Consider the following 113,627-nt stretch of genomic DNA (forward strand, 5'->3'; position numbering starts at 1 on the left):
CCCAGGAAACATGTTTGTGTGCCTGTGTTTTGGTACCTAACTTGATCAGTTTTTGTCAGCTAAATTCAACTTAACAGCCTCTGAAACAACGGCCACCTCACAGTGCTCTGCGCCAGCCTTAGTAACCTTTTGTCGGCTAAGTTTAACTGTAAAGGCCTCTAAACTTAACTGTCATGTGATCGGTCATTACATGACCCTTCATTTTCATTTCATTTTTTTATGAAAAACAAATAAAAATGATAAAATTAAATGTTTCCAGCTTCTTACATGTGAATGTTTTCTAGTTTCTTCTCTCCTCTGTGACAGTAAACTGAATATCTTTGAGTTGTGGACAAAACAAGACATTTGAGGACGTCATCTTGGACTTTGGGAAACACTAATCGACAAGTTTCACCATTTTCGGACATTTTATAAGCCAAACAACTAATCGACAATGAAAATAATCGTTAGTTGCAGGCCTTTTCCAGTATCTACATGAGGTTTTTATATTCTTAAGATATTTTTTGAGAGGCATTAAGAGCATTACAAGGGTTTCTAATAAAGCTACACAATGGAGTGTAAGCATATTATCTCGGTTTCTCTGTATGAGAAAAGTGTCAGACAGGTGCAGAGAAAAAAATCATTCTAGGGACTTTGTTATGTATAATAATCTGCGGATGATAGGAGAGTATTACAGGAGAAGAAAGTGCCTTTCGGCTGCAGGACTGTGTTGAAACATCCTTTTTTAGTCTTGTTTCCTTTTTCACAGGTAAAGGTATTAAACTGATAAAGAAGGTGCCAGGAAGCACTTTCTCTCGCTGAATTATTTTGAATGAGCTTCAGCATTAATGTGTTTGTCAGGAGGAACGTGTGGGAATAGAGTTGCCAGTTTTGGGGCTGATAGTGAATGGGTCAGTGAGGTGTACTGGCGTGTGTATGTGTGTGATAGAGACTGACAGAGAGTGTGAATATTTCCCCTCTCAAAGTTTAACAGATAAAAACTCGAGCTCATCTCCTTGTTTCTCCCTTCCCTCTAATGCATTTCTAATGAGACAACACATTTCCTCCTCTCTCCAACTGAGGGCAATACTGCAACAGTCCAAGCTTGCTTTTGAGAACTTATTTCAAAGTTATCCTTCCCTTTATAGGCATTTTATGACCAAGCCAAATAAAAATGGATATCTTCAATCAGAGTAGTTGGCAGTGATGCATTTGAGCTGCTCTCCAATGCATGAAGTTGCTTTCTATTTTGTACCAGATGGATTCCTCTCAGGCTGGCGGTGGCATCACTGTAGGGAATGAACCTTCATATTCTCTAACTGTGATTACTGTCAATAAAACCGGCCTGACTGCTTTTGCAAAAGATTTCCAAAACATCATGAGGAAATTTTTTCCCGCAGAAGTCAGGTGACACATCCAGTTTAAGATTTCAATTAGAGCAAAAGTGAGGAATGTGACGGCTATTAGATGACTGGGAGGAGTCTGCATGTGTGTGTGTGTGTGTCTGTGTGTGTTTGTGTGTGTGATCGAGAGAGAAAACAGTGTGAGCAATGTATTGCAACACAGGGCTGTTTTGCATATACTCATATTGATTTCAAACAATCAGTGATGCATGTAACAAGAAAACACGCTATGTTTCAGCTGGTGATAACACTGGCGCTAAGCAATATTATGCAAAGAGGATAAGGCCCAATCACACAACACAGCATTCGTAAAACAACGTGTCAGCAAGCCAGTTGACTTTTCTGAAGCTTGAGTGTTTTCATAAGGCCACAGTTATTGCACAGATAACAGTCTGTTGTGTAATGGCTCTGTGGCTGTAGCAGGAACTGGTTACGTGTTTGGTTGATACTTGTATCATGCAACAGCAAAATACTTGTGCTTGTGCTTGTGAATGGTGCCATTGACCGACATAAAGGCTTTTTGTGCAAACAACCTAATTTAAATGCATGCAAATATGCACCAAAGTGTGTGTGTGTTCCTTGCTCTTGCAGGACGTGTCATGTCTGATGAGTGATGTGTGTCTTTGTGAGATTCTTGCAAATGTGAGAGACTAAACAAGATAATAAAAAAAAGAGAGCAAAGATGCAAATATGCACCAAAGACTGCGTGCTACATGAGCAACCAAGTGGGCTCTGCATGCAGATATACAACCACATTCTGTGGACTTGTGCATACAATGACCACATGGAAAACTGGCTTGTGCATAATGCATCACCTTACAGTGGACTCTCAGAATGAGTGACCTCCATCTCATGTGACTGAACAGCCTCCCTTCCTCCCTGAGAACACAAGCTCCATGGCCAACAACTTCACTATGATGCACGTGTAGAGCTGACACTAATGATAACATAATTGAGCATAGCCAAATGGTTGTTGATTTATATCAGACATTTAGTCACTGGTCGTCCTTCAAGGCTAGTGATCTGTTACTTCATGGACATTTTACAAAATTGTTATGAGCTTTATTGCAAACAATTTTGAAACACACTAAACGACTTTTAAATTGTCTTAATAACAAAGACAATTGTTAAAAATGTGACGTCTGTCTATAATAGAAAACATGAAATAACGTACATTTCCAAACAAATATCTTGCAAAATACTTTTGACTTTAGATAAGGTGAGGACAACTCCCAACATGCAATCTGTTTATATTTCAACACGTTGCTTGCTGTTTGTACTTGCAGCATCACTTCAAGCACATAAACATTTCACACAGCAGCCTACCTGTAGTCCTCCCCTGTGTGTCCGCCGTCCACGCGTTTGTAGGCTACTTTAAGTGTCCTCTCCTCTGCGCTTCAAAATGAACACCGATCTTGAGCAAATTGTTTGTGAGGCGGGAAACTGTTGCTTTGAAGTAAGTAGGTCACCAGAATCTGCCCGACCGATTGGCAATGTGGCTTGGCAGTGCGCGCGCGCGACTGTGTGCAGTCAACACCGGACTGTTTATGAAGTTAAGCTGGAGGAGTCCCGGCCGGTTCCCTGCGACTGCTGACAGGCGCGGGGCGACAGAGCGGAGATGCTGCTGACAGTGTGGCAGCTCGTCATCACCCTCCTCCCTCCCTCCCTCCCCCCCCCCTCTCTCTCCCTAGCTCTCCCTCCCCTCTCTCTCTCTCTCTCTCTCTCTCTCTGAGTCCATCTATAGTTACAACTGAGCTATTTATACAAAGACGCTCTTGGAACATCCCATCAAGGGCTTTTCCTGTGACACCTCTGTGAAGATCCCACTGTCAACACTGTTGTAGCCTTTGCAAAAGTCCGTTGCAACAAACAAAGAAGGAAGAAAGAAAGAAAAGAAAAAGAGAGACGCACAGACGCTTACAATGATCTGGTTCTTTCTTTGATCCTTGTAGATATATATGGCGAATTGTGAAATTATTGTGCAGAAAACCATCCATTTCAAAACTACACAGCATCATGGGTATTTTGGCCTGAACACAAGTGGAGTTGCCATGAATTGCAAACACATTCTTCTTCCCAACAAGTTGCATGAAGCTGAATAGCAGCTGCACAAATTTAAAACTCGTTGCCTCCTCTTTCCCTCATTGCTATTCAGCACGACATTCTCTCTGTCTCCCTCTCTTTGTTGTGTGTGTGTGTGTGTGTGTGTGTGTGTGTGTGTGTGTGTGTGTGTCGAAGTGGAGCACCCTGACCCACAAAGTTCAGGCAGAGACAAAGCATTCTTTTGAGGCCTCATTTTCCTCATTTTCATCCTCACCACTGGCTTCAGAAAAAACCGTTTTGCAGGGAAAAACAGATCCAGAGACCAGCAGTTTAGTCAAAGTGCTGTACTGGTGCACATATTAGCAACATTTCGAGAAGTACAGATATCATGTCAAATATGAATGTGACTGACAATGTAATAACTGCCAGATGATGCAGTAGTGTGATAAAAGTTATTAAATGCAGCTCTAAATGAGCCAAAAACTTAATTAATCCCGAAATACTGGATCACAACAGATTGCCTGTCTGTGAAATCTTTATTAATACTAGTGATTATAGTGTAATAACTTCAGTTATTGCATTCATTTTAGTTATTACATTATCAGTCAGTATGATAATTTCAGCCCCAGGGTGCCATGACTTGGTCAAGTACAATACAAGTTTTAATTACATTTTTAACTTATTTCATGAAATTTCGAAGAACACTAAGCGCACGCAGAATTGAATCCCTTTATACTGATGCAGGGTTACATCATTGGTACTGTGCACTGTAACACAACAAAGTGCTTGGCTTCTTTTTATGGCTGCACTTCAAATGTAGACAGGCAATATCTGTGGCTACCTCCATTTGTTCATTCAAATCAGACTGAATTATCCAGGGAGTGGCATTCATAGCCTTTATGAGAGCTCAGATGGGATAGTTATCACTGATCACAGGCTGCTACTCCGGAGAAAGCTGCTTCAGAAGCGAGATTCATCATATCAGAGAAATGCACTCAAATATAGCTGGAGGGAATCACAGACACACAGCAACACTTCCTGTGTCTCCCTCTGTCTGCTCTTAGTAATACACACACACACACACACACACACACACACACACACACACACACACACACACACACACACACACACACACACACACACACAGGTTTGTTTCACTATCTTCGGGGACCCGTCATTGACATAATGCATTCCCTAGCCCCTTACCCTAACCTTAACCATCACAACTAAATGCCTAACCTTAACCCTTACCCTCACCCTAACCATAACCTAATTCTAACCCTAATCCTAAAACCAAGTCTTAACCCTCAAACAGTCCTTTAACCTTGTGGGGTCCAGCATTTTGGGCCTACAAAGCTGTCGGGACCCCACAAGTATACTGGACTCCCGGTTTTTTGGACCCCACAAATATAGTTAAACAAGCCCACACCCACACACACACACACACACACACACACACACACACACACACACACACACACACACACACATTACTTGCTCTTCCAGGACGTGTCATGTCTGATCACTGCCTCTCATGTCAATGAAGACCCTCACACAGCTCCATTACTCTGTCAAAATCTATCAGGGTGTGTTTGGCGTTGTGAGAATCTTGCAAATGTGACAGAGAAAAGAGTGTAAGATAAAAAAAAAAAAGGCAATTTCTTTTCTTTCTAAATTCCCCCCACCCCCTTCTCTCTCATACTCATCTCAAAAAAATGACAGAAGTGTTAATCTCAATTTTGCCATTCTAAGCCTTCTTCATTTTCAGAGCGTTATTATCATGAGGAAAGATACTCCCTGCTATTATGGTTTTCATAAAGCCCTCCTGTTGAGAGGGCACGGGGACAAATCAGGTCACTTTCAAGCCGGGATATTAAATTCATAGTTCATATAAAGGGTCTATTTCGTAACAGTGCACACCGTTCACTCTAATCATCCAATATGCAACTTGGTGCTATTTGACATGTTGTAGATGGACTATTTTGTCTGAATCCCCTGCTTTATGTTTTATGTGAGCTATTTGCAGTGTATCACGTCTGTTTGTTGGTGCTGTTTTTGCAGGTAGAAACATTAGTCATTCTGCACAGTATCTGTATTCAGAAAAGCTGTCACAACCAATTTCCTATCGTGAGTGTATGATGACACCTGCTGGACACTTGTTGACATTGTTTCCATTTTGAGCCGGAATCATGGGAAGGCACAGAGTCAGTGAATGTGGCTTAATAAAGTGTAGGATTCGTTCACTAGTCATCTGAATGTGAGTTTATCAGATGTGAGAGTCTGCTAAATCTGGTGGGTATCCAAATGCACACACACACACACACACACATACACACACACACACAAGACAAATGCAGCTTGTCTTTTTATTGACAATTTGTCTTCTTTAGTTGCTCATCATAACCTGAAAACACAAAGAATCAGTCATTGGCTAAATGAAATGGAAACAAGGAAACAGCATTTACTGCAACTGGAGGTGCTTCTGCGCAACAGAGTTCAAATGTGTTTGTGTTTCTCCTCACCTCGTCGATCCAGTCGTTGAAAGCGGAGACTCTGGTGAAGACAGTGGGTTTCTTCTCATAGTTGCAGCCAAGGCCAGAGACGAAGCTGGCAATGCCATGGACCTCCCAGGTACCCTCTGTGTTCTTACAGTTTAGAGGGCCACCAGAGTCGCCCTGGACACAGAGAGAGAGAGAGAGAGAGAGAGAGAGAGAAAGGAGGGGAGGGGATGTTTTATTAATTTGGTGGAGCCACTGGGAAACTGGCAAGGCACAACTGTGAGAACACACACACACACACACACACACACACACACACACACACACACACACACATACACACACACACACACACACACACACACACACACACACATTGTTTCACCAAGTATAACTGGGACTGAAGGAACATTTGTCATGTTCCTTGGCAGCTCGACAACACAGGAGTGTAATGTAATGCTGTAAGACTTTTGAACTCTATTTTTGAAAGATTAATTTGTTGGCACAGGAGAGAGAGGGGGAATCACATGCAGCAAAGGGCAGCAGGTCGGGACTGAACCCGCGGCCGCTACATCGACAACATGTATATGGGCGCTCGTTCTACCAGGTGAGCTAGCCAGGCGCACGACTTTTGAACTCTTGAGCTCTGAGCTCATCACTTGTCACTTTACCTCATGTTACTATACCTCTAAACCATCACTTTATCTTTATACACTTTACTTTATTATGCATAAAGTCGTTACAACTTTTCTTGTTACATCCAGTCTTATTCATTGCAATACTGTCTACACGTTTATTTATTATATATTTTATTGTATCCCTATATCTTAACTTTAACTATTTCATTTATTATTTTGTCTTAGATTCAGATTTAGCTTTTACTTTTTTTGTGTTTTGTGTTTTTTTTAAGTTATATAATGTGCATTGTTGGCGTGACTGAGGCCGAAGATTTTCACTGCCAACGACTTCTTCTGTTATTGTCAAATAAAGAACCTTGAACCTTAATGACATAAAAAGAAGACACTTTGAACACACTCAAGGCATTCAAATTCAAATTTTCTTCACACTGTCATAATTAAGTACGGTACTACCAAAGCAGGATCAACAAGCTTTACAATGCTTTTCTTTTCTAGAACAAAATAGAAATAAGTGAAAACACACAAGTGAAAACTATTTTCTCTCTTCTCTCCTCATGCACACACAAACACACACAGAGTTCAAACTTACGTTGCATCCAGCCACGATTCCATCCCCACCGGCGCACACCATGGTGGTCCTGACAGCAACACCCCACCAGTCAGACTGGGAGCAGGTGGCGTGGTCGGCCACAGGCATCAAGGCCTGCTGCAGCTTATCAGCTATGGGACCTCCGGCTAAAACACACAAGCAGACTCTATTAATATCATCCCCATACACTAAGTCTCTGTCAAATCTGCCTTACAGCATTTCCCCAAGTGCCAAAATGCACAGTTCAATCCAAATTTTCAATATAGGACTTATCCTCCCGCAGAAAAAGATTCAGCTAAAATCTCATGCTTATGATTTTCTTTCCAACTTTGGAGGTTTCCCTAGTTAAAATCATGCGCACTCTCACAGCTGATTATAAATCTAAACATAGTCTTTACCGACCACGATTCATTTAGGGGATTGCTCCGGTGCCGCCGGAAGATCTGCTGGTTGTCCCTCAGTTTTGGACGGATGTCCCTCAACTTCCTCTTTCTTTGTGTTGGCATTCTAAACTCCGACTAAAACAACTTTTGAGCGAGCACGTTCCACCAAAACAAGTCCCTTCCTGCGGCTATTTTGCGGAGGCACCATTATTGCTTTCGGCGCACAGCGCCGCCCAAGACGGTTGTGATTGGTTTAAAGAAATGCCAATAAACCAGAGCACGTTACTTTCAAATCTAGCTTTTCGACATTACCAACCCTGCTTTTAAGACATTTAAGAGATGCTAAACTGAAAAAAAACCCCAATGTCAAACACAACCCAGCCTTCCACCCACAGTGACTTACTGGACAGCCTGCCCCAGCCGGTGATGTAGCAGGGGTAGAGGTTGGACAGCACAGTGCCAGCAGCAGGGATACATGCCAGCTGCACATGGTCGCTCAAAGTCACAGACTCTGACAGCTTGATCAGGGCGATATCATTTCTGCAAGAAAGACAGAAAATGACTGAGGGAGGTAGTCTACTGACAGGCAATTTACAATCTTCGTCCTGAGCCAAAAAGGGTTATCATGTATATATGTATATAAACAAATGAATCCACTCAATGGCTTATCTTCCTTTTCTATAATTTCCCACTGTGGAAAAAGTCCAGCTGCATACTTGAGTACACTAATATGGTCAAAGTGGTCCACTCTTATTCATGTTGTTTTTATACTTTTTTTTAATTGAAATATGAGATGCATGAAAAATGAACTGCATGAACGTCTTGTTAAAACTATGTGCTGGACTGAGGTGAATAGATGGAATTTTGAGCCTCAGCCCACTTTTTCCACCTCGACACAGAACAGATGAGATTATGATGTGGTGCATAGTCTACTGTTATCACAGCAGACTGCTCTCTGCTTGTCTTACCCAAAGGCCACAAAGATCGGGTTCCATCTCTCATGGACAATAATCTTCTCAGGCAGGATGGCCTTGGAGCCAGCCTCTTCCTCCACCAGGTTGTATTTTCCCACAAACACCCTGTAGGAGAACTTGGAGCTGGGGGGTAGAGGGTGGGTGGGGGGGAGAACAGACTGTTAAAGTCCATGCTAACCCTGACAGAAGATTTAGTGCACAGTTGAAGGATGTGATGAGCTCAAATTGAGGATTAGTTGATGTGGCGAGAGGATTTACACCGGGCTGGGGTCCAGATGAGTGAACTTTTTTTAGAATGTCATTTGAGTTTGAAACCTTTGGAGTTCATGACTTGCCTGATCCTAATTTCTATTAGGGTCTGTAAAGTTTGGCGTCTTTGTCGAAGATAAGAAGGTAGATTTTGTTCCCTACAATTTGGTGCTTTGGTGGCCGGTTAGCTTGGTTGGTGGAGCGGGCGCACATGTGCAGGGGTTTATTCCTCGACGCAGAAGGTCCAGGGTTCGAATCCGACCTGTGATGGTTTTCCTGCGTGTCTTCCCCTCTCTCTCTCCCCTTTCATATCTCAGCTTTCCTATCCAATAAAGGCAAAAAAAGCCCTCCAATTGATTTCTTTACTTGAGACAGTTAATTTGACACAGCCCTTTTTATTTTATTTTTGATTACTTTTGAATTGTTATGTACATGCTCCTATGTTATGTTCCTATGCTCGACCTGAGGCAAAAGCTCTTTTTATGAAGTGAATTTGTTAATGTGCCTTCAGTGTATCCCCCAGTAAAGATGTTTAGCAAAGTGTCTTACTTCGACGAGGGCCCGGCTGGGTCCGGTTACAGACTGATGGCAGCCTTTTAATGTAATGTAGAGCCCAATAGTTTCTGTAATAACAGAATCATGGACGGAATTGTGAAATTGAGAATTTCAAAAAAAGTTATAAGAAAGATTCCACGGGGCTCTACATTAAGTCAGTGCTAAAAGCTAACTGGAGATATGAAAATATGACTTTCTCTACGTTTTTAACCGAGCCGTCTTACTGTAACTGTAGTTTATAAAAACATCTTAAAAATACATTAATAAAATAATTCCCAGTAGCTTAGGCCTGGTGGCGGGCAACTTAGACCAGTGGGTCACCAGGCTTGCAATACGCTGGGGGGAAACCCTGGCCTGTTTGTGTGTATGTCTGTATTCTTAATAAAGAAATGGGGAAAAAATGTTCTATTAGGGTTAAGGGTGCATAATTAGGAATGTAGTATGTTGCAGAATAAGTACAGTTCTTGTAGTGGTGGGCATCGGTTGTTGTATTTTAGTGTTTGTGTGTTCCTCGGCTCGTACTTGATGCAGTGAGCAGCAGTCATGACCCAGTTGGCAGCAATCAGAGATCCCCCACAAGTGTGTCTCCACTCACCGTTCTTCTCATACTGTAGAGAGATCTGGAGACGAAAAAGGATAACATAAAAGATACAGTATAGAGGCAGGTTGCGGATGTTATAAATGGGTGGCATAGTTTGCAGGGTTGTAACGATACATTGGTCTGGATCGATATATCGATTCAGTGATCCACGATCCAATGTTATCGATGCAAAGTGAAAGTACCGATACATATCGTCTGTAAAATGCCCCTTTATTTTAGATTCCTTCATATTTATTCTTTTTCATGAAAAGAATAGTTTGTTTTTAAATATAAATGCCTGGCAAAAAATATTTTAGTTGCTTTTTTTGAGTTGCTATAAATGTAACTGATTGTGTTAAATAGGCATATGATATCTTCTCATATCGAATGCAGGCACCTGAAATAAATCAAATCGAAATCGCATCGTGACAGACTTTAAACTATCAGCGAATATCACATTGTTATCCAAAGAATCAATGTAAAATGTAATCGTGATACAACTTGTGATTTACACCCCTACTAGTTTGACTTAATTCAAAAGCAGCCATTTAATTGCAGAAATAATAACCGCTGGGTCTGGGATCTTATAAGCAAATGTCGGACCCGTTGAGTTTGCCGGTAAAGATAAAAACATTGACAGATGTGAGAGTATTAGCATACCTGCCAGGGCCAGCTGTGGGGCTTGGCATCTACTCCGTTGACCACGCGGGCAGTCAGGGGCTCGATGGGTGGGGTGCCGCACCCAAGGGCTGGACCAGGACGACAAAGACATGAGTGTGATGGACATGAGATAGAGTGTGTCCATGAGTAGGAGAACAATGACATTTGATTCTTCCATCCGGCAAATAAACTGCATCAACGCTCTGAAAAAAGCTTTGTGCCAAAACGCGTCAGCGTTGATTTATTGTGACGTGAGCCTAATTAAACAAGTGAAATAACAGTATTTTAATTTTTATTATAATTTAATAATTTAATAATTGTATTGTTTTAGTGTTGATACGTGTTTTAACGTCTTGTAATTTCTAAGACGAATGTTGAAACACATAAACACTTAAACAATAAAATGATTAAATTATAATAACATTTAAAATACTGTCATTTCACTTGTATATTATGACAATTATTGTTTTACCTGTTTTTATAAAGATAATAAATATTTTATATATATATAATATTATATATTTAATATATTATATTATATTTATATTATATTATTCCTTTTTTAATGTGTCTTGGTGAGCATTTGTCTTGGTCTTGGCATTAGTGTCTAAATCCATTTTTTTTATTCTATTATTCCTTTTTCTCGTTTGATGTTTTCCGAGCACTTTGAATTGGATTCTTGTTATGTTTGAAAGGTGCTGTATGAATAAAGCTTGATTGATTGATTGATTTTGTCCTCCTTTACTTGGGAAATTGAGATGTGCTATACTTTCTTCACTTTTTCAGCATGCCTATTGGATTTTGGGTTTAGCACTCAGAGAATCTCCATTGTTGAAGCGCAACCTCCTTTTTCAACTCAAACTGCATCATTTTTCTTTTCAGTAAAGAGTTACACAGGGCTAGCTTCCTGTGTGGTAATATGCAGGCATGCACACCCACTCACATCAACTCACATAAACAGTTACACACAGAATTAAAGAATTCCAGATGTTCTTACCGCTAGCAATGAGCACTGAGGCCAGCACAATGGGGATCATGTTGATTGATTCTTCTGCTGAGGGCACAACAGGGCACACACTCTCTTTTAAACTTTCCACCACAGGCAACGCCCGCTCTGAATGTGACAACACACACTCCTATTGGTTTGTCATGGCCTTCAGGGATGCAGATGGACCAATGGTAATGAGGGTCAGTGCGTCTGGGTGGCTGACGAGACACACAGGTGTGTTTTCTGGAACATTTCCCATGACCTTCATGTGGAGTTACAGCGTGTGCATCATTAATATGTAAGGGATATGTGTATTCCTGAGGGCTCACATTAGGGCTGCTCGATTATTGGAAAAAAATCACACTCACGATTCTTGTAGACCAATATTGAAATTAACACGATTATTACAGTAATAATAGATTATTAATTGTATTTCTATAAAACCTGTTTGTTCTATTCAAAAAGGTTTTAGATTGTGGGTTATTTATAATTATAATGTATATTCTTTATTGATCCCCTATGGGGAAATTACAATTTACACTCTGTTGTTATTACACACTACACACTGGCCTGAAATACACACACACATGCTCAGGTCCTATACATGCACTAATGGAGAGATGTCAGAGTGAGTGGGCTGCGACTGCTGAACAGGCGCCCTGAGAGGTTAGCAGTGCCCAGGAGTTGACCTGGTATTTCTCCAGCAACCAGTCCACACTCTTTACTTCGGTCCGCACCATCTGGGGTCCAACCCAACTCCCTACGGACTGAGCTACTGCCACCCCCCAAAAAAGATGTTTATGATGTAATAGTTCCTGAGTGAGACTGTGGGTGCATGTCTGCGGGTGTACACCTGCATGTGCATGTATATGGGCATAATAAGTGTATCGACATTGATGTGATTTTACATATATTCTTGTAACGGGTTGTCTGTGAAGTAATGTGTACATATTGTGTGTTAGTGTGGACCCCAGTAGCTGACTGCTATACGGCATCAGCTGGGGATGCTTTTAATAAACAAAATAGACAGATTACTCATTGACTTTTGGAAAGATGTTCCAATTACTGAATAAAAAAAAAATCTGTGAAACAAATTATCAGTAAAAACAACTTGAACTGTGAAATTTCCCGTAATACTTTTCCCGTTTGAAATTTTTTCCCCATTCTGAACACAAGACAAAATAAGAGTTTACTTGTAAAAACGTAATGTGCAAAATAATCCCTTTTCTCGATTACTCCATTCTTGTGACCGCTAGGAGCCAAAATCGTAATCGCAATTGAAATTTGATTAATTGTACAGCCCAAGCTCACACGTGCATGGTATGTGTACTGTAAGTCTGTAAATGCTGGAGACACATACCAGACAACATGCACATCATGGTCTGTTTTTGAACTCACCTTTGCTCCTGTCCACGACAAAGTCTCTTCCCTGAAACCTGGAATTAAAACGCTTGCATAACAGCATGAGAAGCCAACATCTGGATTACTGGTACTGGCCTATTTTCTCCGAAATGTCAAACAAAAACTCAAACTAAGAGGCATTACTATGATAAATAACCAGGGCAATGAGAAACAGATGGCGTCACTGGTGCAGAAAATATCGATATCTACACCGCAATCTTTTGACATCTTACAACGTACACAGTTCTGCAGTGAATTGTGCAGTGCCAGGAGTGTTAGACATATTGCATGGCCATAGGTATGACCAATCACATCACTCAACATATTCAAACACTCTTGGCATTATTTCATACAGTAAATCTGCTGTTGTAAAGTAAAATGTGCCGTTTAAAACACCCAGTGTGTCATGAGGTTGTTATAATGACTTGAGTAAGTTATGAGACTTGGAGGACGCAGACACAATTCCTGAGGTATGAAAGTGTCAGAGTGTGCAGGCCTGAAGTGACTCAGCATGCAGACATTGTAAATCTTTCAAAGGCTGCTTGGGTGATATGATATGGCACAATAAAGGTTAGGTGTTACGGTGCAGTAAACGGGTGGCGTCAGTAGAAAATGTGGCGAAGAATAGTTAATGTTTGAAGAGGAAATGCTTGTCTGTAATACTCTTCAAGGTGTTTCTGATGAGAGATGTTGACATCAGCTTAGGAGTGGCTTAATGTCTGGTCTGTGACCTATTTACAGTTTTTTTCACCTGCTTACACACAAAATCTTTTCATGTCACACAATTTTTGAAATCTCTCACTCAAAGTGCAAAATTAAAAAGCAAATCTCCAAAACCATGAGCTATTTCTCAGCCTTTCACTCAGTTTTCAATTGCATAAAACACTTTTTTCAAAACATTACACACAATTCTCTACCTAAGACACGAAAATCTAACAGGAAGTGACTTGCTTTCCTTTGCTAAACACAACCAATCAAAATGCTACACTTATTTACCAGGGCACACACACACTCCTCACATTTGCAAACACATTATGTCATAACTGAACACTAACCAATCACTGATTTACAGTTTTTTTCAATTGCTTACACACTCAAATTAAAACTTTCCCACAATTAGCAAAACCTTACACTCATGGAGCTAAACACTGGCCCAGATGTGCACCACTATAAGCACACTGACAGCTTCACACTTTTTGCAAAACATTACACACAGTGATTTGCAAAACACTAAACACACTTGTATGCATTTGGCACAGAAATTCATCATGATGTCATTTCCTTGCAATTTCAAAGCAAAGGCTTGTGGACCATGTTGTGAACCACGGATTGATGCTGAGGGAGGCTGGACTAAGAGTTCAGCCAAATCTTAGACATACAGTGGCATCTGTCATAAGGATATTTCGACAAGGAAATAGGTAAAAGAAAATCTGTCTACAGTTACAGCAATCAGCTGCTCATTGTATGCACCATATCAGCACTTTTGATACCCCTCCCTGTGACATTTGAGGATTGAGGGTCGAGAACGACAAGGAGGAAGGAGGCCCATATTCACGCGAGGGTTTTCGATCTCCGGCCCCAGGCTCTGGTACCCCTCATTCAGGCCATGGAGGACGCCTGTGACCAAGTTGACGGCCCAGCTGTGCAAGGATGGATTCGACATTCAAGACGGTTGTCTTGCCAATGAGGATAACGCCTGTGATGTTGATGAAATTCTCTGGCCAGATCCAGCTAGGCGAAGAGATAATGTCTAGTATTTTCTGTACTTTTGCAGATCATTTTTTTGTTTGTTGTTGTTTTTTCTGTGATTGTAACCTGTACTTGATATTTTATGTTTGTTAGTTGTTTGCTGAGCTAACAGTGTTATGCAGACTACTGTAGTAGCTGTATGAAAACTGGGACATGTTTTGTTGTGATTCTCCATGTTGACATGTTGACTGATTTGAGTATATGGAGTGAAATAAATTATATTTTCCTCAGTCTGCAGCATTGGTCTTGTGCAGTGTTTGATGAACTTATTGTATATTTGTACTTTCTCTGTGTACTTCATTTACAGTACTCTAATCACTGAGATGTAGAATTGCTACAAGTGTTTGAGGTTAGCAACAGCAGTGTGTATCTGGTTCAAACAGAATTAAGTCAAATGAAACGTGTGTGTTTCATATGGTAACAAAATATGTTTTTTATGAATTAGTGTATATTTTTTTTTGCAAAGGGTCTGAGGTGTTCTGCTAATTGGGTGTGTGGTTGTGCTAATTGTGTGTAGTGTTTTAAAAGAGTCCCTGTTTTCAAAATTGTGCTTAAGCAATTGAAAAAATGGATGCCAACAATAGACAGAGAGCAAGGAGAGGAGGAGGGAGAGACGGGACAACAACGAGGAGGAGGAGGAGGAGGAGGAGGAAGAAGGAGAGCCATCTCTGATGAGATCAGGGCCACACTTATTCATCATGTGATCAAACACGGATTGACCATTAGAGAAGCCCATCTTGAGTAGCTTTACAATGGCGTCCATACTGCATGCAACTATCTAATGACTATTTCAGCATTACAAATCAATCAGACTTTGTTTGTGCATACAATTCCCCCCCCCCACGACACACACACACACACACACACACACACACACACACACACACACACACACATATTCTTTATTCTAAAAATGATACCTTTGGTTTACATTTGTTTGTACTTTTGTTTTCTTGTTTCATGCTACTGTATACAACGCTGTGCTACTCTTACAGACGTGATGTTTTGTCCAATAAATATTTTCTGTTTTACTGTAACTTTTCAACCCCTCTCAGCAGATTACTTTCTCTCTAGAACATTGTAAATGTAGATATAGGCCTATGAAAGACAAAAGAGCTTCAGATTTAGAACAACAGTGTGTACATGGTATATCCAAAAATGTACTATTATGAAAAAAGTGTTTGCCATTTGATGCAAATGCTTCATTTTGAGATGTGTTTATGGTATTTTGAATGCAGTGTTTCATTTCGAAAGAGATGTGAGGCATTTTGCATTTTGTGTGTGCAGTGTTGGGAATTGTGTGTAGAGTTTTGAAAAAAGGAGACATAGTTTTGAAAACGTGTGTAAGCAGTTGGAAAAAACTGTAAACAAACATTGGCGTGCTGTAATAGAAAAATTTCAGAAATGAAAAAAACGTTTTCATTCGACTTCTTCAGACGGTAGACTAGGAAGGTTTTGTTCATGAATAATTTAGTTTCCCAGTTCACCACTAGATGGGACAATTTATCTGTTTAGACACCAACCTAAGTTTGGTACAAGAAACTGCATCCAAGCTTTGTAAAGTGAGTCATTTAGAAAATCAATCCTCAATCTTGCTGGGCTTTAGCATCTGTCGAGGAGGTCAGACAAAACTTGTTTGGCAGACAAAACATGTTGAAAATGATATTGGTAAGAGACTCTCAGGGAGAATACAACTTAATGACAGCGGCATCTTCAGTGCAACAGTGTTGTTTTTAAAGTTGTGCTTCAAATGTAGGTTACAGCTGCCCAACTATAGTTTACAGACTGGAGAAAATACTTGATAGGTTGTAAAAAAAACACTTGAAAGGCAACTACAGCAACAAAACAAGCTTAGACATACTCGGCTTGTGTGTGTGTGTGTGTGTGTGTGTGTGTGTGTGTGTGTGTGCACCTGCGTGCCTGCGTGTGTACGCTTCACTACAGCAACGATTTGCAATTAATTGAAAGCTAATTAAAATGACTCTTCAAATCTGTAAAACATAGTTAAAGGTATTACAGGCCAGCGTCCAGAAACAGATGCCTCCCTCTCCCACTTTCTGATTAAACGTCATGTTTTCATTAATTTAATAGTGGCCAGATGACACAAGATAATGAACTGAGGTGCGTGCTGTGTTGCTATAACAAAACAAAACAAAACAAAAGAATAGGTAAATGATTTCAGTTATTGCTGTTTTTTTCTTTTTTCTTTACAGCAAAACATATCAACCTGCCCTGAAATATTCCCTGAGTTCAAAACCTCTGATCTCAAAGTCGGCTCTTTACCACTGAAACAGGTTTGCAGTCAGATGCACCCTGTCATGTTCTGAGATGAGACATACTAGTTTCATGGCTGAGCAAAGCAGAACACCTCCTCAACTGAAAGCCCCCCCACCAGGGGTTTGTAACAGGCACACTTCAGCCTGTTTTCCCTATCAGAACAACAGCTGAACTCTGAATGACACCTGTAAGCTTTATGGTTGCTTTTTTATCACTTTAAGGCAGTAAACATTGTACTTGACCATTGCCATTCCCCACTTGGAGCAAAGGAGAAAGATTTTGCAATATAATGTATAAATAATATTGTGGCAGACTGCTGCTATATTGGCTTTTTGTGGTGTGTGTGTGTGGTTTTTAACTAATTTCCCTGCATACTGTAGTGTGCAGTTGCACAGTGTGCAAGATCTTTTGATTTGTGGAAATAATCTAACAGTTACACTCATTCTGAGAACTACGAGAAGCCGCCTAGGCCAGAATTGAATAATTTACTTGCACATACATATATACTGGTACTAAACACTTGCACATACATACTTCACTTGCACATACATATATACTGGTACTAAACACTTGCACATACATATTTACTTCACGTTCGCATACGTACTGTATATACTTAATTTACACATACATTTATACTTCACTTGTGCATATATGGATACTTCCCTTGCTCATACATGCATACTTCACTTGCGCATACATGGATAATTCACTTGTGCATATATATATATATATATATATATATATATACTTCACTTGCACACGAATGCATAACGTGTGATTATATATGTGTGTGTGCTTAAGTATGTACTGTATGTAGATGCTCATTGGTTGCTGGTTGGGGAGGATGGTGGCGTGTATCGTCCACATTGTTAAGCTTTTGTCTTTAAAATACATAAGGCTGTATTTTCCGGTGGCTGCCTTATTTGCCATCGAGCCGCTCGGCTGAAGTAAATCCAAGCATCTGCTGTCTGCTGCTGATTTGCTTTTATCATTATCCTTTCTGCTGATGTTAACATGCAGCCTTCCCTGCCTTTGCTTTTCCGATTGATGGCGCATATGTTTATTTCATTTTGATGTCTTTGTTTACTGTGGTTTAATTCTGTGCTTCCCAACATTCTTTTGGCTCATCATCCCGTAGAAACACCCATGGTGGGAACTACTGATTTAATTAAATCCATGAGCGCATCATGACCCGACTGGTTTTCCCACAAGTCTTGTACGTACTCGCCAGGTTTCCATTTCTTTCATGTTGAGTGGGAGAGAGTAGCAGGGGAGTAGTGGGAGGTGCAGCCTGTCTCAACGTATACACTGCTATAGGCGAGTGTGTTCAGAACTGCTTACTGCATCAATTATTATTTATTTGATTCAGCGGTGGAATGTGTCCAAGTTCATTTACTCGAGTACTGTACTTAAGTACAAATTTGAGGTACATGTACTTTACTTGAGTCTTTTCTTTTCGTGCCACTTTCTACTTCTACTCCGCTACATTTCAGAGAGAAATATTCTACTTTTTACTCCACTACATTCATCTGTCAGCTTTAGTTACTAGTTACTTTACAAATTAAGATTTTTACACACAAAACACAGTTTTTTAAAACATGATGTTTTATTATAAATTAAACTACCCAAAAATATATAGACCTACAAGTCCAGCTGAAATGATTAGACCATTAAACACACAACTGTTTGGATCGTTTCCAGTTTCTAAAATGTGAGGATTTTTCTGCATTGGGTACTTTTACTTTTAATACTTTAAGTACATTTTCCTAATGATACTTACATACTTTTACTTAAGTAACATTTTCAATGCAGGACTTTTACCTGTAACAGAGTATTTCTTACAGTGTGGTATTAGTACTTTTACTTAAAGTGCTCATATCATGCTTTTTGGCTTTTCCCCTTTCCTTTATTGTGTTATTTATCTTTTTTGTGCATTTTATAGGTTTACAAAGTGAAAAAGCCCAAAGTCCAGCCCAAAGGGACTTACCAACAGAAAACACTGTTCACAAACTGCTCCAAACAGCTCTATTGTAGTCCAGCCTTTACTTCAGAGACAAACGTGGTCACTTTGTAACACACGTTATAATGCTCGCCTAGCTGCTAGCGTAGCACTCCCTCATACTCTGCAACTGACTAGCTAACAGTATTTACTGCGCATGTGCGACTCCCAACAAACATGGAACAGAAGTGAGATGTCTCACTCTGTAGCTAAAACGGAGAGCTCAACACACAGGGTGAAAAGAGGAGCTGCAGCAATGTGCAGTACAACAAAAATATGGTGTTTTTTGAAAATTAAACTATGTAAACCTATTCTGATATAACCTCTAAATACAATTATGAACCTGAAAATGAGCATAACTTGAGCATTTAAGTAAAGTATGGTCTGAATACTTCCTCCACCACTGATTTGACTTGACGCACATGTGCAAGTTGTTCACTTTATGTTTCTATTTTCACTCTCCTGTTTTTACCCTTAACTCTATGTATTGTTGCAGACTTCTTGAATGCTAAGCCCTCTACTAAACTTATGATTTATGAAACACTTCATAAATATCAGAGACATACATTTTATTTAGTCTACTTCTTGTCCACTGTTCTTAATTCTATGTTTTGTATATATGTTGTTTGTGACTTTAGTTTTCCTTATTCTTAAGCTTTTTCTACATTTGAGTGTTCTCTCTTTAAGTATATTTCTTCTTCTTTAACACAATACACAAATACATGAAGAGTTATTCATAATAAGTTGGTTTTGGAACAACCAGATCTATTTCAGATCTGAGCAGCCTACCTGCAGGGTTGTTTGGGATTTTTGAAAGCATACAGTGTAATGGAAGTGGAAAAACAGTGCTTATCACTGACAGAATACTGCATGGCCAATTAACACTGAGTGGTCTTTGAAAAATATCCTCATTACCGTTGTTTATGTGCCCATGGCGGAAGATATTGTTGTTTTTGGCTCAAAGACATTGCAACAGTATGGGCATAGGGATTTTGCTGCTAAATGTTGTAATATTTAAAATAATAACGGACATCTCACATAATTGCATTCAGCAGCAATGTGTAGGAACCCTGCTTACAGTGTGACACACACAAGCCTAACCCTAACGAAGCTAGACAATGTATAGAGAGATTAGATAAAAGCAGCAATAATGCACAGACTACGTGGAATAAGCGCTGTATATAATCTAAAGCAGGGGTTCTCAAACTTTTTTCAATAATGTACCCCCTTTGAATTGTGTTTTTAAGCCAAGTACCCCCTGACCAGCGCAAAAAAATGTTGACATCTCTATAAAGAGGAACAATACAGTGTCGGCAGTGAGATCTACTAAACAACAACCTCGGAACTGAAAAACATTTAAATGCTACATTTCAAATGTTCAAAATCCATCACTTACAGTAATTCATTCATTATTCTAGTATAATTATTTTAGGAATTATGCATGACATATTTTTAAGCATTTTTCAAAAAGTTCATGTACCCCCTGCAGTACTCCAAAGTACCCACAGGAGTACGCGTACCCCCATTTGAGAAACACTGATCTAAAGGTTAACTGGTCCTCCAAAGAGGAGTACCTTCTCCGAACGCTTAGACTGAGAAAGTGGATCACATCACATCCAGTTCTAAGCTCTTTACACTGACTTCCTGTCTTTCAAAGACTTGATTTCAAAATACTGTTGGTTTTTAAAGGACCTAATAGTTTAGGGCCTAAACATAGAGAAGCAGCATTTGGTGAAAGATTTTCTTTTTTTTTTTATTTGAATGTGAAGCCAAAGTAAAGATGTCTGCTTTGTTGTATTTGGGATAAATACAATGTAAAATGTAAAAAAAGACAACAAAGATTGGCACTGCCAATCATCATATGACTTTGACCAGTGCCACACTGGTCATAGTTCTTCAAAGAAGAGTACCTTTTGCTAACGCTGCTCGAGTCCTCACTAAGACCAAGAACGTGGATCACATCACTCCAGTTCGAGCTTGTCCATTATATTATTATAGTCCAGTATTAAGCAAGATGTCAGGCACTTAGAATATTAATCTGAGCCTGTCAGTGGCAAAACGAGCCCTTTTGTGAAGGTAAATACAAGCTGGACAATTGCCCTACCTGCCTTAACTTACATTGTACCTTGTTTCGCCGCTGCCGACTGCAGCGATCTTGCTTAATAGTGGAATAATTTTAAAGATTTGTTCCCATCGGTCACTTAGACACATAAACATAGGAAGAAAGGGTCCAGGTTGAAAAAAATTTATTATTATACAACGCAAATGTATTATGTCACACTATGCACACAGTGACCTGCATCATGCAGCAAAGGACACCGCCTTTCATGTCACTTTTATTACTGGTTTAACGATATCAGTCAACACTGTACCGTACTGCTGTTTCGTGCCTGAAATCACTCCCTTCACTTAGCAAAGGTCCCAAAGGTTCACATGTTTTTATCAGGGCTTGTTTAAGTCCTCTGTGTTTGTCTGAGCCAATCCACAGAACGACCGGCCATGTCCAAGACCGCCGAGCCCCAGACACACAGCGGTGAGTAGACAGCCCCATGTGTGTGGCCAGATTCTAGCAGGTTGATTTTTATTCATCATTTATTGAAACATGAACATGAAGCAAAGGTAAAGATGTTTGCTTTGTTGTATTTGGGATAAACACAATGTAAAATGCTGTCATAGTTTTTCAAAGAGGAGCACCTTTTGCTTGTCATAGCAGATTCCTTTCATTCATAATCTATTTTATTATGAATATGGCACAGGTCTTAGTTCTTCAAATACCTTTTGTCATGCGATTTTAAATTATGACACGATAACAAAAACGCATTATTCTTTTGAGTTACGTATTTAGGTATCTGGTTGAATTTGTACGGAAGATGATTAGGGCCACATGTGAAAAGAATGTATTGAGTTCTGAGTTTAAAGTCAGAATTCTGAAAATAAAGTCAGAATTCGGAGAAAAAAGTAAGAATTCTGACTTAAAAAAAATAAAAAAACGTAAAGGGGAGGTGTTCCAGGCACGTCCAGCTGGGAGGACACCTCGGGGACGACCCAGGACTAGGTGGAGGGATTATATCTCCAACCTGGCCTGGGAACGCCTCGGGATCCCCCACTCGGAGCTGGTTAATGTGGCTCGGGAAAGGGAAGTTTGGGGTCCCATGCTGGAGCTGCTGCCCCCCGCGACCCGACCCCGGATAAGCGGATGAAGATGGATGGATGGAACTTAAAAACAAAACATTTCACTTATAACAAAAAAAAATCAAAATGTAGACATTCATAGCATTCCTGTATTTTGGTGTATCCATTTTTAAAGCAGAGACAACAACAACAACAGCATCTCATGTTAAGTCCCTTGTATAGAATTCCACACAGAAACACACACATGCACACAAAGGCCTGCATAATGTGGTTTTTTTCATAATGGTATTTTCTTGCATTTCAAAATCAGCGCTGCATTTACAATAGGACATGTTGGCATTTTCTATTGTTCCTGCTCCAAGGTCTCCTGTTGAATCAGAGCTGAAGAAAAGAATACGCACAATGTCTAATTAACAGCTTTTAGTCATTCTCAACTGGTAACTAACAGAATAAAACTGGCTGACAGGTCCCTGCACAGTAAAAATAAAAAGAAAAGAAATGGAAAAAGAGTTGTATATGACAGCTTAAATCCAACAAGGTTATTTACTTGTACACCGGCTTACTGTCGGTGCTGTGAGGAAAACAATTCATTAAAGTAATAGCTGTTACAAATAAACTACTTTTGCAGTCATGATTATCCACAAAATGAGAGATATAAAAAACAATATGTGAATCTATTATCCAAAACAGTTCTGGGCTCATCAGTGTCGCTGTTTTGGATTTTCATGAAACTCAATTTTGAATGCAGCAGTAGGAAAGTACATGAAATACCCGGCTTAAAAAAAAATGACAGCACATATTCGGGCGTCATTTGCAATTCTGCAGTAATCACAATCTAAACTCACAAAGTCTACATCGTGAGAGATTGTAAAAGTCCTCAGCAGTTATCGCTCTATTGCACATTCTGCTTTTTATTGTCTGTTGTAGTAGTGTCATGGGAATGAAGGAAATTCTGGTTCTGCTGATTGGTGCAATAACAATTCACAGCGTCAAAAAACCTCTGATACTGTAACCTGGGCTCAGTATGGGGCTCCACATTGAACCGCATTGATTTGCTTTTGTTAATCACATAACCCTCGTATATATTTTCCCACCTCCATTATGTGCTGAGATATGAGGTAATAAACAGGAATTGGTTATTGGATAAACGATAGGACAGGTGTCATTCACAGTGCATGACCCCAGAGAGCCATGAGTACATTCACGCAGGAGCCCCTTACAGGACATAATGTCTCCTACCACGGAAGATGTTTTTTCTCACTAAAGCACTCGTTTGGTTATCCCATTTGAGTGTTGATAGCTTAAAACACAGCCGCAGAGGTGTGAAAGAAGGCGTGAAAGTGTGGCATACTGTTTCTTTATAACACAACACATTTGTCTTAAAATTAGATTATGTTCAACTGAATTGCAAAGATAAAGCTGCTAAAGGCCTTCCTTATTAACGATGAGTTTGTATTGCAGGATACATAAATACTTACCTCACTTCCTCGTTCGCACTTGTTCAAAGTCTTAAACTATAAATGGTTCACAGCACCACACCTATAGTGTGTAACGTTATGCATGTAAGTGGTGACGTGTGTGTGTGTGTGTGTGTGTGTGTGTATGTGTGAGAGAGAGAGAGAGAGAGAGAGCGAGAGAGAGAGAGAGAGAGAGAGGTTTAGTTTTTTTTACAAAACAATACACACAGTGATTTGAACACACTAAACACACATTAGACACAGAAGTATATCATGATGTCACTTCCTTGCAATTCCAAAGCACTGACTGTCAAATGACCACACCTGTGAGCCAATCTGTGAAATACAGCCATCAGGTGCGTTAACACATCATTGCTTACTTGTAGACACACCAATCAGGTTTAAACACTATAAAAATGCAGCAGGTATGTGTAGTATTTTCTGTACTGTATTTTCAGTTTTTTTCAGATCTTTTATTTTGTTTTTTTGTTTTTTTACTGTAATTATAACCTGTACTGGATACAGTATTTTATGTTTGTTAGTTGTTTGCTGAGCTAACAGTGTTATGCAGACTACTGTAGTAGCTGTATGAAAACTGGGACATGTTTTGTTGTGATTCTCCATGTTGACATGTTGACTGATTTGAGTATATGGAGTGAAATAAATTATATTTTCCTCAGTCTGCAGCATTGGTCTTGTGTGGTGTTTGGTGAACTTATTGTATATTTGTACTTTCTCTGTGTATTTCATTTACAGTACTCTAATCACTGAGATGTAGAATTGCTACAAGTGTTTGAGGTTAGCAACAGCAGTGTGTATCTGGTTCAAACAGAATTAAGTCATTGTTTTTGCCTCTCCTCTCCTCTCCTCTTCTCCTCTCCTCTCCTCTCCTCCTCTCCTCTCCTCTCCTCTCCTCCTCTCCTCTCCTCTCCTCTCCTCCTCTCTTCTCCTCTCCTCTCCTCTCCTCCTCTCCTCTCCTCTCCTCTCCTCCTGTCCTCCTCTCCTCTCCTCTCTTTTCCTCCTCTCCTCTCTTCTCCTCTCCTCTCCTCTCCTCCTCTCCTCTTCTCTCCTTTCCTCTCCTCTCCTCCTCTCCTCTCCTCTCCTCTCCTCTCCTCAGTACCTAGCAGGCAGCGATGTCCGCAGGCCAAAGGGCTGGAGAGCATCGAGCCTCTGGTGCGTTCTGTGGAGGAAACCCCTGATCCCATCCCCACCACCATCACAGGAACTATTCCATCCTGGATCAATGGGAGCTTCCTGAGGAATGGTCCTGGAAAGTTTGAATTTGGGAAAGACAGGTATTTGAAAAATACTATGGAAAACAAACAATTTACAGTTTTTCTCGATTGCTAAGACACATTTCTTGAAACTTTGTGCTCTGGCCCTAATAATAATAATAATCTCTACAAAAACAATAGGTTCCTCGCACTTTCGTGCTTGGACCCTAATAAAAATAGTACATTTTTAGACATTTTAATGCAGAGATGTGAAACGTAATATCTTTAAACACAACAGGAACAGCAGAGCAACAGAGGAAACAATACGAGTCAGCAGACTCAACTTCAACACTATACAGTATAGTTTTGAGACGGCCTGTATCTGCTCATCTTTGAATACAAAGGGATTGTTGAGAATACACAGTTTGGAGATATTCAGGCAACAGATATTGAAGATATAGTGCGTAGTTTCTGTCTCCTCCATGAGGCATTCTAAGTGATGACAACAACGCTGTCGGGAGCATCCACGTGACGCAAGCCTTCTGTGATCTCGCACCACCTCCACCCCTCCTCCACACAGTTGCTAACACGGAGGATAAAAAAACACGATGGAGATCTTCGCTGCTGTTGTCCTTTTATCAGCGTAGATGTAAAACGCATCACATTTCATACACCATACACTACACCATTATGTAAACATAGCCATACTGAGAAATATAGAGAGAGTTTTGTGGAGCTGATAGGCTTAAGTAGCTTCGTATCAACAGCTTTCTGCCCAATTTATTTATTTATTTTATAGTGCAGCACGTACAATACTCTACTATATCATGGCCTGTGCAGTATCCTCTCAACTAGTGGATGAGCTCCATTCATTTTTCTTGTCCTAAAGTACATTGTTGTCTTGTTATATATTGTCATGTACTGTACTGTCTGTGTATGATTGATAACTAATGCATGTGTTTGTATGCAGCTGTTGTCAGCGCTTCTTGCCCAAGACAAACCATTAGTCCATTAATATAAAATAGTTGCACACTATAGCTTTAAAACCATGTAGTTTAAGCTGTCACACACTGAGCCAAGCGAGTGGTTAATTCAGCCTTCACCCATGACAAATCCTAAAAAAAAAAGAAATTCAGGTTCTCTCTTTGTTCTTTAATCATTTTACACAACTACCCTGGTGACAAATTACTTGTTTTTATTTTTTTCTCTCAGATACACCCACTGGTTTGACGGCATGGCCATGATGCACCGGTTCCACATCTGTGAGGGCAACGTCACCTACAGCAGCCGATTCCTGCGAAGTGACTCATACATCAGCAACTCAGAGAAGAACCGCATCGTGGTGTCAGAGTTCGGGACATTAGCCATGCCTGATCCCTGCAAGAACATCTTTGCGCGCTTCTTTTCACGCTTTCAGGTTCCGAGTATGTGTGTCTTGCTTACATGTAGCATATTACCATGTGTAATCCACCTCAGTGCAAAGTAGCACCTGCACTGCCAAATGCATTATTTAAAAACATATTCAGTTCATTTGTGGCATGAAGGTAACAAGGTGGCTGTGCCAGATTACTACAGGCAGAGTAGAAGTCAAACAAATCATCAGAAAAAAATATATTTTCTTTTTTTTTTCTTCTTCAATGCTCGTACTGCAGCCTTGACTGTATGTGCTGTATTGTGTATTGCTTTTGCAGCCCAATGACAGCCGGTGTTGCATCATAATGTGTTTTTTTTTTAGGTAAAGGGAACACAAGTCAATATTTGTATGTGAACAAGTGTGTGTGTGTAGTAGTCTGTGAGGGAAAGATCAATCTAAAGCATGGCATAAAGCTTCTAAAAAACTAATTAGGAAGAAATTGATGGAAAAAGTAGTTTTCAGCTTTATATGTCAGAACGATAAGTGTTATAATGAATATGCTCCTGACATCTGTATGTGTGAACAGAGGCCACAGATAACGCCAGTGTGAACTTTGTCAAGTACAAGGGGGACTATTATGTCAGCACCGAGACCAACTACATGAGACGAGTGGATCCACAGAGCCTGGAGACGAAGGAGAAGGTAAGTCAGTGTAACGGATAGAAAAGTCTCTTTTGAATGCTGATTCTGATGAACAGTCAGAGGGTAAGGACGAGCGAGACGGGAGACTGTTGATAATGAGCAATGAGGACAACAAAGATGATGATGCTGTCCATTTAAGGTGGACTGGAGTCAATACATTGCTGTCAACTCGGCTACGGCTCACCCACACTATGACCGGGAGGGAGCCACATACAACATGGGCAACTCCTACGGAAAAAGCGGTAACCTTCCTTCCCAACTGCCTTCCTACATAACCAAATATGTCTGTATTTATGTAAATATCCTTATGCGCTCCATCCAAATATGTCTGTATTTATGTTAATATCGTTGATCCATCCAGGTGCAGGGCTAGAATGGGGGCACGTGGTGGCACCGCCCAACCCTGAAATATGATCGCCCCCCCTCCTGATTAGATCAGGAGTACTGTCACTTGGCTGCCTGTTCTGCCAATCTTCCCAGCCCTTGTCACATGACCAATTCATGTTTCCATGGTGACTATCATAAATTCTGCTACCATGGAACCAGCACTAGAATTGTTAAAAAAAAGTAGTATTGTACAAAGTATTGTAGTCAGATAAACAATTTGTTTAAAATGAAAACAAGTGAAACTAATAATGAAGGTGACCTTTTATTTAGCAGAATTACATTGTGTTGTTCTATCCTATCCAATATTTTCTATAGTTCTAAGCAGATTTTTCTTTCGTGACTGATTATTAGTCCACCCTGTGCCACCCCACTTAAAAAATCCTGGAATCGCCATTGGATCCATCCTAACAAATACTGTACAACACCAGTTGTTTTTGGGCCTCCTCAGGTTTCTTCTACAACATCATTCGTGTGCCTGCTCCTGGGGAGAAAGCAACGGAGGACTCCGCAGACCTGGATGGAGCCAAAGTGATCTGCTCCATCCGTGCAGCTGAACCCAGGAAACCTTCCTATTTTCACAGCTTTGGTGAGACAAACACTACAGTATAACAAACACCTTCTTTACAGTAAGTAGTCTTGCATGCTGGATGTATACTGAAGTGGAATTACAGTAATGAGTTCTATGAGAGATATAGTTTTTCCGCCTGCACTGACAGGGTGAGTCTATACTTCACTAAAAGACAGCGTCTCAGTTTTTCCTCTGCTCTTATTAATTACTAATTTGAATTCTAGTCTCTCCCTGCTTCTTTTAGGACAATCACAGCTCCTTTTGTCTTTCTGCTCAGCTTTCACTATCTCTTTCTTTCCATAACTCTGCCATTGACTCACACACAAAAGTACACACTTTCCCTTACACTCTGTGTCTGTTAAATCTGATAAAAAGACACATAATCAACTTTTGACTGTAGTTTCTGTCTTATTAATTTCTTTAGACAGACCAGCGCATTGCAATAGTTGAGCCTGCTAGACATGGAAGCATGTACAAGTTTTGACAACAAGTCCCTGATCCTTATGATATTGGTAGTAGTAGTGTTATTGATTTAATATGACTACTGGAACTTAGGTCAGAATCCAGGATCATGCCGATATTTCCAACTGGATTTGTACTCTTCTTTAACAGCCTTGAAGTCTTTCTTCATTTTTATTGAAGAATTAGGGCGAATAAAAGAAAAGTAATACTAGTTACACTGGCCACATAGCACACCTGTATGAACATGATTGGATGTTACTAGTCAGCTGATTTTCAAGCAGTTGATGACGAAACCGCTGATAGTGAAGCATTAAACTGATGCAAATCAGCTAATGCAAGCACGAGTCCGTTGCTCTGCCCGGTCTTACACAGCGTTGCTCCGTGTGGTTGTTGCACTACGCCAGTTCCCTGATAATATCTCAGTCTATATTTCCTGCAGACCACCCTTGCTCTGCCAGACTGTCTGGCACCAAGAAATCTCACAAGCGATGGAACATACGGTTATACAAGGCAACACATAATTACTTCTGGCAGTAGAGCTACAGTAGATGGGGGGGTTATGTTTAGCCCCCATGTCATGTGTTTATCTGCTAGCACAATAATTTTGGTGGGCTGGGGCAAGAAAGATTTAGGTTGCAAAGTGATGGGGCAAAAGTGGAGTAGCAGTGTGATTCTGCAAAAAGGATTCATTCGTTTTTTGCAAACCCTCCATTACTTGTCCAATTAAACAACATGGGGCCACTTGGAAACTCTTTTTCAGCTTGCATACAGACATAATGCCCTGCCATTTATTTTCCAAATTTGGTTCACACCTGAAATCATGTTGGCAGGTCACATAGCTTTGCAATAATTGACCCATGAATGACCCATTTCATGTGTTTATGAAAATATTCATGAGGCATATCAGTGGGGCGACAAAAAACTATGAACTGTGACATGAAACTAGTCTGCAGAATCAGCATTTTCACTGATGAGTTACACTGTAAAAAGTGAGATTTCCGTCTGTCTTTTTACTATAAAGCAGGGCGAGGTGCTATATAAATACTGTTAACGTTTCAAAATGCTCAATCCACTTGGAAATGCACACAGCTTTTATTCAGAATCTGAGCCTTTAAACGAGCTGTCAGGACTTGTACTGTTGTAATGTCACCACTATAGTACAGTATATATAGGTAGAAAGTGCCGCTACTTAAAGTCATTCCCCGGCTGCAATGATGGTGCAGAGACTCCGAGAGTGCAGATGTGGAAGACCCAAATACGCTGACCAATCGTAGCAGACTGGGCTTTTTCAGGAGGGGGTCTTAAAGAGACAGGTGCTAAAAGACAGAGGGTGAATACAGGTATATTCAGACAGACAGTATGAGAAAAATAATGTGTTTTTTTGAACATTAAAGCATATAATCATGTTCTAGTAGAAACCCAAAACACAAGTATGCACCTGAAAATGAGCATTATATGGAACCTTTAAATGTGTCATCCCACCATGACACAGCATTACAATTATTTATGAAAATGATGAAAACATGATGAAGACGATCTGTCAATCGTGTGTTTTTTGAATGCATACATTTCGCCCTGTGTGTGCCCTCGCTCTCCAGTCATGTCGGAGAACTACATTGTGTTCATCGAGCAGCCGATCAAGCTGGACCTGCTCAAGTTCATTCTGTACAGAATCCAGGGAAAGAGCTTTCATAAAGTCATGACCTGGGAGCCTCAGTATGAAACCATCTTCCACTTGGTCGACCGCCACACTGGCAAGGTGGGTTAGTTTACTGCACAGCAGCAGACACACAGAAAGTGTGAGGTAGGAAACGCACACACCCGTTTGCTGAATAGTCACATCAGAAAAGGAAAGCTGCGAGCTAATCTGTTCACGCATGGCGGAGCTTTTTCCTTATTTATTTTGATGAAGTCACACTCTGATGGTGTAGCCTTTTCTTATACATTGTTACTCTCAATTTTCACATCTCATTACATAGCATACCCATTAAGCATACAATAGCAAACCTTTGTAATGTGAAGGTACAACACAGTAACAGCAGTGCCAGGGAATGCGCTTGTTCTCAAATGTTAAAAGCAACACAGAAACTCCTTCTTGTTTGTACAAAAGCCTTAATAAATCTGTGTTATTTTATGAATAAGTTCCTGATTGCTTGCTCTGACTGGTTCAACAGCAGAGTGAGGTGAAGTACCGTGCAGCACCCATGTTCACACTGCATCAGATCAATGCTTTTGAAGAGGACGGGTTCTTGGTCATGGACATGTGCTGTGGGGACGATGGTGAGGTCATTGGAGACTTCACATTGGAGAATCTCCGCAGAGGCCCGGGAGAGGAAATGGACAAGGTTAATGCATCCAGCTTGACTCTGAATCATAATGAAAAAGCACACATAATCAAAGAGTGCCTGGCATACTAATGTTTTATTAGTTTTTTGTCAGTGAGCAGCTCAGATTGAAGGTCTGGCTTTTACTCAACTGAAGAAATATTGAACTACCAAAAAATAGACGCGTGCGTGCATCTGTGAGTGTGCAATAAGCTTTTGAAATCTCTGCAATTTCAAATGTGGTGAAGTCTATGACTTCAATCAAAACATAACTAAAAAATAACATCAGAATTCCTCCAAAAATATAACTGCCATATACATGTTTTTATTTTGTGTCAGCGTTTTGTTTCTGTTTTAGGGTCTGATTGTCCCTGAGGTTGAGTTGCACCTTTCAGTCAAAGGAGCGACGCTCACAGTTTTTCACGTCTGTCTGATTTTGTTTGGCAGTTTTACAACTCGTTGTGCAGAAACCTCCCAAGGAGATATGTCTTGCCCCTGACTGTGGACGAACAAACTCCTTTGGACCAAAACCTTGTCACTCTGCATAAATATACAGCCACAGCAAAGAAGACCAAACCGAGAGAGGTAGGATTAAACGGTCATTGTGTATACTAAGTAATATGCTTAACTTAACATTACACTCAATCTGGTTTTCCTGGAATCAAGTAAAAAATGGGCCCTATGATCATGATAAATGCAGCCAATTCATTCCCACATGCAATTATCCAGCATTATGAGACACTAAAGGTACTTCAAGATAGTGCTTTCATGACTTACAGCAGATAAAAATTATGTTGAAATGTGAGTCCACCATGCAGCTGAATAATTGTCATTTAACAGCTCACACACACACACACACACACACACACACACACATACACGCGTAGTGCATTTCACTATCTTTGTGGGGACCCGTCATTGACATAATGCATTCCCTAGCCCCTTACTCTAACCTTAACCATCACAACTAAATGCCTAACCTTAACCCTTACCCTCACCCTAACCATAACCTAATTCTAACCCTAATCCTATAACCAAGTCTTAACCCTCAAACAGCCCTTTAACCTTATGGGGTCCAGCATTTTGGCCACACAAAGCTGTCGGGACCCCACAAGTATACTGTATTCCCAGTTTTTGGACCCCACGAATATAGTTAAACAAGAACACACACACACACACACACACACACACACACACACACACACACACACACACACACACACACACACACACACACACACACACACACACACACACTTATGGCAGAATAAAGCTGAAATGTTGAAAGAAAATGTGATGTTTTAGTTGTCATGACTACCTGAGTGACACTGTCCTCAGAGTGACACTGTCCTCAGTTCTTAGTGAGAGTGGTGTTATGTACATGTAACAGTTAAAAGTAAAAGTGCTGCTGGCTACCACAATTACTACTACACTTAGAGATGAATGCCTGGGATCTTGTGCAGGTGTCCATTTACTGTATGTATTTTAGAGAATAATGCAGTATTGATTCCAGCCTTCAAATGTGTACAGTAAATCAGGTCTGTTGGTGTGCATTAACTGGGTACATTTTGGGCTAAAATGTAAAAGTTGCACTGAAAGTAAAATCCTCACTTCCTCCTGTGACCCGTGCAGGTTTACATGACCCACGAGGAACTTCACGATGACGAGCTGCTGCAATACGGCGGCCTTGAGTTCCCTCAGATCAACTATAACCAGTACAATGGCAGACCGTACCGCTACTTCTACTCCTGTGGCTTTGGACACGTCTTCGCTGACTCCCTGCTCAAAATGGATGTCCACACCAAGGAGCTTAAGGTTTCTATCAATCAAAGACTTCTTAGGGAGGAAGTCATTCTTAACTGTTCACATCAAAGTTATTTCTACTGCTGCTTCTCTATCACTGAGGGCAAGGAGGCTGGGAGTTGGTTTTATAAACATGAAACAGCTCCGAGTGAAGCAGATGCTTATGTAATCTTCCCTGCCTAGGTGTGGCGTTATCCCGGCTTGTACCCGTCTGAGCCTGTCTTTGTTGCGTCGCCCAAAGCTACCGAGGAAGATGATGGAGTGGTCTTGTCAGTCATCGTCACACCCAGAGAAGTGAGTTAACAAGTACTACAAAAACAACACAAAAACAATCAGAAGAGCAGCAGCAGACGTCGGTAACAATATTCATTTGACTGGATTGTAACAGTGCACTTTGACACAATGCTTTGAGAGATATGAAGTTTTCAAAGCAGACTTTGCATATGAGTTTGTGCAGCACATTCTCGTGAACGGGTTCGTATGATATGCTACGGAATCACTTACACACATTAACAGTTGTATGACTATCTTTACATTGCCATAATCGTAGATTATTAACCAGATAAGCGAGAGTCAAAAGCGCCCCCAAAAAAAGTGTTCAAAGCTTAAAAAATAGCGTCAAAAGACGCTTTAAATGAATGAATGAACGAACAGATTATATTTCAGAAGTTTACTAACTGAGCAACGTTGTCTGAGAAAAAACAAAGTGTCAGAGTCCGTTGCAGTTGATTTTAGCCGACAAAGGGTGACTGTGAGCCGGGTACAAGCACCGCGAGGGGACCGTCCTTTCAGCGGTCGTTGCAGTTGAGTTTAGCCGACAAAAGGTGACAGTCATGCGGCAACGACAGTGAAAGAAAGTTTAGGCACCAAAACGACTAGGATTAGAAAAAAGATTGTGGTTTGGGTTAAAACACCGGTCACACCCTTAAGTAGTCCTCCCGGGACACGAAGACACGTTCCTGGGTAAACGTGTTGTATTTTCCCTGGGATAGGAACTCCGCTCCCCCACTTGAAAGTCCTGTGTTTTAGGAATTATAGTGCATTACTTTTCACAGTTATATAAATAGGCGGACTGGCAATCTGGAAGATCTGCGAATGCCAGAGGGGCCGACGCACTCTTGGGCCGATTTGGGCCGCTGGAAAAATTAAAAAAAATGCGGCAACACTGGCATATCACACTAGTTTGACAAAAATATGCAAGACCGTACGGCTGCAGCCTGGAGCCTCCTGTCTGGTGCCGTCGGGCTTCTACTTTTAACAAAAAGAAAATAAAAGCTTGCGTCTGGTCCGCTATATGTCTTCGCACTTTGTTGTATGTATATATTATGCAATATTACGTTTTAAATATGCAAGCATTTCCATTCTATTCTAAGATGGTGCCATGGTAGTTTATTTGAAGATTTTATGAATTGTGTGTATTATTTAATTAAGAGCCTGTAAGTGCGCCGCATGCTACTGGTGCCATAATCTCACGTGAGCCTGGTTTTTGCAAATATAAAGCAAATAACGTCCCCGTCTGAAATTGGGTCGTTAAGGGACGGAATTGGCTGAATTTTTGTCCCAGTCTGCCCCTGGCTGGCTATATACAGTATATGTTCGAATGGTTCACGATAACAGCCTGTTTTGTGTGACCTGGTCATACATATAAATCTCATAGTCTGGTACTTTCACTACCATTCTAGGGAGGAGGGTGTCCTGTGACCTTGTTCTTTAAATAAAATATTTCACCCCTCTTGTTTCCAGGAGAAAAGTACCTTCCTACTCGTTCTGGATGCCAAGACCTTCAGTGAGCTGGGAAGAGCAGAGGTCCCTGTCACTATCCCGTTCGGGACCCACGGGGTGTTTAACGAGATGGGCTAGCTGCGCCACGGTTTGCAGCTCTGCAGATAATTGATGAAATTGAACCAGCAACCAGCCACTTTATCCACAGTATGGAACATCTCTGTTGATGCCATTGCCTGTAAAATTCCTTTAACTGTGAAAGAAATAAGAGCTGGGGAAAAACTGCAGACTCATGCTTTTTGTTTGTGCCTCCTTGATAGGAATAGGTGCATGTCCCCACTGTGTGCTGCCATTACAGTCAGAAAGATGGCAATCTTTTGGAGACTAACAAGACAGAAAGCCCAGCATGGCATCAGCGCACTGATAATGTTTATCCTCTAAGTGTTCTTATATGCTCTTGTAAGATTTTGAAACAGCCTCTAGACAATGCACAAGTCCCATATGGATGGTGCTTACCTGGAAGGACTAATACTTTACGTTGAAAACGTCGAAACAAAGCATGAAAGTCAATACACACACTGAAATAAAACCCATTTCCCCCCCTTTTTTTCTGTTTAAACCCAAAGTGTTTATGCATCATCACGCCACTGGAAACGCTATACTCCCAGTGAGAACAGAACAGCACTTAGGATACATAAAAATGCATCAGAGTAAATTCAATTTCTGTCAAAGTAATGTGATAGAAATGGACAACGTCTGAAATGCCAGGGAAACAAATGGATCTAACTGGTCGAACGTCTCCAGAGAGTCTAGCAGAGGTCACATCAAAAATCTGCTGCCTTTTGTATTTGCTCAAAACAACCCAAAACAAAGTTGACGTACTGTACACAAAAAACGGACATGTTTTCATTGTTTCGTTTTCGTGAGCCAAACAGAACAGTGTGGAGTAAAACACACAGACCCTACACAGCATTTAAAGAAGCTTACAACTGCACTTGTCACTCCACCGTCTCCACAATTGAGTTTACTGATGCTTATTCCATCGGCTATTTTCCCTCTCACATTGATCAGAACAGATTGATTTGAACTGACTCTGGGATCTGCACCTGATACACACGCTAACGGCTGTGTGAAAGCTCAGAGGTTTCAAATATATTATGCCCCATGTATTTTTTTTGTGCCTTTTTTAATATTTCAAAAGAGACTTTCAGTCAAGAGTTACAGTGGAGAAGTTTTAAAGATATTTTGCAGCAAGTTCCAACCGTCAATAATTCATGACCGTACAGTACACACAGGCAGAGGTTTCATCTTTAGCTTCTCTTATTACACTGAATACTGAATAAAACAGGATGGAATAGAGCTACAGTACACTGTTCATAATTTCATTTAATGTAATTGATTTAATACTGGGAATTAACAACACGTGTTCCTTGCTTAAACTGGGGCTGTGTCTCCTAATAAGCATGCCGTAAAGGTCTCCCAAGATACACATTCATTAGCCCATAATTAATAATCGGAAAAGGCATGCTCAACCTGTGTGTGTGTGTGTGTGTGTGTCTGTGTGTGTGTGTGTGTGTGTGTGCGCGCACATACTGTATGCTCAGGTTCATTAGTAATCTCTCCAACGAGCATGACCAGTAGAGAGAGATACAGCGGCCTTTGCCCTCACATGAATCTTAAACTGAATTCAGTTTTTCACAAATCTGTGTGGCGAGGCAAAGCCTTATCAATTGAATATTATTGTGTGAGACATTAAGCATGAGGATCAATGGTTCAATCAATGTGTTTTTCCAGATAGTTTGAACACTGAATGCGTTGGATTCACCTGGGAATGATTGCCAAGCACACAGTCAGCATTGCCAGACCTATCTCCACAGCGTTGTGGACTAAGATCTGGCTACACCACAGATACATTCCAGGTTAGGAGAAAGCATTTTTTATTATTTTTTTTTTTAAACCAATCACAATTGTCTTGGGCGGCGCTAAGTTCAGGACTCAGAGACGGTGGCTCTGCAAAATAGTCGAACCTAGGAACTTGTTTTAGTGTCACATTTGCACCGCGCAAAAGAAAACATACAATATTAAATGAAGTTAACTGTTCACACAATAGATTAACGTGAGCTATTTAAACTAGCTGGATACATGGTTAAACCTCATTTGGTCTTACCAGTGTATCACCATGTGTATTTAGTCCACAACAATCCCCACCAATAAGTCCCAAAATGTCCCAGTTAGAGAGTAAATGACGTAAACATATTCTTCGTAAATCTTTACTATCATTCCCCGAAAGAACCAAGCAGGCCTGCCATGTGGCACGATCCAAGTTTTCTCCAAAACTTGCCATTTTCAGCGTGTAACGTTTGCTTGGTAGCTCGGAGGTTCCGGTTGCTGTTCCTCGAAATGGACTGGAGTTTAGAATGTAAACACAAAGAAAGCGGAAGGTGAGGGACATCCGGCGGAACATCCGGTAAATAAACCGTGGTCGATCCAGACTACAGTAATCCCACCAATCTGTCCCAAAAACGTCCCAGTTAGAGAGTAAATGACGTAAACATATTCTTCGTAAATCTTTACTATCATTCCCCGAAAGAACCAAGCAGGCCTGCCATGTGGCACGATCCAAATTGTCTTGAAAACGTGCCTTTTTCAGCGTGTAGCTTGTGAGCTCGGAGGTTGTTGTTTTATCCCGTAGCAAAGGGATTTTGAGAATAGCAACACGCAGAGAGTGGAAGGTGAGGGACAAAGCTGTCAGGCAATTATCCTGGAAATGTACTTCTGTTTATCCAGACTACCAAGCACACTATCTATGTACAGTCATTCTGGAAGCACTTGTGCAGGTATCTATACATACACTGTAGCACAAATAAACTCGTATACACAACATTTGTATGCAAGTTGGTTTGTCCTGCTTTCAAGGTGACAGTTTCAGACTGGCTATTATTTGACCCATGAGAGTAAGTATGAGCTCACTCTCAACCTCCCCTGCTGTCTCACTAAGCACAAGTTAATGCACAGAGTCTTAACTTTGGCTGCCATCTGTATCATTATTTCATATCCCATGAATTCATAATGGTATCATCTATAGTCACCATATTAGACACACTTCTCAGAGGCAGGCACTGATTTCTGTCAATAGTGATAACAATGTCTTCTATATCCACATATGTCATTCCCCATCTTCCTGGTCTTGAGCCGCCATGTGGGAGCACAGTTATCTGACATACAGATTATCTGTCAGCGTGTGTGCGTGTCTGCAAGTGTACGTTAAGCATATGCTTAATTATGAAAAAGCGTAGCAGTAGGAGATATGTATGTGTGTGTGTTTCTCTGTGGGCCCTCTCTAATTGTACACAGGGAGAAAAAAAAAAAACTGCAGATGCTTTATGAAGTCAGAATGGAGCAATTAAATTCCCACGAAGGGGGTGAATCGTGCAATGTCAACACGAATAATGTCCCACCACGGACCTGACAGCCTGGCTCAGGAAAAAGAAAATGTGAGGAGAGGATTTATCCATATTACACAATGATGGATGGAAATAATGTGATGCTGGAATAAGAATCCACAATGCAAATGTAGCTGTTTTTTCCCCCACAATGTTTCTCTCTTGATTTCATGCCTTTTTTGTGTTATTAGAAATGTCTTCCTCCTCCTGAGCCTACTGCTCAAGCAACTGTAAACTTAATACAGTTTATGCAACTGCTGCTCAGTGAGAAAAATACTTCAATAACTGGCTTCTTTGTTATCTGCTAAAATGAAAGAATAAAATTGTCTGGCTTGGAAATAGTTGCTCGAAATGCACAAGGCTGCCATTCTGTGTTTAAAAAAATGTCTGCTTAAAATCAAATGAAGAATAGGCTTCTTCGGCCACTGTAGCACTAACGCAGGACAGATGCAGGATACATTCATGCCGGAGATGATGCTTTTCAGTGTCCCCATAATGACAGAGCCTTCAAACTCTTGGGGGGGCGTGGAGATGAGAATAAGCCCGGGCCAATATAGGCAGAATGAGGCTGATTTTGCCATTATAGCGGCGAGCGCTTTTCCCTCTTGGATGGAATCCTGGGCTGACAGTCAAACATCATTATGAGCCAGTGGCCTTGCAGTTTGTCACTGTCAGTGCCTCTAAATAGAGACTTTGTTTTCAAGATTTGTAAAGATTTATGACATTCCGGGCACTATTTAAGCAGTGATGCACAGCAAAGTCATTTTGTTTAATGTGAAGCCACTCTGAAAAATGGCAGATTCTTCTGTGCGTGGTGGCCTTATTTCCTCCGAGCTCAAATATAATACGAGGCATTGTGTTAATTTTTTTATTTTTTTGTATCTTTCTTTCAATCAGAGGAAACCCAGATGTGTCTGGGTATTGCTTAAAATGAACGATGACATTTTCATCGTCATTGTTGAGTCCACCCTTAAAACCCTGCAAAACATTTGTGAATTGCTAAGACTTGTGGGTATGAAGCTCTTATAATGTCAGCCAAAAAAAAAAGGAATTGGCCTATTGGCCTTGATAAATACTCGAATAAAAGAGTCCCTATGTGCTAGAAGACCGGATATTCTTGCTAGGAGTGCAAGTAGCCAACACACTTATTATTGCTTCCTAATTCCGTCCTTGATGTGTTGCAGTTGTGGCCTCATTTCTCTTTACAAAGCTGTAAATATATCCCTTATGAAAGAGATAGTCATCGTGTAAGGAGGATATTATACATGAATCACAGGAATTGTTTCACAAAATGTATAGGCTTTCACAGTATCCTGCAGCAATAATACCCCAGGAGATTGAGAAAACAGGCCAAGTGAGGTCACTATAATTTCACTGCTGAGTACCACAGGTGCATCTCACCCCCCCCACCCCTCCCTTGGCCCTGCAGGAAGATTACAGGAACATCTTGGCAATCTTTCTATAGAGTAGCATTTATTATTGGGCCTCGATGTGACCGAGTACCACGTTTTCCAATGAGAGCACCCTTCCGGCAGCGCCCTCTGCTGGCGCACACAAACTCCTCTTTATAAAGTGCCGTGATGCCTCGACACCGACACACATGCAGTCAGTGCAAAAGAAGCGTTCACTTCCTCACACAGGAGCGCACAGCATTTTGGAGAGAGTCAGTGGTGGTGTTGGGGGGGGGAAAGAAAATTACAATCCAGTCAGCGTTTTGGAGCACTTTTCAAATGACTTCTTCTATCTCGTTAGAGATATTGGCACAGCTGACAGACCGTTTCGCGCCAGTTTAAGGAATGTTTTAAGGACAAATTGTCTCCAAGGGGCAATCGGAGCTGGCAGTCTGAGCCCTTATAATGCGGAGAGATCAAGTCTCAGTAGTTGGTCGGTATGAGCGCAGCGCAGACGGACCCTGAGAAACTGCTTTCATGGATTGACTGATTGATTGGCATTTGATTTTTTATTTTTTTTCCCAATACCAGAGGATTTGTCTGTGTCGTGGTTAGTCCATTATTCAAAAAAACAAACAAAAAAATCGTGGATTATTGTTGGGAGTCGAGGGGTTTTGTCGGAGGTGTGTGGGTAACGAGGATATTGATTTTTTTTTTTATTATTATTATTATTTATTTTTTTAACAGTTAGCCTACACCTGGGTCAAGGATCCGAAGAGGGGAATTAACCTTTCATAAGGTGGAAATATCAGTCGTGTTGGACCCTAACTCATCTCTCCAACAATATGAAGTCTGTCACTGTGTGGATGTGCGTTTACAGCTTTCTCCTGCTCTTAGGTGAGAAGTGAAATATTGAAATAACATGTCCAATTGTGTGCAAATTGTTATTCTTTTGTTCTGGGTCATATAGAGATACATTCTGACATCAGTAGCCTAATTATTGCCAAGGAGCACCTTTTCTTTTCTTCTCATGCAGGAGTTGTTTGAGGGCACAAGGTTTATTCTGTTTGTTTTTTTTCTTTTCTTTTATTTTCTAAATGTGAAGCCAGATACTGATAGATAGGGCGTTCATTTTAAAAATGAGATTAGTTTAGATTATGTGTAATTGCCATAGCTACAAACCCAAGTTGTTCTATGCAAGTGAAACACTTAATACTGGATCCATTAAAGAACCACAGCATCCATAGTTGGAATGCAAATCTCACGACTGGAACAGCTTTTAGGCTGCAAAAAGAAAGATCTCTGAGTAGTTTGTGTTTGGTTTAATATGAGAAAATCAATCACCATCATCATCATCATCATCATCATCATCATCATAAGCATCATCATAAGCATCATCAGTATCATCATCAGCATCATGTCGCCCACAAAGGCCAGTGCTTGAGTTAAAATCCTCTGACTGATGAAATATTTTCACAGTTAACTTCACGTTTCTCCTCTCTTAGCCGTTGCTCTCTGATTCTGATGCAGTATCCTCTCCTCTCTGAGCCCAATGCTCAATATCGCCACACGGGGTCTCTCTTGTCATTTCACCAGAAGTGGCTCTACTGGTGTGTGTGTGTGTGTGTGTGTGTGTGTGTGTGTGTGTGTGTGTGTGTGTGTGTGTGTGTGTGTGTGTGTGTGTGTGTGTGTGTGTGAAGGCACGTTTGAATCTTCACTCCTGTCAAACGGTCGCACCTGAGTCCCTTCTCCGAGGATCCCTGTTTACTCATTGTCAGCTGTAATTTTTCTCATAACGTAGATATGAGTGAAGTGTAGTTCACTTTTTTTTATTTTTTTTTAGGCGAGATAATTAGATAGCCTCCACTGCAGTGATCAAGAATTCATTTGATTCGAATAGGAAACTGAAAACTGCAGTCTGACTCGTTTTAAAGGCTTTTATATGCACTAAAGAGAGTGCAGATAAGCACAGGTAAAGCGCTGAATATTAATTAAATAAGAACTTAACAAGACCCCGTGTAGAGATGTATAAGACTCAGGTGAACTATGAAGAATGTAACTGTCTTGGTAAAAGATGCCTTGGCATGTATGTGCATGTCAGAGGCCATCAAACTTGTTTATAGGTCCCACATCAACGAAACAAAATGAAAGCAGGTTTATGATGTGTGCTTGCACTTGCACACACATTAGAGCTGCACCGATTATTCGATTGATCGATTAGTTGCCAACTATTCAATTAATCGCCAACTGCTTTGATAATCGATTAATCGGTTTGAGTCATTTTGTAAAAAAGTAAACATTTTCTGATTCTGCCTTTCTTAAATGTGTTAGTTTCTTCTCTCCTCTGGGACAGTAAACTGAATATCTTTGAGTTGTGGACAAAAACAAGACATTTAAGGACGTCATTTTGGGCTTTGGGAAACACTGATCGACATGTTTCACCATTTTTCTGACATAGTATTGACCAAACAACTAATCGATTCATCAAGAAAATAATCGACAATGAAAATAATTGTTACTTGAAGCCCTGACACAGATATACAAACAAAATCACATACATATTAATTTGCAAATTTCTGAGCCCCTTTGTCTCTTGTCACCCCCAACCTCTGTCCCCTGGTCCCCACCTATAGATGAGGCAGCGAGTTCCTGGGATGGTCCCTCAGCTGTGTCCGTGTCTTTGGCCACTGGGTCTCCAGGATCTCCGGGCACCGGGTCTGGGCCCGGAGCTCAGACAGAATGGGTGGACTGCATCCAGGCGAGTGACTGGTGCAACCAGAACCCTCACTGCAGCTCTCGGTACCGGGTGATGCGCCAGTGCCTTGTGGGCAAGGAGAAGGAAGCCATGCTGGACAACAACAGGGAGTGCCAGGCTGCCTTGGAAGTGCTGCTGGTTAGTCCTCTGTATGACTGCCGCTGCAGGAGGGGCATGAAGAAGGAGCTGCAGTGTCTGCAGAACTACTGGACCATCCACATGGGGCTCACCGAAGGTAGGAGGCAGATGTTATTTTACAATTCTCTGTCTCATACAAGTCACATCACATCATGTTTAATCATGTGGCAATTTCAGATCCTGTGGTATAATAATAACAACTCTTTAAGTCATGCAGTGTCTTGTTAAAACTACAAATTTATTCCGAAATGAAAAGTTAACTTGTTAACTTCTGCAATATCTCTGTCGCTGTGATCTCAGCTTATAACTAGGGATGTTCTGATACAACTTTTTTCCTTCCCGATACCGATACCTGAACTAGCGTATCATCCAATACCGAGTACCGACCCGATACCAGTGTGTTAAAAAATACATATATATTATTATGTTTTAACAGTTCTATACTACTATCCCTGTATGGATTTTCATTGTTGTACGGCCTGGTTCAGGTTAAACCCTTTGTAAAACATGAACAAACGCAGAGAACGAATGCCATCGCACTTTCTTTTATTATCTAGTTTGACAGCGAGTCATAACGGAAAAAAGAACGTAAACAAACTACTTTAAAGTAGATTCTATTCAGGGATAAATTCCAGTACTTAAAGATACCGATACCAACATTTTAGGCAGTATGGGAGGCTTTTCCAATACTGGTATTGGTATTGGAACATCTCTACTACATAGTTACTGACTATGTGTATGTATTGGTCATGTACAACAATACATGCGTACACAGAGATGCACATGCATTGCTGCAGTAAGTAGTCTGTTTGTGGATGTGCAACACACCTCTATTGATATCAATGAGTATGACATAGCGCATTCTTTTGCCTTATAACATTTATTTTAAACTAATGTTCCGATCTCAAGTGTACTTTCCGGGCATGTACACCACACCCATTGTTGATGCTATATTCCCTCATGCCCTTTTATAGTGATACCCAGAAGCCCCTGATGAAAAATATATATGCTTTCCCACTTTCCTCACCCTGTCGAAAGGTAATGGAGCTATAATGGGATTACATTAGGTAGACCTATTATTGTACACTTATTGTTTTTTACCTAAAGTGTTCCATATTACCATGTAATTAGGTTACAGTTGTATAGCTCAGGCCCTTATGTGTCCACTTATGCAGGACATAAAATAGCACTCTTGTTGTAACATTGAAACCTTCTGGTTTTACCATTCCAATGCGTTTAGAGAGCATGAAGCAGCTTCCTGAACGGACATGACTCTTGGTCACAGGTTCAAGAGAACACAGTGAGTACTTTTATACACACAGCTTATTCCGTTTGGATATTCCTAAGGCCTTTTTTCTGAATTTAGAATTTTCCAACTAAGACGTGTGATATGCCGGTATTATTCGGGTTATAGAAGAATTCTTTGGACATGTATACAGCGCATTCGGAGTGTGTCTCAATTGTTGTTTTTTTACCGCAGTTTGCGACAGTTGTTATGGCCAGTTTTTGCCCCTTTTGCCTGTTTAAGGATTACGGTTAGCTCTGTGCGTTGCTATGGTTGTTGTACACAAACCAACTAGCCAACAGTTTGTAAGGCTGAGGTAGAGATGCATGCAAAAAGAAGGCGAAACCCAGCTACTTTTAAACATTATGAAAGACTTGTCTATCAACATGTTTTTGGGGACATTTTCAAGAAGGTGGTTGAAGCAATGAAAGAGGGAGGCTGTGTTTGCACAGTTAAACAAGTTGGCCATTAGTGAATCTTTTTTTGCCATCTGCATGTAAACAGGAGTATAAGTGAAATATTCACTTTCATTAGCCGTGTAAACAGCTTAGTCGGAATGTTGTCTTTTTTGAAATAAGGGCAAAAAACTGAATATTATGTGCATGTAAACTTAGTCTGTGTTATTTACTGTGTGAAGACAAATCTGACTGAATCAGAGCGGCTGGAGATGCCTTGCCCTTGGGGCCAGGCTAAAGGGGGGCCTTAACCCAACAGTGCCATTGCTCCGTGCTTGTACACGTTGCCAAAGTCTGTGTGACTGATGTCAAGTGTCATGCCAAGTAAACATGGAGGATATAATGTGCTCAGCTGTTTTGACATGTGGGCTAATGGTGGAAACGTTGCAAAGTCTCATTCTGGGCTTTTGTGTTGCGATCTGTAAAGTGATTTGCCAGGCTGACTGCCCATAGCACCAGCTACACTTCATCAGACTGATGGCAGCAGAGGGTCCCTGACATGAGTTCAAGGGAAATGTAATGACATGGATGCTCCCCAGGCCTTCTGTCTCCCTCCCTGTCTTTCTCTCTTTTTCTAACTCTTTCCCCTTCGTAATGATCTTTCTGTTCGCCCTCTATGTCTCTTTCTCACTCCGTTTCTCCTTTCCCCAACAAACAGCCGCATACGTCAAAGTGTTTGTGTTTGAATGCATCATGCAAGTTGTCTGGCTGTCAGGGAGAGAGACCTCCTGTGCCTGCAGCGTGCCCTTCACAGAGCTTGTGTTTCTTTTACAAATAAAAGCCTCTCAGCACTGTCCTGTTTTGGCCCTGACGCCCCTCGGAGATAATAGCTGCTTTAACACAAACCAAAAGCTCTCATAGTGCAGCTTTAATCTAATCACGATCCATTGTGCAGTCAAGCAGGCGTTTGTTAACTGGAAACAATCTATGTACAACATCCATCTCTGGAAACAAACAGGGCCGAATCCCAACACACCCTCTTGAAATGGTGCTAAACCACTTAAAAAATCATTTGTGGACAAATCAGGAAGTTTTTAATGTCGTTGGTGGGTCAGATAATGCGTAATGTAGCTTTGGAAGTCTTACTTCACTCATGTTAATGTGGAGAGATGAAAAGCGCAAGAGTATGTGAGAGAGAAAGATAAGAAAAGCGAGGAACTAAAGATTAAAAGAAAAGGAGTCAAGCTAGAGAAGGTGAAAGGACAAGGATAGCTGACAGACAGAAGAAGGCAAAAGACCTGTGTAGCATGTGATAATCTCTATAGGAAAAGTAATGTCATTTATCTATTTATTATTATTATTTATCGCCACTTTGCTGCAACCTAAAACCGTAATAAGGGTGTTTCTGCAACTGCGGTCACTTTTGACTCTCCCAAATAAAAATAAAAAAATCTCTAAAGTGTAGAAAGCCATCTAGAAATCAGGCCCCAGCTATCAGTTGGGCTGTTGCTTATGACCCGTGTTGACCAGGGCAAGGCAGGAAGTTAGCCTACAAGCTTAAGGGCTATCCATGGTGTCTGTGAAGAGAAAGCTAATGTTGACCAGGGATGGAACGGGGATTTGAAACAATGCCCTGCTCCCAGATTACGGCGCACAGATACTCCAGTGCCTCGGGCAAGGGTGTCTCACTACCTTATTCAGTGCGTGTACAAATATCTGTTTATTTCTAATACAGGACCAAATGAATGTAGTAAAAAAGTGCAGCTGTGAATATGAATAATCATGAAGGCCCAGAGTAGACAAACACAGTAAACAGGAAAAATCAAATGTAAACGATAAAGGGCATTCATGTTCTTTTTTATTGTCAGAACAAATTCATTTAAGATTTTTGCGTTTTGGCTTCTTGAATGTGAAATGTAAAAAACATACAGCTGAGTTTGAACTATATCCTAGTCTGGCTATCACCAGACCAAGCTCAATCTTTTAAGCTTGAACATTAGTCTGGGGAGTCTGCTCTGTATTTTCTCTGCATAAAAGGCGTGATCAACGGGCATAGTTCAAATGACTCTGTACGCAATTGGATAGTCCTTCAACCAATCAGACCAATGATCCGGGTGACGTAGCAGCGACAGAGGCATCAATACATTATCCATGGCATCAACGGGTTGCTGCGCTTCAGTGGCCGCTATGTTGAATGTCGCTTCTCTATTGTCATCATGTTAAACCCACCGATAGTGTGCTAGGTGGATAAGCCAGTTTGTGATTGGTCCCCGCAAAAAATTGTAACGGAAGCAGGATAGATAAATGTACAGGTTTCCAGCCTGAGCTGCAGGGCGAAATCAAATCACCGGCAGATCGGGCTGGGTTTACCCAGTCTAACCATATCCACTATCAGTGTTGTAATGTAACGAAGTACAAATACTTTGTTACTGTACTTAAGTAGATTTTTCCCGTATCTGTACTTAACTTCGTTATTTATATCTCTGGAAATGTTTACTTTTACTCCATTACATTTCCCCTAAGCATCTTAGTTACTCGTTACTACAAAATAAAATCAGAAGAAATTTCTTACAATGGAAAAAACAGCAATCCTAGATTGCAAGTTAATGCACGCTCCATTCCAGTTGGTGTGTGTTGCCAAGAAAAAAATAAAATAAACATAGGCCAAAACTAAAGAAGAAGAGGAGGAAGCATAATAACCTATAGCGTCATGGAAGAACCTGCTGCAGGCTGGTAACAGACGATGACCACCCCGACGACAGTGGTGATGAAGATAACGTTACACACCTTTGGCCATAATGAAACGTTTTTTTTACTTTTACTTTTACTTCTAATACTTAAAGGTGCTCTAAGCGATGTCATGCATTTTTTAGGCTACAACATTTTTTGTCACATACAGCAAACATCTCCTCACTATGCGCTAGCTGCCTGTCCCCTGAACACACTGTGAAAAAAACACTGTCTCTGTAGACAGCCCAGGCTCCACAAACGCCAACAAAAACAAACTGTGCCAACCTGCACCACCAAACATAACAAACAGTGTTCCAGCCAATAACCGACAAGAAAGAGTTGGTTGAGCCATCACCGCAGCAGCGTTAGCACGTAGGCTACTTCCACGATGCGCATTCATGACTGTTTCAGGAAGCACGGAAGGGCGGGGGAGGGGACGGGATGAGGAGGAGGAAGGGGCGAGCTAGCCTCCGTTTTGTTTGACAATACTTCGAACGTCAACAAGAAGTAACGTCACCCAACATCGCTTAGAGCACCTTTAAGTACATTTAATATCAGAAAATTACTTTTGATACTTAAGTACAGTAAATCAGTAAATATCAATAAGTAATATTGTAAAATGTGACTTTCTGGTAAGATACTTGTACTTTTACTCAGTTATTGCTTTCAAGTACTTTATACATACTGTCCACTGTTAAGCTTCATGTTAAATGTTCAGAAGGTAACTTTTATAAAATAACTTTTTGTCTATATCTGCTGAAATTGTCACTATGTCCTGACAGTAAACACAAATCATTTCCCTCTGCCTTTAGGAAGGAATCATTGGAGGTTTGTTCTCGGATAACAGATGACTGCATTTGAAGTGTGCACATTTCTACATCCTTCATCTTTATTTTCTATATCAAAAGGACTTTATCAACTAAAAGACCATAACACATAGGAGTGAATCAGTTCGGGGGCTGTGCTTTAAGTCATGTACAGAATTTCGATTCAAAACAACCTTGGAAAGATCTGCTTCTTCCAATTCATTACTTTGTCTCTTTGTCATTCCGCTGAGGTTTAAGTCATTCATCTACAAAATGGTTACAAAAAGTAGAGTTAAATACTAGGAATAAGTTTAGTTAGAAATAAAATATAAAAAATAAAAAAGTGAAAAACAGCCTGCCATTTGTCCTCATCTCTCCTCTGCTGATGTTAGAGACAAGAAAAGTAGTGCTAAAGCAATAATTATTACTGTCATTTTCCAATTCAGTTCGAAAAAAAAGAAAATGGTTCAGTTCACAAATTTAAAAGTTTTGTGTCTTATTTTTGTTTCAATTTTCATTTCTACTGTAGTTACAGTCATTAATGGCCTGAATGCCATGGAAGGACATTTAACAATGGTTAGAAACGATGAAGGACAGAAGTGATGTCACCTTGTATGTGAGATGTGTGTTAATCATTCAAGGGTGTAACTTTGGGTTCAACAATGGGGGGGGGTGGGGTTGAGATCTCCACTTTGGAACAAAATTGATCATCATTTTCTGCATTCTGGTGAATTTTTCGGCAACAATTTGTGCCTTTTCTGCATCAAAGCGTAAAGATGCCCCAGCCTAGGCCCTTGCAAAGGTCTATTTTGAACCCTTAAAGTGCTCATATTATGCTTTTTTGCTTTCCCCCTTTCCTTTATTGTGTTATATATCTTTTTTGTGCATGTAATAAGTTTACAAAGTGAAAAAGCCCAAAGTCCAGCCCAAAGGGACTTACCATCTCCAAAAGAAAACACAGTTCACAAACTGCTCCAAACAGCTCTATTGTAGTCCAGCCTTTACTTCAGAGACGAACGTGGGTCACTTTGTAACACACGTTACAATGCTCGCCTAGCTGCTAGTGTGACACGCCCTCATACTCTGCTTCTGACTGGCTAGTAGTCCTTACCTAGGTACTGAGCATGTGCATCTCGCAACAAAGATGGAACAGAAGTGTGATGCCTCACTCTGGTGCTAAAACAGACAGCTCAACACACAGGGTGAAAAGAGGAGCTGCAGCAATGTGCAGTACAACAAAAATATAGTGTTTTTTGAAAATGAAATCACATAAACCTATTCTGATACAATCTCTAAATACAATTATGAACCTGAAAATGAGCATAATATGAGCACTTTAAATGAGATCAAGTACAACAATGAACTTACTGACTTATATCACTGACAATAAAATGTATATGTATTTACATGATAAATGCATTAATTGTTGTCATTAAAACACATTTCAACGTATCATCTGATACCCCACCCCCCACAGATATTGTGACAACTGTGCAGGCGAAATGTCAGATGTGGAGAACACACATATGTGGATGTATTGTAATTGTAAAGCGAACTGCAGCCTGATTAGCAAAGTCAAAAAAGTGACCACAGGGGCTGAAAAAAAAAAAGCCATGGTACGGCGAGAACAAAACAAAAAAATCAAAGGAGCAAAGAGGGAGTGGCCACATTTCTGGCCAAAAAAAGTGTGAAGAAACACCAGGTTTGACGGGCGAAGCTGAACGTGGTAAAGGTGAGGAGCTAAGAAGACTAGCGATAGAAACCTGGAATAGCGGACTTAGTTTCAAAGCTAGTGAAGAGACTGGCATCAGATGAAACTTGACGACCCAAAGGCATCCACAGGTACCAGCCACACCCCTCCGTAATTCCTAAAGGCTGGCCTGGATGAGCGGAGATATTGTTCATGTACAGGCTAACGATCCTGTTAAACTGCCCCTCTCCTAGGTCTCTTTCTTCGCTTCTCCTTCAGTGTGACAAATGTAAAAGTAAACTAAAAGGTCTACCCTGAGACAGAAAATCTCATCATCATTGAACGATGTTTTTTTTTTAATCCTCTGGTGTTGTAGTTCTTTCTTTCGCTCGTTCAAATATAATTTGCTGTATATGTACGGATTATTATTATTATTTTTTTTTTTTTAAGATTATTTTTTTGGGATTTTCCACCTTTAATTGATAGGATAGCTAGGTGAGAAAGGGGAGAGAGAGAGGGGGAAGATATGCAGGAAATCGTCACAGGTCGGATTCGAACCCTGGACCTCTGTGTCGAGGTATAAACCTCTCAGTATATGTGCGCCTGCTCTACCCACTGACAACCCGGCCACTACTCTGTGTCACTTTTATGAGAACAGTTGAGAGGGAAACATCTAGGGACTCAATACCGTCATCGAGGGTTGCTCATTTCAGCATGTGGTCGAAGCTATATTTCTGTTTTAAATTTTGAAACACATTATGTCCTGGTGTGACTCCACCAGGCTGAACCATTTGTACATATAGCTTTGAAAATGAAAACGCGCTGTAATTTGTATGTATGCCACGTATTCATTGCTGTATGCACCACGTTGACTGCTGCCGTATAAGCCCGCTTTGGTCCGAGGAGTGAGGAGGTCCGGGTGGATGTTTGGGTCATAAAACACAGCGCTTTCAAGCAAGGGGAGCGGAGTTTGTGTCCTGGGGAGAACACAAGACTTTCACCCAGGAAACGAATGTTCGTGTCCCAGGAGTACTACTTAAGGGGAGTGGTGTTTTAATCCAAACCACAACTGTATTATTGGTGCCTAAACGTAACTGTCGTCGCCACATGACAGTCACTTTCTGTCGGTTAAACTCAACTGCGACCGTCACCTCGCGGTGCCCTGTACCCGGCACACAGTCACCTTTTGTCGGATAAATTGAACTGTAAAGACCGCTAAACTTACCTGTCATGTGACCGGTCGTCACGTGACTCGAGGTCACTATACTTAACTGTCTTCTTGTCATAAGAATTGTTTTTCGTACGATATCATACTTGCTTGATGTGTCTTCTTGAAATCGCAGCACATTTCAGCAGGTGGTGGAAGCTATATTAATTCATAAATTTCAAAACACATATTGGTGTGACTCCCCAGCTATGATGCGGGGTTAGATTTCCTTCTTGCTTGCTAAACTGTTGTTGCCTACCTTAAGGCTATAGTACAGTACTTATTGGCTTGACAACCCCAAGTTGAAGGGTGTTATAATGCCAGTCTTTCAGCCATCAGTAGTGGTGCTTATGGTGACCTGTTAATTGTCTTTTCTAACGGAAAATTGCAGGCGATTTCAGTGCGCCAATGCAGCCGACCTTGATGGATAATGGGTGTGTTCTGCTCTGAAAGGGCCTGAGTTTGTGTGAGGCATTGAGGTCTAGCAGTTTGAATCTATAAAAGACGTAATTACTAAGAAAGAAACACTGGCTGCTTCACACAAGGATATTTTATTGGTCGGCTGCGGTTCTCTTTCAATTGTGCCCACAGCCTCATGTGGATATAGCCTTGCAGGATTTCAATAATTTAAACGATAAGTTCCACACCTCTAACATACATTAGTTCATAGCCTCAGCTATGAAACCACTATGCCGCCTGGGTCTCAAAGTAGGAATCGAAGATCTTTTGTGGGGACCGGACCTTTCAGAGCAGTTTAATTAGCTGAGCCAACTTTTACTGCAGAGAGAGAGAAAGAGAGCTCTACACCAGTCTGCTCCAGTTGATTGTGAGAGAAGACTTTACGTGCAATGACGAGAATATCAGACAATTATGTGGCATGATTTATTTTCCCCATTTTCACGAATGTCAGCATTGCAAAGGTTACCCTGTGAATATGTCACCACATCATGCTAATACCGCAGGTTGGCCCCTGATGCTGAATGGAAAGCTGGATGAATCGGACAGTGTAAGGATGCTGTGCACATCATGATAGACGTAGGCAGGGAAAAAGAGAAATGGAGAGAGCGAGAGAGAGGACAGGAGGTGAGGAAGGGAGGTGAGGAGAGGACGGTAGATAAATGATGAGTGGGGGGGAGGGAAGAAAATGTAAGCGAGAGACAGAAAAAACCAAAGAATGAAAGAGAGAGTGGAAGGGGGGGAGTACAAAGGTACACAGTATTCCTGTGTGAAACCATCATTACTATGAGCAATGGTAGCAGTCACCGGCCATTACCTTAGCCATCCACTGTCATAAGCAGAACATTTTTCCAGCCTGCCCCGCATGTCAGGGGATATGGGAAGCAGGCTTCTGCATGCTGAATACGTCCTCTCTGCTCCCCCCCCCCCCGTCGCTGGAGACCCAGCCGGCGCATGCTAGGTGGCTACTTCATCATCAGAGGAAGGGACCTGTCGATAGCTTCTGGATGCGATCGATAAGGTCTTTCAGAGGTTTCCCCGTCCTCGTCCTTTTCACCCCCTTTTTATCTTTCATCCCAAAATGTGAAAAGGATCAGTGAAATAAGATGACAAAACAGGCACTGTTTGTCCTCGTGAATCTGCCCTAATGATTTTCCATCCTGGTAAAGGTGAAGTGCCCGAGATGACTCCCATTCACGATAGGGCTGTATAGAGTGAAACAGTGCGGGCCAGGTAGCGGGGGGTTCTGATTAGCCTTTTATAGCAAAGTGAGTTCTCAGGCTCTCTATCAGAGGGGAGAGTGAGTGACGGCCCATTCTGCTCAGTGAATACTATCATGATGTGGGCATTAAGACTCACTCCTGGCAGGAAGGTTCACAGCGGCGCTGAATGAATGTGCATCACAGAAGTCAACTACCAGGCCCGGCGGCTGTCATCACAGCATGGCTACTTCTCCCTCTCTCGCTCTCTCTCTTTCTCTCTTTCACTCTCTGCATCATTAATTGAAATAGCTGCTGCTCATTGAAATACGTCAGCCGAGTTTTTCGAAGCACGACTACTGTAGGAGCCGATGACATTTTATATATCTAGATTCATCTTTTGGGTCGTTATCCCTCAGTTATCAATACAGCAGCACTAATCATTTTTATAGTAAATATTTAAGATGCTTGATATCGGCTAGTTAAGCTGTTGTCAATTTACGACGTCCAACATTATGGGGTTTCCATTGATATAAAATGTAAAATGGTGAGGAGAGGCTGATATATTGGGCTGCCGCTGCTGCCGCCTGTTTTTAATGTTATCTCCAATATGCTGCTATGCCATAAAGATAATAGCCATTTCTACGGATGTTTTGCAGGATTTACACCATATTCAACATTTAGTACCTGACACCAGGTATTATAAAATGTTGATTTAGGTAAGTAAGTGTGTAACTATTCATATTAACATTACTTTCGCATAGCCAAAGGGATGGCTTGAAAATTCAGCACTCATTTCCTCAGCTGTGTTTGCCCACCACGCCACACTGGATTGGAATTGTGACTTGAAATATTATACGCAGCTAATCCAATATTCCATTTGTGTGGTTTGGAATTGAGTTTAAAATGTCAATATCACTTCAAACGCTGAGCCGTTAACTGCATTTATGCTCCGACTGGTGTTGTGTTAAGCACATTTCGAAGAAAGTTGCATTTGTTGTCATACTTTACCTTATCTTTTCTTTGTTGAAATGAGCACATTATGGGAGGAAGCTGAGAGGATAGATGAATGCATCTAATGTAATAAAAATGTGAATGCCCATATTCCAGCGTTGCTTCTGACACATTTCTATAGAATACAAGTGTGCTTTAAGAAGTGCTTTAAAGAGGAAAGTGTTCTGGCTTGCCAGAGCCCCACTGACAGCTCATTTGCAAACTTTGGGAACTCTAAAAACAAAGCCTCGGTCACCTTTTGTTACTAGCCGAGTTTGTGCAATAACCGGCAGGGCTCTGCAGAGGACCTCCGGCTGTGCTCCAGGCCTCTCCGGCTGTGCTAAGCTTTCTCTGTGTGTGATTAACATGAGAACAGAAGTAGTGTTGTAATATATTGGTATTACTGAAATACGAAGTAGTATGTAATATACTACTACTATAATTTCCAAAATTGCCTGCAGCAAAAAATAGGGAACAATATGTAATCAACATTAAACAGGAACACAATCAGAATAGGGCACTTTGAAAATAAGGGTAAAAGACCGTTATTAAAATTGACGTTGCCTCCAGCCATAAACTGTTTGCATCCTACCAGGAGTTTAGCTTCATTGATAATGCTTATGAAAAAGGATGAGTGGTGGCAGGTGCCTAACAGCTTCATAAAACCCCTCATGGCAAAGGAGAGAGACTGTGAATCCACTTAAAGGCAGTATTCCTCTCATGCTGTATAGCGATTGAAAGGCCTGCATGTCTGTCTGAGCTTTGCTGGTCATGCTCTATACTGTCAGAGCAAATGAAGTCAAACGGAGGCTTAATTACAGCGATAAGTTGTTGCCCTGTGGCTAAAAACATCTTATCGCTAAACAGCTGGGAAGAATTCTCTATTATGAATGCATAATTGGGTCCAGGATGACTGTCAAAGAGCACTTTTTTTAAGTACAAGACCTCCTGTTGTGTTTTTTCCTCACACCCTAAGGGTATGTGTGATTATGGTGTGTTTTGCAATTTTTTGATTCAGCACGGCTTGTAACATCCATGTAAATAAGCTTTTAATATTCATCAAGTACTGTGCTGCTGCTGCTGCTGCTGCAGTTTTACATTATTGTCTTATAGGTTCACCACAGTGCACACTGTACAGTTCTACTTGTGTAATTTAATGTGTACTGTTTACATCCCAGGCGGATTGTGCAGCGAAGCTTCTCTGTAAGGGGCTGCTATAATGCTAAGCAACCTCATAATCCTTTATTTCCATGTTGCTCTGTACAGCAAAACGTGTTCTTGGTGCAGTGTGGAGGAAGCATTACACTTTTCTGCGGAATATTTGCCTCTTTTTTTGAAATACACAATAAGTGTCCACTGCTGAGAACAGACATGGAAGGTGGTTGTTTGCCGAGTAAGTGGTAGTCTTGAACTCCTGAAAGGCTTCTGAAGCGCTATAGCTTTAGAAGGTAATTGTTGTAATTAGACAAACTGAGAGAGATCTCGAGTCCGGCAGCATCTCCAATCTCGATCTCTTGGCGGAAATGTAACACATGAACAGAGGTGTGGGTAATGGAGACTGGAGAAGAAACAAACAGAAATACCCTTTTAAATAAATTCATGTGCCTATATATCTGTCAATACACAAACAAAAAAATATAAATAAGAAAGGCACATACAGTGGACTCAAAACTTGGAGGATTTAGGTAATTTTCTGTCATCCTTCGGCCATTTTTATGTCTTAGTCTGCCTTTTCCTTTTTCTCCTAGGTGTCTCTGGTCTGACTGTCCTCTGCTCTTTTTCTCTTTCTCATGCACGCACGCACGCTCGCACGCACGCACGCACGCACGCACGCACGCACGCACGCACTTATAGATAGAAAATTCCCTTTAGTAATTCCCTTTTCATCTAACTTTAGTCATTCCTTTTTACTGAGAGCCAGTGTACAGATCTTCCTGTGCTTTTGATTTAGTTTTAATGGATCAATTACGAATTTCTGACGTTTACTTTACGATCAAATATGTTCACAGGATACATAAATAACACTGTATATGTACTGGTAAACAGACACACACACACACACACACACACACGCATGGACACGCACACACACACACACACACACACACACACACACACACACACACACACACACACACACACACACACACACACACACACACACACCTTCCACAACAGCCTTACTTATTATCAAAGCAGCTACAAGACAACATTTTATCGGCATCCTTTTGGAAAACATCTGAGGAGGACTTTGATAAACAAAATGTACTATATCTATTGATTGGATCTACTGATTGTTTGTGTAGGCAGTACAGTCTTGTACCAACAGGTTTTAGATTTTCTCATTTGTAGCAGCGGGCCACCATACCTTCCTCAAAACCCCCTCGCTGTGTTTCTGTTGGGATCAGAATGCAAAGCTATTACACACTGGAGGCCTTGTCTCAATCACACCGAATGGCTTTGAATTTTAAATGTGGGATTAGGGCCTACAGAGAAGCAGGCACATGGGAGAGACTCTGTCAGTTGAGTGCTAATTTGATTTTAAATTTCTATTCTTTTATTCCAGCAACACATTGTTAGCAGGGAAGATGCGTTGCTCGGGCTTTAGTCCTTCAGCTGCTCTCCCAAATCACACCACAGCAGGAACTTACTCTGTGCAAAAGGAAATTATTTGATAATGATGAAAAAAAAACCTCAGGCTACATCTGCACTATTACATTTTGGTATTAAAACGAATATCTTGTTATGTTTACGCCTCACGTCCACACTACTCTGGTGTTTCCGAGCCCCTGAAACGGAGACACTTGGAAACACTGCTGCCCCCGTTTTTGTTTCAAAACTCCGGGGTTGCTTTGTAGTCTGGATAAGCACAAACTGAGAGTTTTGGAAACGTTGATGCACGTCAGTCAGTCTTATCGGTTAGGTAAGCTTACATACCTGTCAGTAACAATTCCACCTCGTCATCGGTCCAAGCTAATAAATCATTGGTCTTACTTTTCGCCATTGTTGTTCTTTCTCCAATGTATTTTCAGTATTTTCATACATACTTATACATCCTTGATTTCTAACTGCAGAGAAATGTCAGACAATCTGCTTCCTGTTTACACCGGCAAGCACATGCCCAGTGTATACGAATGGTCATGTGATATGTGTTAATATAGACAGAAATTACTATACTAGGGCTCCAACTCTTGTGTGGATGGAGATCGTTTTTGTCTTAAAACACTGCTTAAAAATGAAAATGTAATAGTGTAGACGTAGCCTCTGTTGTTGGTCACCTAGTGCTATACTGTTAACTGACTGATAATGTAACATTTAAATCCAAAACATTCATAAAAAGCTGATTTGTTACAGCTTTTCCATTAATAAAGAACCATGAACTGAATTTCCTGTCTGTTTTTGTGTGTTCTTTCAGGTTGTTGTTGGAATGCACCCCTGTTTCTGTTTTGCTCATCTCCGCCAGGAAGATATCGCCTTCCACTTGAGTGATAATAAATCTGTGTCATCCTTCCTGTTGTTCCAGGTGGTGACATGGACGACTCATCCCCGTATGAACCTGTAGCACCAAACCGACACCCTGACGCATTCCGCCTGGCCTCCATCTCTTCAGGTATCATTGGTTTGATCTTTAACACTTAGGACCCTATTTTAACGATCTAAGCGCAAGGTGTGAAGCGCGTGGCGCAGGTGCGTTTAGGGCGTGTCCAAATCCTTTTGCTAGTTTGACGGCGGAAAAAAGGGTCCGTGCGCCGGGCGCATGGTTCAAAAGGGTTGTACTTAGTGTCTTCATTAATTCATAGGTGTGTTTTGGGCCTAACATGCTATAAACCAATCAGAACGTCATCTCCCATTCCCTTTAAAAGCCAGGCGCGTTTGTACCTTGGCGCATTGCTATTATGATGGCGGATTTACACCGTAATATTTTTACTTGTAATCTTTTGTCAATGGCGCGATCACTTCCTGCTGCCTCAAGATAGCAATGCGGCAAGAATTCACCTGAACACACCTCCCTGTAAGACCAGCAGACGGGAAATTGACAATTGCGTCGGTCTTAAACTAGCAAAGACACTTGCGTCGGGCTTTGCGCCGCGCCGGATGCAAGATAGGGTCCTTGGTTGGTTTGTGAGATGCGAATATTTACTCCAGAGAGGGTAAACAGAGGTTCCTTTGGGATAAATAACAACGTAGTGATCTGTGTCGATCTTTCCTCACTGGCATTCCACTGGTCAACTGTCCTTGGCCTTCGAATGAATTGGGTTTTGTGGAGTGGTGGAATGTAACTAAGTATGTTACTCAAGTACTGTACTCAAGTACAAATTTGAGGTACTTATACTTTACTTGAGTCTTCTTTTCGTGCCACTTTCTACTTCTACTCCGCTACATTTCAGAGAGAAATATTGTACTTTTTACTCCACTACATTCATCTGACAGCTTTAGTTTCTAGTTACTTTACACATTAAGATTTTTGCACACAAAACACATTATATTTTATTATAAATTAAACTAGCCAACAATACACAGGTTATTCTTTAAACGTTATTACGGTCACGGTATCACTAATCAAGGTAGATGTTATTATAAGACACAGCTACAATGGTTAATGCAGTGCAGAGAAGCAAGTCAATACAATAGGTGTGATTGGACACAGGGACCATCCTGTCTATTGCCAGAGTTACAGGCAACAGTCACTTGGAAATTAAATCGTTTTCTTTCATCCAGCTCTGACAGGAATTTCCGGAGGATGTTCTCTTCTATTTTTTTTCTTCTTCTTTTTTGCCAAAAGCAATCTACAAACACTGAAGACAGCACATTTTCCCTTTCTTTCAGCTGATGTATCTTGCTTTGTTTTTTAACTGGGAGGTACAAGAAAGACACACTTCTTGTATAATCCCTTTAGCTGGAAATTAGCAATGTATCACTTGTTTTTGAAAATGTGCTGTTTGATATAGTAAAAGGAGAGAGTACCAGAATATATATATATTTTTTTTTAAAAATGCAGACTTTGATTACTTTGGCGTTTGGAGAAATTACGGCAAACTGCCTTTGCTGATTTAAGTGCATATTCATCTAGAAAGCATTCAGGAAGCGCATTCTTCCACCAAGGCTGCACAAATTGTTATTTTAATGATAAGAAAATGCTCAGAAGTTGCACCTGGATTTTGATTGAGCAACAATCATGCAGATTTATGATTTTTGTAGGTCTTTGTACAACAAACTTTCAAGTGAGTAAGACTCATGACTAGAGTGTTAAGGCAAATTCCATGTATCCTGTTGCTGTTGAGCCACCTATAGGTAAAATGCCATCAAATATTGCAAAAATAATTCAAACTTGACTCAGCCATTTATTTAAAGTGGCTATATGTAACTTTCAGTTTGTGTTTATTCTAGTGGCCGCTTTGGACAAAAGTGGAAGTGTTTTTAACACACCTGCTGTCAAGATTGTTGTAACCAACGTCATAATAACTTAGAATAATATAGTACATTTCAGGAAACCCAAGGATGCTTTACACAAGTACAGGGGGATAAGGGAAAAGAAAATAGTAGGCCAACACAAACACGGACTAAAAGGAATAAATGGAAGGGGGGGGATGCGTAATTTAATGTCGGCTACTGACGTACAACTACATCACGCATTGTTATTTTATGAATGGAATAAACATATTACATACCTGAGGGCCAATTTGGGGAAATTTTTTGAATCATGTAATTGTCTCCATCTGTTAAGAGTCCGACCTAGAGTGACTCAGATTTCGCCCGTTGTCTTTTATTTTCCCTTTTATGCTTTCAGTTGTTCTTCGTTTAATTTCCTTATTTCCTGTGATGTGATGTGAACTACAGCAGATAACTTCTAAAATAACATTATAATTCAATCAGGCCTATATAAAGAAATCTCCTGCTTCCTTTTAACTGGCTGGATACAATAACACAGGCTTTTTTCCGGTGTTACACCGAAATCTGTGACTCATCAGAATGTGTTACTGTAGCGCCGTCTACCTGCCATAAATCATTCTGTGACTTTGCAGGAAAAAATGGGACCCGGGCAGAGGCATTAATAAAAACTATATAAAAAGAGCGTTCTTTTCACTGTTAGTCTCATTTTCTGTTACAGGTCATTTATGATCATCAGATGAAAAATTGCAGTTTCAAAAACATTTAAAAGTTACATATAGTCACTTTAAATGTAGCTGCAGTTGCACCATGTGCTCATGAAATATGGCCATATATGTCAAATAGACCTTCAATGATTAGGCAAACAGTCATAATAAAAAAACTCTATAAGTATATAAGCAATATATATTAAAAAAAAAACACATTTGTGTTATGAACCAAATTTGGTATTGGAAAATCTGTGTAGACAGAATATGCATGGATGGATCCAGTTCAGGAGTTAAAATGTGAAAATGTAGAGTACGTTCTAAATGAGCACAACATTTCCTAAGTTTTATTGACTTATGTTTATTAGTTTTGTGATGCCCTGCTAACTATCAGTCAAGCGAGATAATAACCAAAGTACAGACGCTTAACTTTAGCCTAGCAGTGTAGGAGTACAGTGTACAACAGGGGACTCATTACTGCATCCATTTTGTTTCCGCTTTTTCCTCAATTCTCTCCAAGGTGAAATATTGGATTGGCTCTCTAAAATGTGTTTAGCCGCAAGCTTTCCTCATTATTTATCATTTCAGAGGACAGAGTAATTGATTGTGGCGCTGAGAGAAAACCACAGGCAAACGGATAAGTAATTACACACTTGTTTTATGAAAATAATTCTCACTTCGATTACTAAAACATACAAAAGAATTCATAATACCGGCTGTAAATGTTAAACTGCACAGAGACCCGGGGAATATATGATATCTGGTTGGTTGATGAGGACAGGGGAATGTATAGGAACAGTAGGAAATTGAAAAATAATCTCTGCTACTTTAAAAGTTTTTGTCTGGGAGGTAGATAAGGGACAGAAGTTGTGATAGAAATGAAAAAGAGTTATATACTGCTGTATGCACTCACGCTCTGAAGTTGAAATTAAACTGAACATATGGAGACTCAGTTGTTGCATTGCCCCAAGTGATACCTGCAAAACTATTTCACACAGACTTCTCCTCCTAATGGGACTGTGTAGTCTTAGCCACTCAGTTTTGCATATCTCCAAACTGAGAATTTGCATTCACTGTGCACACACAGACAAAAAGACAATGAGCACATTTAACCCTGCGTGGTCTGTCACTAAATAAGTACTCTATATCCTTGACGTTCTACTTCCGGAACTGCTCCGGTGGCGCAGGAAATTCCATTGTATGTCCGTTTCCTACCGCTTTGTTGGAATTTTAAACTCCGGTGGATTTGTGAGGACTATGGTTAGCTGCTCCTCAGATCTCTGCAGGGTAAATCCAGACAGCTAGCTAGACTATCTGTCTGAGTTTTCTGTTGCACGACTATTTTACAGCGACTCTGTGCGGAGTTTAGCCCATGACGTTTGTGATTGGTTTAAAGAAATGCCAATAAACCAGAGCACATTTTTCTCCCATTCCAGAATGCTGTGTGGACTAGCCAGACCCTCCTCCGCTCCGCAGCATGTGGATGGTCTGGCAAAGCGAGACTACTAAATAAGTGACTTAAGTCACGACAATATACGGTAGCCTTGTGGAGGATGGCTTCGTTCGACTTCGACACAAGGTTAGAATAGTTTAGAATTTTCAATTATTGACTTTGATTTTATTTTAGTTTGGTTTAAGTTAGTCTTCCGAGTGTGTTCACTAGTTTTAGCTTGGTTTCAGTTTGGTTTCAGTTTGTTCAGAAAGGTTTAGTTTTAGTTTTTATACATTTAGTTTAAGTTTTACAGTAGTTTTAGTTGGTTTTTGTTAGGGCCACGTATAATGTCTCAGAAGTATGTAGCTACTGTACATATACATACAGTATACATGGTTAGTGAATACACATGATGTTTAATGGTTAATCTTTGCATGGTCTCGCATTGCCCGACCTTCCTCCACAGCGCTGCGGATGATTGTCTGGCTAGTCCACACAGCATTCCTGCATTCCACACAGCCACGTGCTCTGGTTTATTGGCATTTCATTAAACCAATCACAATCGTCTTGGGCGGCACTAAGCTCCACACGGAGCCACGGTGCCTCTGCAAAATAGCCTCAGGAAGGAACTTGTTTTGGTGGAACATGTGTACGTTCAAAGCTTGTTTTAGTCGTGCAACAGAAAACTCAGATTGGACAGATAGTCTAGCTGGCTGTCTGGATTTACCCTGCAGAGATCTGAGGAGCAGCTAACCATAGTCCTCAGAAAAGAGTGACACCCAGCGGAACTTCCGACGGCAACGGACCAATCCCGGAAGTGGAACATCATGGATATAGACTAATCTTTGCGCTACTTTGTTGTTGCATTTGGGTAAGGTTGTGTTGCGTTCAATGTTCTTGTAAAATACCCTTCTTCCATCTAGTGTTTATTCTTTTTGTCGTTTAAAAGCAACTGACTGGTGAGAAATGTTGTTGTCATAAGATATTGTTATTACATTTTAAATAAAATCATTTAGTTTTAACCGTATGGCCTTAGCAATAAACAAGGCTTTCGTTAATCTTTATTTTTATTTATTTTGTTATCTAAGATGAAATACTATTTCAGTTGCACTTGTTGATAAGAGGACACATCTGCTATTTTGCACAGTTTATATAAATAAAAGAATATTTTTTAGTCATTTCATTCTGTTAGAAAAAAGTAGTTGAGTGTACTGTTACATCCCTAATAATAACCCTCTTAGCGACTTTATTTTCTTAAAGAGTGACAAATTTAGCGACATCAGATAAATTTAGCGACATCAGACCATCAGGGGAAAAGCGAGATATATTTTATTGTAATTCATTCCCATGCGTGCTACTCAGAGCAATCACAGTCCACAGCTCGGGGTCTCTCTCTGCCTCTCCTCTTCAGCCGTGAGCAGCAGGCAGTTAGCCGACACATCGGACTCATGGAAAAATACATCGGCTATAATCATTTTTTGTCATGACTAATTTATTAATGACTCAGAATCATCTGTATTAGAGAAAAGAATCACTTGATTCAATGTTTAAAGTGAATAAAATGGCCTTGCCAGCAGTGGTGGAAGAAGTATTCAGATGCTTTACTTAAGTAAAAGTACTAAAACCACACTGTTAAAATACTGTCACATGTAAAAGTCCTGCATTGAAAATGGTACTTAAGTAAAAGTATGTAAGCATCATCAGGAAAATGTGCTTATAGTATTAAAATGTAAATGTAGCCTCAGTTTTTCCTGATGCCTTTCCATATTTCTGCTTTAAATGGACACACAGCACAGTTATGCTTTCGCTTTCAGCAGGACAAAAAACGTGTTCCACATCCAATCCAAGAAGTGCAATGTCTGTTGGATTTCCCCACCTTTTGGCCCACTGTCACGAGGTGTGATGCTGCCCATCTGCCCACCTGTCTACGTTCTGCTTTAGTAGTCTGGTTACTGCCGGCTGTTGCTCACTTCTGTGACCTGTGACTGTTAGTCACTATGTCATACTGTCAGTGTCAGGGCACAGGGCATGGTTATCTGATAAATGATAGAGAGGATAGATGGAAAAAGAGCACAGGTTACACAGGGAAGCAAACATGTGAATAGGACAATACTGAAAGCTAACTGGAAGTGGAAGTGCCTCCTGGTTACCAGCCAGTGGCGATGCTGTGAAAGACACTAGTGTTCTCATTTGGGAGCGCTGTTGACAGCTCCAGTGCACACAATATAGATGCTCACCACTCGAGGTTTCTGCCTAAAAGGACGTTTTTCCTCGCCACTGTCTCACCAAATGCTTGCTTGTTGGGAAATTGTTGTGTCTTTGTAAATTATAGAGTGTGGTCTAGACCTACTCTATCTGTAAAGTGTCTTGAGATAACTCTTGTTATGATTTGATACTATAAATAAATTGATTTGAATTAGGGGTGGTACGGTTCACAAAATCCACGGTTCGGTTCGTACCCTAGTTTTAGGGTCACGGTTTTAGGTTCTGTACGGTTCTTGTTATCTATCTTTAACACTCCAGAAATATACTTCAGCATATGATATATAGCTAAAATTAGCATATTGAATGCATGTTACACAATACATGCACACAGTGGCAGTTCTATCTATTGTTTTATTTCCGCTGTCATCATAGGTAACATGAAATCCAAAATGTTCCCACCCACCAGACTATATACGACGCTGGCACATCCTCCAACTCCGGGCAGCCTTCCTCATCTCTCCCACTTACCATTTCTGCATGTGACGTGACCTGCAGCACTCCACACTCCACCTGAGGAGCGGTCGGCTCGGCGCCTCTCAAAATCTGACGGAAATCTTTTAAACTGACCTTTGTCGATCAAAAAAGCAGACAGATTCAGCAACTGTATGGCCTTTTTCTGGATTTAAATGTTTTCAGAAACACTTTTCGGTGAACTATTTTTTTTAAATACGAGATCGTATTCAGAACGAGACGCCATTAGAATCTGTTTTGAAATTCGGGAGCAGCAAGAACAACGTGGCGCGTTCGTCCAATCAGCTGCCATGTGTTGCGTTCGTCACGCTCATCCCCCTTGTCATTTATATACTGTCTATGGTCGTTTCCAGTAAGTGTTTTAACATAGGTGTGGAAAGTGGGCACTACGGCAGTAAGTGGTTAGTGCACATTAACAGTGTACTGACGAACCGTGCGACGCACACACACACGCTCCGAACCGAGACAAGCGAACCGAGCGGTTGGGATGTTTTTTCATGAACCGTACCACCCCTAATTTGAATCGAATTGAATTGAATTGAATATAGTCACCACTCACAACTAGTAACACTAAGCCTGTATGTGAAGATGATGATGGCTATGTGTTGCAAACCTATGGCTGTCATGGCTTTGTTGCAAGTCACCCTCGTTAAAACATAAAGCTGCAATGATCACATTCTAATCTCAAGAATATTACCCCGTAAACACAAATTACTACCTCAAGATCTACTATGAAGAAACACACACACACACACACACACACACACACACACACACACACACACACACACACACAGAGAAAGAGATCATGCAAAAAATTACTTCATCGTCAACCAATGACGGTCAGTGCTATCTAATACTATGAGTATTGAAACAACCAACAATGTGCCAGCTCTGCGCCACAGAAACACAGACCGCTGTTTGTAATCTTAGACAGCAGAAAAGAAAAGATTTATATGTATAAAATATGACTTTGAACCATCGTAGCGATTAAGTGAGAGGGAGATTATCAGTGTCTGAGCCATAGTAGTACTAACACAATTAACATAATGTAGCAAATAAAAGGATGCATGTGAAATACAATTCACATCCGCTCCACTGAACCCAGGATGAGCAATAACAGTATTGTTTCTGACATGAGCAGCTTAGTACAAACTTGTTTTATTTGTTGTTTTTTTGCCTTACTTCTGCCCATAGTTAGCCCTTATCTAGAGTAGGTATTTTTTTCTGGGTATTTAAGCAACAGGTCAAATCCAGAGCATCATGATTGTATCAGCCAATCATGTAACACAGATTGGATTTTTTTTTTTCCAGTTACAGCAGTAATCCTGTCAAAGGAGAGACACAAAAATGTATTTTAGCCTGCTCCTAAAAGTTCACAAAAGTAATATCAAGGATGTATTTTCTAAAGTTAGCTGTCAAGCCCAAACCAAAACACCCCTTGCACCCATACCTCTTCACTTGACATTGAGGGACACTTAACAGTAATTGTATTGTCTTCAGTTCAAAACTTTAGGCACATTAACCAGGGGTACATTTAGTTTTATATTTCACTTTTGGTAACTTGAAAAAGTTCCATCATCAAATGATAGGGACTGCCCAAAGGAAATCTATTCATAATCAGTTCTCCACCCGAAACCCCTTTAGTTGCTGTAAGAAATGAGTGCAATAAGTAATATTAATGCTTATTTTCTCTGTTCTAATCAAATTGCACTAAACACAAGTGGGAATCTAACAAAATCAAACGGAAAGATGAAGCGTGGAGATGCTACAGGAAGGCACATTTGTCTTGTTAACAGTCCAGCACCTGCCACTGACAGACATCTTGTCGCCCCACCAAGTTAGGTTAGCTCAGAAAATGAATCACATTTGGTGCCTGATGTGGTATTAGTTTGTTTTAATGCATGCAGAAAGCTTTTGTTGACCAGGAGTAGGGCCGCAAATTATTTTCTGTTAATCTATGTATTGTTTTGTCTATAAAATATCAGGAAACAATGAAAAATGCTCATCACAATTTCCGAGAGTGCAAGGGAGGTCTTTAAACTGTTTTTTTTTTCTGACTAACTAAAAAAAAGGCTGCAAATCTTCACATTTAAAAATCAGTAAAAATCAGTTGTTTTGCCTACATGCAGAGCCCCTCTAGAAAGCTCTGGCTTGTTTCAGTGAACTAGAGTTTTGATGCATAACCGTTGTTTTCTTGGTTTCAAGGCAGAGTTGCTGTGCGAGTCAATAGCCCTCTTCTCAAATCAATAAGACATCATGTATGAAGGATGTGTGGCAGAGAACCTTTCCCCCACAATGCACCAGGACCCTTATCAAAGCCTAAATGAATTCCGTACATAGACTGTTAATATTAATGGACAGAGCATGTGTGACGTCACCCATTGGTTTGTGGAGATCTGCTATCTGTCGTTGAGTTTGCCGTTACGCAGCCATCCTGGTTGCGGATGTGACGATTTTAGACGAGAGGGAGGAGTGAGGGAGGCGCTGCTTACACTCTACGTTACGTTACACACTTTCACTGGCAATCACATCATAGCCACGCCCTGAAACACCCCCTGCTTTATCGTCGATTTTAAAATCAACGAGACCCTAACTCAAAAAATGAACATCATTCTGTGTTGCAGAAGACTTCAAACTAGCGATTGAGACCATAAACTCATTATGAAAATGTTTACTGAAGTAATAAATCAAGTGACAAGTGGGTCCATTTCTCATAGACTTCTACAGAAACCAAACTCCTTTTGCAACCGCACGTGTCGCCCCCTGCTGGAGTTCAGATAGAATGCAGGTTTAAGGCACTTCCGCATTTGCAGCACTTTGCCAAACCGGATGATTTGTCCATTAATACTATACAGTCTATGATTCCGTATTACGTACAGCATGCAAGTATATCATTAACTGTAATTGTCAATATGCTCCACGTGAAATGTGTTCAGTTCTCTTGACCCAACGCTGAGCTAATTAACTTAGGAACGAGAGGGCAGCGTGGAAGCCTGCATTCGGGGGTCCCTCCAGGAATTCAGTTTAACATCCCTTAGTAAGACCTTCTAACTCTCAGCACTAAGCCTCTCACCTCTCTAGAGTGCAGAGGGGAGAGTTGTGCCTACCATCCAATTAAATCTAGAAAGCTGTTTCAACAGCTGGGGAAAAAAGGACCAGTGCAACCAGAGTTCTAATAACAATTAATATTACGTAGGCAAACACTAAGATCTTTGTGTGCATGCGTACAGTCGTTTTTGTTTTTGTTTTTTTTTGGTCATTAGGGGTCTGTGCCTGCATTTGTTCGTGCAAGATTGGTTTTGTGTATTCTTGTGATTGTGCCCGTGTGTATTTATATTATTTTGTTTATATGCTTCATTTGTTAATCAGTTCACCCTTAGTCCAGCCCTTGTCTCTCTGGGGGGGTTAGTAATCAGAGAACTTTTGTTATAGTCGGCGTTTTTTTCTAACACGTTTGAATTAAACAACAGTGAATAATCCACAGAACAACAGGTTTGTTGTTTCAGTTTGTTAGTAGTTTTAGTTATGCTCTACTTGCATGGTGGTAATGAACAAGGACGCAGATTATTGATGTTGTGTAGGTTCAACAGACACACACATCCTGTTATGATTATTGCCAGTGACGTTTGAAGGAGCTAAACAGCCTGCATATTAACACTGAGGGGGCCCACTGAGGACGCTCAAGCTTTGAATTTCATCAGAGGAAGCTTAACTTGAAGGCAAATGCTCATAAACAGCTCTACAATTTTGAAGTGTGTTTACAATGATTTAAAATTCCTTTCGTCACCTCTTTTCCACCTACACACACATACACACACGCACGCAGGCAAGAACGCACGTACGCACACACACACACACACACACACACACACACACACACACTTCACACTTATAACTCCTTATCACAAGTATTTATTCTTCTCTCTGGACACCGCTCTTCCACCTACACACACGCATGCATGCAGACACGCAAGCATGCACGCACACACACACACTTATTCTTACATACAAATATTTATTCTTCTCTTATTTCTTTCATCTCCCCTCACTCTCTCTCTCTCTCTCTCTCTCTCTCTCTCTCTCTCTCAACTGCATGCTGGGTCACTTTGCAGCAATAATTTCTCGCTCTGAGGTAAAATTCAGTTGATCCCGGAGAACAGAAGACTCCGTAAACTCCTCCGGTCTAACTGTGATGAAGTCTATATGTCTAACTTGCCAAGGCTAGGAAGATGATTTTGTAAAATCTACTGCACCCTCTTCCTCCCTCCTGGAAACCCCACAGCGACACACAGTACAGAGCTAATGACTGATGAGCCCTTTGACACGGAAATGCTTGACATGCTCCTCAGGGTCCGGACTAAAGACTTCCCTAACAAGCTCTCGTATGCTCACCCAGGGCCGTATTAAATCCAAACTTTGGCACCTTTCCTAATTACTGAGAACATACCCGGAGCCAAGAGCCTCTTCCTAACCTGGGCTGAACTCCACTCTGCAGCGCAGCGTCCCCTGAGTATGGGATGATATATGAAATGCAGAATTCAAATTAGGCTGACAGAGAGCAATTACATGGGAAAGAAGATCCCTTACTCTTTGGGGGGGAAAAAAGCATCAAAATCCAGATACAGTGGATGTGAACATTTTATCCACCTCCTCTCATTCATACAATTTCTCGTTATTATCTCTTGTTCTCTTTTCTCACTGGAACACAGGTCTTACTGTATATAAACTTCTGTTTCTCACTGTCTGTCTCCCCATAGGTGTCTCCTATCTCACATTTTACCTCGCTGCTTCTTTTTCGCTTCTTTCTCTTCATTCCTTTCCCTCTCCTTCTTTCTCTCTCCCGTGTGTGTTATATGTGAGGAAAGAATAGATGGTTATTTCCACTATATTGCCATCAGTGGGATCTAATTTATGATACCCATAGAGTAGAGAGCCCTATTTAAAAGCCTATTTACAGTCAAACGTCAGGATCACCAAAAGCAATGACGATGCTTTAACTGTTGTTGACATCGACTAAACAGTTATGAGATCGCAGTTTCCGAGGCACCATTCCTGGTTTGCGTCCTCCAAATTAATACGTTGCATTGTGCTTCACGCACACGTAAAACATCTTGGCAAACATTCATATTAATTTATTCTGCAGCCAACAGGTGCCATGATATAATCGGAAAAACATTACTTATGACTTGTCCTGCACTTAACAACACTGATGTGCTGCTGTGTTTATTACATCCATTAATCAATCAATGCAGCCACCCGCCCATCTATCTGTTCATTTATTCAGTCAGTGCCTCGCTTGCTCATTAATGTATAGTACAACAACCAGCAAGGTAAGGAGATAGACGTGCAAACTATTGTGATGCTGATTGTACTGCTGATGGGCTGGGTTAATTATTCTGAGCAAGAGTCGCACATCTTTGGTGAATTAGGCGGGATTAATTGAAAGCTCTCCAGCATGTCTCTGTAAGTGGCTGTCCAATCTGCTAGTCTGCGTGCTCTCATTTCATCTCTCTATCGGTCATGATCAGCTGCTGCAATCAACTGCTCAAGTCTCCTCTCCCCAAAGCTTTTTCCATTTTTGTACGTCTCATCGTTAGCTTATCAACCCCTTTCTCCTCACATTATAGCAGAACATGTTTGCTGAAAAGCGTCATTGTAATGCACTTGGAAAATCAATTATAACTCTGTAACACAATACTGCACCTTTCCCCTCCCATCTCCATTTCTTTGCTTCCTTCCTCTTCTCCACCCGCTCTTGCCATCATCCTGTTTGTGTGTACGCACGTCATAGCCATCAAGTGGGCTTTGTGTCTTATGTTCGCCCCAGGACATCTTTTTGGGTTAAGCACCAAATTCAATCTCAGCTCCCCAATCAGAGGTAGTAAAAACCCGTTCGCTGCAGCCTCAGAAGAAGCTTCAGCCCTGCTTGGTCGGATAAAAAGAGTAGTTCTTCTTTCTCCTATTTTCTTTTCATCCTGGACCCCCCAGTGCCCCACATTACATCTTACAGATGGCCAGTGGAGATTTAGGAGCTGCAATCCATCAATGTTATACAGCCTGAACCACTGGACAGCCGCCCCGCTAACTTCACCTCCAGCTGGACCGTACTGCCCCGCTTCAGGCCTGCTTCAGCAAAACTTGGCCCACTTTAGTAAAACTTTGGCCCTGCTACGGCCTCTTCATGCCCAGTGCCAAAGTCAGCTCTCTTTTCTCATGGTAATCACAGATGAACCAAGCTGCTCCCCCTGGGCGACGTCTACTAATTGTCTCACGTCCTGCCTTTAGAAGTCCCTATGTTGCAAAGCGTGATGTGTCCATGTCTTTTTTATTATAAAGCCGGTCGAGGTGTTATATAAATACAGTGAAAGTATCAAAATGCTCCATCCACAGAGAACTTCACACAGCCTGTATTCAGAAACCGAGCCTTTAAACGAGCCGTCAGGACTTCCGCACGGTTGTGATGTCACAACTACACTATATATAGGTAGAAAGTGCTGCTACAGTGTCGTTACAGTCATTCCCCGGCTGCAATGGCGGTGTAGAGACAAATCAGAGCAGACTGGGCATTTTCAGGAGGGGGGCTTAAAAAGACAGGAGCGTTTCAGACAGAGTGAAGACATGTATATTCAGACAGACAGTGTGCGGAAAATAAAGTGTTTTAAACATTAAAGCATGTAAACATGTTCTAGCAAAAACCCAAAATATGAACCTGAAAATGAGCATGATATGGTGATTATATCATGCTTGATACCATACCAGGTTTGATTCTGTTGAATAAGTGAATCTGAGATGTGATCAAAGCACAATTCTGTCTTCCTTTGTTAGTCCCTTACACAAACACGGCTGAGTTTGCTATGCTGCCAGACATCTGCTGTAGATCATTTATCCACTCCCCACAGAGAGTGCAAGGATAAACAAGTTTCAATAGAGGATACTATGATGTCTTATTCCAATAAGAGTCATGAAAACTAATACTCTTAGTATTCAAAAAAAGACAGAAAGGGTCTCCCCGGTGGCTTGCGAAAAACAAGTGAAAAAGGCAGCACTATTTTGAACACCTACGTGTGTTGAACTCAGACATGTCTCATAGCACCCTGCCTGTTTATCAGAGCGCCTACATTCAACCTTGATACATCTAAATGAAAGCCCTGGTTAACAGGAAGCTAGTTGAAGTGTGCTGTTCCCAAATACCAATATTATACTTCTGCTAGTCTTCAGTGGCAGTGAGTTCCGTTTTATCTGACATGATCAGAAACTGCACAAAACCATTAATTTTGGAGGTTTGCTTATTTTTAATTCCCCCCCCCGCCCTCCGTTGTGTTGAGATGTGTTATATGTATCCCCTATTTCTAGGATTGATAACGTGAGATGCACTACTTGGAAACAGCACAGCGTCTCTGGCACAGCCCTCTAAAACAAATGGCCTTCTTCCTGCTCTGGGCTGTCTGATAGACACAGAGGGAGATTGGTTCTGTTGAATAAGAGATGAATCTCTCTGGGAGTCACCATGCCGTTACGACCTCTGAAATATCATTATCTACAGGGGAGGGAGGTTAACTTCTCTAATATAGCCTGAATACAAGAGAGGGGTGCCACAAGTGAACATGATCCTGCTTTATTACCTCAGGGAAAGGAATTTTTTTTTTTGCTGCCACTGTGGTATATGCAATATCTCAGAACACCCAGACACACCTTATGACTTAACTGTGTCGTCAAAAATATGATGTGTCACATTCTCACTCCCAGCGCGTAAAAAACAACAACGCTTTGTTAGGTGCCTTTGCCGTTAGTTACTGACGCAAAAAGTCGACTTTACATTGGCGTCATTTTTCCACGCGCTTGGTCGGGACTCTTGGTGTCACTATTTGACGCTCTGGGTCGGGGCCAATTTGGCGTTTATTTCCACGTGCTGGGCAACACCACTTAGTTAGGGTTAGGTAAAGATCGTGGGTGGGGTTAAAAATGTACGTTTAAGCCGGATTGTGCTGCGTTCTGGTTTTGTTCTATCCTCCGCCACACTTCTCAGAAGTGGAGCGTCTTGCCTGCCCGACTCACAGATTTTATTATCTCTACAAGTACTTTACAGATTAAACTCTTCTCTTTTCTGGCATTGTCCTTATAAAAAGATATTTATTTATTTATTATGTTTTTTTTTAATTTATGTTTTCTCCAAGATGAATCTCTCGTCGTCCACGGTGTTGTACAGTAGAGGAGATGTATACGATATTGTGGGGTGTGTTTTGGTAAATCGACTGGATACTCATGCAGATGCGCATGGTGGAAAATAGGGGTAACTGGAACAAGAACGTTAGGTTTAGAAAAAGATTGTGGGTGGGGTAACAAAATGTACGTTTCAGTAACACGCAGGACAGGAACAACACAAACCCCGATCTCCTGGCTGAAAATCCTGTTTTGTTTTCCTCCTTATGTGGATTTTCGGTCTTACATAGCCTACTACTCGCTACTGTCGTCGCTGCTAATACTATGTCATCTTACAGCGCCGCGGTCGAGCTGCTGCACTGCCCGTTGCGTTCCATACAGACACTAAAGGGTGAGTTTTGCGTCGGTATCTGCACTGAGAGTCACAAGTCTTTGCCAAGTCCTTGAGCTCAGCATGTTTTGGACAGATGTCACAGTAATTAGTGTTATTTCCTATTGGCCATGGTAAAAAATCAATAAGCGTCCTTGTATATATTTTTTACCAAGGACTCCTGTTTGCTTTACATTAGTTCCATGAAACTAATTAAAATATCTTGTTTCATCTTGTTTTACTTCCGTCAAATAACAAAAATAACTTTCATGTGTATAACATCGAGGTAATTTGCAACGACAACTCAATAATGTACTTATATTATTATCACACATCATAGTATTACCTGGAAATGAATCTTGTTGGTCACCTAGTGTTTATTAACATCCAATTTGGAATCATCACTTAATTCATTCATATTTCACTCAAGGTCTGAAACACACTGAATCAATAATGCAGTAAGAGTGGATGTGGGCTAGCTGCAGGCATCCTTCCAGTGGCTTACTGGTGGATGATATTGTAGAGTCTTCTTCAGCGTTCAAGTCCAACATTTGCAATGAGACGCGAGGATTATTGTTTTATTTGTTGATCGTACTTTGCAGCTTAGCCGACTGTAAACTATATCAGATTGATGATGTTGAGTCAGAGGATCAATGGAAAGATATTCATCTTTCTGTTGTTATTGTATTTGATCCATGTTGTGTTTGCTGAAAAACACGATAGCATTATAAATTCAAACTATTCATCCCTCTTTGGAAATACATGTCTGACATCTGTTTTTCCCTTTTCGTTCACTAAAGTCACTGAGTTTTCTCTCTTCTTTGTATCCACTGTCAGGGATGCTCACCGTGGCCCCAAAAGGTTTCCAATGTCTCGATGCCGAGAGACACTGCAACCCCTGTCTTGATGCGGCCAAAGCCTGCAACCTCAACAGCAGCTGCAAGAGGCAACGCTCCACCTACATCGCTACCTGCAGCAAGGAGGACCCCAACAAGGGTGAAGCGTGCAGCAAGAAGCGCTGCCACAAAGCGCTAAGGTTGTTCCTGGACCGTGTGCCCCCTGAGTTCAGCCACCGGCTGCTCTTCTGCCCCTGCCAGAGTGTGGGCTGCGCCGAACGACGCAGGCAGACAATCGTGCCTGATTGCTCCTATAAAGATAAGGAGAAACCCAACTGTCTGGAGCTACGGAGGGTCTGCCGCCAGGACTCTCTCTGCAGGTGAAAGGAAGGGAAATAGTGGGGGGTACTTTATGTGTGCAGTCCAAGAGCTGCCAGGGCAGACATTCATGTAATGTGAATGCATGTCTGTGTGTGTTAATAAGTGCATTTTGTTTTGCTAGTTCAATGGACAGATTTTTAGTGCTGTGCGTATGAAAGGAGCTACAGCCAAACACATCTGAAGATTCATTAACAACCTCTTATATTTATGGGAAATGAGAAAAAGAAAATGAATCTGTGTGTGTGAGAGAGAGAGAGAGTTCCTGTTTGATGCCAATTTCCTCCCTCCCATGGCATCCTAAAGTTCTATATTTCTCTGCTGTAACTTTGCCAGTGAAGTAATTAGACTTTCGGGGGAAGCTGTAGCTATTAGATGCGAAATAAAGATGTGAGCCTAAGTTGAAGGGACAACGCTCAATTAAGCTGAACAAAACATTAGTGGATCACGTTGGCTCCATGGGGCCTCTATTGGATTCATGCGGCCGGATTCAATCCACACCTACCCAGCCGTGACATGTTTCCTTGTGTTAGTACTGCTGGGAGCAGGAGAAACACAACGGTTGTACTATCAGCCAAATCAGCTGTCAAGATCTTTTTACCCCCTCCCCAGAACCATGTGCTGTGTCCGGCCATCAATAGGCTACACATCCATGCTCTGCGTTCATCAGTCTAATAGCATAAAGAATGTGAGACATTTGACTAATTCTAAGCATTTAAAAGCTCATTTGTGAGCCTAATGGAGTTCAACCAAGTGTTAGATCCTTGAACGCTCCCTACTAAAAATAATACCCATGATGTGTGAATTATGAGAAGGGGAAACTTTTGGCTGTGTCAGATGATTAGTCAGCTGATACAGTTCAGTGACAATCAGTGGCACATTTTGTGGGTTTAATACTCCAAGAAGCTGTCCAACCTCAGTAGTCATGGGAGATGATAGCACCTTACCTGGTTCATTAGTTGCAGTAATTGCCTGAAAATTAGAAACCAGTCGCTTCCTTCAGAAAAGTACTTCAACTTATTGTCAATGTTTGCATTAATGTGACAGGTTTGGAATTAGTTTGTTTAGATTTGTGTGGCACAAAACAACCAATATATTGCAAAAATGACTTTGAAACGGTTTATCAGCTCATTTTTTGATCGCTAAAATTAATAATATGTTGTGCAATATGCATAATAGTCCTAAAAAGCACTAGCATCTAATTGTGAAAACATTTCATGTCACTTTTGTATGACTTGTTGTTTTGCTATCTTTTGGAATAACAAGACCAGAATCATTTGTTTCTGTAAGAAATAGGAATGATTTACAGTCACATGAAATTTGAACTAATCTTGCTACCTATGCACAACAACTCCTTGTGGGAAGAGCATCTATGTTGGTCACATTTATCACGTTTCTATAGAGTTTAGCAGCCTTCGAGGCTCAGCGTTAATGGCGAAAACTCAATTCCTCTCCACCAACACTAAATCCAACTACCACGCTGCTCAAGTAGAGGAACTCTATGGCCTCCTCTCCGGATTTACGATTGTCTTGATAATTACCTGCTTGCCAGCATTGTGTAATCTGTTTTCAGGCTGAGTTGCTATCCTTGACCTCAAGGCCCTCAGGTGTCTGCTGTTCACCTGCTTATTGAGAAAGATGAAATAGAACGTTTAAGCTCATTATCTGTGGCTGGGTAATGCCCCGCTGAGGTCAACAGCTCGATTAGCGCTCACACACTCATACAGTACGGACACACGCTGGCCCCAGCACCAACAGACCAACAACCATTTGGCAGTCACACACACACACACACACACACACACACACACACACACACACACACACACAAAATTACACACTCAAACAACCACTTTAAGCTTGACCGTGACTGTAATAATCTGCCGTTTAGGTGGCACATTCTCCTGCTGTGAATAACTGCTGCCATGCAAGAGAATGTCACTATGATTCAATTAAACGGAGATGTCATTGGTCAGTGCTGGGCTGACAATGTTCTCTAATTGGTGATTTTATTCTGCCTTGAGGTGTCCACAAGGAGTGTCCTCTATCTGTCTCCATGTCCTCTATCTGTTACATGATGTCAGGCATCCTCACAGGACAGTTCTATGTCCTGAAAGACCTTGTAAACATCTTATCTGATAATTTATCAAATATCTCCCAGTGATTCCCAACCAGGGGTACTTGTACCCCGGGGGGTATTCTGCAGTTGCCGGGGAAAAATTGGAAAGTAGCACAAATATTTTGAAAAAATAGAAATTATGATTTTAATTAAAAGAGTATATCCACATATTAACATGAAGTCAACTGTAAAACCTGAACACTACGTGTTGCAGTGATGTAAGAGTGTGTGAAAACTAGTCAGCAAGCGAGCACAGGCGTTTAAACAGGTAGCCAAAAGTAATGACTAAACCATTTAAAAGATTACCTAAAAGTAATTAACCATCTGAGGATGAAAGACGCACCGGCACATCCAAACAATGTTTGACAAAACTCCTACTCAAAAAGGGATATTACAAAATTTCATCTCAGACATTTACTTACAATTTTATTCGTATACTGTATAACCTAAGACTTTGGTAAACTCATTTCAAGCACCGCAACAATTCGTACAACACAGCATAAGTTAAGGTTTGTTTTCAAAAGAGATTAGAGGAATTGCTAAAAAGCGAACTTCAACGTTTCAGGAAAAATGTGGGCGTCACTGTACGGAAAGCTGAGTTTCTTCTGAACATTTTGATATGAAACACAAGGGGAACAGTTCAATGCAAATACTTTAAAAAGGTACATTTAAGAAGATGTGTGAAAATGCCCTTAGACCTCAAAGGGTTAAGAAAGGGTTAGCTAAAAGTACCGTTAATGGATAAATGGTTTAATCATCCAGCTTCACTTCAAGTAGTAGTAGCCTAGAAGGCTGGTAGTAGTATGATTGCTGACCAAACTAACCTTAAAATTGACAGTTTTGGGTGGAAAAAATAAAAATATCCACTTATATAATTGTGTTACACATTTGGAACATACATTGGAAAACGATGACGGGGTACGTGGGTTCATTTGACAGGGCTGTGGGGGTACCTCACACCAAAAAGGTTGGGAACCACTGCCCTGACCAACATGTCCTGTTCTTAATTTGTTCTGCACTTCCAGCATGTTGTACAAATTGAATTTAAAACGTATTTCTCTTGCTAATGGAGACAAAGTCTACAGATTAGAGTTTGTTTTGTGCAACCTTGGTGATAAACGCAATTGAACAACCCTAGAAAGAGTCCTCCCAAAACTCTTTAAGCACAGAAGTCAGTCAGAGCACACTTGAGTTCAACACCAGAGGAAACTTTCCTTGGCTCTGTTTTCCCCCTCTCAGAGATGTGTTGATAAAAGCAGGAGAAGATCATTCAACGACAGGCCTGTCTCCCCGGGGGACGCATGTCTGACTCCAAACAGGATACACAGCTAGCCCAAGCCTATTTCATTTTAACACAAAGAACCAATCGAGAGAGAGGAGGAGGGAAAGGCAGGAGCAAAGGAGGGAAGGAGTGATAATGAGAAAGAGAGAGAGAGAGAGAGAGAGAGAGAGAGAGAGAGAGAGAGAAGGAAAAGAGGAGGATGGAGGTTCGTAGAATCGATCCGTGCCGTAAAGCTACTGCAAGCGGGTTGGAGGTCAGCAGTTTGGTCACACATCTGTGGTTCTCTGCTGCAGACTCTGCAGGCCATCCCAAAAACAAGCTTCTCTCTCCACTACATACTGTACTCAGATCATCAAAGGGTCACGGCTCAAAACACAGCCAAGTCAAAACGGATTTAAAAATGTATACTCAACTATTTTATTATTTATTTTAAACTTTGAAATGCCAGCAGTTCCTAGCTTTACACCAGAAAAAGAAAATACATTGAAATACTTTCTTTTTTTGAGTTTTACCTGGAGCACATTGGATGCCAGATTGGCTGCGGTTTTCAACTTTGGAGACTGTTCAGATTGTTCCAGGTGGAGCCCAGAGCTCAATCAAAAATAAATACATATTTGAAAGGATTTCAAATATGTAATTTTGGCTTGGGCTTAGGTGGCATATTGCACTGGAAGTTTTCATTCTCTCCCTGGTCTCTGTGGAGGCAATCGCTGACACACTCTGGAGATCTAGGGACTGTAATGTAGATGGACAGAGAACAAGCATTAAGTGGAGCAGCTCTTATTTCGTGAACCTGGTTGTACTTCTGCTGCAGTCATTACATGATTTCCTACCATAATCCTGAACAAACCGAGAAAAAAACAGGCATACTGTACGTCAGACAATAAACCTGAGTTTGTTACTGTTCTGCTATTTCCCTCTCTTCTCAGCTTCTCCACTCTGTGTTCTCACCATCCTTCCAATGGATCCAACATCTATTCATATGGGACTGCTGCATCCACAGAGTGACAATAGGCTATATTTAGATGTGCTGTTTTGGTTAGTGTGAGCATGTATGCAAGCGGATACACTCCCTATCCACTCCATTCAGTTCATGCAACACAAGCCCAATGAAGCCTAACCCAAAGAGCATTGAGTTGTAAATGTGTACTCTATTGATTGTCGGAGGATCAATGCAACACTTTGATTAATATCCCCTGGTCTGCAGGCTCACTGGGTGCTCTTTGATTGAGTTCTTTGGCCACTGGTTATCAAAGTGGAGAGCCGAGAGACAATCGATCATTGTACAGGTATCCTGACCCAGTTTGGGAGATGTTCTGTACAAGGCCACTTTTTTCTCACAGAAAACTCACAGTATACTAACACCTCATCTCTCTTTCACGCACACACATACACACACACGCGCTGCCCTAAATGAAAGGGTCCGCTCTGTTGTTTCTGACAACTCATGGCTCCACTGAGGGGGAACGGTGTAGGGAGACTGACTGGCCCAGATGGCATTACTCTGTATAGCTTCTGAGACGAAGCTGAAATAAATAAGGATTGCTGTTGCACTTTTATCATCACTTTCTCTCTCTCTCTCTCTCTCTCTCTCTCTCTCACACACACACATTCACTCACACACATATACACTTTTGTGCTTTTGTTCTTGTGTGGAGCCTTCGGCGTATTCCTTGGCCGCTCACCCTTCGGTGAACCTCGCATTCACACTTTTGGTCAGTTCTATGATGCACTGTAACTTTAATGAGCAAACAAGACTTGACTGTGTGGAAACAGATTTTCCAGGAAATGAATCGAGATATACAGTAACTGCATCATCGGGGCTGAGTATGTAAATTTCATGCTCAATCCCAATATGCCTGAAGCTATAGAATCATGAGAGGAAACAGACAGCCTACTCTGAATCTGTATGTGTGAACAAGGCGTTTACCATCACAACTATATGCCTAATTATTTTGATTATCTAGTGCATTATGAGGGCATTCAAAGTGAATTACAGTATAATGCATTTATAATGTTTCATGACTGCACTCATAGTCTCACATATATATTGCTGATTCAGTGTATCAACCGTCATAAAACATTATAAATCTAATAATGATTTATAAGTTCAAGTGTCTTTTAGTCAGGGGTTAGGGTTAGTTATAATAACCATAGTTATAAACTATAGGTTGACTGATGGGGACTTCTGGAAAACGGTACCTCTGCCTCGAGAAGAACCTGTTTTGGTGGAACGTGTGTACGTTCAAAAGTTGTTTTAGTCGTGCAACAGAAAACTCAGATTGGACAGATAGTCTAGCTAGCTGTCTGGATTTACCCTGCAGAGATCTGAGGAGCAGTTAACCATAGTCCTCATAAATCCACCGGAGTTTAGAATGTCAACACAAAGAAAGCGGAAGGTTACGGACATCCGGCCTAAATGAGACATCCAGCAGAATTTCTGGCGGCACCTGAACAGTCCCGGAAGTGAAACGTCGTGGATATAGACTAATACCCATGTTCACGCCTCAACAATCAACTGTAGTAAGAACTCATCGTAAGCTACAAAAGTCTATGCAGTATCTTTAGTTATCATTTTTTGTGTTAACTAAAGTGAAGAACATGATTACGTTGATGCACATATAGTCTCGCATTGCCAGACCGATCACATTTCTTTAAACCCATCACAATCATCTTGGGCGGCGGCGGCGGCGCTAAGCTCTTGACGCAGCGACAGTGGTCACACACATTGGCTACAATAAAAGTTGTCGAAGTGAAGTGTCTTTTCTGATCGCGCAAAGCTCTGGTTTTGCAAGTGAAGCATGTGTTAATTGGTGACCTTTCCCTCACACATAGTACAGTTTGCTGCAGTGTGCCGCGGCTCTAATCAGACCTTAGGGGAGACGTGCTCAGCTCGCTGGCTACACATGAGAGTGGCAAACGGGGTTAGAGGAAAGTAAGAGAGAGATAGAGAGAGAGGAAGACAAGTTGTGAGAGGGATGGGGCAGGAGTTGGAAAGAAAGAACTGTGCATTTAATTCCAATACATGGATTAGTATATACCCATTTACTTTCCTAACTGTAATCTCTTAGGGAACATATACATAGGTTAGGGTATAGTGGAAAACTGCAGTCATTACTTTCCTTCACAATGTCTTCCGCCAACGGTACCGTATCTATTATTAAAGCAAACATTATCAATAGGACTTCAGTCTTATCTACAGAATGGTCGACGGGTGGTTTTGAATGTATCAATTAGGGCCTGCTCTTTCACTCTTCATCATTCTTACTCTGAACTTCTCTTTGTACTTAAAGTCAGGAGTCTTACTGATAGCATGTACACTGTAAACCTTGTAAATCCCACAGTATCTTACTGTTTTAATGTTATACAGGATGATACTGTGAATGGCAATATATTCTGGGAGAAAATAATAATATGGTGCAGCTGGGTAGCTCACCTGGTAGCGCGCACGCCCATATATAGAGGAAGGTTTACTTCTCGATGCAGCGGCCAAGGGTTCAACTCTGACATGCAGCCCCTTTCTGCATGTTATTCCCCCTCTCTCTCCACTTTCATGTCTTTAGCTGTCCTATAAAAATAAAAAGCTTATAATGCCCAAAAGATTATATTTAAAAAAGAAATATTATAATAATATTACAGCACTATCTGCGAATGTTACAGATTACAGGTATTAACGGTTAATACCAATGCATCTTGAGAAAATAAAGGAACCGGCGGGAATTACACTACAGCCAGTATATTACTGTAAATTCAAATAATACAGTAAAACTGTGTCTATTTACAGTAAAATACCTTAAAATGTAAAAACAGTATGCTTACTGTAAATAAACTAGTAAAGTAGTTTACTGGCGAAGCTGCTGCCAGTATATGACACACTTCATCGGCTTAGGGACCGTTCGGTATTTATGGAATGGACCACCGTCATGTGGTCCATTCATGTCTTTTTATTCTTTGTTGAGGGGAGGGTCACTCAACGTTTTTTAGTCTAGGGGGGAGGGTCACCCAACTTTTGTATTCATGAAAAGCAATATGACAGCAACACGAGTTTGGATTTGATTTCGTGGCCAGTCAACGACCTTGTTACGCCCGCAATCTCTTGTGGAGCATTATAACTTTGAAAAAATAAACAGGTTCCAGTTAATCTTATAATGGATATGTGTGTTGAGTTATTTAAACAAACGATCGGGGAAATAAACACCTCTTGTCCGCGAGTCTCCTGATAGAGCTCCAGCCAGCTCACAGCGGGGTATGTGTGGAAGTGTGCATTTAGTTTCCATGCTTATTGTGTTTCCACAACAATGTTAGTGACTAAATCTACTGAAATGGTCACCATAACAGTGGAGTGTGATGTGTAAGATGAGAAAGCAGAGGTTGTTTAAGTTGTGTAGGTCATGGTGGTTGTAAAAAAAATAGTGGTTATTTGTACAACTTTGCCAAGCGCAAACCAGTATAGAAGGCATCAATAAATTGTTGGGGAGGGTCATAGAAAAATGTATTGCTGGCGAAGGGAGGGTTAAGTGTATTTTGACTAAGAATCCTAAACTGCTCCGGTAGCCCCTTTAATAAAAAACCAACAGTCCCTTAGAATTACAGTAGGAACCACTAAAAATAACACTACCATGCCGTCCTCTCCACCCGACTGAACAAACTTTATTGGCATAGAATTACGGCAACAATCGCTAAACACACTGCAAACTCACTTCCTGTAAATCTTCCCGATTTACAGCCCCCCTCTCTTGGCTTAAAGTGCGCTGGGTTTACGTGTTTACAGGTATATCTGGCAACCCGGCCTGGCTGTCAAACTGGGCAGTTGATAACAACACACAGGCCAAAACACAAGCAGAAATTCAGTCACGGAACGTTACATTCAAAAGGAGAAAATACTGGCATTAGCATTGTTGTCAGAAAAAATAGTATTTCAACTTAGCATGTTTCCTTAATATCTGATGACGCATTGGGGTTAGTTACCGGTCGTAACTGTTCTGCAAGCGTTCCGCTAACTCTGCTAACACTTTTTCAGGGACAGTTCATCCATTTGTTTGACATGTACACTTTGTTTGGGGGACAGCTGCTTGCCTTGTTCGGAGAGTATTCAGGGAGTTCAATAACCTTGAATAATCTACTCGTCCCTTACCAAACAGACTGGGTTTTGTGTGTGGCACGCTTGATTTATCATTCATCCCAATGACATAACATTCAGTAGAGGGTTGTAAGACATCTGCAGCGGGTGGTGTAGACAGAAAGCGAGGGAGAAAGTGAGAAAGACAAAGAAACACCGGCTTGCCAGCCAATTTTCTGGTCACCAAACAAGGAACATTGCAATCATGCATAAGTAAGTGTTTCAAAATAAAACAAAAAGTGGGTTAATTCAATGAAAATGCAAGTTCAGATTGTTGCTTGTTTTTTTCTACTTTGGATTTGCTGCTTAAGAATGCATGGGAGGTTGTGTCACCAGACAGTTTTTGTTGGTTTCAAGTCTCTGCTGAGCAAGGGGGCGAAAGGTTGTGTCATGTGACAGCTATACTAAACTGCCTTGTGTTTTGACTGAATGCCATCTGTCCACATTGCCCTTTTAGAGTATTGACTGGGAATCCCAATGAGTACAGTGCTAACAAAAAAGGCAGGGCTCCGTCCAGGCACATTCAAGAGACTCCGACCAGCGCAACAAAGAGTCTCTGGGTCACCAGCGGAAATTTTAAGTGGGAAAGCAGAAGTAGAATGCCGCTGTAGCCAATCATAAGAGCGTCTTTTAGTGGAAGGAAAGAAAAAAAACTGACATTTTCCCTTTTAATCAAAATAAATTCATAGCACACGGCTCACAAGGTCAGTGCTGTATTGTTAGGCTTTTCATAATACTTGTTATGATGTAATGAACCGTGCTGGACAATGCTGAAAATTCTGTCAAAAGAGAGTAATAGTGAAATCTCAGCTCTGCCAGGACTCTGTGATTGCTTTGGCATTTAACATCAAGTGACACACACAAGGCTGTTCAGTACTATTGATTGAACAAGGGTCAGATATCCCTTGCCGTGAGTTTGCACATGTGCACTGCGATGACGATCAGTTTATATGACAGTGACAAAAGGACAGAGGGAGAGGAGAGGAGAGGAGAGGAGAGGAGAGGAAACAAGGACAGGAGAGATTGTGGTTTTCAAAGTCCCTGTATTGGACTATTTTCAGAGAAGAATCACAATCACAAAAATCCAAAACAAAGTCAAGAAAAGAAAATCCTAAATGCTCTGTGGAGGAGGATGGAGAGTTGGTGGTTCATTTTTTATTAAGAAAGCACATTTTGATTTGTTTGACAGGTTGTGTTGTGTTTTATTTTATTTTTATTAAGGACAGGAGAGGAAACAAGAAAAGAGATGGGGACAAGGAGAGAGAGGAGACAAGCAGAGAAGAGAAAACAAGGAAAGAAGAGAGGAGAGACAATGAGAGGAAACAAGGAGAGATGAGAGAGAAGCGAGGAAACAAGGAGAGGGGAGAGGAGAGATAAAGAGAGAGATTTCCGTTTCAGTGAGAGTTTCTGTCAATCAATTCATCAAATGTATTTAAAGTGTCCATAAGACATGGTCTCAGTGCACTTTACAATTGAAGGAACACAGAAATAACAGACAATTGTGAAACAAAAGTGAAAAGGGTTGGTTTGTGAAGGAAGCAGAAAGGATGGTGTGTTATGGTTGGCTGTAGTATAGTGGGTAGAGGTTAGCCTGGAAATCCAGACCCAAATCCGAAAGATTAAGGGTCTGGCAATAAGTAATGAAAATGGCCCAACTCGAGGGGCGGCACCAAGCATGCATTTTAAAATATCACTTCACATAATTGGATGACACTACGACCAATCACAACAATATACGTATCCAGAGCATACCCATGCGCTTAGCTACCATCGGCGCTAACTGGTAGATTAAACTCTTGCCGTATCCAGCCTTCTTGCAAAGGAGCGATTCGAGCGCCGTCTTCTGTTCCTCTTTTAGATAAAAAGCCAAGTCTAACTCGTTCATTGTAGCGGCCAAAGCTGTTTCAAACAACTGGTGTTCATCCGTAGCCATCTTGCAATGTTTGCTAATGACTTTGATGTCGCAGCGCTGTCGTCATCTGTTTAGCTCGCCTCCGGCCCACCTATATCAGATACACCGATGTGATTGGTGCAGCTCGGCTACAAGGGCATAGTTAATGAGCATCATTACTGAATGCCAGAAAGTGACTCGCTGAGCAAATTCAAATTGTGCTCTCGGGAGAACTCTGGATTTCCAGGGTAGGGTAGAGGTGGGTTTTGGTCAGTGTAAAGCTTATCAGTTCAATTTTCTAAGCATAAACATATACACACAGGATGTATTAATAAAGATAAAAATAAAATAATGCAATAAGTTAAATAGTAGTAAAAAGGAACGGTACAGCAGAGTAGGTATAGTGGCATGAGGAGCCAGAGGTGGAGTGTGGAGAGAGTCAGGGTGGGTTACGGGCCTTGTTAATAAGGCTAGTGGCGGAGGGGTTGGCGTGAGGTTTTGGTCCTGATGGACCTCAGCCTCCTGCCAGAGGGGAGTGACTGAAAGAGTTTGTGGCCGGGGTGGGAGGGGTCAGCCACAATCTTTCCAGCATGCTTCAGAGTCCTGGTGGCGTAAAGGTCCTGGAGTGGCGGCAGATTGCAGCCAATCACCTTCTCTGCATGCACTGAATGACAAGCTGCATTCTTCCTGAAGTCCACAACCATCTCCACTGTCTTTAGAGCATTGAGCTCTAGGTTGTTTTGCTTGCACCACTTCACCAGGTGGTCAGCCTCCCACCTGTAGGCAGACTCGTCACCATCAGAGATGAGTCTGATGAGGGAGGTGTTGTCCACAAACTTCAGAAGTTTGACAGACTGGTGACTGGAGGTGCAACTGTTGGTGTACGGGGAGAAGAGCAGAGGAGAAAGAACACAGCCCTGAGGGGTTCTGGTGCTGATGGTCTGTGAGTCGGAGACGTGTTCCCCCAGCTTCACATGCTGCTTCCTGTCAGACAGGAAGTCAGTGATCCACCTGCAGGTGGAGTCAGGCACATCAAGCTGGGAGAGATTTCCCTGAAGCAGAGCCGGGATGATGGTATTGAAGGCAGAGCTGAAGTCCACAAACAGGATCCTGGCATAGGTTCCTGTGGAGTCAGGATGTAGTGGAGGGCCAAATTGACTGCATTGTCTAAAGACCTTTTGGCTCTGTAGGCAAACTGCAGGGGGTCCAGGAGGGGGTCAGTGATGGCTTTGAGGTGAGAAAGCACAAGGCGCTCAAAGGACTTCATAACCACAGAGGTCAAGGCGAGGGGTCTGAAGTCGTTAAGTCCTGTGGTATGTGTTTAGGCGGGCATTCAAGAAGACTCGGGACAGTCATGGCGATGCTGGATAATTACGAGAATATAATTTGGAATCTTGTTGAGAATGTAGGTTATACTTGTGGGCAAGTGCAAAACTTCTTACAGACGAACTTTGGACTGAACAGGGGGGCAAGCATCTCGTCATTATTCAAGTTTTGCACAGAGCGCAATATACACAGGCTTAATTATGCAAGACTAGGAAGGGAAGGGACACATCAACTTGTCGTGTCTGCGGCAGCCTCAAGTGGTCCTGTGTATGGGCGGAGGATGGCGACCGGTTGACTGAGAGCGGCAGGGTTCCGGTTAGGTGAGAAAAGTGTCAGACATGCACTTGCACAGATGACCGCAGTGTACACTGAAATGAGGAGCGAAGGCACAGCGAGGCAGATTAACCCTCATGTGTAATATATGATGAGGTATACCGTGACCTATGTCTCAGGCATGGGTTGTTTGACCAACTTAGAGTGGACTACAGCAGATAACTGTACCTCTGTTTGTATCAGCAGGACAATCTGCAGACATACAGAAGAAACACTACCAGACCACCATATATACAGAGCCAGTCAAAGCAAAATCATACAGCAGAGCACAAGTGGGTAGAAGTTAATTCTAGAGTTAATTATCCCATAAAATCACTCTTATCAGAGATGGCAAATGAAGACCTGATTGACATGGATGATCAATGTACTAAATATAGATATAGACACTAGGCGATCTTGATTCAAGTCTGTGCTGGATATTGACAAGCGTTTCACCTCTTGGTAAACGCTGAATGTTTTTGGATATTCGACTTCCAACACGTCGTCCATTCTCATTCTGTCTTTAGGTCTGGCTGCTGTGCTCGAGTGGGGGGCGGGGCATAGCTAGGCGGAACGAGGGAGAGAATATCATTGCAGTATTGAATAATTGCAGCCCAGACGCAATTTTGTAATTTTCTAAATTTCTGATCCTCTGAATAAAAACAGAAAATTGGAAAAACAGGTTAAAGATCCAATTTTTTAATTTGTCAAGGCGGTAAAAAAATGAACAATTGGATATTTTAACCAATTTTTCTGTTTTTCCAAATGTCCGTTTGTGCTTAGAAAATTGAACTGATAAGCTTTACACAGACCGGTTTTCAATCTAGATTTAAAAATGTAAATTGAGTGAGTATAGTGGGAAGCCATTCCATAGATGAGGGGCACGGTAGGAGAATGCTCCTAAAATCTGAAGTTATACAACCCCTACGCTATAACCAACAGATTGTTTTTGCAGGAGACCAGGGAGCGGAGAGAGCGTGCCAGTGTATATGGTGTAAAAGCTCAGATAAATGAGGTGGTGCGAGTTCATGCAAGGCCTTATATGTTAAAAGAAGAACCTTAAAGTCAGCGCTAGCTTGCTCTGGGAGCCAGTGAAGAGAGGCTAGAACGGGTGTTACATGATCATATTTTCTGGCTACGGTCAAAGCATGAGGAGTGACAAGGAGAGGAGAGGAGAGGAGAGGAGAGGAGGAGAGATAAGGTCGGAGGAACACAGAGGAACAGAGGAGCAGTTGGGAGGGGAAAAGCATTGCATAGAGAAAGATCTTTTGTTTTTCTGTAACTGCCATTATGTCGGCAGCTATTGTGTCATGGTTATTGTTATGCTTTCTTAAGACGAGTGAGAGATAGGGTTTCTAAAGCCTCTCGAGGCTGAAGACGGAGGGAAGTGATAAGAATGAAAAGCCGTAATATTTAACAAAAATTATCACGCATAGAAGATTTCATATTTGTAGACGGAGCACAGAGGGGAAGTCTCTAAACCAGATAGGACTCTCAATAGACTAGAATTGTTGTTTCTAATGAAAAAAAATGAAAAAAGGAAGCTATTATAAGACTTTGGATCCTGATAACTGTTTTTCCTTCGTGCCCCTCCTCCATCATGGGGAAATGGTTTCCAAGACAGACACTCATCTGATTCATCTGAGTCACATTGTTTGTCACTGGCATCAAGTGATTGGAATAAGAATCCATGTAAAAAGCCATTAGTTTTCTATTACTGCCAAGCTGGATGAACAGGCACTCAGGGCTCAGCCGAATCACTGTGTTTAAAGTGTCAGTTTGGTTGAAAGAAGTCTACCTCTGTGGGGGCTCCCCTGCCACTTCCCTGGGGGCTGAGTGGCTGAAATGACCATAAAACTCTGTTGAGCTAGACAGCCTGTAATTTCAGCAGCGAGTGGCGCTTTGCCGAGGTATAATGGAAAGCCCGTGGAAGCCATGAAATTTGCTGAATCCCGGTGTTGGAACACCATTGTCTGAACACTCAGGACACCTCTCTAAACTTTAAATTACTGTTTTTAAGCCATCATTGTCTGAAAGAGCTCTGCTTCTAAAAAGAAACACAGTGCTTGTTCGGTTTCTTTAATCTATTGTGGTCTTTGCCTTTCCTGCGAAAAAATCTGACGTTCACATTCTTTGTTAGCGCGAAAGACTCTTTGTCCATAAGAAATAGAAAAATGGAAAATGTGGTTCCACAGGTTGCTTTGTATCGGAAAAAGAGTTGTTCTCGCTCCCTCTGTCTGTTGTATCTTTTTTATCATCTGTGGCATGATTGTGGGTACAAGTGCCTTCTTTCACTTCAGCAGCAACGGATGAGAGAGGACAGGTGTGGAGAGGGATAGGTTTATGTTTTGTGTGTGTGTGTGTCATTTTTTTTTGTGAATTATAATGATGTACTGTGCAAAGGTGGAAAGAGTACAAAAATATTCTGCTTAAGTAAAAGTGCTATTACTTTGATGACATTTTAATTAGTTGAATTACTGGTATAAAGATCTACTCAAGTAAAAGTAAAAAGTAGCTCATTTAAAATGTACTTAGAGTAAACGTTACTTATCAATCAGTCAATCAACATTCATTTATATAGCACTTTGTAGCAACCAGCAGGTATCCAAAGTGCTTTACATCAAGAACCATGAATACAACAGCATAACATCCAATAAAAAGAATAAAACATAGAAAACAGTAAAATCAGAAAAGGTTACATAGAAAACAGGAGGAGGACAGGGAAAATGTGACACTGATACTATGTATTAAAGGGGCGCTATGCAGTTTTGGCCATTTCTTCGCTGTTTTCTTCGCTTTTTGCTCGCAGGTTTCTCTATAGAGCTCCCCCTACAGCTTCGGAATAGATATTTGGCAACAGTGTCGTAAAAACTCGTTGGCGACTCTCCCCTTGACCCATGACGATAGTGTGAAAAAGAAAAACTCCATCGCTAACTTGTTCTCATAGATAGCCAGTTCCTAGATGGGGGCGTGTAGCGGCGTGTATGTGTGCAGCGCCGTGAAGCAATTCGTTACATCGTGAGACCTGATATCACGCGATACTTCCTGACGCTGAGGCCGCCGGCCCAAAGTTGCAAGGGGGATTTTTCAGCTCACAGGCACTAGGTGGGAACGAGACGACCACCATTCAACCCGAATAAGTCATATAACCATTCCAATGACTCCGAAGATGTTCAGTTAAGGTACATTAAGCTAAAAAAAAACTGCATAGTTCCCCTTTAAAAGCCATTCTAAATGAATACGTTTTGAGTTTGGATCTAAAAGAGAGATGCGATGGGGGAGAGATATACTTTGTTTTATTTATATTTATTTCATATCTTATTTATACTTGTGCTTATTTAATTAAATCACAGTCTATTGTACTGTAATTTGAAAAAGGTTTGGCCAGTTTGTTTACAGATACCTTGCCAAAGCAACAACCTTTTTGATATATATTTTTTTTTTTACTCAATAACGAATGTGATTTAAGATTTAGCAAAGTACCATACTTCAAACAAATTATACGTATAAGAACAGTAAAGTAACAGTAAAGGTACTGATTTTTAAAAAAAGTACTTTAAAAAGTAAAAGTACAGAAAAAAAACTTCTCAGTGACAGTAACGTGAGTAATTGTAATTCGTTACTTGGATTTCGTCCATCTCCGGTACGTCGTATCACTGTTTGAGTGTGTGTATTTGCGTGCGTGTGCATCTTCATCAGTATTTGCAGCCACGGTAGGGCAAACATATTGTACATCCCATTTTCTCAAGCGTGGCTTTAGATGTGATGTTAGCAGCATGTCACATCGAGAGGCTCTCCGGGTGATTTGAGAGGAGGGCGGATGGAGATGGAGTTGGAGTAATGAAGTGAGTCTGAGTGGGGTTTGCTGCTGGAGGCCCAAGCCCATCACACCACACTGGCTGCATCTCTGCTGTAGTGAAAGACAGAGAGAGAGAGAGAGAGAGAGAGAGAGAGACACACACACACAGACAGAGAGACAGAAAGATTGTAACCTCTTCACCCCATATTCCCCCTCAGCCGAATCGGCTTGTCTCTGCTCTCTTTATTCGCAGAGTTGAGATGCAGCATAACTGTAAGCACATAGTTCTTTAACTTTCTGCAACAACAGAAGAACTCTCTCTCTCTCTCTCTCTCTCTCTCTCTCTCTCTCTCTCTCTCTCTCTCTCTCTCTGATAGACAGTATTACAGCCACATGTACCTTCCTCTCTGAGTTTCCTGTGTCTCTTATTACAATGCATCTCATCCAATCCAATTACTTTGGAACCTTAAGAAAAAGTCACAAAATGATGACTAAGTGATCAAGTAGCGCCACCGTAGAAGGTATAATAAGTGATACAGCCGCAATGCATATTTAAAAAACAAGGCAGTATGTATATGTCTGTGACATTAACATTCCACCTGTTTAGGCTCCTGTGGCATGCAGTGTTCTGCAGCATCAGCACTGTTTGTTTTTGAATGTGAATCTCTTGCTCAGTGCATACAATGCTGTAGATGCATCTGTCAAAATGTCTCCCTAAGTATGGTTCAATTAAATTACTAGATAATAGGTCAAAAAGCCGTATGCTTGACAGTTTTGCTAATATATGTGAATATGTGAATTATTCTGTGTGAAAATATGTATCTATATATAAATGCTATATCCCATGAAGTGATTATTATCACATCTATTTTTAATCATTGTGTTAATTACTTACTGTACCTAATAGAGAACATCACCTGGAAAAGGCTTGAGACATTATGGGAATTTGCATTTTGTCAGAAGTCTCCTAGATTGCTTAATGGAACAAAATTTGCAAAGAGGATACTGTTTATGCGACACCAATGCATGTGCATTTTATTTTACACCTTGTCTACACCTTGCATAGCAAAGGAATGAGAAAAAAGGTGAGGGAAAGAGATACAAGCTGTTATATGTCTGGTATGGACAGCCGATTGCTGTAAAGCATAACAGTGTAGCTGCTTTGTCAGACGAATGGCAAAACCAGGTTAGAAAATGTCTGACTGAATAACACAGAAAAACTGACTGAAACTTTGCCACCAGGAGAAAAAAATGTTGCTAACAAAAATGTTGTCTCAAAGGAAATGCATTTATTGGCTTTGTTGCCTAAAGGTACAACGAATGTCTAGACTGTCCGTTAAATATGAAAATACTCCTAGGAGATAGTTACAGTAGTTTAGCTTAGCATAAAGACAAGAAGAAACAAGGGTAAACAGCTACCTTGACTATGTGCAAAAGGAAGAAAAAACTCACCACCTAACACATTACAGTTAGTCAGAACAAAGTTAGCAGTTTTCTAATGTTTCTTGTCGTTATGCTAAGCTAAGCTAATCATCTCCTGGATCCAGCTACATGCCATACAGACGTGAAAGTGGTATCAAGCTTTTCATTACCTTCTTCAGGAAAGCGAATAAGGACATTACCCAAAATGTCAAACCATTCATTTAATTGCAAGAAACAAGCAGAGTTGGAAAAAGTACTAAAATATTGTACTCAAGTAAAAGTACTAATACTTTGATGAAATATTACTCAAGTACAAGTACAATTACCTATCTGACAAATTACTCAAGTAAAAGTAATAAGTAGTTCATTTAACATGTAAGTAAAAGTACATTCATTAAAAATAAAATCCAAAACTATTTTGTTTTTAATTAAAGAAAAATGTATACAAATGTATAAACATATATACAAATGTATACACATGTAATAACAACATGTCACACATGATATTTAAGACCCTTAGAAAGGTATAATGTGCAATTTTAGTTCAGACCATCCCATAAAACGTTTTCAAACAATCAATTGAAAGTGAAAGTACCATACATTGTTAGTTCTGAGGGTCATCCTTCTTTTCTTCACAAACATAAACAACAGTTAAAATGCAAATCAAGGCCAAATCATGTGTTTTGACTCTATAAATGGGTTAGACCCTAATGTTCACAGCCCAGACTAGCAGCTAGCTTCTACACACCTAAGTAGCCCATATGAGCTAATTAGATTATGTGAATTAATTTAGCCAGTCTCCTACATACGTTGTCCTACAGCAGGGGTGGGCAATTAATTTTCCCAAGGGGCCACACAGAAACAGGGACTGTTGTGGAGGGCCAGACCAATAGGCTCAACTCAATTCTGCTCAATATTAATTTGATGTCAGGCGGCACGTTCTCAAACGTCTCTTTTTTCTCTGGGCATATTAACCCTAACCCTAACTCTTTTAATAAACCCCCCTTCAGAAAATGGCTTACTGTTTTTGGTGATTTTGTGGGATATCACAAAGCTGGTCTTGACTGCTGCATCCCTGGATGCATTGTTGCTTTTGCAAAGCTTCAGATGTCTGTGGCCGCTCTGCATCAGTCAAGTTGTTGTATTTCTCTGTGTGTTTAGTATTGTAGTGGCGATTCAAATTATAATCCTTTAACACAGCGATCTGCTCTCCGCAAACGAAGCACACGGCTTTACCTTTGACTTCAGTAAATACATACTTAGAAGTCCATGTTTGGTTAAAAACTCGGCACTCTGTATCAACCTTTCTTTCTTTCCAATGTGCTGACATTTTTTAGGGATAACGGCTCCATGCTAACGTCTCCTGCTCAGTTCGCGGCTTGCTGACCAGAGCCATAGGTCAGAGTCCCATAGTCAGTAAAAGAAGGTCCGACCATCCGACCCTGCAGTTCTTCTTCTACTTCTTTTTTTATGTGTGACTTGCAACCAGAGAAGAAGATGCTGCATACGTTCGCACAAAAAAAGAATGCCCAGTTCTGGTGTAGTTGTTCCGTTAGTCAAAGTTTTTTTTTTACTCCGTAACGGATGGGATTTGTAATGTAGCAAAATACAATACTTCACTCAAAACGTAATCAAGTACATTTTAAAATACCCATTTTAAAAACTACTAAAATACACAACAAAACTACTCAATACAGCAACGTGAGTAAATGTATTTCGTTACTTTCCACCTCTGGAAACAAGCAGTGACAACACCACTGGCTCCAGATAAAAACTGGCAATTTATGTCTTTATGGTAATTACATTAAAATGTCTCACAATAATCGGACAATGATGTTGTGTTGAAAATTTCCCCCATGGCGTCCTTTAGAGAAGAAAATGAAGCTATCAGGGTGGATATCACAAATGAGCCAAGCCAACTGTTGTTTAACAGGCATGAAGTTGACCGAAAATTGGCAACCAACTGGAAACCAGAGAACACATTCAGTCAACTGCACTTACTGTGTGTGTGTGTGTGTGTGTGTGTGTGTGTGTGTGTGTGTGTGTGTGTGTGTGTGTGTGTGTGTGTGTGTGTGTGTGTGTGTGTGTGTGTGTTTGTGCGTGCGTGCGTGCGTGCGTTCATGCGTGTTAGTGTTCACTGAGGACAAGACAGCCTGGGGAATGTTACAGTACCTTTGAACTTATGGCTGCAAAAAGTGGTCAGACCAGGTCAGAAACCATTAGTCATGGCAGAGAGGAAGAGAGAGAGAGAGAAATGTGCAATGGATTGTGATTCACTTAGTGGGCAGCTGTGATGTGAACAGTACAGACAAAGCAACTTTGCACACGCTACTCCCAATAAAGCTACTTAAGTGGATTAGCAATGCCACTCTGGGGCTCTCCACAGACTTAAAGCTGTGATCACAAACACACACTGAAACCAAACATACTATTTCCATTTTGTTTGTGGGGAAAGTGAGTTTGGGAGACGGTCGAGATGACCAGGATAAAACTTTGGAAGCCACGGCCAAATGGTTGTTGGTTTTCATCCTTACACAAATGCTCTACCGCTGGGTTTATGTTGCAAGCGTGAAGATAGTAGATAGCTTGTTGAAAACTGTCCTCCCCCTGAAAAAGGCACCCATAGGTAATTTGTTAAAGCAACAATTACGACTGATCTTTACGTTTATAGTGGCCGTAGTAATTATGACGGAATCAAAAAAACAAGGGTTTGTGTCTTGTTTAAAACTAAAAGTAACTTTAAGGAACAAACAGTTGCTAATATTTACTATTGGAGATCAGCAGCTTGATAGACGTTGGGATAAACGATAACATGTCTGTTCTCGGCACACAGAATTTTCTCCCTGATTTAGGGCCACATGCTTAACATCTGATTTTTAACCCAAACCATGATATTTTTCTAAATAGCCAAGTAGTTTTTGCGCCTAAACCTAACCGACCGTTTCACAATGTTAAGGACGTGTTTGAAACCACAACTGTTATGTTCAAAACCGCAACAGACTTTCTCTGGTTTAGACATATGGACGAAAAACGCTCCTTTGGGTCATATTAGAGGATAGGAATAAACAAGCTCGATGGTGTTTTTTACCTCCAAGGGCGCCTTCCAGGCAGCTAACCCTAACCTTAACCCTAAACATAACCATTGCCACGCTGCCTGGGAGGAGACGTTGGGGGTAAAACACACAAAAGACCAATAAACAACCCATATTGTCATATGGTTTGGAGGACGTGTTGGATTGTTGGTACTGAGGTGTGAGTGAGACCTGGTTTGCCATTCAGGACGCCTGTTGTAGCAGCCCAGAAACAGATGCTGCATATACTTTCCCAGTTGATTGTTGGTCCCAATTGGCAGATGCTTCAGAGTAAAAAACAGTGCCAAGGAATTAGGCCCCTGTGCTTTGAATTTGTGTATTTGTGTTCATGTGTCGTTTGCTTGTGACTAAGCCTCTGCATCTCCATTTTTGTCTGTCTGTGCTGTGCTTCATGTTTGTTGTGCAGGTCGAGGCTGGCTGATTACATGGTGAACTGCTGGGTAACTCCGCAGACAGTGAGCACCTGTCCCAACCAAGACAATCATCAAGCCTGCTTGGCCTCCTACGCAAGACTCATCGGTCAGTACAGCCTGAAGCACCCCAAAACTTGATCCCGGCACCCTTAAAAAATGATTGCTGTCAAAATAGATTCATTCATCTGCAATTTGTATTTACCGGTATGCCTCTGTTCTGGGGCCTCCCCGCACTTCCACGTGTATACGTGGAAAGCATGAGGCAGGGAGAGCACACCTCCCTTTAATTAGATCAGCTCTAATTAGTTTAATTAGAGCGCGCTATTTGGAAATCCAATCAAAAGAGGGAATCAGCTGAGCCATCAGCTGGTGTGCTGGCTTAGGAACTCTCAGCTATAAGCTGAGATAATAGCCAAGCTTGACCCTGTGACCTGCCTGAACTTACTCTACGCTTCATTCTGTGTTAATCAATTGTGAGCTAAGGAGTTCAATCTGCTCTAGGAATATCACAGCATCGTGAGACGAAACCCAGAATCCAGATGCCTAGATCATTCAGAAAATAATTCTGAGCCATTTTCAGAAAATAGTGCTCGTCAGCCATGAGTAAAAATCGCATGAATCTCTCATTTCCACATTAATTGATACTGCATTTGTTTAAATGTCTGCTTTTCCATATAAAAATATCTGATTTCATTTGTAATACCAACTCATTTTTGTAGTAATGGCCCTGTGGCTCAGTAGAAGTAGTTTTTTCTTCTATTCTAATTCCAAAGTTACTTTAAAAGGGTGCCAGGCACCCCGAAAGCTCTGATTCTAGAATCTCCCCTGGTTGCAGCCCTACATTTACCTCCAAATCCCATAATCATTTTCTCTAATTTCAATCCATGGTGTGATAAAAACTGATGGTTATAGACAGTGTTTTAAAAAAAATAAAAACTTTTATCATGAGCTCCTCATGATAGGCAATGCAGTGAGACTCTCCGTTTATTTCCCTCCTGGCCTAGAATCTCCCCCAGCACACTGGACATCAGGTCACTACTAGAAGTAATTAGGCAGGAGAGGCACAGAGAGAATATTTACTTGATTAAAACACTTGATGACCATCTGTTTGCTCATAGTAAATGTTGCTTAAACAATGTGCCCGGACTGGTACATGCATTTCAACCCCAGCCAACGTTTGATAACAGCACCTTGGTAATGTTGCGTCGGCATCAGAGAGCTCACGAAGAGTTCCAAATGCAAATTTACATGAAATAACGTTTTTGCATAGTGCTTGCTGAAGTGTCCATATTTCAGTATCAGTCACTGCCTCCAGTGGTGCAGTATGAAGTGATAAAATGCCATGGCGCTTCCTGGATTTCTCTGGAAAATGCTACACAAAGTGCATCTAACACCCCTGACTCCAGCTGAAAGCATCGACACAGAGACACATTTGAAAAGTGAAATGGTTGGTACAGTAGTGCTATATTCAAACAGCACACACACACACACACACACACACACACACACACACACACTTCCTAAAGCACCTACTTTACAAAAAATTCACAACGTAATGGCCTCTTTGCATCTAAAATAAAGCATTACAGAATGCTTCACCTTTCCGTAAACTCAAAAAGTGCAAACCTATTCCTATGACTAACATTTTGTTTTCCATTTTATATACTATTTCCAAAATAATGTAGTCCATTATTGTCCATTAGTGACCTATAACTAATTTGTATATGTATTTGTGTGTGGATGCCCTCACAGGGACGGACATGACTCCCAACTACGTCGACAGCAGCTTCTCCAACTGGACCATCTCCCCGTGGTGCACCTGCAAGGGCAGCGGAAACCAAGAAGAGGAATGTCTGAACTTCCTGCGTTACTTTACAGATAACACATGCCTAAGTGAGCCATCCCGATACTCTGCATGCATCTGAAATGGCTTTTGAAACAGATATTGGCCCCAACAGTCATATAATATTGATAAGAGCACAAGCATGTGATGCGGTAGTTACTCTTGTTGGAACAGCAGCTGCCGGTGTGGTCGACATGTTTGTTTTCCTCTCTCACGTTGCATATTACGTGTTACGTAGGTGGGTTAGAGATAACGCAGGGAGGGGGAATAACATTCATCTCATCAGACATTGCGTTGTCCTCAGGTCAAATTTGACCCCTTTTCAAAGTTTCTATATCAAAAATATGGGTTTCTTTCAACCAAATTGTCCCAAAAAAACATGGATAGTTCCATACACGAAACAGGCTGTAATTATGCATCATCAACATACGTTCCTCTGATCTTAAAGGACAATTCCAGTGCAAAACGAACCTAGGGGTTATTAACAGATGTGTACCCACTCTGTCTCTCTCTGGGACATGTTTTCATGCTAATCGAATGTGTTTGTAGCTTACGCTGACTAGCTTACAACGCTAGTATTCGGGGCACAGGGAAAGTAAAAACAAATCGCTATTTATATCACTAAAAAGGCTCAAAATATCACCACACTTCAATGGTAGCATAATGAGGGTCCCTAAATGTTAATCGAAGCATTGAGAACTTTGTAAGTGTACAGTTTATTGAAAAAATACATTATAAAGACACTCGCGTTCATGTTCTGCCGCCAAACTAAAATCAAAAGCAATTTGCTCAATATATCTGAAATAATCGCACTCTGCATAACTTGTCCAGTGTACTTACTCGGTGGATAACTGTCCATCTGGTCCCTCCGGTCTGGGTCGCCGTCTCCAATTTATTTTCGGGACATGGAAAAAAGTTTCAAGTACAGCCCTGTTTATCAGAGAGGGGAAATCTTCAGACTGTACAAAACACTGCGTCTCTTTGGTGTCGCAACACAACAGGTCCCACTCCGTGCAACACAGACACTCCTGTTCGGTGTCCATAGCTTCACAATGTCCGCAGGTACACCACCAGTTTCCCGAAGTAAGAGGCTGTGTTGCGGCATTGATTACCGGTAGCTCTCTCTCTCTCTCTCTCGTAGCCCTTTCACGGAGCTCCCGCAGCTCTTCGTTCAATAAACTGTCTGTACACTTAGAAAGTTCTCAATGCTTCGGTTAACATTTAGGGACCCTCATTATGCTACCGTTGAAGTTTGGTGATATTTGGTGACATCCAACTTTATCCGTCATTTCAAGCAACACAAACAATGGTAACGTCACGTGAATGTGTCTTTTAGTTAACATTGAAGGCAATTTTTTGTATGACTTGACTTGTGACTTGCTTGACTTATAGCAGTGACTCGACTTGACTTGCTTGATTCTCACCACAGTGACTTGAGACTTGCTTGCGACTTGAAGGTTAACACTTCAGACTTGCTTGTGACCTGCACATGTGTGACTTACTCCCATCTCTGGTACTGGTACTTAAGTAAAGGATCTGAATACCTCTTCCACCACTGGCGACTTTAGTGCGACTCGTGTCCGAGTCTCAAACTTGAGTCCCCATATTGAGTTGGATACTCTTCCAGACATTCCAGCTATTCAAATGTCAAAAGAAAATTCAGTTGATTTCAATTTGAATGAAATAATGTTACTTAAATGAAACAGAAAACAAAACAACAATTTCTGTTATTTGGTTATGACAAAAGAGGAAATAGAGCTGATAAAACTTCTTGTACTCCCAATGAAAATGTCTGCTACATAGTTTGATACAACTTCCCCACTGATTAAGTTGGAATTAAATGCTCTTAGTTTCTCAGAAACTAGGCATTTCTTATCACTTCTCATCCCCCCTTTGGGCAAGATCTGCCCGGACTTTAATACAAAAGAAACCATTTGCATGTCATTTTCATATTCAATCTGAGAGAGTTAAAGGGCTTATCCCTTGCGGCAGACAAATGTCATGAAAAGGAACAGATCCAGCACAAATGAAATAACAGCAGAAGCTAAAATATATATCATCTGTACATCTAATGCATAACACGCAGGGTGCAGTATGACAGAGTGGTTACCTCAAACATCCTTATTCTTCTTGCACTGAGAAAGTCAAATACAGCGAGCTCCTTGCTTGCTATGGTGGAGCGAGCAGTGTCATCAACGCTACAAGACACCATTGCCTTTAACATGTTCCATTGTGGGGATAATGCTTTCAGACCATTTCAATGGATTGCTGGGGTACCGTTTTAGCTGAGTGTGCAGGATGAGGGATGAGGCTGGGAGCTGAGGAGGCGTCTTGAAAAATAACACAAAATGCAGCATCTCCTCTCTGCAGTCAAGGGGAACAGGCGGAAAAAAGGAGGGAGGAGAATACAAACAAAAACACCCTCACTGTACAGTGCTACAGTATATATACATATTTACATATATATCTGACAAATTATCTTTCAGCTCCCCATGGCCCCCATCAACCCCACATTCTCACCCCTACAATCCAAAGCACATTGCAATTGAAACCATGTGTTAGACAAATAGTTTATTACCCACACTCTCTTCCGCTTACAAGATCAAGCAAAGGAAAAGTCCAACAGAAGAATAGTTTCAACATTTAGTCAAATGTGTGTGGAGGCCAACATAAAACATTCCAGCTGAAAGGATATTGTAATACGTCAAACACAGTCTGGACATTGATTCCCCTCCTCCCCTCTGTCTCTGCTCTTCTAGTTCTCTCCTCCCTTTTCTCTTACTCCATCTGTCCCTGCAGGTAGGGCAATACATGCTATGCCCAAGGGTTAAAGGAAAACTTATCCAGAGTCATTAAAACATTGAAGTGCTATTGGCAATGAGCTTAATCACTCAGTGAAACATTCGGGTGCAGTAAAACATCCTGCGTGGAGGCCCTCCAGCCAACTAGTTTTGATTTATGACTTTATTCCCCCATCGTACGGCATCTGTAGGATGTAGGCGAGCTATGGACGACCCTAACAAACAGATGCGTAACATTGCATGTCTCAGCAGTACTTCACTAGCTCTTCACTGCTAGCATTTAAGTTGTTAGGCTTCACTGGCGAGCTCTGTTCCTCTCTTTTATTTTCCAGCAGCAGCCAAAATCACCAGCGTCGAACAGAATGAGAAACATGAAGGGGGCTTTTGTATGTGTTAAATGTGCAGGTGTATGCGTGCTTGTGTGCAGCTCTGTGTAGGTGGACAGAGGATGTGACAGGCAAATCTATGTGGCCACGCATCGGGAGTACTAAGGACTGTGTTTGTGTCCATCCGATTATGCACGTGTGTTCCAAAACTATCCTGTTTGTCCTTTGTGCGGTGGTGGGGAAATGCCATTTCTCCTTTGTTTGGGAATGTTTTGAATTTGATCAGTCACACGAATCTATTCAAAGTCATATCTGCATGCTGACCTTATAATGGAGGTGGTTGCCAAGCAATTACATGCCTTGCCTTCTCTCCAGCTGAACAAAGAGAAACAAGCCTTTCGTTTTAAAAAACGGATGAGCAGTGAAAAGGTGCTCAGCCCCTATTTTACCATATCTAGCTGAAAAGCTGACTGAACAGGGATTTATCACATTTTTGCAGACTCACACATGCACTTAGACACAAAATTATACACATGTATACAGTACATCTGCAGGCGGATACACAAGCACTCATATGCATTCACAGGCTGCTGTCCTCTGTTTAAGCTGATTGATTTGCTACTTTTAAAAGATTCCATTTCCGAGTGTACAACTGCCGGCAAACAAATTGGGGGTTCATTATCTCAAGTGTGGACATTATGCCAGTATTTGGTCAGGATGTTGCAATTTGAGACCGGCTGTTGCAACACAAAAGCGTTTTTGTAATGAGCCGGGGACATGAACCAAAGTTGTTTGTATTTAATTACTCACTACTTTGATAGCATACTATAAACATGTTAGGCATTCAAAAAGAAGGCACAGCTTTAAATATTAAACATACGGCAGAGTTGGTAGTTTGTAAGACTGTAAAAAAAAATCCTGAGCAGCTTCCCTTAGTGACAGATTTCCCAACAAATCTCTGATTGCTGTTTTTGATTACTTTAACTCTCAAGCTTACTGACGAAGCAAAAAGACTGGCGCTCCTTTTCTATTTTACTCCATTCCAACTCCGCCCTCCCTCGGTTGCCAAAGATTGGGCAGGGGACCAAGAAGTTGACTTAGAGTTGTCTGTCTGCTAGCTGGCTTCTTGCTGGGACTGCAGTGAAAAACAAATGACTTTATATCTCTGTCCCTGCAGGAAATGCCATTCAGGCCTTTGGTTACGGGATAGACAACATGCAGAACAAAAATGCGTCTGTCCCTGGTCCCTCTGCGACGACCAAGACGGGGACGGATTGGCCGGCGGGCACCTCAGAACCGCCCTTTGTCTCCATCCCAAAGGTAATAGGTTTGCATTGATTGTTTCATTGCTTGGGATATTGCAAGTGTTACATTTACTTGCAAAATTATTTTTGTGGCAGCACAAATATAGCCACACATTTTCAGTGGTTTCCGGTAACTTCCTTGCTTGCATACTTATATTTGCTAAAATGGACCACAGAAACACCATTCTGCTTCCATGAAAGGAGGATTTTGTACAGAGGCAAAATCATAAAGCTCACACCATTCACAGTCACATCACATTCAATCTCTGTGCTTGTTAAAGAAATTGGCACATCAGAACAGACGCTTTATAATAAGACAGTTTATGCTACACCCAAGATGATGACATTTGGTTGAAATATTATATTTCTCTCTCACACAATGAAATAGTGAAATAAATGGGGGGTAATCTGGATTAGAGGTTCTAAAATACTGGCCCAGGGCCTGTTCTCGGCTCAATGCCGTCTACTCTGAAGACTGCAGTCAACTCGGCTATAACTGGGTTTTCGGAGCAGAAAAACATCAGTCTTTGCTGTGCTGCAAGAATGCACGTGTGTTTGTATTTTAATAGAACTGTATTTCATTTTCTCTTCAAATAAAGTGTGAAAATGACAGGACCATATTGTCTACCAAAGACCACCCCCCCACCCCGTCTCTTGAACAGGACGGAAATATTTCACTGCACTTTGGACAAAGGAGAGGTTTTTCTTCTTCTTTTTTATCTAGCTGTTGATTAGTTTTCAAAATGAAATATTATTCAGCTTTACACATGTATTTTAGATGTGCCGTGCAGCCTTCTGGTGTAAGACTAATGATGTCTTTCACCTTTGCAGGAGACCCCCTTCCTTACCAAGCTTGGCTGAATTAGACACCGTAGTATAAAACTCTACTTTGTAAAACCTTCTGCTGCTGTCGCCGCTGCTGCTGCTGCTGTTGATGTTATTGTAAATGTCCTTTTTCAGTGACTATTACAGATTTACACAAAATCCAAGCAACGCGCAGTGTTTAAGAATGCAAATGTGCGTGCTGAATGAATGATTCCCATTAAGACATCTATTTTGAGTAATTCCAGGGGCTTTCACAGCCATTAAATGGTCACACCGCAGTATTGTCCTTTACGCAGAAACCCGCATTGTTGTGAAGACAGCAAATTAAAACCTTAAAAATGTTGTGAAGAGGAGAATTAATGAACAAGCACCACTGCTAACAATAACAGTGTGTATGTTTGGGAAAGGTATTGGAGAAAGAGAGAGAGAGAGAGAGAGAGAGAGAGAGAGAGACAGAGAGAGAGACAGAGAGAGAGAGAGAGAGAGATTGGATGGCGGGGAGGGAATGGATGGTGGATTTCTCCAAAGGCTCTGTGTGTGTGTGTGTGTGTGTGTGTGTGTGTGTGTGTGTGTGTGTGTGTGTGTGTGTGTGTGTGTGTGTGTGTGTGTGTGTGTGTGTGTCAGTATTAATGCAGCGCTCTGTGCCTGTCTCACTGCAGCATGGTGTTTAATTTATTGTAAAAATGGTAATTAGGAAACAATAAGACGTGTGATTACTCAAGCAGGAAGTTTATAATTAGAGAGGGAACTGGTAGGGACATTTTGGGCTGCCCTGCGCTCTCAGACAACTATGCCTGGCAATTAAAACTTGTCAAACTTCCATGGCAGATAAATTGGGGGAGTGTTGTTATGATATGAGTCCTCTTGGCAGAAGACTGACTGTCCGTCTAAGGCTGTAAATCTCACGGCATACACACGTGCATGCACACATGTAAAAACAGCGTGTGTAACAAATAGCGCCGGGTACCGAATTTGACACTTTTTAGGCACCGATGGAATTGCCTCTAAAGTATCGAAAAATACCTCGTCGTTCAATACCCAATTTCAATACCAAAGGAGTAAATCACATCAGCGTGACTGAGCCAATCAGCATGCAGCATGCTTCTACCAATATCTAATAATGCTTTTGATTTTAGGCTGGCTAACGTTACACGTCGTAGAGACACGCAGGAACAACTCTACATTACAGGTGGAAAGGAGGTGCTGGAAAAAAATGATGTTGTTATGTTGTAATTTATTTTTGTTTAATAAAATTGGTATCAAAAAAAATATCGTTTAGGAAGCGGTATCAAAGTCTTGGTATTGGTATCGGCAGGGTGCGATTGTGAAGAAAGCAGAGGGGTTGATCAGCTAGACATGGGCCGGTATGAGATTCTGGCGGTATGATAACCTTCAGCAAAAATATCACGGTGTCACGGTATTACGGTATTGCAATTACAACTTTAAAATGTATTATTTTGAAATATCTGGGTAACAACTTTTTTTTACTCAATGTATTTTATTTTAACACTGGCAGGGAGGGGAATTTCTAAACTGCACTTTCTGTCTTTGACGACTCATATAACAATAGCTCATACCACAGAAACGGTATCCTGGAACATTGTCCATATGCACAACAAAACAAAACATGCAAGAATTAAATCCCCCTACCAATACTGTAGATAAAGCCTCGACCAGCCATGTCAAAACACTTAAAGTGCTCATATTATGCTCATTTTCAGGTTCATAATTGTATTTAGAGGTTATATCAGAATGGCTTTACATAGTTTAATTTTCAAAAAACACCATATATTTGTTGTACTGCACATTGCTGCAGCTCCTCTTTTCACCCTGTGTGTTGAGCTCTCTGTTTTAGCTACAGAGTGAGACATCTCACTTCTGTTCCATCTTTGTTGGGAGTTGCACATGCGCAGTAGCTAGGTAAGGACTACTAGCCAGTCAGAAGGAGAGTATGAGGGCGTGTCCTGACAGTACCTAGGTAAGGACTACTAGCCAGTCAGAAGCAGAGTATGAGGGCGTGCCCTGACAGTACCTCGGTAAGGACTACTAGCCAGTCAGAAGCAGAGTATGAGGGCGTGCCCTGACAGTACCTCGGTAAGGACTACTAGCCAGTCAGAAGCAGAGTATGAGGGCGTGTCCTGACAGTACCTCGGTAAGGACTACTAGCCAGTCAGAAGCAGAGTATGAGGGCGTGTCCTGACAGTACCTCGGTAAGGACTACTAGCCAGTCAGAAGCAGAGTATGAGGGCGTGTCCTGACAGTACCTCGGTAAGGACTACTAGCCAGTCAGAAGCAGAGTATGAGGGCGTGCCACCCTAGCAGCTAGGCGAGCATTATAACGTGTGTTACAAAGTGACCACGTTTGTCTCTGAAGTAAAGGCTGGACTACAATAGAGCTGTTTGGAGCAGTTTGTGAACAGTGTTTTCTGTTGGAGATGGTAAGTCCCTTTGGGCTGGACTTTGGGCTTTTTCACTTTGTAAACCTAACACATGCACAAAAAAGATATATAACACAATAAAGGAAAGGGAAAAGGCCAAAAAGCATAATATGAGCACTTTAAGGCCTATTTATCAACTTCAATATTCAATGGAAAATAATCTCAAAATAAAATAGCACAACGTGGGGTCAACACAGCACTTTCAAGCCGGGGAGCAGTGTTCACTTTGCTGGTGAAGACAAAATACTTTCACCCAGGAAAAGCTTTTTCGTTCCTCATTATTGTTTTAATCCAAACCACGATCTTTTTCCTAAACTACCCTCGTTTTAGTTACTAAACTTCACTGTCAGTGCCGCATGACTCTCCCTTTTTCTGGCATAACTCAACTACCACGGCCCCTGATAGGACCATCATCTGGCGGTGCCTGTAGCCAGCTCACAGTCACCTATTGGCGGCTAAACAAATGCCGCTGGTAGCCAGCATCCTGGAGCTCTGTAGCGGCTAAATACAACCAGCAACTGCTGCTCGGATTTTATTGTTCAATCGCACTATAGACTGTTCACGTTACAACGCTTTACTTAGTTTAAAATAGGCTATTTCTATTTTAGGTATATAATTAATATATGGTCTAGGCCAGGGGTGTTCAACGTTTTTTAAACCAAGGACCCCTTAACTTAAAGAGAGACGGAGCAGGGACCCCCTACTACTAATATTGTATAAAATGAAGTTGCATAATAAACTGGGCCTACAATAAAGTGTAGGGCGGCCTAAAACCTTTATACATACATTTTAAGTGCATAGAATACTAAGCTATTAAAAAAATAATTGTCGACATGATTTTATGAATCATGTTTTAATGTCACACATACATGTGGCAAAGTGAATCCTTATTAACTGTGTCTGTGTATGGCTACATGAGCTATGCCTTCCCTTTAGGCCAGTAAGCCTATCATCGGTGGGGACTTATATTCTAATAATATGTTGCATTCATGTTAAGACATTTTCATTTTCGAAAAATCTTTCAAAAATGATTGGTGAAGTAGATGATCACTTTGAGGGGGGGGGGAATACAGTTTGTCATTTTGTGAGACATTTTGAACTATAAAAATAATTCAGCAGAGGCAGGGATATATAGACCAGAAAGAGGGACATCTCACGCAACCCCCCCGGCAAATCGCACCCTGGGTATCGGTACCGGTATCAAACATTTTTGAACGACACCAAGCCCTAGTAACAAGATTGCATCAGGTTTGTGATGGATGGATAAACGACCATGACACCAAGAGTTATATGAAGCTGAGTTAGAGAAGAGTGAGCATCGGAGAATCCGCGGTCCGTGACTAACAGCCTGTTCATGTCAGTCATACTGCTCGTTTAGTGTATGGAGTATTTTCATCTAATTTGGATGCATGATTACTCAAAATGTCACTTCCAGTGGTTGTGGGCTTTATCCCATGCTCAGTGAGTAAACATGTGGGCTCAAGCTCGGTCCTCTGAGCATTGTGTAGTCAGAGGAGTAGCCCTGCTTTGTTTATATGGGGAACAACAATATTTCCCCCCCATATACTGGCATGTTTCTGTTGAGTTTGATGAGGGAAATTGTAAACCCACAATCATTTCTTTCTTATATTCCCAAGGTCGGTGTCTCACAGATTTTGTGTGTCTTTTGTAACATTTATTTGAATTTGAATGTCCTCGCTTAACAGATTCTTGAACAAGGAATTGTTTAAGTGCAACTGTTCATTCTTACTGCATTTCAAGTTAAATCCTACATTTTTCGCTGTCAGGTGAAAACTTTGTATGTCCAAAACTGTTTTTCAGGAAATGAAAACGATTCGAAAACATTTGATTGAGCTATTTACCTCAGACGAAATTACCTCGTCACTGTTTAAATAACTGTTAAACACACAAACAGACGTAAAGGGTGACCAACAGCACTTATTTATGATAATAAAAAAAAATATATATATATAGAGAGGTTTCTGCCCGACAGCGATGAAATGTACTACAAACCAACCTCTGTATGTGTGACCCTCTCCACCCTGGGAAGCTGGTGTTCTCTGTGTTCCCACACTGTCACTGCCATGTGTTGTTTTTCAGCTCAATCCAATGGAATTGATTGTGGACACAAACTACTTGCCACAGGGTTACTCGATTACTTGCCTTGGGAGATGCAGCCCTATTGCACTGTAAATTTGACAGTGTGCTGATCGATAATGAAAACACTCTGTTACATGCGTATTAACCGCCATGTGGTATATTTTCTTATCAACTGTTTAAATAAATACTCGTGACTGTTTGGCATTATCCCTCGCTCTCTGTGCGCATGTGTTAAAGCATTAGGAAATGAGTTCAGGTTTTGACATTGTCCGTATTCCGTCACGGTGAATGCATTTGTATTCATATGTTTGTGCATTTTGTGTGTGTGTGTGTGTGTGTGTGTGTGTGTGTGTGTGCCTTCTCACAAGCCTGAGTGTATGTGTGGATATTGGCTGCAGCCGGAGATCTGGACTCATGTCAACAGGCTGCTGCCACACATCACTGCCCTTGCTAATTAATTGGCTTTTAGTTGCGGATGTGTTTGGTGCATTGTCAAGCTACCCAAAGCTTCTTTCCCCCCTTTTTTTTTGTCAACTGTCATTTAACCATTTCTTTGTAGAGCGTGAATGCACAAGCCCAGGTACTGTGATAACTGCAGCTATTTTGGATGCCCCTCCTTTCCCTACCTCACTCTCCCTTCTTCCTTCTTTCCCTTAACAGGAAAAAAATATGCCTGTCCTGTTAATATAATCCAACACAATTTTCTTGTTTCATTTTTTTTTTTTCTTCATTTTCTAGTTCATATGTTGCCTTGTTATGTTGTAAGATGAGGTGCTGGTAGATGACCAGATCAGATCAGAGTAGATGTTTTTCTTGTGTACAGGGAAATGGACCAAAGTGCAATCTCTGCAAAGGTTACATTAGTGAAGATGAGTTGAGGAGGATGGAGAAGGAGGAGAAGGAGGAGGAGGAGGAAATGTTTTATGTTCCTTATGATTTTTTTCTGTATTGCTGTGCTGGACTGAAAATGGTGCCTCCGCAAATTGAGCGAGACTACTTTAACTTCGAGGCAAATGGTTATGCTTTGTGTTACAAGAATCCGAGAAAATGGAAAAACTATTCAAAATGCTAACAATTTTATGGAAAAGCACATTATAAGGCAATTGCAGTGTGGATATAACAGTGGAACTCTGGAGGCCATGGGGTTTAATATCTGGACTGATGTGTTCCCACTGAACAGTGTAGCAAACTGCATTTCTTTCTCTCTGTTTTGCACACGTTTATTTTCACTGCAGGGTTTTGATTGTGCACAGTCAAATGCCATACAAGGGGTCTTGCAAGTGTTTTGTCCGGCCTCTGCTTGCTGTAATTTATGCCTGATTGGGAGAACTCCACAGCTGCTGCTGGCTTCTGTAATGTAGTGTTTGGCTTCGTAGCATATTTTTCTTGTGAATAAAGTCTGTAGTGATGGATTTAAAAACGTGTTACAGCTTAAAACAGACTTGCTGGCACAACCTAAAAGAGTTTAAGAAAAAAGAAAGAAAGTCCTCACAAGAAGCTTTCCTTTGTTGCCGACTTGTTTCAGAGTCGGGGAGCATACTAAGCAGCAGGGGCTTGAAATATACTTCACATATCAAAACATTTGTTGGATCAAACTCTTAATGTCCGTGCCATGGATCCATGTAATGTCTGCCTCTTACTCTGACTTTCTGACTCTTTGTTTTCCCTTCTTTCCCTCAGCTCTCTGACCCTGTCCTGTCTCACCCCCCGTCTGTCTCCCTCTGCTCCTCTCTCCTCATCAAATGCCAGAACAAGGAAGCAGCACGAGTGTCTGAGTCATGTCTAACCTTTACACGTCTCTCTCCCTCTGTGTGTCCCTCTATCTGCCCAGTATCCTGAACCAAGAGACGGTGGCCTGGGCAAAACCCGGGGCTTGCCAGAGGATCACTCTGCCTGTCTGTGTGCCAACGTCTGGGCTCTGCTTCCCGGCCTGGCTTTGGCTCTGGTCCTGGCCCAGCATGCCTTATAGAAGCGCCAGGAAGAGAAAAAAGAGGTCATCCACCCACAAGCTGATCCCAAAAGCAGAAGGTGTTGTTTCTGAGACTGATATTAAGAAAAGGATGCATCTCCGGGCAGTTGACATAGATGGCATTTATGAAAGAGGAAAAAAAAAAAGGAAAAAAAAAAGAGGTGGAAAATATTGAAATTTTACAATTGTGAATGTGTTGTTCATTTGATGTATTGCTAGGGCAGAACATGACTGTGATGAAGGACGTCGCTTTACAAAGGATACTTGGTAGGAGAGGCCACGAAGGCCGTTCTCTGGGAAGGACTCCCCCCTCAGACTGTGACACAAAATCCCTAAAAGACTGAAGCTGATTATTTCAAAGACTTCTGCACTTTTCTCGCCAAAGGAGGGAGAGAGGGAATGAACAACATAATTAAAAGAAGACAGGATTGACAGAAAAGAAATTGTTGCGGAGGGAAAAGGAATGAGCAAGAAGTAAATGGGGTAGAGTGTGAGAGCGAAAGGAGAATGAGAGAGAGAGAGAGAGAGAGACATATTTCTGCTATGAGTCACACTTTTTTTGTCTTGAATTGGTTTTCGACTTAATCTTCTCTTGGATGAACAGACCACAAATTAATGGGCGGGGACGGGGGGATGATTACATTCTGTCTCTTCAACACTAGTGTAAACTCTAAACTGTAAAGCCTACTCAGTGTTCTAAGTGTTGGTATAGTATCCGTGACCATAATCAATCTACAGTAACAGCTCTTTCATTTGGGTGCTACAGTACAGTAATTTTTCAGCAGGCGGTGAAAAAGATCTAAAAATGGCGACATAACACGTTAACGGTCTTCTGGTCATTTGAGATGTTGTTGTTAATGACTGTGGGTGTGCGGCAATACGTCCACCTGCACATGTGAATATTTCTGTCTCTATGTATATAAACAACACTTTTCTTTCATTCAACCAAATGATATCTACGGTACCTTGAATGGACATTACTGTACGCTGCAATGGCTCTGTGTCGGTACTAATGGAAGGCCTTCATTATCTGCGTTTATATCTGTCTATTAAGGTTTAATCACAAAGAATGTATACAGGGATGCGATTAAACAAGCTCAAACTGCTTGGAAAGCCCTAACTTGTGTTCACTGAGTTTGTGTGGGCAATTATTATGATGTGTGTGTGTCTATGTTTCCATACAGAAGAAAAAGTAGCTTATAAGAAGCAGTGTGGGGGTTCGTTCTGCCCCTTCAGAGAGCCGAGGTTATGATGCATAGTGTAATTACCTGCAGGGTTTTAAGAGAGTCAGTGCAGCCGCCAGTTCTTTTTTTTTAAAGAGCTTGTGACCCTTTTAACTTTATTGTTCTTCTTTTCATAGAATATGAAGGTCCAACATATTGGGTATTCAAAAAATACTATATCTAGTATCTAGTATCTACAATATATCTATTGACTGAAAAAATGTCCTTAGGAGGTACATTTTTATATGAAGCTGGCTTCAAAACAATGTAGTTTGGAAAATGCAGTGTCAACTTTAAGGAATAATTTGACATTTTGGGAAAAAAAAGCTTATTCACTTTCTTTCCAAAAGTTAGATGGGGAGATCGCTACCCTTCTCATATCTGTACGCTGAATATGAATCTACCGCCAGCAGCTGGTTAGCTTAGCTTAGCATAAATACTGGAAACAGGGAAACAGCTAGCGTGGCTATTTCCAAAGATCTGCCCAGCTGCACCTCTTAAGCTCACTAAATGACACGCAAATATCTTGTTTGTTGAGTGAAAATGACACGTTGTGATTTTAGGGGGGTATATGTGCCGGTATATTTACCTTTGGACTAGTCCCGCATTGCCAGACCTTCCTCAACAGCGCTGCGGAGGATGGTCTGGCTAAGGCACACAACATTCCAGGATGGGAGAAAAACGTGCTCTGGTTTACTGGCATTTCATTAAACCAATCACAATCGTCATGGGCGGCGCTAAGCCCCGGACACAATGATGGTGCCTCTGCAAAATAGCCTCCAGAAGGAACTTGTTTTGGTGGAACATGTGTACGTTCAAAGGTTGTTTTAGTCGAGCAACAGGAAACTCAGATTGGACAGAGAGTCTAGCTAGCTGTCTGGATTTACCCTGCAGAGATCTGAGGAGCAGTTAACCATAGTCCTCAGAAATCCACCGGAGTTCAGAATGCCAACACACAGAAAGCGGAATGTACTGGACATCCGGCCAAAATGGAAGACACCACTTCAACAATCCCGGAAGTGGAATGTCGTGGATATAGACTAGCTTTGGACAGAGCACCTTTGTGCTAAGCTAACTGGCTGCCGGCTTCATATTTAGTGCACAAACATTAAAGTGGTATCAATCTTCTGCAGCAGTTTTATACTAACTTTGGACAAAAATTAACTTTTTAAAGGATCAGTTCAGATTTCTGTAATCATTCATTCTGTCCACAAGTGATGTGATCCCGTCCTAGAGAGGACAGTCCTTGCATCACTAGGACTGTGGATTTTGTCCCCTATGTCATGCTAGTAAGATAACTTATCTTTATCTTTATTTCGAACAATTTAAAAATGAATAAAAGAAAAAAATGCAACATACCACACACTAGACCCGTTTGAAAAGGGATAGGAAGAAGCCTAGGCTTGTCAAGTCCTACCCCAGGTCTTTACCAAAGACAAGTGCACAATTCAATAAGATAAACTAAACAGACAATTTTAAATAATACAAAAATACTCCTCCAATTTATTTACCTATTATAGCCACTGTCGACAGAGATCAATACTTCAATGTACATATGGAAATGTGAGTGTCGTATTAAAAATGGTAACTTATCCCTTCAAAAAAACCTAAACTTCTGACTGAATCATTTGTAGCAAGATGTATTTTTGTATGTTTGTACATACATCATTTTGTCCTTGCAGTGAATGAGGATTGACTGTTCCTGACGCACAATCACCGTTTCCACCAAAATGTTTATGTCTTCAGGCGGCACATCAAGTATAGTGTTGTGCCACGTAAGTGCATGGTACTGAACCAAACGGCTTTATGTCAGCAGCTGATGAAGAAAATAGGTTTACAATCTGTCACAGGAGCAGATGTAAAATCAAACTCGGCTCAATATGTTATTGTTAACTGTAGTTGCACCGTATACAGTGTGGTCAGGTCTGGCAGAAATTACAGTGATTTCTTAAGCTGGTGTGTTTACTGCTCTGGGCTTCTGAAAATACAACATGTCAAACATTTGAATATGTATCATTTGTCACCATGAGCTCCACATTCAACACATTTGAACAGTGACACCGTGTTTGATGTTTTGGCTCGGTCTTGTTATCATTTTGGATGTCAAAAGATATGGTGATTCTATGAGTTGCAAAGTACAGACAGTTCCATTTTAGGGATTTTTAACCAGTCTCATCACAACAAATAATTACGCATTTGTAACAGTCAACATTTCAAACTACCAAAGTGTTTTAAAAGATAAAGTGATACACAATACATGAGTAATTTGTGCTTTGAGACAGAAGTAGGAAGCATCTCTTCTTTTTTTATCAAATATTGTTCCTGGCAATGCTGCAGGGTCCTTTTGAATCCAAATGTACCACTGTAAAAGCTTACAAGCTGCTCTTAATTAAGGTAGATAATACATGGTTTACAGATATCGTTTTCTAAGTAAGCGTTTTCAACGCAGTTCAATTTAAACTAATCTATCTGATCATCTATCTAAAACATACAGTATATGCCACATCAACAGCAAAAGTCAGGCACAGTGTCTGAGAATCAAAAAGCAAGGGATTCTTATCCTTCATCAACATTCAACAATTTTAGAGGGAGACATCCATCAAAGATGACGCAGAGTTGCCAATTACCTTGCCTCAGTGGTCCATAATGCATTACAGCCATAATATAGTGCAGACCCCATCACAGACTCTTTTCTCCAACACAGACGCAGGTCCTCTTTATAGCAGGAAGACATTATTTTTTACATGCTTACATTTTCATATTAAATTACAAATATAGTATATTTTGGCAAAATGTGTGTGAGTCCAGGTAGACACTTACCTGCAGTCATTACACCTCTATGTATTTTGCATTTTACCTGTATAATGTCTACAGCAGGATTATATTACTGGGAGAAAGGTAAAATGCAGACAGACTGCAGCATTTGTACCTGGATGATAACAAGGATCTGGTAATGTCTGTGGGTTGTGTACTGTGAGAAGTCACTGACTAACACTTCATGTTCAATCCTTTTGACAACATAAAATGTTTTTTTTGGCTTTCACTCGATGTGTGGAACCAAATAGAGTTCTTCATGCCTCCGCAGCGTGCCGTAAATGTAAATCACAGCGTTTGCCTGTTAGCAGTATATTCTGTTCCATAAATGCAACTTGAAAGTGAACTTCTGCCCTGCTGCTGTGTATATTTTACAATCTGCTCTATCAGAGAATTTACAGCTAAAAAGCTCCCTGGGCTTCCTGTTTACGCAGCTGTCACCAGAACAATGCTTTCTATACCTCCCTACCTATTAATCAAACTTTGATTTGGTCAGTTTGTTGCTTACTTTTCAGAAAAAATTGATGACTCACTGTGAGTGATTATATAGTCTGCTTCCTGTAAAAAGCCAATCAAAACTGGCAGATAAATTAGGGGTTTTGACATGTAGAAAATGCAAATAAACTGATCAAAATTCAAACCTCCCCTCTCTTCATTTCCCCCTCCCTGGAGTGGGTCGGCGTTGGGGGGTGAAAAAGGCAGCAGATCAGCAGTTTCTACACAGCTTGAGAGAATGTATATGCAGGATACCTACACAACACACAAACCACAATTTAGAAATGTATCAGAATTGGGTTTGGCAGATATTACCGGTGCAGGAGTGCAGCAATGGGACAGCTTGAAAAGAGGCAGAATAAAATGCTTTTATAGAGGAGAAAAATAAACAGTGGCAGCTGGGTTTGCATGTTAGATGGTAAGCCAATGATATGGTTATCTGTCTGTATGATCATAATTTAAGCTACTGAGACAGAAATGTGCGACTAGCGTCTACACAACAAAGTGCTCAGCTGCACAACTTTAAAGAGCAACCCGTTTCTATAGAAGTCTATGAGGAAATAGTCTCACATTGTCAGACCTTCCTTCACAGCGCTGTGGATGAGGGTCTGGCTAGTCTACACAACATTCCTGGATGGGAGAAAAACGTGCTCTGGTTTATTGGCATTTCTTTAAACCAATCACAATCGTCTTGGGCAGCGATATGCACCGGACAGAGCACCGGTACTGCTGTCGTGCAACAGAAAACTCAGATTGGACAGTCAGTCTAGCTAGCTGTCTGGATTTACCCTGCAGAGATCTGAGGAGCAGTTAACCATGGTCCTCATAAATCCACCAGAAAAACTTCCAACACAAAGAAAGCGGAAGGTAACGGACATCCGGCCGTAAAGAGTAACATCCGGCGGAATTTTGGGCGGTAACGGACCAATCCCGGAAGTGGGACGTCGTGGATATAGACTAATGGGGAAATTACCCTACTTCTCATTTGATTTATTTGATTGATTTATATTATTCTAACCATAAGTTCATCAACCATAAGTTTATGGTCTTTAAGAAAGCGGCAGGTAGCTGTACATTTCACAGTTGATTAATGAGTCAGTGGGATGATGTCTCTTATCAACACTCTGCACATGGCGGCTAGAGAAGAAAGGTTTACTGGGGCTAGGAATGCTCCAATCATAGACGGCTCCCATTGCCATCCCATCATTCCTTTCTGTGCTCACCCACCTGTTTTTGTTGGGCTCTCTTCTTCTCTTCTTCACAGCAGTCTGTAGCTGATGCAATTGAACCCTTTACCCAGTGTTAGGTAACATGCCAATGAGTTTTGTCTGAAAAATGAGTGATACATCTGCTACTGTGCAGTTCACAGTGTGTATCCGGTTCTTTGTTTGGAGATCACTACACAAACTGATGTAAACGCTTGTAATAAGTTGTTAATGTGGCTTATGTCATCATGCAAGAAAAAAGTATAGTAGGCAGCCTGCTGACAGCTGAAAAAGATCCTCCAGTAAAATATTTTGGTAATAGTTACAGATGTGCTTGAAAATATATCACTTTCACGCATGACAGAACTGGATGTTTGATATAAACTCCTGTTTATCAAGTTTGACACGCAGCCTGGATGTGATGATCCTTGATAAATATGTATGGCATGCACTAATGGTTCTCAAAACCAGTGCAACACGAGCTGAGAATGATTGTCATTTCAATGCCTGGGCAGAAAAATCCAGCCACAGCATGTATCCAAATGCACTGTGAACATAAATCGCACGGTAAAAAAAATGAGAAAAGAAAGCAGCAGACAGATAAATTCAAAGCAATGGAGTGCTCGTACTATTGTGTGTAGTATATATATATATATATATATCCTTGAGAGGTAAAATATTACTTTAATGCCAGCAAAAAATGTTTGTCACAGGCAGTAAGCCAAATTATTTTCTTGCTACCTTCATTTGTTCCACTAAAGGAGTTAATATTTTACTATGATGTGAGAAATCCTTTCTGGTTGATTGATTTGCAATACGGTGTTAGTGGCAGTTGTAGGGAATTAAAGTGATTAGAGAAACATGGATGCAACACCAGAGAGTCTAGCTTCCTCTGGATGGACAGCTTCTTTGCCT

At 41.1% G+C, this 113,627-nt stretch overlaps 3 protein-coding genes across 4 annotated transcripts; 2 read left to right on the top strand and 1 right to left on the bottom strand.

Annotated features, from left to right (window-relative positions):
• Window positions 1-5,775: 5,775 nt before the first annotated feature.
• On the bottom strand, window positions 5,776-13,110 carry ela3l (elastase 3 like). Its single transcript, XM_078249840.1, is given in 10 exon segments — window positions 5,776-5,832; window positions 5,951-6,103; window positions 7,154-7,299; window positions 7,940-8,076; window positions 8,505-8,633; window positions 9,837-9,934; window positions 10,555-10,643; window positions 11,552-11,615; window positions 11,617-11,804; window positions 12,941-13,110. Coding segments are annotated over 10 exon segments (1,089 nt in total). The 5' UTR covers window positions 13,008-13,110; the 3' UTR covers window positions 5,776-5,814.
• Window positions 13,111-21,470: 8,360 nt separating this feature from the next.
• Window positions 21,471-34,327, top strand: bco2l (beta-carotene 15, 15-dioxygenase 2, like). The gene is made up of 12 exons (XM_078249841.1): window positions 21,471-21,504; window positions 24,678-24,855; window positions 25,987-26,198; window positions 26,715-26,830; window positions 26,970-27,072; window positions 27,666-27,803; window positions 29,846-30,006; window positions 30,422-30,592; window positions 31,019-31,156; window positions 32,204-32,386; window positions 32,558-32,668; window positions 34,118-34,327. Exons 1-12 carry the CDS (start codon window positions 21,471-21,473, stop codon window positions 34,232-34,234), a joined length of 1,662 nt encoding a protein of 553 aa, XP_078105967.1. The 3' UTR covers window positions 34,235-34,327.
• Window positions 34,328-39,150: 4,823 nt separating this feature from the next.
• LOC144518690 (GDNF family receptor alpha-2-like) lies at window positions 39,151-108,081 on the top strand. 2 transcript variants are annotated; one of them, XM_078251532.1, is made up of 9 exons: window positions 39,151-39,540; window positions 39,678-39,827; window positions 41,564-41,920; window positions 56,108-56,194; window positions 72,218-72,596; window positions 93,363-93,475; window positions 95,122-95,262; window positions 99,517-99,659; window positions 106,838-108,081. In XM_078251532.1, the coding sequence occupies exons 2-9, from the start codon at window positions 39,776-39,778 to the stop codon at window positions 106,973-106,975; spliced, it is 1,410 nt and encodes a 469-aa protein (XP_078107658.1). In that variant the 5' UTR covers window positions 39,151-39,540; window positions 39,678-39,775; the 3' UTR covers window positions 106,976-108,081. The 2 variants fall into 2 exon arrangements, with proteins under 2 accessions (XP_078107658.1, XP_078107657.1); XM_078251531.1 differs by having other exon boundaries at window positions 39,151-39,827.
• The last annotated feature ends 5,546 nt before the right edge of the window (window positions 108,082-113,627 follow it).

The sequence above is a fragment of the Sander vitreus genome, chromosome 5 (genome assembly GCF_031162955.1).
Source record: "Sander vitreus isolate 19-12246 chromosome 5, sanVit1, whole genome shotgun sequence".
Classification (NCBI taxonomy): domain Eukaryota; kingdom Metazoa; phylum Chordata; class Actinopteri; order Perciformes; family Percidae; genus Sander; species Sander vitreus.

Bases quoted from the DNA above. Each gene is read 5' to 3' on its own strand.
- bco2l (XM_078249841.1), top strand. From the start codon at position 21,471: ATGTCCAAGACCGCCGAGCCCCAGACACACAGCG. The intron at 30,007-30,421 runs GTGGGTTAGTTT...CTGGTTCAACAG, and splicing joins TCGACCGCCACACTGGCAAG to CAGAGTGAGGTGAAGTACCG. The intron at 31,157-32,203 runs GTAGGATTAAAC...TGACCCGTGCAG, and splicing joins AGAAGACCAAACCGAGAGAG to GTTTACATGACCCACGAGGA.
- LOC144518690 (XM_078251531.1), top strand. From the start codon at position 39,776: ATGAAGTCTGTCACTGTGTGGATGTGCGTTTACAGCTTTCTCCTGCTC. The intron at 95,263-99,516 runs GTGAGCCATCCC...CTGTCCCTGCAG, and splicing joins TACAGATAACACATGCCTAA to GAAATGCCATTCAGGCCTTT. The intron at 99,660-106,837 runs GTAATAGGTTTG...CTATCTGCCCAG, and splicing joins CCTTTGTCTCCATCCCAAAG to TATCCTGAACCAAGAGACGG.